The sequence below is a fragment of the Antechinus flavipes genome, chromosome 3, assembly GCF_016432865.1.
Source record: "Antechinus flavipes isolate AdamAnt ecotype Samford, QLD, Australia chromosome 3, AdamAnt_v2, whole genome shotgun sequence".
Lineage (NCBI taxonomy): Eukaryota > Metazoa > Chordata > Mammalia > Dasyuromorphia > Dasyuridae > Antechinus > Antechinus flavipes.
This window is the reverse complement of record NC_067400.1, coordinates 533,906,886-534,020,147: the sequence shown is the minus strand read 5'-3', so window position 1 is coordinate 534,020,147 and position 113,262 is coordinate 533,906,886. Positions and strand designations below refer to the sequence as shown.

At 34.8% G+C, this 113,262-nt stretch overlaps 1 protein-coding gene and 1 pseudogene across 5 annotated transcripts; one reads left to right on the top strand and one right to left on the bottom strand.

Annotated features, from left to right (window-relative positions):
• Window positions 1–27,355: 27,355 nt before the first annotated feature.
• On the bottom strand, window positions 27,356–109,738 carry CCDC83 (coiled-coil domain containing 83). Of its 5 annotated transcripts, XM_051987263.1 has the most exons (12): window positions 109,667–109,738; window positions 109,324–109,498; window positions 85,833–85,951; window positions 79,513–79,597; window positions 56,521–56,689; window positions 52,167–52,334; window positions 49,426–49,517; window positions 47,052–47,120; window positions 37,140–37,261; window positions 30,462–30,529; window positions 29,916–30,124; window positions 27,356–27,696 (listed from the first exon to the last, which is right to left on the bottom strand). In XM_051987263.1, exons 3-12 carry the CDS (start codon window positions 85,913–85,915, stop codon window positions 27,532–27,534), a joined length of 1,230 nt encoding a protein of 409 aa, XP_051843223.1. In that variant the 5' UTR covers window positions 85,916–85,951; window positions 109,324–109,498; window positions 109,667–109,738; the 3' UTR covers window positions 27,356–27,531. The 5 variants fall into 5 exon arrangements, with proteins under 5 accessions (XP_051843223.1, XP_051843222.1, XP_051843225.1 ...); XM_051987262.1 differs by having other exon boundaries at window positions 109,324–109,718; XM_051987265.1 differs by lacking the exons at window positions 109,324–109,498; window positions 109,667–109,738 and adding an exon at window positions 99,264–99,392.
• Window positions 57,762–70,826, top strand: LOC127553447 (corepressor interacting with RBPJ 1-like; annotated as a pseudogene).
• Window positions 109,739–113,262: the final 3,524 nt, after the last annotated feature.

The following is a 113,262-nucleotide window of genomic DNA, read 5'->3' as shown; positions in this document are numbered from 1 at the left end:
AATCCTTAATTGGTCTCAGTGTAGAGTACAAAATCTGAAAAACAGTGCTAAGGAGACAAGGGCTGATCCCCTATATTTGTTTTGATAAGCCTACATCCAAATTCTCATGTTCGTTTCTAGGGACCACATTTTTATGAACATTCATAAACCAGAGCATATCAAGAAATTCAATTTAAATGGTAAGGGAGTGGCTGGAGACCCTGTCAAGTAAGAATGAAAGGGGCTGGAGATTTTAATTCAAATGAATAAGGACTTGTCACAGGACAGACCATCAAAAGAGAGAGTCCTACCCTAAAATGAAAGAATGAAGAGTAAAGGTCCACATGAGGATGATAGTATGTATGTACTTGGGGAGCTGACTTACTAGGGTGGTCTTGAGCAGTGGCAGAACAGTAGTAGATCTTTACCACAGCCAGACCAGACAGTATAGAAACAGAACAAAGAAACCTTAGTACCTAGTGATGGTCCATGGTGACTTGCAAGGTTTCTCCATAGGATAGAGCTGTATTTGCTGTTCACAAACAGAAATATGCCGAGGTCATGATGTCATGCTCTTGCTCCCATCATACCTTCTTATCCCTCATGACCTGCTCTTAGATCTTTCTTATAGTATCTTCCACAAGGATGCTTAAGTGATACACGAGTTGTTTGCCATAATGGAGTAAGCAGAATAGGGAAAGCTATGAGTAACACTGGAGAGACAATTCATAAAACAAGTACAAGCAAGAAAACAACTAATAAGGAAATTAACACAATTCTTATTTTCTTCTGCCCTCCCCAAAGGAGGTGAAGAAAATCCTATGGTATCTGTTGGTTAGTAGAAGAATTGGATTTCTAAATTTCATTTGTTATAAGCTAACTAAGTTTCTGAACTTAGAGATAGAGAAACATAGCTTAGGCAATCTTACAACATATGGGAATGATACAAAATAAAATCAATTACAAAATGCAATCAATAATTTAATTTTCTTACCCCCTTTTTTGTTGGTGGGAGACCTGTCACAGTTTTCCCTGATTACTTAATGGAAGAACAAAAAGATTGATTAATCATAGCCCAAACCACAATAAGAGTATCTAAAATCATGAACTAATATTAGAGGGGAGATTTATATGTCGTTACCAAGGTGACCAAGAAAAGTCAATAAATATGAACACCGTGAAACAAAGAGCCTAAATAATATTATAATCACTAACATCAATTAACATCTGATCTTGTATTTTAATAACACTATAAATATCCATTTAATCACTAAATTTCATTTTTTATTTCAGATGTCCCATGTAGTCATAGGGTCTCTGGAAACATTTTGGACATTCTGAAATAGTTCTCATTCTAGGTTGTCTTCTCTCCTCCTCCTCCTTACTTTCAGAGATTCTTAGATGTTTCTATTAAAATCTTTTACAAAATAGATCTCAAAGTATACCCTCCTAAATTTTACTTTTCTAATAATTCTTTCATAAGGTGAAAACCTGGTTGTTCCAGTCTTATTAATAATAGAACTACAAAAATAACATCAAATAAAGAATGCATAGCTCACTTGAAACTTCAGAGAATTTAAGTTTTTATATATCTCATTAGAACATTTACATTTGACATATGTGATCATTTGATCTTGTTGTATTCTCAAAATTTCCCTCCAAATCTTCTTCTGTATTGCTGACTTCCCAGCAACTTCAACTGCTTCATTTTCTTTCTGTGTCTAATTCATCCTCTGTAGCCCAATCTGCAGCCCAAAATAATGGCCAGCCACTACTGGTCAAGCACACTGTATTCCCTCTTTGCTGAAATAAAACACCTTCAATTCTTCCATCAAGTGGCACAAGTCAGGCAGTGTTTTTCCGATTGTTCTAGCACTACCAGCTGGGTTGAAGGCATCTAACATATGAACTACTCATTCCCCCTATGTGGGTGTTGATAGCCAACTTCGGATTTCTCCTGCAGAAGCCTCTTTCCTCAAGCCCATTTCTTTAGTATCCTGCTAATTATGCCAATTATCAGAGGGCAGAGGGATGATTCCACCATAAAGAGCAAGTACTGAGATACTAAAGAAAGGGAAGGTCCATGTCAGCATGATAGTAAATAGTAAATAGATTCTAAAATCTTACTTACCAGGATGATCCTGCAGGTGGCAAGACAGTAACAGAGCTCTTACAGAGAACAGAACAATTAAGGTTTAGTGCCAAAAAATGACCCTGGTCATATGCAACTTTTCCCATGGGATAAAGATGTTTTGCTTTTTAAAAACAAAAATATTTTGAGGTCATGATTTCATACTCTTAATCCCACCATAAAAGACTCAAGAGATCTATGATCTTCAAGGATTTAGAAGGTCCATCTTGTGGAGGTTAATGTGTGTTCTACCTCCTGGGACTAAAGAGCAAGGGGTGGAAGCTACAGTGAAATGAGTTCCCCTATAATGTAAAGAAAAACTTCCTAAGAATGAGGGTTATCCAGAAGTGGAATGGGCTTCCTTGGAAGGAAGTATGTTCTTCCTCATTGATGGTTTACAAGTAAAAACTAGATGGCTATTTGGTGGAACTATTGTAAAGTAGGGTGGGGTGGGGTTATAAGAAACAGACATTATGTACTTATTATGTATGGTTCAGGTACATAAATGATCTACAAATATCTTTATTTGGTCCTTAAATATATATATATATATATATATATATATATATATATATGTATATATACATATATATATAATTATAGAGAGCCCTAGATGATTTCTGAGATGCTATAATTATATAAATAACTTCCCCCCCAAAAAAATGGGCAGTATTATGAAGTAAACCTACTATTCATGCACAATACATATGCTGTTCCAACAAACCAGAAATTTGTTGTCTACAAAAGCCAGATTCAGCCTATTTGCATGTTTTAGCTTAGTCGGTTAAATTCCAAAGTTGAATGAAGTGATAGTACTTGCTTTTATTAAAGAAGGACTATCTGCTAACTATATTAAGGATATACTTTAATAAGGTTTATGGGAGGATATTAAGGACATATGACAATCCCAAATCAAATGGGAGGTAAGATTCATATGTTGAAGAGTAATCAATTGAGTATCATAATCAGTTCTGTCCTCAGAATTTAATATTTAATGTCCAAAAGGGGCATGCTGATAATGACAGATATATAGGACCTAAAGGCAATCTTTAAAAATTTAAACAACATTTTGCATCTCTGTCCTACCTTCCATCATCAATTTCCCACTTACATGTTAGGTCCTGGGGAGATGGCCATCGCAGGTTTAGAGTCTGCTGGGTTCACAGTTCTAAAACTAACTCACAGACCTTCCCTGGTGCCTTTACTTTTAATACAGAACTAACACAATTAGTTCAAAGCAAAGGTCTTTATTATGATCCCATAAAAAACCCAGTAACAACAAAATATTCTTTTAAGCATGGACTGCATTTTCTCACAAATAGACACATCAACAATGGGGGGAAAAGACACTAGTAATAAGATTAAATATGGGAAATATACATGGTAATTCCAACTTATACTTCCAGGATATAGGCCCCTATATCCTTTCTCTTGCTGTGATGTTTTTATGCTGCTTCCCCTAGATGCACAGGCTCTAATGGTCAGATCTTTTAGGTAGGCTATTTAATGGGTTTCCAGGGTATTCTCTCCCCACACCAATTAAATAGCTAAAAGTAATTGTTCCAACTCAACTTTTTTTCTTGGCTCTATTTCCAAGTGGGGGAGTTTATCATGTATAATACCTGTTTGCTGTTGTAGAGGGAAATCACTTTTGCCTCCCTGCAGGTCAGTGAAAGAGAACAAGGAAAAAGATGGAGTGATTCCTTCTCAAGAGCATTCTAAGTTGACTATTTCTCAGCTGCCAAAGATGTCTCTTTTCTCATTAGAGAGTATGTCTTGCTTGAAGAGCTGGCTGGCTTTTTGAAGGCCAGCAGGGGAAGGAATGGTTGGTCAATAGGTATCATTCTATCAGATTAATGGAGAAACTTCTTCATATTATCTAAAATAGTATACTATTACAAATAATATACTATATACAAAGTATTTACTTTGTGAGCTGTAAATGAACCACCCTTAGTCTTTGAACAGGTCACTCATGGTATAAATTGTGAGAATTGGATGAAAGTTTAATTTCCACAGTTACAAAACTTAAATCAGAAAAAATTTAGCTTAAAGGTTACAAAACTTACAGAGAGAAGCATAAGTTAGAATAAGAAACATGCTGTAAGATATAATTAGGTGTAGCAACTCACACTCACATCGGGGGAATTAGGAGCTACATAGTACCAGTCAGTGGGGAATAAGGAGAGGAACTTGAGTTTCAGGAGCAAGGCATAAATCATGTTTTATTGATTTAAATTGTGTCACTTTTCAGATACCTGGTCTTACAAAATCATGAATTCTTTTTGATTCATCAGTGGGTCTGGAGAATTCTTTGTAAGATGCTTGTCTCCTATATAAATGAATCAAGGTCTTATGCCATTTATGAAATTCAATAATGACTACTTCAAGTCTGGAATGGACAAGATTTTAATACCTTTTTGTCCCTGTTGCCTCTCCTTTGCATCCTGTTATTTCATCAGAGGAGCTGGGAGAACCCATTTATGGGAGGTTTTCTATAAGTAAATGAATGAAAAATAAGATTTATATTGTATAGCCCCAAAGCTAGAGTCTATCACAGTTGGAAAGTAAGCTAAAGCATGGGGAAGGTGAGGGGAATCTGAATATTGGAGGGCATTATAATAGGATGGGTGTCCCATTTAATGAAGATTTTGAAGATCTAAGAGAAGACTGGTGCTGTTCTATAGATCCATGGAAATAGAAATGAGAGGGAATTCAGAGGTCACCTAATACCACCCCCACCAGCCATTTCTTTATTTTTGCAGAAGAGGCAAATCAATTAAAGGTAGAAAGAATAAGTGATTTGCCTATAGTCCCAAAGATAGTAATTGAGTCAGTATTTGAATCTCTTACTCCAAACTAAGAGCACTTTTTCATTGTACCATTAATTTTAATTATCATCTACTATAATATAGAGAGGATTTAGATAAGATGAAGACAAATATTTAGATAAGATGAAGACAATTCTCATAGGAACTTATTAAGGGGAATTTATATAAGACGTTAAAGTATATGTGAGAGGTACATAAAATAAAAGAATGGCTTGCTGAAGGATGTGGCATTGAATCATGTTTAAAAGGATGACTCAGAATTCAATAGGCAAAGAGGGAAAGAGAGATCATTTCAGACATAAGGAAATAGTCTGGTTTTTCTACTATCTATTCTTCAAGATCCATGTAACCACAAAGTGACTTGGGTTCTTCTCTCTCCAAATCTTCTCTTTGTGATCTAATTAACTCCCAAAGGTTCAATGAGCACTCTGCATATAACCCTCAAATTTATATCTACCTTTAAACACTATATTGAAAACAAAAAGTTGTAGCTAAATGGAAGGAACAATTCCCAAGTTTTTAGGTAACAAAAGGGATTCACAAATTTGGTTTCATTGTACATTCCAAGATGACAAGAAGCACCATTTCATCAGATACTTGGTCATTTCAACTTAGAATATTTATAAGGAATATAAACAAAACAAGTTTGTTTATAAAGTGAAAAAAGTGAAGTAATTAGTGTTCTAATATTTGTAGTAAAGTATCCAAAAAAGAAACCTTATCAAGAACTTGTCAAGATTTTCCAAACTAAGTCAATGTGTGCCTTGATACTTGATCGGGGCAGAAAGGAGAAAAACAAAAATTTTTTTTAGAAAATATATTCTAGGATTAGTAAATGAAGGAAAGAAGCCACGGGTTTATCAAATACTCAAAAGTCTCAACTCTGTTTTTAATGAATATTTACTTCCAAAAAAAGTCTGTAGACATTGGACAAAGAACAGCGAACATCACTGCAAAAAAAAAAAAGGAAGAAAAAAAAAAAGAAGAAGAAAAGGAAACTAACAAAAGATTAAAAAAATCTTGAGTTATTTAGAAATCCATTATTTTTGTGACATCAGACAATTGAATAGTTAGAGCAGAGGTCAACATCAAACCACATTAATAAAACGTATAAAGATGAGATAAAATGTAATTATAAAAGCTCCAATCCAATCTATTTGAAGTTCTTGACTATGAAACATGGTTAGTGAATAAAAGTAAAGACTTTGATTATAATTATTGTTTTATCTTAGAAAAATCAAACAGTAGTCAAAATGAGACCAAACAAGCTCAGAGAACAGCTTGTGGAGAACTTGATAGCCAAATATGATGGAGAATAGGATCATGTGCAAAATACTATGAAAGACAATGGTAGAAGATTATAAGCAGGATTGCTTTATAAACAATGAAAATCATTGAGGGAAAAGTAAGACTCCAGAAAGTTTGGCATGATATCTAATCCAAACTGAAGGAATAACAAATACATACATAATGGAATATTTGTCAGCACATGTAATCTATTTTTGTTGTTAATTATTGCAGAATCACCATATTTGCTTATCAAGTCCTCAGAATTAGATATATTAGTTAAAGAAATGTAATTAGTACTTTAAAAACTTTTTATAGAATGTATTTTTTAATATTGCAAACATTTCCAGATTACTCTCCCTATGTGAGTGGTTTCTTGTAACAAAGTAAAAAAAAAAAAAAAATCTTAACACAGTATCCTATCTGAAAGTAGAAGCAGTATCCTACATTGGTAGCATTTCCCCTAATCCCTCTTTTTAATTTTTTTCAAATGAATAGAAATCTATTTTTCTCACTCTTGAACCTTCAACATTAAAAAAGGAAAAGGAAAACAAATTTCTTTTAACTTCATACAAAGTCAAGCAATATACACAATATATTTTGTATAAAATTTATTATATATATGTATATATACACACACAATATACAATGTGAATGGTCATTTTATTGATCATAATTCTTACAACTTTCAAAGTTGTTTGTCTTTACAGTATTGTATTATGATGTTATTAATTCTTCTTGCTTTTTTCCTTTTATTCTTTATGAATATAAAAGTCTTCAAAATTATTTGTTTTTCTAATATTGATGTTACTATATAAATTGTTTTGGTTTTGTTTACTTCTTTGCATTAGTTCATATGTTTTTCTGCATATCTCTTTAAAGTCATCTATTTCCTCATTTCTTATAGCACAATAGTATTCTATCACATTCACATATCATAGCCACATATTACAGTCAATATCAATTGATGATAATCGCTCTGGTTTCCATTTTTTTCTGCTACCACAAAAAGAGCTGCCATAAATATTTTATATAGATGATATTTAAGATGAAATCATAAAGAGTTGCCAGATTCCAATTAATCTGAGGTTTCATCAATGCAAATATTTATTCAAATAATGCAAATTACAGATTACTTATTATTTATTATGCTTATCCATAGTGTAAGTCTTGTCCATGTCTTTCCATAAGTAGTCAACAAGGGATCTATTCAACATACTGGGGATCTTTCCTTGTTTTTCTGAGCTCATAAAATCCCAGTGGAGCACACAGCTTATTTATTGCTTATTCCTTGCTCTTGCCATGAGAACAATACATCTGTTTTCAATCCTTCTTCTATGGAGTAGGATGTAAGGAGAGGAAAAAATATAATAGGGGTATAAAAAGAGAGAAATGCACCACTAATAATAACATGAATAGAATTAGCTCACCTTTAAAACAGAATAGAATAGAAGAATGGATTAGGAAGCAAAATCCAGCAATACATTGTTTTTTTAAACCATTTAAAAATTAAATTATATGTATATATTTCAATTTATTTTCTCTCCCTCTTACCTTTCCCTCACTCTAAAAAGAAAAACAAAACCTGTTACAAAAGTAATTAAAAAGCATTATGTATAGAAAAAAACAGTTACATAGCAAAGCAAAACAAATTCCCATTTAGTGATATTGCAAAAATTAACCATTCTGTAATACTTAAGAATACCAAATCAATGAAATGTTATTTACAAAAACCACACTTAAAGATTCACTGAGGATTAAAATAAAAGACTGGAGATCTCCTGAAAACACTCCACAAAAGTTTAAAAAATGTTTCACTCTATTAGGCCATATCATCTGTGAGGGGTAAGGCGCGGGTGTGGGACACAGCGTGAGGCCAGTCTTTGTTCAATGTGGATTAGTTTTAGGAAGCTGCCTTCCATTTTAATTCTCCATTACAAAGCCTGGGCCTCCGGGAGGGATGGGCAAGTTATATTGAGACACTGAGTCAATGACTATAGATAAAAATGTATTTTAAAAATACTGCCTGAATGGAACAGTCTGTGGGATAAGCGTCCTTTAAGGAAGAAACAAAACCAGCATAATGAGCAGACTCATCGTCGGCTGATCGTGAATTTTGAAGAAATCCTGGCATCGGGGAAATGGGCGAGCAGGTGAGTGGGGCATGGGAAAGTCTAAAAATTCACACATAAAGAAGTCTCAGTCTGTTTCCTAACAATCCGCTCCCGTGTCTGTTGGATTCGTTCAAATTTTAAAGAGAAGTCCTGGGCTTTCCTGCATCGAAAGGTACCAGTCCAGAAGGGCAGCAGGCGCCCGGCACACGCCGGGGGTCCAGAGGGGCAGCGGCGCCCGACTCAGCCTCTGTTACTCAACTCAGGAATCCCCAGAGCTTTCTGCTCCTCACCCACAAGTCCTGCAAACGTCCTGAGATTCTGGGAGCCATGCCAGAACGCTGTGTAATCCCAGTATTTTCTACTAAGTTCTGGCCTGAGCCTTTCCCCAGGCCTGTGGCTACAGAAGATCCACTTAGGGGCATTCTGAGTGGATCCAACATTGTACGACCTTCCCAGTCCTGGAATAGGACCAGCCTTTCCCAACCCTGAGAGAGCAGTAAGATGCTCTAAGAGGATCCAACACATGCCTCTTAGAAATAGAACTTGAGTCCAACTCAGTCTTTACAGAGCCTCAACTCAACTCTCACCTAGCAAAAAAGAGCATTCTTCACTTTTATTAAAGTTTGTCCTTATAATTAGGGCCGAGTTGCAGGAGAAAGTCCCAGGGTCTTAAGCAGTTTTTGATGTCTGTGGTGGAAACCCAGCACAAGGATAACCCTTGAGTAATTCAGGCCAATTCCAACAGACTTGTGATGGAGAGAGCCAATGTATGCAGAGAGAGGATTACGGAGATTGGATCTCAGCATAGTAATTTCACCTTTGGTTGTTGTTTGCTTGCTTGTTTTTTTTTTTTTTTTCCTTTCTCATTACTATCTAGAAGAGGGGGATGGGGAAAAGGGAGGGAGAAAAATTTGGAATACAAGATTTTTCAAGGGTGAATGCTGAAAACTATCTTTGCATGTACTTTGAAAAATAAAAAGCTATTGTTACATATAAAAAAAGAATAACCCCTAAGGTCAGCACTAAAGGGGGAGAACCTCAAGTGGGTTCCCCCAGTGAAAGAGCAATTGAAATTGAAAAGACAATAAAAAGAGCCAACCTCTAGACAGAATTCCTTGAAGTGGGGTCCAGTGTGTCCCATTATACTCGGGACATGAAACTAATAGATAATTGCTGAAAAACAACTAAACATATTATTTATTGACCTCATTGCAAAAAAAATTCAATAATATTTTAAGACAAATTTATGATTAAATAATTTATTCTTTTATAAATCAATGAATAAAAGAATGAAACAATAGAAAATTTCATCAAAATTTCAGACAACACACCAAAATTTCTGAGATATAGCTAGAGTTCAAAAGAAGTTTTTTTCTAAGCACTTTTATTGGCAAAGAAAGAACAGAGCAGTGACTTGAGCTTGCAACTTTGAAAAAGTCTAGAAAGAAAACAAAAAGAAACTAAACACCAAATTAGAAATTACAGAATTGATCAATAAAATTGAGAACCAAATTTATTAATATAACTAAGAGTTTTGTGAAGAGAGAGCTACTAAAGTAAAAAGTGTCTGATATTATAAGACATTAATATTAAAAAAGAAGAATCTACAACTTTGAAGATGAAAGAAGAAATGATCAGAAACTATTTTGCTTATTTATAAACCAATAAAAATGATAACAAGTGAAATGAATAATTACAAAAACATTTTTAAAAATCCACATATAGTAAATAATTTAAATAATTTGATTTAAAAAAGAAATTGAAGAACTTGTAGATGAATTTCTAAAGAAAAAACTGAAAAACAAATAGATTTACAAGTGAATTCTATTAACTATTCAATGGATAATTAATTTGAATATTCTGTGAACTGTTCCATAACATGATTTTCCTCTAGAGATCTTATAAAATTACTTTTATGGCATTAATATAGTCTCAATAACTAATCCAGGGAGAGACAAATCATGGAAAAACAGACCAAAAAATACCTGCAATTTTAAAGATTAGTGTGAGTCCATATAGTCAAAGCCATGGTTTTTCCAGTAGCAATGTATAGCTGTCAGAGTTTGGCTATAAAAAAAGTTGAGTGCCTCAGAATAGATGCTTTTGAATGGTGGTAAAGAAATGAATTCAGCTACTCATTGGAAAGTAAAACACTTAAACTGAAGCTTAAATACACCGGCCCCATAATGAGAAGATAGGACCCATTGGAAAAGACTCTGAGGCTGGGAAGAATTGAAAACAAAAGGAAAGCAGCATAAGAGAATAAAATGAATAGTTATCATGCAAGCAACAAACATGAACTTGGATAGATTTTCAAGTGGAGATAGAAGGGCATGACATGCTATGAGGTCAAAAAGAGTTGGACATGACTGACAGAGTGAACAACAAGAGATGCAAGATGGCTTTGAATGTAACACTGAATTTATCATATACTGTAATGGAAGGTGCAATTTCATATACAATCGTTGGCATAAATAATTTCCATTATATATGGAAATGTGCATATTTTTCATATTTGTTAGGTTCAAGGTTTTGTTTCTAATTTCTTAAAATGACTGAGCTTAAGCACCACTTGCTGTAGTCAGCTTCTCCTGGTTCCCTCCTTCCTTCTCCATCTTCCCAGTTTTATTCCCTCTTTTTGATACCTTTCAACTATTCAGTTTTTATCCTCTACATAACTGATTTTTCCCCCCTCCATTAGAATATTAACTTCCTCTATGGCAGCAATAATTTATGTCTTTTTAAGAAAACTCCTATTGCTTAGGATAGTGAAAAGTAAGCATTTAATTAATATTTGTTGATTGATTGATAAATTATTCTGCCTATTACAAAGCAATAGAATACAAGGATTTCTTCAGTGAAATTCATAGCTACCTAATCTCATAGAATCACAGGTTTTAAGAAATGGAAGGAACTTCAGTTGCCATGTAGTCTAACCTATACATTAAAAAAATCCCTCCATAACATACCTGATTAATGGTCAAAAGATCAAGTTAGTCATTTATAGCAGGAAAAAAAAGAAAAATATGCATATTGTCTTGTGTATGGACAACAGTTGAATGGACAATTGGCTAAGATAATTTATCAGTACATATACTTTGAATAGACACATTAAGACATTTAATGAACCAGAACAAGAGTTGAATAAGAGGACTGTATTTAGGTTAGACTGTATTTAGGAAATTGTCATACTTTCAATGACATCAAGCCTCTCCTTGACACACAGATTCATTATTTTAAACATGAATATTCTCCCAGTGATGCTCTTCTCTGTGAATTATAGCACACCTCGTTTCTCAGAAGAATTAAAATTGCATAGCACCTACATGGCAATGGAAGCAACTGCAGCTTGTACCAACATTCTTGTATTCAAGAATATATATATAAAAGTTACTATTCAAGAATTTGGGCTCAGAAGAAGTGCTGATCATAAATTTTTTTTTTAAAGTATAGTCAGGGGAAATAGTTTATAAATAGACCAAATGCTGGTGTTTCTAAAATATTAAAAGACAGAAAAAGACTTCCAGTGTGTTAGGTAGATCATCTGTGATGAATTTATGAATGTATGGATGGATTACAATATATTCCAGTGAAGGGAGAGTACAAATAAGGAAACGACAGATCCTTTTGGATCTGCAGCAAGCATTGAGGGACAGAATGGGGCAAACAGAGACTCTGGGACATCCTAGATTTAGCCCACATTTCCTCTTACTAGTCATCTCGGGTGTGATTTATGCTGAGGATTCCCCCAAGGTAGTCATTAGGCCATTAATCTGGTTCAAGTTCTATCACTATGATACAGTAGTGGGGGAACAGGGTGAATCTGGACCCCCATAATACTCTAAAACTAGAACATGGCTATTGCCAACAATTTTAGGCATTTTATATGATAGGTCCTTATGGCAAGTGACATATGGGCATCTTGCCCTGATTTTGGGTATGAGGGAAATATGGACCCATGAGGAAATGTTAGGGCAATGGGACCTTTGGGCATGGCAGTCTGAGGTGTATAAAAGTAGGGTACAGTTTTCTTCCTCCCTATAGCTTAGATGTGAGTGGTCCTGAATAGTTTCACTGGTTCAGTAAGCATGGTATTATTGCCACAAAAAATGTTCCCTTCCTGCTAATAGCTTTCTGGAATAAAAACCAATTTCCCCAGTGTCCACTAGAGGAGGTTCAGGAGTCTGAACAGGCCTTCTATTTGGTCATTGATGTGCTCTTCACCTTTTTAAGCCTCTTCTATTCTTCCATTTCATTTCCAAATTTAGTTTGTCTGAGTCCTTTTTCTTCCTCTCCCTTTGTGCCAGGTGCTGGTAATTCTTTCTTCATGATATATCTCAAAATGTCGCTTTTTTGATGCTACTGTTGCTACCCTGGTCTGTACTTTTGTCTCTTCCTGCTAGAAATATTGGAAGTTTTCTTACTCATCTTTTTGTTTTCCCATTTCTAAATCATGCTGTTATATATTACTGTATATAATGCTCAGATTGTCATCCTCATCTTTCTCATCTTCTCACTCAGAAAAAAATAAAAAACAACAGTCTTTTTACTGTCTTCTGGATAAATTTTCTAGTTTTCCACTTTAGCATTTTTGTGCTCTGTACCTTCACTGTTTTTATTTACCATTCTGTCAGAAAAAACTCCATCTTTGAAAATCTACTCAATCTTTACCAATTTCAATTTTCTGTAGTCTAGCATCTATGAGCTCTCTTTTCTCTGATTTCTATACCACTGAGAAACTCCGTCTTCATTGGATGGTTCTGTGTGATCGTGTGGCCACTTTTTCAATAACGGTATAACTACTCCTTAAATCTGGTATTGTGATTTAACTCAATTTAACAAACATTTGTGAAGCGCTGACTATATGGAAGACCCTTAAGGAACTGGCTGTTTCACTGATTAGTCATAAATGGGACTGAATGAGAACATTAAAAAAAAAAAAAAACTCTATGCAAGCTAGTGGTCCCATGAATAAATGAGTGACAGAAAATCCTTTATTAAATCCCTGTTATGTATAGGGTAATTATGGACAGGATACTTTCATCAGCACTAAGCATGTGATGTAAAACTTGAGATTGTCTTGCTCTGAAGGAGATTAAAAAGAGAAAACTTTGACTAGAGAAGTCGTAGTGAGTACATCCAGTCCAGTTGGCTGGCCCATTCCAGAAGGAATAGTCTTATTGATGTGGTTTCTGTGTTTGGAAGAAGAGGGGTAAAGGGTGAGGAAAACACACACTATAATAGCAATGCAGATGGCAAGATGTTGTCAGTATAAGGTTGGACACTAACAATATGGGAAGCAAAGAATGATGTGCAGGAAAGTGAGATATAGAGGACTGAGTAAATTTCTACTCGTTCAGTCCCTAATCAGAATTGTTTGGTTCCAAATGTTCCAAAATTAAGTGAATTATCTTCTCCAGGGTATTCTGGAGGTCAGGAATGATGGAAACAGATCCAGGGAAGGAGATGTGAGACAATAGTAGTAGGCAAGCTGGCAAAATAACTTGTGTGGATGGATAGTTGGGTGGGAAAGATTAGAGGTCTAACACATCTTTTCATCTCTGTGGGTTCTAAGGGCAGCAATTTAAGCTATAAATAATCAGCAGAAGACAGGGTTGTGATGGGTGGTGGTTGTTCTCCCTTCTTGAAGAAGAACCAAAATGACATCACCATATCAAGGTCAAGCAAAGTACAGTGTGTCCCAACTATAGATAATCAGAGGAATAAGAGCTCAGAAGACTCTACCATGGTCTGAACACATATAGTTCTTATGGACATTTGGAGTAGGAATGTCTTTCTTTTGAGCTACTGCAATTCTGTTTTGCTCACAGAGCCCAGAGCACTTCTTTGGTCCAGACATACCTGAGTGTCCCATGTCTCACGGGTGATTCCAAAATTCTTCAGCCAGAACTTGAGGATCCTTGTATTACTTCTTCTGACCTTGGAGTGAACGCCAATCTTGTTGGTTCTCTGTAAATTAGTCTTTTAGGCATTTGAGCAATGTGGCCAGCCCCTCAGAATCCTACTTTCTGCAGCAGCATTTCAGTGCTTGACAACTTAACTCAAGAAAGGATTTCAGGGAGTGTCTGGTTATCTTATCTTTCCAGATGATCTTCACAATTCCAGTGGGAGTGATTCAGGTGCCAGCATAGTGCTGTTTATTAGTGCAGGTTAGCTCAATGGCTCTGTGGATCTTCAGGTTGGTAGGCAGTCTAATATCTTTCCTCCCTCACCCTTTCCTTGTCATGGCAATGCATGTGTCATGTTATCATCTTTATGTATATCCCTGGAAGGTATACTGCCAAGATAAATCAACTGATCCACAGCATTTGATGTTTCTCCATTTGCTATAACCAATGGTTCTACATATGGATGGTATAGAGCTGGTTGAGGGAGAACCTCTGTTTTCTTGGTGTTAATTGTTAGGCAAAAAGCATGCTTTCACCTAGTAGAACAATCTCAATTTCTACTTTTTTTTCAAAATTTTTGTCAGAAATACTAACAAGAAACTATGTCTTACCCGGAGATAAAACTCAAAGTAATACACAACTAATTTTAAAGTAGTAATTTAGAATTTATTTCCCTAGCAAATTCAAATGTGAGAAATCATTTAAATATAAAGCTTCCAACTAAGCCATGTTAATTTGTTATGGCAATATTATTACTTATAAATTCTAATGGTAGCAATGATATTAAGTTAAGCCCTCTCCTCCCTCCTTCCCCCAATACTCTTCTTTTTCTTTTTTCAAGTGCTGCCTTTTCTGTGTGGACATTTTCTTGGCAACAAAAGGAATGCTAAAGTTATTTGATATTTTCTTTCTTTTAGATTGTGAATCATGGAAGGAGAATGACCATAACTCCCAAACTCATTGGAATCCTGCCATGCATTCATTTTGGCATAGTTAATAATGTCACAGGGTGAACTATTGACCTTTTTGACTGAGAAGAAGAAAACAATTTTGATTTCTGCTGACCTACTAGAATCAATAAATTCTCACAGACAGTTTGTTGTTTCACTAAAGCTCCAGAAATCTGAACTGGAAGACCACCAATCAGCATTTTTCTGGCTAGGAATATGTTCATATCTTTGAAGAGTTTTCTTTCTTCTCCTCAAACAAATAACATCTTTTTAAAAAAATTATTATTATTACTTTTTTCCAAGGACAGTTTGTTTTCATTGATCTTTTGAAAGTTTAACTTAGAGAAGAATGTAGCCAATGACATGTCTTTTTTCTATTTGTTTTCACTAAATGTGAACAGTCTTTAAGTTTATAGTGTCATTTTATGAAATAGATTCAAATCTAAGCTGAAATAAATTCAAATCTAAGTGTAACAGTGTTAAGGGGAATGGTGTGGTATTTGGGGGTGTTCAATCACTCCAATTGTCTCTCATGCTAGTAAACTGACTCATTGCCCAGAACAATCTCCCAATAAAAACATTTCTTCTCCATTCTGGAAATAGTTTTAAAGGATCTATAATTCTCTTTATCTTTTTTGTTAGCTCTGAGCTCCTATGAGGAAAAGAGCATTTATGACAATTAAACACAAAACCTTCAAGGTTCAATCTGTCTTTATTACCTTTGAGAAAATATTTCCATTCAGTTGTCTCCTCCCAACTGTATTTCCAAAAAACATACCCTGATTAGTAAACTCTGGCAGTTAACAGTTTTTATGAGTTCTCTAAGTGATGCAGTAGATAGAGCACTAGCTCTGGAGTCAAGAGAACCTACATTTAAACCCAGCCTTAGACACTTATTTAGACTTGGGTAGGTCACCGAACCCCATTTGCCTCAGTTTTCTCATCTTTAAAATGAGCTGGGAAAATAAATGGCAAAACACTCTGGTATCTTTGTGAAGAAAACTCTAAATGGGCTTGCTGGACAACAAAACACAATATGGTTTACAAAGCAAAGAAAACGTTTAAGACAGAGAAAGCCAAATAAAATTTCCTATGCTCTAGACATGGCTCTAGGAAAAAACTTTAGGTCCCATGAAATGCTTAAAGGGAAAATGGAGTTATAGGATAAATGTCTTGGGATCTATGGTATAGGAGGGTTCAAACAAAGTTTCTATCCCAACATACCTTCCATTGTCTTTTTGCTATTGTATCCATAAAATTCCAATTTAAATCAATCTCCAAATCCTCATCGGTTATGTTGAATTCCAGTAATTTCAACCAAAATTGATTTGCTTATTCTGTGCAACACATTTGCTATGTGCAAGGAAACTAAAAATGAGCAAGATAACAGTCTCTTCCCTTCATAGAGATTATATTCTAGTAGACTGGAGAGTATGGACACATATATCTATGATTCGAATTAGACACTGATAAATACAAACAGAACACTGATTTAGACAGAATCAAGAAACCTCAGGGTTGGAGGGGACCTCAGAGACAGGCTATCTAGGTCAACTCAGTCCTGTAAAGAATATTTTATTCTCGGTGAGTAGTTAAGTCAACTTTCATTTACAGACCTCAAGTAAGGGAGAACTCAACTGCCTCCCAATTCTATTAAAGTGTTATTATATTCCTACCATGTACAAGTCATTGATCTGAGGTTGCAAAGATACAAACAAATAGCTGCTATCCACAAGAAGATCCAAGAATTAATCAGGAAAATAAACATAAGGTATTTGAAATAAAATAAAGCAATAGCAATTGGGTTTGAAGCAGGAAGTAGGTCTGGTAGAAAATAGGCTAACACTAAGTTCTTATGCCATATTCCACAATAATTTAAACTGGATACATGATCTGGATGGTAAATGTTATCATATAAAAATTTTGGTAAGAAATTATATACCTTTCACAGTTTTGGGTGGGAGATATATTCTTACCCAAATAAGGGATAGAGGCAATTATGAAAGATGAAAGAAATAACTTTGATTATATGAAATCAAAAAGCTTCTCCACAAACAAAAGTAATACATCTGGCATAAGAAAGGAAATGGTCAATTGTGAAAAAAGTTATTATACAAAATTTCTCAAATAAGGGTTTGGTATCCAAGAAATATAGACAACTAGCATACAAACATATCCTTATATACGTATGTATACCCACACATATATATCAAAAGTCATTATCCAAGAGGTAAAAGGCTCAAATATATAAATAATTCTCAGAAGAATTTAAAACTATTAACTAAATGAATAATAATAATAATAGAAATTAAATTGAAACAGGACTGAGGTTTTCTCTCATACTCAACAAAATGGTAAATATGAGAATAGTCAGTATTAAAGGACTTAAGGGAAGACAAGCACACTAGTATATTGTTGGTCAAACTGTGAATCAATACAACCATTTTGGAAAGCAATTTGGAAATATGCAGATAAAAAAAGAAAAAAACTTCTGATTCAGAGATTCCACGGAGGTCACAGATAGAAGAAAGTCCACATGTGCACCAAAATCTTTATAGTAGTATTTTTTATAGTACTGAAGTAGAAATAAAATTAATGCTTGACTATTAGGAAATGACTAAATTTCCCATGGAAATGCAATGGAGTATTACTGTGCTATAAGTAATGATGGAGATGATGAATTCAGAAAAAAACATAGAAAGGCTTATATGACATAGTGCAGGTGAAGGGAGAATAGCCAAGACAATATGTACAATGATTACAACAATGTAGATGGAAAGAGCAACCATTACTAAACAACTGAAAATGAATGTTGCAAAATTATAAATTATGGTCCCAATGAAGAGATATGAAATGGTTTTTTCTATTCCTCCACAGAGGTGGCAAGTCCACTATGGATTATTCCTTGTATATATTTTCAAATCCTTTTGATATATTGGTTGATTTTTCTGATTACTTTTTCTTTTCTCTTATGGCTCTTTCCTATGCTCTCTCTTCTTCTCTATCCATACTATCTTCAGCTCCCATGGAATCAACTATCATCTTTATGCTGATGATTCTCTGATTTATTTATTCAGTCCAAATCCTAACCCTAACCCTCTAGTCTTGAATTTCCTATTGCCCAGTGGATATCTCCATTTGGATCTCCCATCTTAAACTCAAAATGTTCTTAATAGAATTAACCATCTTTTACCTCAAACCCTCCAATTTTCTTAATTTTCCTATCATTATTGAGGGTACCACCATCTTTCCAGCCACCCAGGCTCATAAAATCAAGTCATCTTCAACATCTCATCCGCTCAACCCTCATCTCCAACTAATTTCCAAGTCCTATTGAGTCTGTCTTTGATACATCTCTCACACACACTCCCATCTCTCCTCTGGACATTGTCATTATCCTGGTATGGGGTACACCAACTTGCTCTCCATTTTTATTTGTGTATGTGGGTCCTTTTCCCTCCTTTATGATTTTCTTGGGATACAGACCCAGTAATGTCACTGCTGGATCAAAGGGAACGCACAGTTTTATAGCCCTTTGGGCATAGTTCCAAATCGCTATCCAGAATGGTTGAATCAGTTCACAACTCCACCGATAAAGCATTAGTGTCCCAGTTTTCTCACATCCTCTACAATATTCGTCATTATCTTTTTCTATTATCTTAGCCAACCTGAGAAGTGTGTAATGGTATCTTAGAGTTGTCTTAATTTGCATTTTCCTTATCAGTAGTGATTTAAAGCATTTTTTTCATATGATTGATTAGAGAAATGCAAATTAAGAAAACTCTGAAGTACCACTTCACACATCTCAGATTGAGTGAGATGACAGGAAAATATGATAGATGTTGGAGAGGCTGTGAGAAAACTGGGACACTAATACCTTGTGTGAACCTAATCCAACCATTCTGGAGAGCAATTTGGAATTATTTATTTTATTACCTCAGATGACCAACTGATATTTTTCCAATTGTTCAAGCCAGACTTTGTGTGAAAAGTGTTTTATAATTGTGTTCATAAAGTTCTTGGGTTTGCCTTGGCAGGTAGACTCCCAAATATTTTGTATTCTCTACAATTATTTTAAATGGGATTTCTTTCTGTCTCTTGCTGCTGGTCTTTGTTGGCAATATATAGAAACGCTGATGATTTATGTGGATTTATTTTATATCCTGAAACTCTTCTAAGGTTGTTGTTTCAAATAGTTTTTTAGTTGATTCTCTAGGAATGCCTAATATACTTTCATATCAATTGCAAAGCATGATAGTTTTTTCCTCATTACTTACTCTAATTCCTTCAATTTTTCTTTTCTTGTTGATAAAGCTAACATTTCAAGTATAATGTTGAAAAAGTGTTTTTTGTTTCACTCCCAATCTTATTGGGAATGCTTCTAACTTCTTCATATTACATATAATGCTGGCTAATGGTTTTAGGTAGAGCTTATCATTTTAAGGAAAATGCTATTCATTCCTATGCTCTCTAGTGTCTTTATATAGGTGTTGTATTTTATTAAATGATTTTTTCTTCATCTATTGAGATAATTATGATTCCTGTCAGTTTTGTTATTGATATGATCAATTATGCTGATAATTTTCCTGATATTGAGCCAACCCTGCATTTCTGGTATAAATCCTACTTAGTCATAGTGTATGTATTATCCTGGCAATAAATTTATGTAATCTCTTTAGTAATATTTTATTTAAGGTTTTTGCATCAGTATTCGTTAGGGAATTGGTATATAATTCTCTTTCTATTTTGATTTTTACTGATTTAGTTATTAGCATCATATCTGTGTCATGAAAGGAACCAGTAGGATTTCACCTATTTTTCCAAATATTTTATTTAGTATTGGAATTAATTGTTCTTATGTTTGATAAAATTCACTTGTAAATCCATCTCACCGTGCGGATTTTTTCTTATGGAATTCTTTGTTGGTTTGTTCAATTTCTTTTTCTAAAGTGAAGTTATTTAAGTATGTTATTTCCTCTGCTGTTAATCTGGGCAATTTATATTTATGTAAATATTCACCCATTTTAATTAGATTGTCATATTTACTAAAATACATTGGGGCAAAAATAGCTCCCAATCATTGCTTTAATTTCTTCCTCATTGATGATGAGTTTTTGATACTGATAATGCGATTTTCTTCTTTGCCTTTTTTTCTAATCAAATTAACCAAAGGTTTAGCTATTTCATTGGTTTTTTTTTCTATAAACCCAACTCTTAGTTTTATTTTTTAGTTCAATAATTTTCTTATCTTCAATTTTATTAAATCTCTCTGATTTTCAGAATTTCTAAACTGGTATTTAACTGGGGTTTTAAAATTTATTCTTTTTCTAACTTTTTTAGTTTCATGCCCAATTAATCTCTTTATTATAGTATCTAAAAATATAAAATTTCCTCTAAGAACTGGTTTGACTGAATTCTTTAAGTTTTGGTTTGTGGTTTTCTTATTGTCTTTTTCTTGGATGAAATTGTTTCTATGATTTGTTGTTTGATCCATCTGTTCTTTAAGATTAAGTTATTCAGTTTCCAATTAATTTTTGACCTAATTTTCCATTGCCATTTATTACATATAATTTTAATTGCATCATAATTTGAAAAGGATGCATTTAATATTTTTGCTTTTCTTCATTTGATTGTGAGATTTCCATGCCCTAATATATGGTCATTTTTGTATAGGTGCTACATACCACTGGGAAAAATATATATTCTTTCCTATCTCCATTCATTTTCTTCAAGAGATGTGTTATACCTAACTTTTCTAAAATTCTATTTGCCTTCTTTATTTTGTGGTTAGATTAATCTACTTCTGAAAAGGGGAGGTTGAGATCTCCCACTAGTATAGTTTTGCTATTGCTTCCTGCAATTCACTTATCTTCTACTTTAAAGAATTTAGTTGCTATACTACTTGGTGAATATATGTTTAGTATTGATAATATTTCATTATCTATGGTAACCTTTAGGAAGACATAGTTTCCTTACTTATCTCTCTTAGATTTATTTTTACTTTGTCTTTGCTTTTTTTACTTCAGCTGAACCAATACATTCTGCTCCAGCATTTTATCTTTATTCTATGTGTTTTTCTGCTTCAAATGTGTTCCTTGTAAACCACATATTTCATGATTCTGGCTTTTAATCCACTCTGCTATTTGCTTCCTAGGAGAATTCATCCCATTCACCTTCACAGTAATGATTTAACTCTATATTTCTCTCCATTCTATTCTTCCCCATTCTTATTTTTCCCTCTTCTCTTACCCTTTCCTTCCTTACCAGTGTTTTGCTTCTGAACCCTACCTCCCTCAATCTGTTCTTTCTTCTATGAGTTCACCCCTTTTCTTACTCCTTTCCTCTTCTACTTCTGCTCTCCCTTCTATCAGCCTCCCCTCTTCCCTTTTATTTCCCCTTTCCCTCTTACTTCCCCTATAGGGTAAGATAACTTTTATATTTAACTAAATGTGTATGTTATTCCACTTTTTGAGTCAAATCCAATGAAATTAAGATTCAAACAATACTCATCCTCCTCTTTTCTTTCCCTTTACTGTAATAGATCTTTTGTGCTTCTTCATGTGATTTAATTTATTCCATTTAACCTCCATTTTCCGCTTCTCCCAGTATAATTCTTTCCCCATCCCTTAATTTTTTTATATCATCACATCAAAGTCAACTTATATCTCACCCACACCTCCTTCTATGAATACTATTTCTATTTGCCCTACAAAAATACAGTACTCAGGAATAACAAGTATCATTTTTCCATGTAGGGATGTAAAAAGTTTAACCTTCAAATAACTTTTTTTCTTTCCTGTTTACCTTTTTTATGTCTTCTGAGTTTTGTATTTGAAGATCAGCTTTTCTGTTTAGCTCTGGCTTTTTAATTAGAAATGATTAAAAATTTCCTATTTCATTGAATGTCCATCTTTTCCCCTGAAAAACTAGGCTCAATTTTACTACATAGTTGATTCTTAGTTGCCTTCCAGAATATCATATTTCAGGCCTTCAGATTCTTTAATGGGGAAGCTGCTAAGTTCTGGGTAATCTTCAGTGTGGCTTCTTGATATTTGAGTTGTTTCTTTCTGGCTGCTTGCAACATTTTTCCTTAATCTGATCATTTTGGAATTTAGTTACAATATTCCTTGGAGTTTTCATTTTTTTTTTTTCAGGAGATGATTGGTGGATTCTTTCAATTGCATTTTACTCTCTAGTTTTTAGGATCTTAAGACAGTTTTCCTTGATTTCTTGAAAGATGTTGCCCAGGCTCTTTTTTTGATCATGATTTTCAGATAGTCCAATAATTCTTTTTTTTATAGCTTTTTATTTACAAGATATATGCATGGGTAATTTTTCAGCACTGACAATTGCAAAACCTTTTGTTCCAACTTTTCCCCTCTTTCCCCCTACCCCTTCCCCCAGATGGCAGGTTGACCAATACATGTTAAATATGTTAGAGTATAAGTTAAATTATATATATACACACATGTCCATACAGTTATTTTGCTGCACAAAAAGAATCATAGTCCAATAATTCTTAAATTATCTCTCCTGCATTTATTTTACAAATTGGTTGTTTTTCCAGTGAGATATTTTGCATATTCTTTTTTTTCATTTTTAAAAAAAATTGTTTGGCCAATTCTTGATATTTCATTAACTCATTAGTCATTAGTTTCCACTTGTTCAATTATCATTTTTAATGAATTATTTTCTTCAATTAGTTTTTTAACTCCTTTTCCAATTTGCCAATTCAGTTTTTTAAAGATGTTTTCTAGGGCAGCTAAGTGGTGAGTGGATAGAGCATCAGTCCTGAAGTCAGGAAGACCTGAGTTCAAATCTGGCCTCAGACACTTAACACTTCCTAGCTATGTGACCCTGGGCGTCACTTGACCCCAGTTGCCTCAGGAAAAAAAAAATCTGCCACTCAGAGGATCCATTACTTTAATGTTAAGTCACATTTAATTATAAAATATTGCAAATAAGTGACAAATTGTTCCCCAGGGAAATTCTCTTTCAGGTTACTATAGCATCAATGGGGCATACCATTCACAGAACATCCGATAGGGCACATATATGGGAAACAGTAATGTCTGGACAGGGAACATACATGTATTTCAAGGCAACTCATATCTCCCATACTTAAAAATCTGTGATGTCATTGGCTAAGCTATTTGTCCCTAAGCTGGACTCTCTGCTGATGGTGGGCACATCGTGATTGCTAGTTGTCCTGGCTGGTTTCTTTGTTGTTATCTGCTAGTTATGTGATCTCAGGAATGGTCACTTGGCTCTTTAACTTGAGAGGATTTGGGGCACTTTATAGTCTGTCATTTGTCCTTTGAACTGATTTTTTTCTTGCTGAGCTCAGATGTCTATTTCCTAATCTTTTTTCTGACTTAGGGTTAGAAAATTCCTTTCAGCCTCTCTCATACCCAATGTCCTTTCTTTCATCTCTAGGCTGGACACTATGGAATTTCTCTATCATGTCATAGAAATCACAGAACTAGAAAGGAAGGCAAAATCATGAATCCCTACCCTAAAGGAACTGATATTCTAATGGGGAAATAGCAACCAAATAGCTATGTTCAATAGGTGACAGTTTAAAGATGATAATCCCAGAGGGAAGGCACTGGAAAAAGTCTCCTGCAGAAAATAGGATTCAAGTTAAACCTTGACAGAAGTCTTAATGGCCATATATCTCACTCTGAGACTTATCTTTATTCCTCTATAGACTTTTTCTACCATGCTCTTGAGATACCCTCATGTCTTTCCCTCCACCACCAGCTTTTCATATTTCTTTTACATGTTATCTTCATTAGAATGTAATGGAGTTAGTTGGTGGAGTTGTGAGGTGATCAACCATTCTGGAGAGTAATTTGTAGCTATAACCAAAGGGCTTTCAAACTGTGCATTCCCTTTGAACCAGCAGTGTCTGTACTGGGCTTGTAACCCAAAGAGATCATGAAAAAGGGAGAGGATCCATGTCCACAAATATTTGGAGCAGCAGTTTTTGTAGTGGCCAGGAACTGGAAGCTGAAAGGTTGCCCATCAATTGAGGAATGGCTGAATAAGTTATGATATATGAACATAATAGAATATTATTGTTCTATAATAAACGATTAGTAGAATGATATCAGAGAGACCTGGAGAGACTTACATGAACTGATGCTGAGTGAAGTGAGCACAACCAGGAAATCATTGTACACAGTAACAAGAATACTGTGCTGGACCTGGCTCTTTTCAATAATGAGATGATTTAAGCCAATTCCAATAGACTTATATTGGGTAGAACCATCTGCATCCAGGAAGAGGACTATGGGGATTGAATGTGGGTCATAACATAGTATTTTCATTTTTTTTTGTTGTTTGCTTGCTTTTTTTTCTTTCTCATTTTTTTCCTTTTTGATCTAATTTTTCTTGTGAAACCTGTTAAATGTAGAAATATGTTTAGAAGAATTGCACATGTTTAACCTATATTGGATTACTTGCTGTCTAAGAGGATAGGGGAAGGGAAAAAGAAAAATTTGGAACACAAGTTTTTGCAGGGTGAATATTGAAAACTGTCTTTGCATGTATTTTGAAAATAAAAAGTTATTTAAAAATGTAAGTTCCCAGAGAGCAGGGACTATTTTTGTTTCTCGTTGTGTATATATATCTGCTTGTCTACATAATCAGTACAATAACTCACACATAGTAAATACTTAATACTTATTGACTGAATTTGCCTTCAAAATGATCCAGGGACTCCTGTTAGCAAAATTCCAAAGGAGGTATAGTGTAGGGACTGGTGACAAGGTTCTTTTCAATCTTCCCAGTGCTCATTGTGGCTCAGCAGAGGATCTAGGAGCAGACTGGAGAAGATAGATACAGCTAGTGACCTCAAGCCCAGCTCCTTTGTTTTTCATTTCCGCTGGCAACAACATGATTCATATTCCTACATACCTAAACCTATGGGTTTGTGCTCATTACCACATAGGACACAGTTATATATTTAAAGATAACTAGTATTGTTATTTGAGAGTATAGACATCTGAGAAGAAAAACAACAAATGAACCTTATGAGGAAGAAAAACCACCCTTCTTAAAAAGAGAGTCCTCAGAAAAAAAGGATATAGGAGTAATCAGATCCAATAGAATATTAATAATAGTCTTTCTTATGATGATGTTAACTAGTACATTCTAGGTCCCAACAGTAGTGGGTAAAACTTCAGAGTTATAGTTCCTTTATAGATATACTTTTCAGATAAGGATCCATTGCTCTAGAAAGTCCTCTCCAAATCTCAAAAACAGGAATTTTCCTAAAATATCCCCAAGAATACAAATTGGAAAGTAGATTGATGACAAAGGAAGGTTTAAATAGGTAACTAGGAGATTGATATTGGAGAAGGAAGAAAAAGTGAGGAGTAAAAGGACTGAAAGTCTTTCAGATATTAAAGGAGGGGTTGAAATATAGTTAAAGGTAAAATGATTGCAGATTGTGGTCAGAAATGGAAATGTCTGAGTTTCTAATTAGGAAAGAGAATACTTGTAAACAGTGGTGAGAGTTATAGAATGGCTATCCCTAAATGCAATTCATATGGTGTATCATGTTATTTGGAAAAACTAAGAAGTGAGAGATTAAAGAGTTTGAGGGAACTTATGGTATAAGAATAGGGATTTAGAGAGAAGAGAAAGTAACCTGGAGCTTAATTCATTGAGAATGACTAATAATTTGGAAAGAGGAGCTATCCTGTTTTTTAGAGACTGAGGGAAAGGAAGAGAGTGGGAAATAATGTTAAGAGTTTTGAAATGGTGGCCATGAGAACATTTCCTCTGGCTTCAATTTTTGCAGTGGCAAGGTCCACAGTTAAAAGTTAAGAGGAGAGGGAGATTTTTAAATCATATATTAATAATTTTGGTGAGCTTTATTATTTAAAGGAATTATCTGCCAAATTCTTTTGTTAAGCCACTTGCTGTCCAATTTATCCATTTTTTAAAATGCCATTAAGACCTCTGTCAAGGCTTAATTTGAATCTTTTAATTTCTGCAGGAGACCTTTTCCAGCACCTTTCCACTGAGATTACCATCTTTACACTCTATATCATCTATTGAACAAAGGTATTTGGTTCTTGTTTCCCCATTCGAGTGGTTTTACCTTCCTTTCTATTTTCAGTGTTTAGCAAGTTCATGGCACATTGTAAATGCTTGTTGAATGACATTTGGGTTTACCATACATCAACTCAACCTTATTTTTTAAAAAAGATGCTTATGGAATTTTTATAACTTTCTGATTAGGGAACATTTTCTATTTAAAATAGCCCAGTTTTCCCACTTATTATCTACAAAATGAGATAAATTATTTCACTTCTCTGGTCTCAGTGTTTTTATATAATGGCGCTGAGTTGGACTAGAACCTCTTTGTTCTCTCTTGTTGAATTTGAAATGGATAATTTTATTTTCTTTTTCTGTACTATGTCAGTATGACATAGTATAAGGAATATTATCATCATATCTGTAGACAAGAGACTGTAGTTTTTTATTTTGCCTCTGTTATACTTATGAACTGTGTTACCTTGGACGTCTCACAATCTCTCTGAGATTTCATCATCTGTAAAATGAGATTAATAATGGTCTTATCTACTACATAGGTATATTGTTAGACTCAAATAACTCTGGTATATTAGATCCTAATAATATAGTATATCCTAATAAAACATTATAGGTATCTGCTACCCTCTGTTTGTATGTATGGTCTTCTCAATTACCTACTGGCGTTTTATTAAGGGAAACAAGGGATTAAATGAAATAACAAATACAAAACTTTGTAGAATATAAGACACTCTAATTATGATGTTTCTCCCCCCCCCCCCACCAACATCTAGCTTCCATCAAACAACAATGGGATCTTATAACATGCTATTTTTGGATATCTATCTATTGTTCTATATTTTCCTTTGTAAGAAATTTTATTTTAAGGATATGGCCTATATTTGGACCAATGCAGTACAACTCTACAGAGTATTAAGGAGATAGGGGAAAGGAGAGAAAAGAAATAAACATTTATAAACTATCTATTATGTGCCAGGCGTTATACTAAGCACTTTACAAATACTATCCTATTTGATATTTCAAATATGATTTCAGTTTGGTATTAAAAAATATCCTTTCACTTGAGCTATTCACACACCAAGAAATGAATAGTTGAATAGTTGAAACTTTTATTTTAAGTATAATTATGATCTTTGAAAATACCAACTTAAGCAATATTTTTAAAAATTGGCTTGAAAGTAGATTAAAGCTTCAACAAACAATGAATTTATAAAATCTATGATCTTGACAATGGAAAAGTGGTTTTTTTTCACCTGCAAGTCTCTAATCTTTCAAAGAACAGATCATCTTATATGTGATAGTATTCCCTGTTTCCCCAGCATCTAGCCAGTCTTTTTTGGTCATTTCTTTCAGTCCTTCAAGAATAGGCTTTTTCTGTCCTTCTATAGCCATAAGTTTCACCTCCAGTGGGCCGAGATCAGTATATTCCTGTGGTAACATGACAGAGAAGGAAAGACAAAAGGTTGTTCATCCAACTGAATAGCAAACATAATATGGATTAAGGGATGAAGTTTCTTTGGAATTGAGTTGACCTTTATCTGAAATGTTGTGTGGTATCCATTCTGTTGGATAAAAATGTTTCTTCCTCTAGTAATTCCCTAATTCCAGATACCTTTAAATCATATATACTTCATATGGCATATAACTTGTTTTTTACTTTTAAAATTCAATATTTTTTTAAATTTAAATTCTACCTCTTCTATTACCTGCCTTGGCCTTCTCTTCCCATGCATCCTTAATGAGAAAGCAAGAAAAAAATCTGCTATAGACAATTATAGTCAAACAAAACATTCCTGCTTTGGATATGTAATAATTTTCAATGTTAAGATTAACACATATGTATATATAGTCTTAATGCAATTTGTATATGATAAATAGTTCTTAAAATAGTTATATTCTGTTCATATATAGAAATGATCTGGAATTGTAAGAGTTTTGTTACCTTTAATTTGTATATATGGCCATCTCTTAAGTACCTAGTTATGTTTTGTTAAGAAGGAAAAATGATACCCAAATACTTAGCTTGCTACATTCATTTCCTATACCAGAAGTTATCAGTGCACTAAGAAATACAATAGCCATGGGTTCATTATTATCTAATGCTTTTAGTTTTAACAAATATTTTCCTCACAATTCTGTTAGGTAGACAGTATAAATATTATTTCCCCCACATTACATATGAAGAAATGGAGGATCACAAGCGGTTATCTAATTTTCCCAAACTCGCATAACTAGTGAGTGCCAGAGAAGGGACTGACACATAGAACTGACTCCAAGATCAGGGATGTTTTAACTATCCCTGGCTTCCAACATTAAATAACTCCGGAGGGTAAGCTACTGAGAAGTGAGTATATCAAAGTAATCACTGTGAATTCTAAAGGCAAACACATGAGGGGTTTTTTAAATTTACAGTTTTGGATTGTTTTCACAGTGATTCCTACCTCTACTCATATGTATAAAGAAGATTGGTGATACTTATAAGACATGTGTGATAGTGAGATTGTAGGAGAATGACAGGTGACAAAACTGGAAGCACCAAAACCACCCAAATCATTATGGGGATCCAAATGCATTATTGACAGACATAGAATTTGTGCAACTGATTTTATGTCACTTTCCCTTTATTTAGGAGTTTGGTCCCTAAGAGAGTTGGGCTGTTAGTGGAGGTTACAGGTAAAATGACCTGCTGGTCTCTCCTATCAATTGCCTCTCCCTCCAACTTGGTGACACTGAGAAACACTTTGCAAATCATTGGTTTCAGTTTGTGCCATATTATTTTTGGTCTAAAAATCTCATATTATTCCCCTTCACATGCTCTATATCCCAGCCAGACTAGACTCCTTAGGCCCCCAGTTCTATTGTCAATCATCTGTTCCTGGTTTTCCTATCACTTAGCATAGAGCCAAGCACAAGCCAAGTCCTTAATGAATATCTGTTGGCTGATTTTATTCTCCTATTTCTCACACTTTGCTCTGTATACACTCTGGCCTAGGAAAAGATTTCCATTCCAGTTTCATCTATCTAAATCTTTTCCTTCCTTCATGAAGACTCTCCCAGATATAATTTTTTTCTCTTTTCTTTGCATCACAATTATTTTTATAATCATTCTTTTCTCCTATTAAATATAAGTACCTTGAGTCAAAGACCATGTTCTATCAGCAATTCCTGTTATGGAACTTCTACATAGTAGGTGCTATAAAAAATGTTAATTGTTGAATTGAATCTAACAATTTGAGCAAACTATGTATGTATAGGAAAGAAGCTCTTTTCTTCAGAGTAATGTATGTAAATGGAGGTTCAATTTTACTTTTTATTTGCAAATTATATAGTATTATCTCCTAAAAGTTGTTTTTCTTAGAGTGCTCAGAAAATATAATGAACAGCAAACCAACTCTGAAATCAGGCAGTCCAGGAATCTAGTCCTGATTTTGTCATATCCTAGCTATATGACTCTGGATGAGTAAATTGACTACTAAGTAATTTTCTATAAAAGCAAATTATAGAAAAGATGCTGATCTGTATTCACAGGGGGGAAGATTCTGAAAATAAAAATAAAACCATGGCTTTTGTCCTTATTCTTTTTCTTATAGTAGTTTAGTCACCAAAAATATTATTTTAAATTAAACCATAGTGTTATAAAGCTTTACCTTGAAATCCTTTTCGTCTTCATATAACAAATAACCTAGATCAGAAGCACCAAATTCGATACATGGATCATGATCAGTACCTTCTATACTTTTTTGCAACTCATTTATATTTTCCTCATTATCTTCATAAAGAAAAGATAATCTTTTTGACAATGAAAGAAGTTCTGTTTCACTTTTTTTCATTAAGGGCTCTGATTCTAAGTTTGTTTCTGGGGGAAAAAATAAGACATACAGTATTGTAAGTAAAAAAATTATATATGTTTATAAAGCTTTGAATTACACATATGTTAGAGTGCAGAATTATTTATCTAGAATTGTCCAAACCCCCAGAAATTTTGTACAAAGACTGTCAACAATTAATGATGCAACCACTTTCCCTCCAAATTATAATCTACTTCTTATTTCATCAAGTAAAGGGAACATAAACAATTCTCTATTGTCAAAATCATTACTATTCTATGGACTTTTGAAAGTCTAGGTCTGTAATTAAAATTTAAAACTATGGTTTTGATGGCTTTTAAATGAAACATCATTAAATAAACATACCTGGCTGTATTTCTTCAGGAAAATCTTTTTGTTCTCCTAGGCCAGCTGCTTGTGTAAGAAACAGAGGTCTAAAAGAAAAAAATAAGAAAGAAATTTGAACTGTGTTTTGCTAACAGGTATTCTTAGATATTTATTATTAAAAAGTATTATATACCAATTATGTTCTAGGCTTTCAAATAGTTATGAAAAGAAATAATGTAGCAAGCAGTCATTAAAGATTTCCTATGTTTGTTGGTCAAGTGATATATACTGACTCTTCTCTCAAATAGCTTATAAGGGGAAAGATATGTACACAAAAATATAACCTAAAATAAAATATATCAAATGTGAGTGAAAGGAACTACGAGGAAGAGAATTCTTTTACATTGAGAAGGGAAGGAAGACTTCATGGAAGAAGAGATATTTGAGTTGTATGTTAAAAGGAAATAAAGGAATTTGATAAAGGGAATATAATATTCTTTCAAGGAATGAGAGGCAAGAATATAGCTTCAGAGATGGAGCAGGGCAGGACAAAAATAAAGCATTTTGAGTAACAGTTTAACTAGGTGAAAGGAAATATAATAATAAAAACCTCTTAAGAGTTTAGGATCAGGGATGAATATGCTATTCATATGTAGTAGGGAACAATTGGAGGTTTGAATAGAGTAAAATGATTAGCATAATGATTAGAGAAGCTGGAGCAAAGGAAAGTTATACTGATAGACATGCAAAGGACAGGTTGGAGAAGGGATTGATAAGAAACAGGAAAAAAAGAAAAGACCTTTCTACAATTGGCCCTGATTTAGGATCTTTGCAAATAGAATGAAAATAAGGGGACAGATTGATCCAAAATGTTGAAGTGGTAACTTCAAAAGGGAGTCGGCTTCCTCACACCAAAACAACAATAAGAGAGACTTTCTGCCAAAATGGCTAACAGGAGATAGAACACCCAGCTTTTATATGCTTACTCCAGGAAAATACTGAAGTTTGCCCTTTTAATTCCACACCAGAACACCCCTCCCCAAAAGTCAATCCTTTGCTCTAATTTCCAACTTAATGAATAAAAATAATAAGTCATATCAAATAATGCCAATACCAAAGTCTAATCTGTACATTGAAATCAGCAGCATGCAGCCAATGGAATACTTGGGGAAATTCCTACTCTGAATATATGGATGGATGTGTATGTTATGTATGTGTATATGTACACATGTATATACACACATGTGTATGTATATACATATGAATAAATAAAGAGAAAAATCAAAGAGAAAGGTAACTGAACCTGAACCCAAAAAACCAACTCACAGAAAATGAGAAAAATTAGAGCGCATATTTGATGAAACTGAAAATTAAAAAAACAATTAAAAGCTAAATCCACGAACCATTTTAAAAGACTAAGAACATTGGCAAATAACAAGGATAGAGCAATATTCAAATCATTAAAATTTTATATTCTCCCATTTCATAGAATGCAAGCTTCTTGAAAGAAAAGATTTTTGTTTTTGTATATCTAGTGTCTTTTATATATCTAGGCATAAGGAAGAAATAATACATATTAAAATATTGCAACCCAATCCAAACCAGTTCATTCAATCCAGCAAACATATATAGCTAGTATTGCCTTCGGAGAGAAGAGATCAGGGACCCTGAGGAATAGGACAGTTTCTAAGTCCAATGGATCAGAGACACTTCAGAGTACTGGAGAGCAGTGACACTCCCCAAATCATACCTTAGAAACACAAAACTTCCAAACCCCAGAAAGCCCTGAAAGCAGCAATGCAAAAAAAGAGCATGTTCCCACCAGGAACAGAGACCAACTTTAAATATAAAATTGAAAATCAAGAAATAGGGCAGAAAATGAGCAAATAAGGAAAACAACTTGATTAGAAAAAGCTTCTATGGAAATGAAAGACACAAACTCAGAAGCAGAGAACGAAGTCAAAACAACTGACTCTGGTGAAGACTCAAAGGAAAAAAAAGTGAATTAGACATGCCTAACAAGAATCCCTGGAAGAACTAAAAATTATTTTCAAAATCAAATAAGAGTAATAGAGGAAAAATTTGGTAAATAAATGAGGACAAAGGAAGAAAATTATGAAAAAAAAAACAACAGCTTGGTAAAAGAATCATCAAAAAAACTGAAGAAAATACCTTAAAAATAGAATTGGACATATATTAGATTTAACATATATTTTAACATGTTTAACATATATTGGATTACTTGCCATCTAGGGGAAGGGGGTAAGGAAAGAGGAAAATTTGGAACACAAGGTTTTGTAAAGGTCAATGTTGGAAATTTATCCATGCATATGTTTTGAAAATAAAAAGCTTTAATAAAAAAAGAAAGAAAATAAAAAACTTTCTAAAAAAGAAAAAAAAAACACAGAATCGGCCAAATTTAAAAAGGAGTACAGAAATTCACTGACAAAAAAGAATTTAAAAGCAGAATTAGCTAGATGGGAAAGAGGTACAAAAGTTCACTGAGGAAAATAATTCCTTAAAAACTGTAATTGAACAAATGGAAATTAATTACTCTGTGAGACATCATGAAAAAATAAAGCAAAATTAAAAGAACAAAAAAATAGAAGAAAATGTGAAATATAGGAAAAACAATTGATCTGGAAAATAGATTGAGGACAGATAATTTAAGAATTATTGTACTACCTGAAAGCCATGATAAAAGAAAGAGCCTAGGAGCCCTATTTAAAGAAAAAAAAAAAAAAAAGAGAACTTCCCTTATATTCTAGAACCCGAGGATAAAGTAGAAAGAATCCACCAATCACCAGCCAAACAAAATCCAAAATGAAAACTCTTAGAAATCCAAATTCTATAGTTTACAAAACAAAGAGAAAATATTTTAAACAACCATAATTTAAATAAAATATGATGAAGTCACATTCAGGATTCACAGGAAAATGAGTAACTACCACATTAAAGGAGCAAATGATTAGGGATATGATATTCAGAAAGGCAAAAGAATTAGGATTACAACAAAGAATAACCTACTCATCAAAACTAAGTAAGTTCCTTCAAGGAAAAAAATATGGATATTTCATGAAATAGATGACTTTTAAGCATTCCTGATGAAAAGACCAGAGCTGAATTTAAAAATTGACATTCAAATACAAGGCTCAAGAGAAATATAAAAAAAGCCGTCAAGAAAGAGAAATCATAAAGAATTCAATAAAGTTAAACTATTTACATTTCTATATAGAAAGATAATATATGTGATTCCCAAGAACTTTGATTATTATTATGGCAGTTAGAAGAATTCTACATAGAAAGAGGGAAAAGGAGTGAGTTGTTTGTGTTGGGATATTGTAAAGAGTGGGTGGGAGAGAAAAAGAGATGAATTAGAAAAAGGCAAAAGAAAAATGGGAAAAAAAGATTTCACATTAAAAGGCATATTATTGAACTTCAGGAAGATTCATATAAGACTATATGTAAACTTTGAAAAAGAAATTAAAATATTGGAATATTCAAAAAGGCAAAGGAAATTGGAATGAAATAAGAACAATTTATCAAGTAAAGATAAAAACACTTCTAACGGGAAAAGAAACATTTAATATAATCAATAATCTCCAAGTATTCCTACTAAAAGACACATATTTTGCAAGGCACTAAGCAAAAGAAACTTAAGAAAGGTGAATAAAATCAAACAATTCAAAAGAGTTAAATAATGATTAAATGCATACATCTTAAAATAGAAAGAAGAGGCTGCCTTAAGGTTTAATGTAGGAACAAAGGGAGACAAGCTATAGATTTGAGTGTCAAAAAATTAAAAGGAAAAAAAAGTATGGAAAAAAAGAGAAGGTAGCAGGAATTTTTATTTTTTTAAAGTGGGTTATCCTAAAAGAAGGTTATTCATTTACAGTGATTTAAGTAAGGATTTGTTTGGGCTAAGCAAGGAAAAAATAATTTAAAATTAAAAATAGAAATAATGTAATGATAGAAATAAAATGGACTGAGTAATGGACTGGAAATGAGGGAAGGAAGGAAGAAATTTGAAAGGAAAGGAAAAAAATCTCAGGCAAAAAAAGGGAGGAAGATAAATATTTTAACAAGATTTGATGGATAGAAAAACAAACTAATAATAAACACCAATGGGACAAATTCACCTACAAAACACAGAATGACAGAATAAATCTGTTTATAAGAAATACAACTAAAATAAAGATTCATTAAGTCAAAATGAGCAGTTGGAAGATGAAAATGTAAGGAAAGGTTGAAATAGTAATCTTGAGCTAAGTAAAAGTAAAAAGTAGATATAGTTAGTAGAGAAAAGCATCTTAAGCTTAGTGTCTCTAAAGATCATGATATTTCCTGAATAGATATTCCCTGAATGGTATGGCATTTAAGTATTTAAAGAACAAGTTAACTGACAAGACCAGCAAAATAGGTCAGTAATTTAGGGATTCAGTATGTCACTTTTAGACAAATATCAGAAAGATAAACAAGAAAGAAATGAATGTAGGCAGAATTTTGGAAAATCTAGGTCATCCTGAGTCTGAAGTCAATCTCTCTGGTGCACCACACTGTCGGAGGTATAAAAATATATGAAAGATAAAGCAGACAGTTTTTTATTGCATTCAACAAAAAAGCTTTCATACAAAAAAAAAAAAACACCACACCTAAGTTGAGAAAGTAAAATCAGCAAACATCTCTGCCTAAAATATTCCTGATATGTGTAATAGCTAAGATATGTATGGAATTAATACATGAATATAATCAAGAGCCATTCCCCAATGAGCGAATAGTGAAAGTATATGAACAATTTCCAAATGAAGGAATGAAAATGATCCCATATAAATATTCCCATATTCCCATATTACATTCCCATAAAATATTCCCAATTATTAATAAAATATGATGTAAAAATCATCCATTTTAAAAAGGGAAGGGAAGCAAATAAAAGTCAAAGCATAGGAGATTGCCTTTTCTGGTTTTATTGAATGCTGAGATTCTGTGCTGATGCTAAATTGGATAAATGATGAATAAGATGTATTTAATATTCCTAAAGACCTTGCCATCTAGTTGAGGAAGAGAAAACACACATATAAATAGAATATGAAATAGTGTTTAAAAAAATACTAGCAAGAGCCTGGGATTTGAAGTCAGGGGACCTGTGTGTTGATCCCAATTTGGCCACTTACTATATATATTATCATGGTCTCCTGCAGCCACAGTTTCCTCATCCATTAAACAGCCATCTCACATGGTTATGAATTGTTTTAGTTATTACTGAGATATTAAAATAGATGGGATAAACAAACAAAGAGCTATGCATTTCAATGATCACTTCTAAGTGAGATAGAGGAAGTATCATGGAAAAAACAGCCCTTGAATTGAATCTTAAAGGATATTATATTGTGTTAGGACAAAAATACTCAGGTACAAAGCCTCTAAATGTTCCTATTCTTGTTTAGTCATTTCAGTCATATCTAAGTCTTCAAAACCCCATTTGGGGCTTTCTTGGCAGAGATACAGGAGTGATTTGTCATTTCCTTCTCTAGCTCATTTTACAGATGAGGAAACTGAGGCAAACAGGATGAAGTGACTTGCCCAGATAAGAAGTGCCTGAGGCCCAATATGAACTCAGGTCTTTTGACTTGAGGTCCAGTGCTTTTTTCCAGTGAGCCACTTAATTACCTTTATGTATCTTTATGCCTGGAGCCCTATTTTCTTACTGGTTTTCCACATATTACAAAAGAGTTTATATGGAATGTTTTGCTTATTATGAATTTCTGATCAATTGGTTATCTTGTAATTTCTACAATTTTATATTAATAAATATCCACATTGTATTTGCTCAGTTTGCTTTTTCTTCCAATCTGCTATAAGCATATCACTAATAAACTATATTTTTATTGTTTGATTTGTTACTATAATTCTGATTTCTACCTTTTCTTCTAGGATCCTAGTTCCTTTCCCAGGCTGGAATAGTAAAAACTGTTTTGTTAGTTACCAAAAATAAGTAGAATGCTCCAAGTCATGCACAGTTTTTTTTTTTAATTTTCACCCAAATACTGGAATGTTTAGTTTGAATATATTCCTAATCCTCAAACAAAACAAATAATTTCATGAACCATATTAGTTGGATCTACCTAAGATCACTCTGGAATGGAGATTTAATTAAGTCTTTCCACAAAATGCCTTTCCAGCAATTTTGCAGAATACTAATCTTCTTATAAAAACTAAAATAACCACTGGCTTTGATGCTAACCCTTATAATATTTCACCAAATTGTGCACTGTGCCAGTTATCTGTCTGGTTTACTTTAAAGCACAGTGCAATTGACGCCAATGTTATGAGTCTGATACATATGCGGGCTATTTAATTTTGCTCTATTTTAGGACCACAGGTTAAACAGAGACTAGCAGTCTTACTAATAAGTGCTTTTGTTCTCAAGAGGGTGAGGCAAAAAGAATTAGGATCTATCACCACAAGTAAAAAAATCAACTAGATGTTCTCACCCTACTATGGTGAATCAATACTGTCCTCTTCCTGCCATGCAAAGAGCATTATTGTTTTTATGTCATTATTATCAAAATCATCATCTTCAAGATCATCATAATTGTACATTGCTTTCCACTTGGCTATTTCATTCTGAATAGACTTTAAAACTTAAATAGGCTAATTTCACCTTCATAATAAAATGAACAAAACATAATTTCTAAATGTATTAATGACTCTTACCTGTTTATTTTTAGATCTGCAAGTCTGCAGTCGAATAATTGACTTATAAGCAGTAAGTTTTCTTCTTCCAGATGGTGAATAGCATGTTCTAATTCTGCTACTTCTTTCTTATGAAGTTCAACCTACTCAAAAGGAGAAAAAATATTAGTATATATCTGAATAATACTTTATATTTATGTAATGCTTTATGCTTACAAAATAACTTTTCATTTGGTCCTCATAGCAATGGTGAAATAAGTTCATAGAGTTGTCCACTTTAAAGATGAGGAAAAAAAATGTAGAGAAAGTGACTTGTCTAAGGTTACACAACTACAAAGAGAAAGAGTCAAGTACTGAATGCAGGTCTTCTGACTCCAAGTCAAGTGCGCTTTCCATTAAATTTCTGTCTTCCTGTTATACAATTGCTGTCAATTTTGCTAAAAGAAATTCATCCGCTGAAATAAAAGGTACATTAATCTCAGGGATAGATGGATCACTCTTCACTGATTTCTGCATTTACTTTGATTACTTTAGGAAGAATGGATAGAGCTCTTTTCAAAATGATTTGTACAACACACATGGTCATAAAATCACAAAAGTCCCCTTCCCATAAATCCTTGAACTAGTATTTAGTCTTTACTCTGCTTTCCTCACCCCTAATCTCCAAATTCTAGTGAATAAGATCTAGGTTTGGGGGAAGCAAGAATATATCAAGCTTGGGCATCTTTTTTAAAATGTAAAAATGGCAGAATTAAGCATGGACTTGGTCTGCTACATACTATATGCAGCACAGAGGAATCCAGTAATGCCCTAAATGATATATAACATTCAGAGTTGATTGATTTGTTTAGAAAAGTAAAAACCATTAATCTCTCACCACTCTGTACAATGCAGTTTAGGTTTGTCTTTGTGGTGGAAAATTTTGAGTAGTATCAGATTTGATTTATGCAGTGAAATTTGAGAAAGTGAGGAGGCTATTTGGAAATAGTACCATCTATAGTGACCTAAATGAAGCCTCTTTTCCCCAGATACCTGTCTGGGTTCAGAGATGGACTCTTTCTCCCTTATTAAGCTCCTGACTTGGGGCTAAGAAACTCAAAAAAGAAAGGCTAAAATTAGGAACAAAAGGTGCATGAATTCATGTTTCGTTAAATTTTTGATATCTAACTTTGTGTGGCAAAGCTAAATTCAAATCGGTTTTTAGTATTCTTTTATAATATCAGAGATTTTGAGCTGAAAGAGACCACAAAGGTCATCGAATCAAACTTCTTTATTTTACAATGCAAGAAACTTAAGTATATACAAAGAGATTAAGTGACTTGTCCACAAATAAAAAACTAATTGAGAACGGATTTGAACTCAGATCTTTCTGACTCTAAATCAGGCACTCTACCTGCTGTATGCTGCCTCTGATATGTAAGCATTATCCATGCCTTGTTGATCTTGTTGATCCCCTGAAGATAATAAAAATAGCTATATTTTTAAGCTGGATAAGTAAGCACAGTTAAATTCAAAGATGAAAGGGAACTTGCAGATGCTGTGCAAACTCATTTAAATCAGTCTTCCTCAGGTGTATTTTGATTATATCACCTTAAGAGCATAAGACCTTTGTTTTAATTAAATAATTCCACAAAGGAAATCAATGTTTCACTGTGGGGTGGAAGTTAACTGTATGTCCTTAAAATATAAATACATGGAACACAAACTCTGGTGGGCTTTACCAAGAAGCAATTTCAAGCTTTTTCTCAGAGATAGCTTATATCTGTCGTGCCCACATGCTATCTTCCTCTCTCTCCTCTTATACAACATCTTTTTTTCTTCCTCTTTTTCTAGAAAAAGCCAACAATGCACTTTGCTTCTAAGCTCTCCTATCCTCTACCATCTTTCAAAGTGTGTCCAATTTTAAATTCACTGTTTCCATGATATAATTTATCCATCTCATCTTCTGCTGTCCCTTTTTTCCTTTTGTCTTCAATCATTCCCAACATCGGCAACTTTTCCAATGGATCTTATCTTTTCATTATGTAACTGAAATATTTCAGCTTCAGCTTCAGGATTTACCCTTACATTAAGTAACCTGAGTTAATTTCTTTAAGTATTGATTGAATTGATCTCCTTGTTGTCCAAGGGACAGTCAAAAGTTTGAACTCAGGTTTTCCTGACTCCAGGATGGGCTCTTATGCACTGAGCCACCTAGCTGCCTTTTTCATGTTGTGTAGGTATGAGTTTTCTATGTTGTATACAACATGGCTTCTTTTTTTTCCCAGACTGAAGAGTACAGATATGGCTTTTTTTATTTTTGAAGCTTTTTATTTTCAAAACATATGCATGAATAATTTTTCAACATTGACCCCTGTATAGCCAGATTTTTCCCTCCTTCCTCCCCCAAGATGGCAAGCAATCTAATATATGTTATACATGTTAAAATATAACATGGCTTCTTTTATTCTTTCTTCCCATTCACATTTTCCTAAGAATTTTCATTGTCCATGATTATTCCCACATAAGTTATTAGGTGTTATTGTGTATGTTGTTGTATATGTTGATAATTGAGATGGTCATCAATTTTTTCTAAAAATTTCTCCTTTTGTCCTCTGCAATGGAAATTGGGTCATAGACAACAATCATTTGCAGGGTAGCCTTTATTTCAATACTAATTGAAAACACTGCAAAATGGGATGAACAAATGTTCTGTGATGTTTTTGTTGTTTCATTGATTGTAGGGTCTCAACTTCAAAGTGGCATTATAATTCTAAAGTGATGGCAGAAAAAGGGGATGGACGGACTCTCACAGGGTAAATTTTTTTGACAATCTATGGGCTTGGGTAAAAGTCTTTTTTTTTTTAACTGTTTGTTATGTTTAATAAATTTGTTCCTTGTTACATCTCTTGTGAGTTTGATGCTGGCAAGGGAAGTAAAGACACCTAAATGAGAGCAAAATATATAAAATTTGATCATAAATATGTTATACTCAAGAGAAATTCTGACTTGGAGGAAAGGAAGAGACATGTATAAGAAGATACCCATTATAATATAAATCTTAAGTCTTTGAAGGACTAGTACTGAGGTGGTACACAAGACATTTTGGGGCTCATTTTGTATGGTTATAAAATATTTACAGAAACAATTGGACCAAACTAAGAATATTTATTTTAGCTTTGTAGTAATCTATTTTTTAAAAAGTCTGGGCTATGTTGAAGCTTTATACTTAAATACAATGCTTTTTAAAAAGATTTTGTGTTGGTCTAGATTCCCAGTTTTAACAACATTTAATTCAGTATAAACTTTGCTAAGAATACAAGCAAAGTTGATTCTTTGGAGTTGCTATAAAGTGGATTTTATGTGTTGATGTGCCATTGAATAATTGTGTGGTGGGGGGAGTAATAACCCCATCAAATTATTGGCTAAATGGAACCCAGAAATTGGAATACATTTTTAGCAAGGACAATGGGTTATAATGGTATCTACAAACTGTGATGGCCTCAGTACTGAAAATACACTGCATAATTACTGTGGACTCCTGACATCAGACAGATAATGCAGACAATGCAATGGTTGTAGTACATAGGATATCTGTTACTATAAAGCTTTTAGATACTCAGAGAAGGAACCTCATAAGAGTCTAAACCCTTCTATGATCCTCTTCACCTGGTTTCAGTTCCTTGATCCACACAATTCATTGAGGGAACTTCTTTGCTCCTTATACTTTTCCTGGCAAATGAATCTTTGTGGTACTGAACAACCCAGTGCCAAGTAACCCACTCCTCTCATAATCCTCATAATTCAAAAAAGCATCACAAGTCTGGAGGACCATATTGCTCCCCGGAATGTGGGACTCCCCAAAGAGCAGAGGTACTTGACTCAAGAACTTTTACATTCTTTCTTCTTGTAGGAAAATGGGATTCTGTTATTAGTAATATTATATATCTAAGAGACTTTATAGGCTCTCAAGAGTATAAGGTTCACCAGAGAGAGAGAGAGGAAAGAAAAAGCTAGGAGATCAAACAGAAGGAAGTTGAGCATATACACTCCACTATCTGGAAGGAAGCGCCCACAGTCCCATGATTCCTTCAGGGAACCATATCTTCCAAAGAATCCTATGGTTCCAGGGATGGCAGTGGGTAAAGGCAACAGTGATTCAGTGAGAAATTCCTAGATCCAGCAGAAGAGCTGGACCAAGCCTGCTGGACTCCATGAAGGAATTTCTGGACCAAACAGAAAGCAGAGCAAGAAACAGAGTCAGCAACTAGAGGAGAACATCCACACCTTAGTTTTCGATGTATTATACATTATATGACCTGTGAAGGTCTTGGAGAGAAAAGTAGATTACTTATGCCAAGTGCTTTTCCTTTGAAGGTGAAAGTACCTAAGGAAGTACTATAGGATTAGAAGAATATAAAATATTCTGAAGGGGTGGGGGCAAAAAGATAGGTGGATGTTTGACTCTATGGCGATTCTGTTTTACTTCCCCTTCTAGAATTGGAATATGGAAGGGATATGTCCACTTGTGGCAGTATTATCATTGGAATATAATGATAATAAAAGAGAGAAGGAGATTTGTTTTGATGATAATCTTGGAAATGAGTCCTTTCTATTTTTGTCTCACTTTTTAAATACAGCATGTTCTCTAGCTGATATTTATTTGTTTTTAGCTTTACTGTTTGCATAGAAGCTGAGAACTTATTCCATAGAGACCTAGAGTCAATTGCTGTCTTTCTCAGTAGAAGCTCTGGTTGAAAGCATGAGTCACAAAAAAGGAATTAGCAAGAAGCCTCAAGGTTGGACTTAATCCATGATTCCTTATAAACTTAAAGCAAAGGTTCTGGAGCATATGTGTATCTATATGTCACTATCATCTATATCTATCTATATGTGTGTGCATTGATATACATAATATACATATGTGTTATCTATAGATTGTGTAAAATGCATGCATGCACATATAAATGTATATGAATATAAGAATATAGATATGGATGAGATAATGTTGGACTCATGATTTTATTGATATAAGCATCTGTTGCTGAAGACATTTCCTCTATCAGGATGCAATGACATTTCTCTGCAGAGTTGTTGATCACTGAAAGGTTAATTTTCCAAGAGTCACAGACAATATGTGCTACAGACACACCTGAACTTAGTTCTGATTCTGATAACTGAGGTTGTTTTTTATCTACTCTGCTTTGGTGATTCTCAGTAGAAATGCATGCATTATCATACCAAACATGTTTTATACAAACATGGATCTTTATTATAGTTTTATATTTGTGTGTATAGACACACATATAAACACAAATGTATATAGATTCTTCAGATAGATAGTGAACCGAACCAAGAATTGAATAGGAGAGGAGAGAATAGGAAACAGAAGAACATTTTCAATAATCCCAAGATGTAGCTTGTGAAAGTCATCCTAATTCACATATCCTCTTAATGACTCATCTCCTCAGTCATGGTACACCATCATTACCAATGAATCAAAATCACGGTTAATTCAAAGTGATATGGAAAATTACAAGGTATTTATAAGTATTCCTACATGATACCATGTGTGCAAAAAGGAATGTACCATAAATTATCAAGAGCATCTATGATAGGAAAAGGAAGTTAGTCGGTTGTGGAGTCAGATGGAGGAATTGTCAATGGGTATTCAAAGTCCCACAAAATATTAAAAGATCTTGAGAAAGACTTCTAGCACACTGGATAGCTTCTCTTCTAAAGGATTTATAGGAGGATATAGATGAGAAAAAATGGATGGGTTGTGATCTACTTAGTATAGGTCACAGATACCTTTGATGAGGTCATAGATACATTGAATTAGATATATACAAGGAGTATATTATAAGAATATACTGAAAGAAAATTTTAAGATTGGAAAAGAGATACTAAAAGACTACTGGGTCTATATCCCAAAGAGATCATTAAAAAGGAGAGAGGACCCATTTGGGCAACAACTCTTTTTGTAATAGAAAGGAAATGGAAAATTGAGTGGATGTCCATCAATTGAGGAATGGCAAAATAAATTATGGTATGAATGTAATAGAATATTATTATTCTATAAGAAATGATGAGCAGGCTGAGTTCAGAAAAGCCTAAAAAGACTTACATGAACTGACACTGAGAGAAGTGAGTATAATGAAAAGAACAATGTTCATAGTAACAGCAAGATTATGTGATGATCAACTATGATAGACTTAGCTCTTCTTAGTAAGATAGTGATCAAGATAATTCCAATAGATTTGGGATGGAAAATGCCATACATATTCAGAAAGAGAATTATGGAGATGGAATGTGGGCTGAAGCATACTATTTCCAACCTTTTTTTGTTTTTGCTTTTTTTTTCTTCCTTGTGTTTTTTCTCCTTTGTTCTGATTTTGTTTGAGTTATATGGAAAATGTTTGAAATGAGTGTACATGTATAACCTATATCAGATTGTTTGCTGTCTTGGGGAAGAGAGAGGTAAAAGAGAGGAGAAAAAAAATTGGAACTCATAATCTTACAAAAATGAATGCTGAAAACTATCTTTATGTGAAATTGGAAAAAAATGAAATTCTATTAAATGAAAAGAAAAAGTTGGCAAAGAGCTTTACATGTATTATCTCCTTTAAAGCTCTAAAACAACCCTTTTGTATATGAGGAACCTGAGGCTTTGAAAAGTCATGTGACTTATCAAGGATCACACAAAAATAGGTCAGATGTGAGGTTCTCCACTCATCTTTCTTGTAGAAACCTCAGGGAAGAAAGAACAATAAATCTAGCAGGAGTATTGTCAAAAGGCAGATGACCCAAAGTAGATGATCTTATACACATGCCACAAGTTTTCAAGAGGAGGCCATATTAAAGTAACATGTTAACTAGCTACTATACTTGTAAGTCAGTGGCTGATTAATATTGTATCTTTTTAATTTATTGGATTGAGGAAAAATAAAAAATAATAACTATCAAAGAAAAACAAGATTATGAAAAGAAAGTGAACTAGAAAAAAAGATCCATTCTTGCCATCTAGGGGAAGAAAAAGTATACAGGAATATGTTTTGAAAAGAAAAAAGGAAAAAAGACCCAGGGTCTTAAAGAAGAAAATGACTCTTTGAAAATTAGAATTGCAAAAAAAAGGAAACCAGGGAAGTTATAAAAGACCAAGAAATAATAGAACAAAAAATAAAGAATGAAAAAATAAAAGAGAATGAAAAACCTCTCATAAGAAAAACAAGAAATCTAGAGAGCAGATGAAGAAGAAAAGACATAAGACTAATTCGACTATCTGAAAACTATAGACAATAAAAGAATCTAGATACAATAATGAAAGAAATTATTACAGAAAGTGATAGAACAAAAGGGAAAAATAGAAAAAAAATCAACTGATTACAACCTGAAAGAGATCCTACAAGGAAAACCATATAGGAACATCATTACTAAATTTTCAAACCCCCAGATCAAAGAGAAAATCTTTCAAGTGATAATATCAACAACAACAACAGTAACAACAAAAACAACAAACAATTCAAATATGCTAGAGCTACAATTAGAGTCATACAAGATTCATCACCAATTACAATAAAAGAGTGCAGGACCCAGAATATTATATATTAACAATCAAAAGACCTGGAGTTGCAGTCAAAAATATATACTATTCCGAAAAATTAACATAATATTGAATGAAAAAACAACATTCAATGAATTATCAGAGTTTCAGTTTCATTGCAAACAAACCTAAACTCAATAGAAAATTTAATGTATAAGAACCAACATCAAAGACTGATTTCAAGAGATTCAATAAGGACAAACTGTTTATATTTTATATGTACAAATGTAAGTTATAATTCTAAAATTGCCATTAGTAATTGGTTAGAACAAAAGAAAATTGGGATCAAGATGGGTATGACGTGATTATATGTGGTGAGGGTAGGAGGAAAGAAAAGGGGAAAAATAAAGTTTAAAAGTGCATAACAGAAAAGAAAAAAACCTACAAAGTAAAGATAAACAGTTCTGAATACTAAAGTTTTTTTTTTAATATTGTATACATGTGTGTGTATCTATGCAGGGGGTGATACAGAGACAGAGAGACAGAGACAAGGGAGAGAGAGGGAGAGAAAGGGAGAGAAAGAGAAAGAGAGGGAGAGAAAGAGAAAGAGAGAGAGAAAGAGAGGGAGAGAAAGAGAAAGAGAGAGAGAGAGAGAGAGAGAGAGAGGGAGAGAAAGAGAAGAGAGAGAGAGAGAGAGAGAGAGAGACAGATAGAGAGAAAGAGAGAGAGACAGAGAGATAGAGAGAAAGAGAGAGACAGAGAGACAGACAGAGAGATAGAGACAGAGAGACAGAGAGAGACACACAGAGAGAGAGAGAGACAGACAGACAGACAGACAGACAGACAGACACAGAGAGAGAGAGAGCTTTAAGATTCACCTGCATAGAGATGATAATTGAATCCAAGGAATCTGATGGGGTCATTAAGAGAGTATAGAGAGATAAGAGGACACAGGTAAGTATCTTAGATAATTTAACTGAAAATCCATCAAAGAATATTAAAAGAGAGTAGTTAGACATGCATGAGGAAACCCAAAAGACAGCAATGTCACAAAAACAGAGAAATAGTGTTTAGAAGAAAGTGATCAAAAGTGGTCAATAATGTCATACTCTGCAGAGTAGTCAAGAATGATAATAACAGCAAAAATAGCAATTAGCCTCTACATAGCATTTTCAGTTTTGCAAAAAGCTTCACAAATATCTCATTTTATCCTCACAACCACCTGGAAGATGTTGACTTGCCCAGGATCATGAGGCATAAGTGTTTGAGGCCAAATTTAAACTCAGGTCTGTTTGACTTCAGATCTAGAAATCTGTCTCTTGCACAGATTTAGCTGAGAATTTTTAAAAAGGCTATTTAATATCATTGGTAATTTTAGAAAGGGCAGTTCCAGATAAATGATGAGGTTGGAAGCCAGTTTATAAAGGTTTTTGAAGAGGCAGGTATACAGGTAGGAAAGGTGACACAGTGGTGCTGGATCTAGTGTTAGGAAGACCAGAATTCAAATACTTCTACAGTAAACTAATCACTGGTGTGACTCTGAATTGGTGACTTATTTTCTCATCTGTAAAATGAGGATAATTACAACACCAACCTTTCAGAGTTACTATGAAGATAAAAAGCACTTTGCAAACCTTAGTGATTTAACAAATATTAACTATTATTATTAGGAGAGTGAGAGGTAGCTTTTTCAAGGAATTTAGCTAAGAAAGGAGAAGTGATATAGCATGAAAACTACAGGGGATAGTAGAATCTAGTGGACATTTTTTAAAGAGTAGAAGAGGTCTGGATGTGTTTCTAAATATCAGGGAAGGAATCAATAGAAGAGTAATTAAAGATTGGAGATAGAGACTGGAAATAATAGAGATTATCCGATAGAGAAGATAAGGAGGAATGAAACTAAGGGTTCATGCAGAGAAATTGATCTTGGCAAAGAAAAACGACCACCTTTTCATCAGAGACCAGAGGAAAAGAGAAAATAATGAGGGGTAATGGAGGAGATAGAGGGATGTGAGATAATAAGATGGAGAGAGGGACTCATAGAGCTCAGAGCAACCAATTGTTTTGGTGAAGTATAAGCAAAAAATTGTCAACTTAAAAGGTAGAGGAAGTGGAAACTGTGGCTTGAAGAATAAAGAGAAAAATTAGAAGAGTCTCTGTGATGAGTCAGATGGAGAATCAACTAGGAAGGAATAGGATAGCTTCGCCATAATGAAGGTCCAATCATAAGTAAAAGTTTTTATAAAAGATGTGTATAGTAACAAAGTTAAGACTACAATAGAAAAATATAATTAACTTGTTTTGTGCTTTTTTCACAACCTTGGTCTAAATAATGAAATCAAATGAATCAAAAAAGTCACATTTAAACATAAAAAATGAAACTATTATTTTATGTTAAATATTTTACTTACTTCTTTTTTAAGCCAGTCATTCTCCAAGATTTCTCTATTGCTGCGTTTATCAATGTTTTTTACTGCATTCTAAAAAATAATAATTCAAAGAATAAATTCACAATGTTAATTAATCTTACCCTTTGCCTCCACATATACACACATGATATATAATATATAGAGATACATATATGTATATATATTTACACACACATATTAATGTTTCTGACCATTCCGTTACCTTTGCAATACTGAGATGTAGCCAATTCTTTCAATGTAAATGGAAAGTTTCAATTGAATGATTTTACATTATGATTTATAAAGATAGTATAAATTATGATTTATACAGACAGCATATCTGTATATGTAGCCAAATCTTTCAAAGTAAATGGAAAATTTCAGTTGAATGATTTTACACTATTATTTATATATACAGATAGATATCTGTATATCTAAAGAAAGTAAATGGTGAATCAGTTGAAAAAGTACCTATTCTTGTGATCATTTCCATGACTGACAGTTATTATTGATAAATCATGCAATCATCTTTAACAATTAATATGGGAGTAAAAAGTTTTGGATTAACTATGCTGTATTCTTTTCATGCACGTAGGCATGAGAATTATTTTATTATATCATTTACAATTTGACAAAAACAAAAAATAGGGCTGAACCTGAAGGCAAGAAAATCAGAGTTCAAATTTGATCTTAGACACTTATTAGATATATAACCCTGGACAATTCATTATCTCACAGGGTTGTTGTAATAATTAAATGAGATATTTATAAAGCATTTTGGAAAAATGAAAGTGCTATATAAGTCCCAGTCTATAAAAATGATATGAAGAAGTTTACTTCTTTTTCCCTTGAAGGAAATCCCCACTACAAATACCACCACTGCTAAAAGCAAAAACAAAAATACAGAAAGGCTTAGTGACAGCCTGTATTTGTCTAGTCGAGCCTGAGAGCAAATTCCTAGACCTCTAGACCTCTAGTTCCTGGATGGTGCCATCTGCTTTTTTCTTTTTCTTTCCTGGTCACAGCTCAGAGACTAGCAATTCTGAAGATGAAGGATGTTTGAAGGATAGAGTATTGCCTTGTGAATAACCCCGACTTCAAGAGTTCCCAAATTCTGGATCGCCAAAGATAGCAAAGGTTCCTGAGTCTGATAATCAGGCACTGGCCTCCCAGGAAATATAAATTTTCTCAATACTAAAAAGTATTGAGAATAAGGAAAAGTATTATCCTACAATTTAAGTATATGACATGGTAGGCAGACCTACCCAATCTTTCATTATATTGCTGAGAGTTGTTCATGTAGTTCAGATTTAAGGTGGATGGAGGGGGTATATAATCAATAAGTATATGATCATAAAATATCATATCTTTGGTAGTTTAATGAAATCTAATTTGATTTATTCTTCTTTATTTGCTCATCAATTCCTTTGAGTCCTATATGTTTAATGAATTTTTGTAATAGTTGAAATAGAGTGTCATACCACAAACTATCTTGTACATTCAGTACAAATGCAGGAATGGGGACTTTGTTACATATTTGTTGGCAAAATATACATGAGCTTTTGTAGAGGGCCAGAACTCTGGAGAAGTATACTTGAAACAAAGTGTTAACTCAGTGGAACTGATGAGATGATGGTTCTCTAGTATACATAGTACTTAGCATGGTGATATAATGGGTCTCTAATTCAAACATACTCAGTATACTGTAATGATGTCATTGTAATAGGGTATTTAAACTGGGGACAAAGTCATACTCGGGGAGACTTGAGACTGGCAGACTATCAGACTGCTGGATGAGACTGTGTCAGACTGAGACTGGATCAGACTATGACAGACACAGACTGTATAAGAGACAATAAAGACTTTGGCTCTATTCTTGTCCATTCTCAGAGTGTCTAGACTAAGGCCCTTCCCTTCTGGAGGACCTCCAGAAAGCTAGCTTTATTTTGGAAATGATCTTGGATTAATTTCAAGTGGGGTCAATAAGACAAAAAAGATAAGCTGACCCTTTAGTATTCTTGAGATGAAACTTTTTAAAAATTATTTTATTTGTAATTTAAGATTTTATATTCTGGGTTTGTTTTAAAATAAGCATATAATGCATGGTAGTGGGAAAAGTAATAAATTTATGGCTCACTAGCTGTAATGCATTGTTAGAATATAATTTATACATGTTAAGTACAAAAAAGTTATGATTACTATTACATTTTTGACAATTCACAATTTTATTTATATTTTATTAATCAAATATTTCTTTGTTGTAGCAGATATATGATATTAACTTAATTGAAATAAACCCACTTGGAACACCAGTGTATTTGGAAAAAACCATATATAGAAGCAAGACAAAAGAAAAAAATAGAAAACCAAAATATACCTGTGTGGCCAATTCCTTCTTTTCAACCATTTGTTTCAAGGTGTTGCTGCTAATTCTCTTTCTAGTTTCATCCAGAGAAGCTCTATAATATTCTTTCAAAAGAAAACCAGAGCTAATTTCAGGCAAAGTTGTAAAATAACCAAATTCCTTCTTCTCTTTTCTCCACTGAGAGTTTCTGTGTTGATTCTTTCTTGATTTTCAGCATTTTTTTTGCCCTCATTCAACCTCTTAGTAAGAGCTCTCATAAAATGGTTCGCACTGTTGGGAAGAAGTATCATCCATGGCACCTGGATACTAACAATATTTTGCAACTGTTTGCCCTTCAGATCTCATCATATGTTGGTTGTCTGCTTGGCCCTTGCAAAAGAGGCATCCATGGGAAGATATTTAAGCTATCTATTTTCATATGGAAACATGCCATAAATAAGCAATAATTGGAGAAATAAAGCAATTTTACAGCGTATGTTTATCAGACTGAGAATGTTTACAAAAATGGAAAATGAAAAATGTTCAAAGCATTGTGGGAAAATAAGCCTATTGGTGCAAGTGTGGTGTGGTGACACTTGGAGCTGTGAATTGGTACAACCATTCTGGAAAGGGATTTAGAACTACAAAAAACATTACTAAACTCTGCATATCATTTAACCCAGAAATACCAGCAACAGGCCTATATGTATCCAAAAGATGTCAAAGAGGAAAAGTTCCCATACAAAAATATTTACCACAGTTCTTGGAGATCAAGAACTAGAAACTGAGGAGTGTCCATTAATTGGAAATAGTTGAAAAGATTAAGCTATATGAATGTTATGTGCTGCAAAAAAAATAATGAAAGGGACAGTTTCAGAGAAATCAGAGAAAAATTTGTATGAAATGATATAGAGTTGAGGGAGCAGAACTATGAAAAGGCTTTATACCATAACAACATTGTAAAAATTAACAATTTTGATGAATAACTTTGAAGACTTAAGAACTCTGATCAACATAATTATCAACCATGATCCCAAGAAGACCAATGATGAATTCTACTCATTCCCTGACACTGATGATGGGTTAAATATGTAGACTATCTTGCTTTCTGATATTGTTTCATAATTGCAAATTTATTAAAAAGGCTTTTTTTTTTCTTTTTTGTGAAGAGAATTTGAAGGAAGAGACAGTGCTTGTTAATTTTTAAAAATTTCTTAGATACAAGTTTCATAGGTTTCTAACAGTTGAACAGTTAAAGAACCAATTTAATGTTATTGAATCCATGACCAGAAAGCCACCACTGCTTAAAATGATCTGAAAATTTTAACAAACCTAATAAAATAGAACATTTTTCCTATTCAATGCTATTGCTAAACTATTTGAAACATTTCTGACTGGGATATCCAAAGTTCTAAACACAACTTAATGCTCTAAATCCCCTTCAGAAATTCTGTAAAAGTAGGCAGCATCTCAGACAACTAAAGGATAGCCCACTACACGTATTCTGCCTTCCCAGCAACACATCTCATAAAGAGCTCACTTGAAAAGACAAGAAAATAAAGCACAGCTGCATTTACGTTAGCCTACCAATTAGGAGATGAGAGCATCTGCTTTATATTCTAGTATTTATCCTTTTTAAAGAAGTAAGAAAAGAAGGGAGTGTGGAAGGGAGGAAGAAAGGAAAAAGGGTAGAAAGGAAGGAAATAAGGTAGAGAAGGGAGAGCAGAAGGTAGGGAAGAAAGAAGGAAGGTAAAAAACAAGAATTTATTAAGCACTTACTATGTGCAAGACATTGCGTTAATTGCTAGGGATATAATAAAAGCAAAAAGAAAGACAGTCCCTGCTCTTAATGATTTAACATTCTAATGAGGAAGATAACATGTAAAAGTGAACTAAAAAGCAAAACGTTGGCAAACAGAGGAATAAGATACCCAGAAATCCATAAGTAGATATGGAAGGAAAATGAAGGTTGGCTGGCCTCCACAAAATGGAGGTCCCAGGAGGAACTCATTAAAAAAAGATGAATGAGAATGTGATACATATTACTCTGTACTGACAAATTATGGAATATTATACATTCTTGCTCTACATAAATTATTAGAGGAAATCAAGGTGGTAACAATGAAGAATATTAGCTCTGAAGTCAGAGGCCCTGAGTTGGATCCTGTGTCAGATAATGACACACCTATATGACTTTGGACAAATGGTAAGTCACTTAAATTCACTAAGTTTCTGGTTCCTTAGTTGGGCCAGATGACCTATGAAGTGCCTTCTGCTTGTCTGTCATTGAATATATGAGTCTACTCCTCATTTCTGCAGAATACTCTAAAGTTCCCACTTTAAGATTCCATAGTCTTAAACAACAGATACAAAAGTTGCATCTTCAGAAGGAATCTGTATTGGGATTCAGAGAATCCCAATTTTTTACTCTGATTCCATTGCCTTACAGTATCTTCCTCTCAATCTCTGCTTCCCCTTCCATCCACTGCATTTTCGAGCCAGTTTTCTAGATGCCCACTAGTCCCAAGGATGCTTCCTCTAAGCATCCTTTTCCTAATACCAAAAGTTAGTGCTTATTCTAGTAGATGTTGCCTTCTATAATCTCTTGGAACCTCATTATGGGATTTAGGGAGACTCCTTCCTTCCCTAACTCCTTATATTAATGATGATAATGTATAATGTGAGGAGTACCTATTTTTCTCCTTATTCATTCCAGTGTTGTCTTCCTTCTGAGAATTCATTATATGTACTTGGATTAGTTTGGAAGAACTGACCTGACATTTTCCTTGTATTCTCTTTAACTGAACTGATGTCATTTTCTAAGGAGGTGATTAGCTTAGCATGTTGTTCACTTCCTACATTCTTGTATTCCTCCCAATATTCCCTCTCTCCAAGTTTCTCAAGGAATGTTTTCTCCGCATTGCTTATCTGCAAGCGCATATCTGTTGAAAGAAAACAAAAATGTAACATCATAGTCAATTATTTCTACCATATTGTTCTCTGAATGATAATCATTCTGCAGTTACTAGTACGTTGTAATCTTATTGCATAAGAATAAAGAAGTGTTGTTTAGTCATTTTCCAGTTGTGTTTGATCCTTTGTAATCCAATTCAGGGTTTTCTTGGCAGAGATACTGCAGTGATTTGCCATTTCCTTCTCCAGCTCATTTTACAGATGAGGAAACAGAGGCAAACAGTGTTAAGTAACTTGCCCAGGATCACATAGCTAGTAAATGTCCAAGATCAGACTTAAATTCAGGAAAATGAATCTTCCTAACTCCAGGCTCAGTGTTCTGTCACTATGCCACTTAGATACCCAGGGTAAAGAATAATAACTGAAAAATACTGTCATCATATGAAACAACTTCATGATACTTTTATTTTAAGCCACTCTTTAATGAAAAATTTCTTTATCTGCCACTTCTACTTCAGAGATATTGTGTGGATTCTTGGCCATCATGAGAGCCTACATAGTTTGTCTGATGATCAAAAGTTCTAGTGTCACCTACAAATACTGTTTTGTTTGATAAGAATATAATGGTCCTCTTTTATATACTGTTAAATTACATGTAGCATTTGTTGGTATATATCTGCTATCCAAGCTTATCATGCTTCTGACCAAGGATTAATTTTTACTTAGGTCACCACCAAAGTTCTGGCAACACTTTATTGAAATGTCTCTGATGAATTAATCACAAAGTTTGAAAGTTTGAACTGTTTTATTGTGAAATTTTAGGATATACTCCTCATGAAAACCTACCTTTTATTTTCATTTATAATCATATGAATTATTACTTCCCAGGGATGGAAATAGCCTTATATACTGTAAAGATCCATAGATTTGGATGGAAAAGACTTTGGTCTATATTCAAATAGACTATTCTGACTAACAGTCAAATAGAATACTTTGTCCCTTTCTTTTGTAATTGTATCTATGTCCCTTCATTTCCCTGAGTTTTTGCTTCCTCATCTGTAAAATGGGGGTATTTAATCTACCTCCTGGAACTATTATGAGGAAAGCAATTTAAAAACCATAAACCAGGGTCACAAGGAGTTTGGAATGTAAACAGATAGTTTTTTTAAAATAATAATAATCATATTTTATTTTTTCCAAATATGTATAAAGAATAACTGTCAGCATTCATTTCTGTAAGATTTTGTGTTCAAAATTTTTTTCCCTTCTCTAGACAATACATAATCTAATATATGTTAAACATGTGCATTTCTTCTATACATATTTCCATATTTATCATGCTGTACAAGAAAAATCAGATTAAAAAGGGGAAAAAAGAAAGAAAATAAGAAAAACAACAACAACAAATGTGAAAATACTAGATTGTAATCCACATTCAGTCTCAATAATATTCTCTCTGGATATAAATGACTTTCCATCACAAGTCTATTGGAATTGGCCAGAATCATCTCATTGTTGAAAAAAGCCAAGTCCATCATAGTTGATCATCACATCTTGTTGCTGTGTACAATGTTCTACTGGTTCTAGTTCACTTTATTGGTTCTAGTTCACTTTACTTAGCTTTAGTTCATGTAAATCTTTCCAGGACTTTTGAACAAATAGCTTTTAATACATTAGCCCCCAGGCTAAGGAATACTTTCAGGACTTTTGTCCTGGATAGGCACTGGAAATGCTGAGGAGAAACCCTGGAGCAGTAGCAGACATTCTATAAGAGACTCCCAGTGGCAAACCCTCTGAGGCAAAGCCATCAGAGACACTTTACACATGTCTCTGACCCCCAAATGTTAGTGAAACATTGATGATAATAATAACTAATACTTATATAGACTTTGCTGTGTGCCAAGTACTGTGCTAAATACTTTACAGGTATTCTTTCATTTGATCCTGATAACTCTGGAAACTAGGTTCTAACATGATCCCCATTTTACAGTTGAGGAAACTGAAGGGGAAAGTGCCCAAGATCATATAACTACTATCTGAGATGGCATTTTAATTCAAGTTTTCCCAAGTCCAAGTCCAGCATTCCATCTACTATACCACATAGGTGAATCCAACAGGGAGAAGTTTAATGTATATAAATTCATCAGGGAGAAGTTTAATTTATCTAAATTCATCCTTACTCAATATCCCTGCTAAGCTCTTCTTCTGATAGATGTCTGTGTCTTTAGTTGTAATTGTATATTACTGAAAGCTTTTAAAAGGGAACATTGTAATGATACAGTGGAAAGAATGTTGCACCTGGAATCAGGAAGATTCGTCTTCATCAGTCCAAATCCTGCCTAAGACACTTGTGTGACTCTGGGCAAGTCACTTAACCCTGAACACATTTCTACAATTTTACTTTGGCTTCTACTAATTAAATCCAGAATTATCCCAGAAATAATAAGTGAACACATGGTGAACACTTTCTTGGGGCATTCTCAAGGGTAAAACAACATGTCTAAGCCTTCTCCTATGTCAGCTTCCCAATTACCTGCCTCTCCTCACTTCCTATTTGGGGGTGTGGGGAATAGATAAGGTGAAGAACTTACAGGAATGTATGAATTCTTTTTCTGTATTTTATTATTTCTGTGTCTCCCCTATGACCTGTATAATATGTGCAGGCTCATATCTACTTGAGCCTTGGCCAGCTAGAAACATATTTACTTAACCTGAGCTGATGACATTTATTGGTATTTGACATTTATCGATATTTAGTCTATTAGCTGGACCACTGCTTGATTAAGCCTGAAGGCCTGATTTTCTGTTTCCTAGAAATCAGGAGATTTCAGGGAAACAGAAACCTTCCATTCCAATCTCCCCGAATAGCAACAACCAATTAGATGTCTCCCCCTCCCCTCCCCTTCTCAATGCTCTCTTACTTGTGATGTAATTTCTTGTATAAAAGCTATGTATCTTTACTACTTCTTTAGCCCTCCTACCGCGAGCTTTCTCTTTCTTATCTTGCGATGGGACGGCTCATCCTCCGGAGGTTTTCAATAAACAACTTTTCTGCCTTCTACTGAGTGATCCCTGAGTAGTCATTTTGGGTAAGGGTCTTCTACATCCCTTACAGGGGCTTATGGAAGAATTGCCTTAGCATGTGATCAGAAGATATACAAACTTGGCACATATTCTGCCTCGCTATAACGTCACTCCTTTCACATACTCTCTGACACAGCCAACAGCCTTTTCACTATTCCTCATACATGATGTCCATTTTAACACCTGACTTCCCCATCTCTTAAGTGTGAGAATAATGCCTTAATATTAATTATTTTGTGGAGGAAGTGCAAAGAGCCCAAAAGAACTCTGTCCTGTGTTAATGACATGATATAATCAACTGAATTCATTGTTTATTATTTCCCATCCTTCTATCACAGTCTCCAGACTCTCTGTTCCCCTCTGATTTCTTTCTTTTCTGTCTCTTGTTCACAGTCTTATATAGTTTGATTACATAGGTGGTAATTAAGCAATTAATTAAGAAACTGCTAACTGGTCATTAAGAAATGTTCACCTAGTGATAAGAAATTGGAAACTGAAGGGATGCATATCAATTAAAGAATGGCTGAATAAGATGAATGTAATTGAATACTAGTTTTCTATAGAAAATGAGCAGGTGGATTTCAGAAAAACCTGGAAAGAATTATATGAACTGATACTGAATGAAGTGATCAGAACCCAGGAGACACAGTTGTTGTACACAGTAACAGCAATATTGTGCAGATGATCAACTATTATAGATTTAGCTCTTCTCATGTGATCCAAAACAATCATTCTGATAGATTTGGTAAGGAAAATTATGGAGATTGAATGCAGATTGAAGCATACTATTTTTATTTTTTTCCCTTATGTTTTTTCCTTTTTGTTCTCATTTTTATTTCCCAGCATGACTAATTTGGAAATATGTTAAAAAATGTATAGCCTAGATCAGTTTGCTTGCTATCTTGGGTAGGGAGGAAATAAGGAGGAGAGAGAAAAAAATTTGGAACTCAAAATCTTATAAGAATGAATGTTGGAAACTATCTTTATGTGTAACTGAAAAAAAATACTATTAAGTTGGAAAAAAAAGAAATGTTCATAGCATCTTGATTCCACTGTCGGGAAAAAAAAGGCATTTAACTGATAGTTCAATAAATAAATGTTACTGATAAATTCCAATCATTACTAAATAACCTTTCAAATTTTGTTCCTGGTCTTTAATGAATTTCCATTTTTGTTTTAGGGCCTCTTCCACTTCTTCCCTTGTCACTATGGTGGCTGCTTCTGCTTTCTTTTGTTCTTCAGTTAGGTCACTTAACAGATTCTTGATGTGCCACAACTGCTCTGACTTGAGTCGTGCATTCTGAGATTAAAGACAAGAGTAAATGAGCTATGTTAGCTGAAGCATTCACATTTTTTTAAACAACCTTTACTTTACTTAGTATGGGAAAATACACAGAGCCAGAGGCAGATTGAAAGATGGCAGCTGATGGAGACAGATGGCTCACTAAGAGGAGTTCCTGGATCCAACTAAGAGCTGCAGGAATGCCAGCTGACAAATGATGGAGATGTTCCTAGAACATGTCTCCTGGACTTAGCAGATGAATTCCTGAATGACATCAAGTTACTGTGCCAAGCAAAAGAATTCCTGGACCACTTAAAAGCTGGAGCTGAGGACAACAAGAGACAAGGTGATGATGGGGAGAAGCAAAGTCTGACTATTGCCCTGCCCTTCTCTGTCACTGTGAGTTATGTGGCCTGTGAATGCCAGAGAAAAATGTTGAAGCAACAAAGTACTGCTAAGTTAGAAAACTTTATGAATCCCTAGAAAAGGTGCAGGTCTCTAGAGAGGGAAGGCTTTGTTGGACTTTCCAACAACAGCTAATACTTTTTTTTTTCCTTTGGGTTGAGGGCAGACAGTAGAATTACCTCAAGGTAATCCTGTAATTTTGGAAAACAACATAGGCTCTTGGGACAGGCAAGGCTCAGCAGAGAAAGAGAATTGTTTTGACTAGTGATATCTCTTTGCAGTTCTGGTCTACATCGGATGCTTTGTTAGCTTGAGTGCATACAGGAGAACTAAATGTTCATTTCCTTTTCCCATAGACATTTTGACACAAGCTGAACTGTGATGTTGCTTGGGGGGGTGGAGGGAATGAATAAAACTATGATATTTCTTAAGAAAAACCTGGTTTGTAGCATTAGACACAAAGAAAGAATATGCCTTCAAGCCTAAACTCTGTGCATGTAAACTTGGATCTGGGTCATGGTTCTGAAATAAAACAGTAAATTTATTGAGCTTGAATTTATTAGTGAATATTACTTTTTTCTTCAAACAATTTTACTGCTTAACATTTGTTTTTTTGGAGTAATTTTGGAAACTTAAGTCTGTAGAAATAAGAAAAGAAAGTTTTTGATTAAATGAATTTTGAATGATGTGCAGGTAACAGCTTTCATGAGCCCATTTGATCCTTTTTCTGTTATTTTTAATAGAATTTTATTTTCCCAAATACATGTAAAGATAATTTTCAACATTCATTTTTATAAAATTTGTGTTTCAAATTTTTTCTTCTTCATTCCTTTACCTACCACCCTCCCCAAGACAACAAATAATCCAATATAGGTTAAATATGTACAATTCTTTCAAAAACATTTCCATATTTATCATATTGTGCAAGAAAAATCAGATTTAATTCTTTTTCTAAGATAGGAAGAATATGAGAAACCGTTTGGAAGTAGGAAGACCTGAGTTCAAATTCCATCTCTGACAAATATTAATTTTGTGATACTGGACAAATCACTGAAATCATTCAGTGCCTCAGACTACTCTAAGATTATAATTTTAGAAGAGTTGCTAATCTGTCTTGATCAAGAACATTTCTTCACTAGGAGTCCCCAAAACCAATGAAATCACATATCCTGACTAAACAAACCAAATCCAAATTCACAATTGAAGCAAAACTTATAAGCAAAAATGTCTTGGTGATTTTCAAACAAATATTATTACCTACAATTAATGCAATTTAACAGGTCATGGGCAAATTTGCTGTTTCCTTCTGGACTACTCAATATATTTAACTCAGTGTTTGGGTACTTTGGGGATGAAGAACTTGCTGGCTTGGAATATATGTGACTCAGTACTGAAGGGGTTTGAGACATGATAAAGTAAACCCATTTTAAAAAACCAATGGTCCAAAACATTACTGTGCTGCAAGAAATGATGAACTGGTTGATTTTAGAAAAACGTAGAAAGACTCAAGTGAAATAATGAAAAGTAAAATGAGCAGAACCAAGAAAATGTTAAATGCAGTAACAGAAATACTATCATAAGAATAACTTTGAACAACTAATTAATTTTGAGTATCACAAATACTCAAAACAACTAGAAAGGACCTTTAAAGGAAGATCTTATCCAACTCCAGAAAAACAACTGATAAACAGAAGTATGCATTGTATGGTTTTACATATACATGCATATTTGTGTCTAATGGCAGCTTTCTTTTTTAAAATTTATTTTTATTAAAGTTTTTTATTTACAAAACATATGCATGGGTAATTTTTCCACATTGACCCTTGCAAAGCCTTCTGTTGTAAACTTTCCCCTCCTTCCTCCCAGCCCCTCCCAAGATGGCAGATAGTCTAATACATATTAAATATGTTAAAATATATGTTAAATCTAATATATGTATGCATATTTATACAGTTATCTTGCTGCATAAGAAAAATCAGATCAAGAAGGGGAAAAAAACTGGGAAATAAAATAAAATGCAAGCAAACAACAGAAAAAGTGAGAATATTATGTTGGGTCCACACTCAGTTCCCATGGCCCTCTCCCTGGGTATAAATGACTCTTTTCATCATTGAACAATTGGAATTGGTTTGAATCATTTCACTGTTGAAGAGAGTCAAGTCCATCAGAATTGATCATTGTGGAATATAGTCTTCTTGTTGCCATGTATAATGATTTCTTAATTCTGATCATTTCACTCAGTATCAGTTCATGTAAGTCTCTCCAGGACTCTCTGAAATCATCCTGCTCGTCATTTCTTACAGAACAATAATATTCTATAACATTCATATACCACAATTTATTCAGCCATTCTCCAATTGATAGGCATAAACAGTAGCCTTCTTTAGGGCTGAATATGGAGCAAGAGAAATACAGAGCAGCAGAAAAAAAAAAAAAAGAAAAACTTCAAAAGAAGGACAGAAAAGCAGGTACCTATGAAAACTATTTATTATATGACTTTTAAAAAAACAAACATGTGAACAGTATGAAATGGAAATTCATAGTTTTATAATGAATCCTCTTTTTATATTGTCCTATATACATGGAAATGTTCTTTTTTTGTGTATTTTATTTAAGTTCAAAATGAATTTAAAAGATATTTCTTTTTTAAAAAAACAGGGATCCCACCCCTGTCATATTCTTCATTTAACCCTTAAAGTGTCCCTCATGTTAACCTGGGATTTTCCACATAGGACTGGGGAGGAGTTCTCCTTCTCTGCCCTTGAAGCATGTCAACTGTTTCCACATGGTACTTTGATTAGAGGGAGTCCAGCTATGTAGCCGTAAGCCTCTGGCTGCCTTTTTTGCTTTGTGTTTCTTTGCCTGATCCAAGGTGACATAAATCACATACTGGCCTTAGAAGTCATCTAGTTCAACATAGATGTGAACAGATGTCCACTATAACATGCACAAGTGGTCATCCAGCTTCTACTTTTTTGACAACTCTCATTATTTGGGATTTTTTTCCTTCACATCAAACCTAAATTGGTACCTTTGCAACTTCTACTCACTGTTATTAGTTCTGCCCTTAAGGGCCAAACAGAAGATTTTAATCCTTCTTCCATGTGACAGCTCTTCAAATACTCGAAGACAGTAATTAAATCCTCCCAGAGCCTTTTCCTCTTTAGGCTAACCATGTCCTGTACTTTTAACTAATTCCCATTTGAAATGAATTCAAGGTTCTATACTATCTTGATCACCATCTCCTAGACATTCTCTAGATAAATGTCTTTCAGAAACTAAATGCAGTCCTCCAGATGGGTTCTGACAAGGGTAATGTATAATGAGATTATGACTTCTGTGTTCCTAGGACCTGTGGCCTTCCTAATCGATTCCAAGATTAAATTAGCTGTTTTGGTTACTACATCACTTTGCTGATTCATATTAAGCTTGCAGTACACTAAACTTCACACTTTCAGGTCCTTTTCAGAACAATTGCTATTTATCTTCACCTCTCACATCTTACATTTGTGAAAGAGTTTTATTGGTACCAAATGGTAAAACTTTACATTCATTGCTATTGAATTTCATCTTGATAAGATTCAGCTCAATGTTCTATCCTATCAAGATCCTTTTGGAACCAAATTCTTATCATCAACTGTGTTAGCTAGCCTTCCCAGTTTTATGTCACCTGCAAATTTGATGAGTATGGCATGTACATATTTATTCTAGCTACCAACAAAAATATTAAGCAGCACAGTCAAGTACAGATTCCTGAGATACTCCAGTGGGATTCTGCCACATTAACAGAACCATTAATTAGTCATTTAGCTAGATAGTACCAAGAGAAGGACCATCAGTCAATCTGGTGGGGCCATGTAGGGCCATAAATTCATGTTGTTGTTGTACAGTCATCTATAACTCTTTGGGTCCCTATGGACTATAGCAAACTAGACCTTTTTTCCCTCCACTATCTCTCAAAGTCTGTCAAAACTCATGTTCATTGTTTCTGTGACACTATCTATCCATCTCATCCTCCGCTGTCCCTTTTCCCTTTTGCCTTCAAATCCCTACATCTGAGTCTTTTCCAATGAGTCCCATCTTCTCATCATGTGGTTCAGCTTCAGTATTTTACCTTCCAATGAATAGCCTGAATTTAAGTATTGACATTTGAATTTCCTTATTGTCCAAGAGACTCAAAAATCTTCTTTAGCACACAATTCAAAAGTGTAGATTTTGGTGTGCTCAACTTTCTTTACAATCCAAATCTCACAACTATACATTGCTACTGGAAAAATCATAACTTTGACTATAAAGACCTTTGTTGGCAAGATCATGTGTCTGCTTTTTTTTTTTTTTTTTAGTTATGCTGTATAGATTTACCATAGCTTTCCTTGCAAGAAGCAAGCATCTTTTGATTTCATGGTTGCAGGTGCTTTCTAAAGTAATATATAAGTTTAACATTAGCAAATTGATACTATTTCCATTTCTTCTCCCTCTGTTTGCAAAGAAGTGATGGGACCAGTTGTCAAGATTTTGGTTTTTTTATTGTTAAGCTTCAAGCCAGTTTTTGCATTCTCCCTTTTCATTCTCATCAAGAGACTTCTTAATTCTTCTTTATTTTCTGTCATCTGAGTATCTTAAATTACTGATATTTCTCTGTACAACCTTAATTCCAGCTTTTGATTCAACCAGTCTGACATTTCAAATGATGTACTCTGCACATAAGTTAAATAAATATGGGGGAAATATAGAGCCTTGTATTTTTTTCCAATATTAAACCAGTTGTTCCATATTCACTTTTAATTATTGCTTCTTGGCCTGTGTACAGATTGCTTAGGAGACAAATCAGATGAATTTATGACTTATGAGAATTAAGTGAAAGAACTTTTTATGCTTAGAGAAAAGAAGAGTAGGGGTATGAGGTGAAGAGAGGAACAAGATGATTGTCTTAGTTAGTTAGTTGAGTAATTATTACTAATCTAAATGTGCCACCCAAGCTGGTCTGAATCCATCTGATTGTATTAATGTTTAATCCAAACTTCTCCATCTTCTCTTTAAAAGTAGTATGGCATGCTTCACTAAAAGCTTTGCTAAGATCTGGGTAAATTTTATTCCTGTCATTAGTTTAGTAATCTAATCTAAATTTTTTTTAATTTTAAAAATAGTCTAGCATTGCTTGTACAAAATGAAAGCTATTCTTGCTCCCTGTAATAACCACTTTTCTTTCCAGATATTTGTCAACCCCCTTATTAAAAATCATTAAAATGATCTTTTCAAGAATTTTCCCAGGAGTTGAAACAAAGCTTTCTGCCCCATGGTTTGCAGACTTGGTTTATTTCCTGTTTTTGAAGAGTGGGGTAACTTTTTCCTCACTAAACTTGTGGTACCTCTTCTACTTTTTAAGTATCTCTGAGAGTGGTTCTGCAATAACATCATAATTATAATAGCTATTATTTATTTAGCACTGTATGCCATGCATTGTGCTAAGTACATTACAATTATCTCTTTTGATTTGATCCTCTAGACAACACTGGTAGGTAAACACTGTCCTCATTTTATGGATGAGGAAACTGAGGTGAGACAGCTTGCACAGGATTGCCCAACTAGTAAATTTCTGAAATTGGAGTTGATCAGGTTTTCTGACTCTAGACACAATGCGCTATCCACTTTGCTACTTAGTTGCCCTATCATATCTATACATTTTTACAGGACCTGAAGATGTGGTTTATTTGGTTCAAGTGTTTTGAATTCATCAGAGGCAGCCTGATATTCTTTTGTTTTCTCCTTACTTATTTGTAAACATCAACATCTTGTTAGTCATATTTTTTTCCTTGCTATTTCTAGTCAAAAGGTCCTTCTTCTTGGCAGAAAACAGAAACAAGGATTTAGAATTTCTCTGTTGTCAGTTACTATTGCTCCAAACACCCCAATCATCCGCCCTTATCTCTCCTTTGCTCATTTTTCTCCCAATATAAATTTTTAAAGCCCAATTTTAAATCCAAATTCTTAGTGCCTCTTGCCCCAGCTTATTCTGAGGTTTAGCATTCCTGAAACTATTTTTGCAGAACTGTACCATACTTATATTCATTTTATTTTGGTCTGTCCTTGTTTCCATCTTCTTTACATTTTCATAAGTGAAGATGGATATGTTTGGGGTCTAAATTTGGGGTTGACCTTGTGAGTTTGAGAGATCCTAACTGTCCATATAATGAAAACTGAATTTCAGGAATCCTTGGTCACTCTGCATTCCCTTGGGGTTCAGAAAATGAGGCAAATTTCTGGTTTAGGCTTGCCAGAAAACATTTACCTCAAAAGAAACAGCAAGGAACCAAGGTGAAAAATAAAATGCCTTAAGTCTCAGCTTCCTACCTGAGTATAAGAGTAGTTTTTAATATTTCATATTTAGTTTGTTTTTCTATCAATGCATATTTATGAGTCTTTTGTGCCACACATTTCTTTTATATACAGTAAACAAATGCTGGATTTACATTCTACACTGAATGCTTTTTTATACCCTCTTTTTGGGAAGCCTCTAGATATGAACCAAAAACTAAAGGTTATGTAAGTTTTCTCTGAAACACCAGGGTCTAGGCTCAATAATAAGGCCAAAACTGTGAGAAAAAGAATTTGACGCCTCACATAGGTAGCCAAGCTCCCCCAGAATGGAATCCAGCAGAGACTATCTGCTTGTTTCTGAGCAGATGGCCAACTTAGTAGGATCATGGAGCAATTCTATTGTTAGAATAAGAATAGATATAATTTACATTTTCATATCCTCAGCAAAGTCCACGTGAGTTTGTAAGAAAACATTTTTTGCATAGGTTTACTCATCTTAGAGTGGATTTTGAACTAACTCTTTTAGGAGATGAGACTTTTCCACTTAAAAAAATGAGACAGTTTTCGGAGAGAAGGCAAAATGTCCAAAATAGCCTTAGCAAACTTCTTTAGTGGCATATATGGCTTACTAAATAATATTTGTTACATGCAGACATTACAGACACATAGCTAAAATTTCCAAGCCCTCACATGAGATTTAAACTAGGAAAAATTTATTTGGCAACAAACAATTTATCTTTGCCAAACATTGAATGTCTGAAGTATTGAGAAATTTGCTGAAGTCAAAGTTTAGTTAAATTCACCCAGTTCTGCTTGCCAAAGGAGGAAAAAAACTTTGTTTATCATCATTTACTCAGTCAAGTGAAACCACCAATTTTTAACTGAAGTAAAAAAGTACCATACCAAGATAAAGTTACATGGAGTGAGTTAATGAGTGAGTTAAAAGAAAAGAATTCCTTTCAACCATCCAAAATCTTAGGATTATTGAATATTAGGAATATAATGATTTTATTATAATTCTTAAAATCAAAGCAACAGTTTCTTGAATGCTATTGCTTTTACAAATAAATTATATAAATAAACAGAAGCAAGAGTTATAGATTTTGGCCAATCTAATCTTAGGCCATAGTTCACAAAGATTTTATTCAATAGGTACAGCAGAATGTTTAATGTGTTAAATCACTCTAGATGTTAATAAGTAATAACTTAGATGTAAAATTAGGGACTGGCCATTGAGCTAATTCTTATGAACATGCACAGAAGGTCACTGATGCAATGCTTCATTTGGAAAAGGCTGGGGGAACTTGTTTCTGGGGGAATTGTGATCATATGTGGTTAAAAAGTGACTTTGAGAGAATGTGGAGCATGTTTAGACAATCTGCAGTTGGTTTTGATCTGATAGAATGATATAAAAGGAGAATTTTTGTTTGAATAAGTGGTGCACTCCAAATTTATCCTTTCCTCTTTGACTTCTTACTGGCTGTAATAAGAGAAGCATTAAACCCTCTTCATCTGAACCCAATATATAATCCACAATTATGGGCCTTAGTCTTTTCTCTAGGCATTTAGTTTTTTATTTTAGATGAAAGAATTTGGAAATTATGATCTTATAAATTTACTTTTCTTTGCATTTTTAAAATTTTCTTTTTAAATAGCTTTTTATTTTTCCATATACATGCAAAAGTAGTTTTCACCATTCATCTTTGCAAAATTTTGTGTTCCAAATTTTTCTTCCTTCCCCTCTCTTCCCTCTCCTAAAGAACAAGCAATCCAATATACGTTAAACGCATGCAATTCTTCTAAATCTATATCCATATTTGTCATGCTGTGCAAGAAAAAGCAGTTGTTATGGGGTTCTTGTAAAACACTGGTACAAGTTTGTAAGATTTGCACATGTGGGTTCATTTCCCTCCTTTAAGATCTCTTTGGGATATAAGTCCAGTAGAAACACTGCAGCAGTATTCACAGTTTGAGAGCCCTTTGGACATAGCTCCATATTCCTCTCCAGAATGATTGGAGCACTTCACAATTCCACCAGCAATGTATTAGTGTCCCAGTTTTCCCACATCCTCTCCAACATTGGTCATTATCTTTTTCTGTCATCTTAGTCAATCTGAGAGTTGTGTAGTGATATCTCAAGTTGTCTTAATTTGCATTTCTCTGATCAATAGTGATTTAGAGTATTTTTTCATATGACTAGAAATGGTTTCAATTTCTTCATCTGAAAATTGTTTGTTCATATCCTTTGGCTGTTTATCAATTGGTCTCTGGCTTGAATTCTTATAAATTTGAGTTAGTTTTCTATATATTTTATTTTATTTTAATTATAGCTTTTTATTTACAAGTTTTTTGCATGGATAATTTTACAGCATTGACAATAGCATTGACAATTGCCAAACCTTTTGTTCCAATTTTTCCTCTCCTTCCCCCCCATCTCTTCCTCCAGATGGCAGGTTGACCAATACATGTTAAATGTGTTAAAAGTATAAATTAAATACAATATAAGTATACATGTCCAAAGAGTTATTTTGCTGTACAAAAAGAATCAGACTTTGAAATAGTGTACTATTAGCCTATGAAGGAAATCAAAAATGCAAGCGGACAAAAATATAGGGATTGGGAATTCTATGTAATGGTTCATAGTCATCTCTTCCAGAGTTCTTTTGCTGGGTGTAGCTGATTCAGTTCATTATTGCTTTATTGGAATTAATGTGGTTCATCTCATTGCTGGAGATGGCCACGTCCATCAGAACTGATCATCATATAGTATTGTTGTTGAAGTATATAATGATCTCCTGGTCCTGCTCATTTCACTCAGCATCAGTTCATGTAAGTCTCTCCAGGCCTTTCTGAAATCATCCTGCTGGTCATTTCTTCCAGAACAATAATATTCCATAATTTTCATATACCACAATTTATTCAGCCATTCTCCAATTGATGGGTATCCACTCCATTTCCAGTTTCTGGCCACTACAAAGAGGGTTGCCACAAACATTCTCGCACATACAGATCCCTTACCCTTCTTTAAAATCTCTTTGGGATATAAGCCCAGTAGTAACACTGCTGGATCAAAGGGTATGCACAGTTTGATAACTTTTAGTTTTCTATATATTTTAGAAATGAAGCCTTTATCAGAACCTTTGAATATAAAAATTTTCCCCAATTTATTGTTTCCATTCCAATCTTGTCTGCATTAGTTTTGTTTGTACAAAAACTTTTTAACAATATAATAAAAATTATCTATTTTGTGTTCAATAATGATTTCCAGTTCTTCTTTGGCCACAAATTCCTTCCTTCTCCACATATCTGAAAGGTAAACTATACTTTGTTCTTCTAATTTGTTTATAATATCACTATATAAATAGTGCCTAATAATTTAGTGCCTAAATCATGAACCCATTTTGACCTTATGTTGGTATAGGGTGTTAGGTGTAGGTCAATGCCTAGTTCCTGCCAAACTAATTTCCAATTTTCCCAACAGTTTTTGTCAAATAGTGAATTTTTATGCCCCGAACTGGGGACTTAACCTATTCCTATATTTCTTAGCCAGTACCAAATGGTTTTGATGACCACTGTTTTGTAATATAGTTTTAGATCTGGCACAGCTGGGCCATCTTCATTTGAAGGTTTTGTTCATTAATTCCCTTGAAATTCTTGACCTTTTGTTCTTCCAGATGAACTTTGTTATTATTTTTTTAGATCTGTAAAATAATTTCTTGGGAGTTTGATTGGATGGCACTGAATAAATAGATTAATTTATGTAGCATTGTCATTTTTATTATATTAGCTCAGTCTACCTATGAGCACTTGATAGAACTTATAAATTTTCAAAATCAAGAAAGTCAGCTGAGGTATAGAAGTTAAGGCCACACTGAATTTTGTAACAAGATAAGCATCATTAGAAAAACCTTCAACCTTTGCAGAGATGTGTGTGTATATATGTTGGGGGAGAGAACCACAATGGATGTGGAGAAAAAAATACACTAACTCTTCAGGGATGCCCTTGGGATCCTGAGGTAGAAATATACTGTCTTAGAACAAGGACAAACATGTACACATACAAATGCCTATAGTGCATAAATAAATGGACATGTCACTTCTTTGCCTTCATCAGGATGTAGCCTTTTAACATGTGTCATATATGTAGATACGTACATATAAAAACATAATTTTACTGAATTCTATCCACAATTTAAGGTTATCAACAAATGTCTTTCCACAGATCTTACTTCCGTTTTGACTTGTGTGCCTGCATCTAAATGACAATAAGGCAAAATTTTCTTAAATTTATATTCATTTCCTTTTTAGCTTTCTCATACTACTTTCCATCATGTCTCCTCTATCTTCTACTCACCATCTCTTGAATAAAATCCATGCTTTTCTACCACTAGTCTGACAACTTTCTCCTATCTTCAGTACCTTCAACCTGGTCAACACCCCAATCTCTGTTAAACTTCCACCAAATTTTCAAACCTTTGTATTACCTCTTTCATTAAGCTTTTCCTAGATCTCTAAAAGCCAGAAGTAATTTTTAAAAGATTTTAGACCTTACTTTATCTGCACCTCTTTTAACCATTTATCCTATTCATATTTATATTGTTTGTACATAGGTTTTATCTGCCCTTTTAGAGCATAAATTTCTGTAAGAAATATGTTCCAGTTATCTTTGTATCTGCTTCAGTGTTTACCACAGTGCACTGGGGTAACAAGACAGCTAAGTGCCACGGTGAGTAAGAGCTCTAGACTTACAGCCAAGAAGATCTATGTTCAAAAATGGCATCAGATCTTACTAGCTCTAAAATTTTAAGAAATTCACTTAACCTATTCCTGGCTCAGTTTTTTTCCAACTGTGAAATGGGAATCATAATATTATTTTCCTTCTAGGATTGTTGTGAGCATCAAAGGAGATATTTGTAAAACACTTAGCACAGTGCCTGATACAAAACTGGTACTTAATAGATACTTGTTTCCTTCTTTCTGCACACAATAGGCATTCCCTGAGTGAGGATCACAATATAACATTTCCACTCTGTTATTGTTTGCTTGCATTTTTGTTTTTCTTCTCAGGTTTTCTTTTTCTTTCTAGATACGATTTTTCTTGTGCAACAAGATAACTACATAAATATGTATATATATATTGGATTTAACATATACTTTAACATATTTAACATATATTGGACTACTTGCCATATAGGGGAGGGGTGGAGGGAAGGAGGGGAAAAATTGGAATAGAAGGTTTTGCAAGGGTCAATGTTGAAAAATTACCCCTGCATATGTTTTGCAAATAAAAGCTATAATAATAAAAAAAAAAAATAGGTATTTCCTACTGTTCTACTCCCAAAATCTCTTCAGGGGAACTAATTCTCCACAGTATTTTTAGTCTCTTCCTTTCACTCACAACTGCCACTACCTTAGTCTCCTGATTCCATCCTTCCAATTGATCTTTCCTGTAATTTTTAAAATAATCTAATCACAGGTATGACCAAATCAGTAAAAACAAACAACAACAAAACATTACTATTGAAAGAATAAAATTAGCTGGCTTCATTCTACCTTTCCACAGCCTTGTTTCATTCTCAATATCATGTACTCTATATCCCCACCAAAGTGGACAACTAGTGTTTACTCCCCAGTGTTGTTCTATTCTCATCTCCTTGAATCTGTACAAATAGATGCCATGTTTGCAACATATTCCTTCCTTATCTTTGCATGTTAAAAATTCTTCTAATCTTCAAGCTCTGATCAGGTTGAATTTGTAAAAATATGAGCAATTCCCCAATTGCTAGTCAAAGGATATAAACAGGCAATTTTCAGTCAAAGAAATCAAAACTATCAATAGTCACATGAAAACTGTTTTAAATCACTATTTATTAGAGAAATGCAAATAAAAATAACTCTGAAATGCTTCCTCACACTTATCAGAGTGGCTAACATAATGGAAAAGGGAAATGACAAATTATGGAAGGGATGTGGAAAAATAAATACACCAAAGTACTGTTGGTAGAGTTGTGAACTGGTGAAACTTGCCCAAAGGACTTTTACCAAACCATATCACTATTAAATATATATCCTAGAGAAATCAAAGAAAAGGGAAAGGGGCCTATTTGTAAATATGTGTGTGTATAATATATAGTAGCTCTTTTTGTAGTGGCCAAAAATTGGAAATTGAAGGGTTTCTTATCAATGAGGGAATGGTTGAATAAATTATGGTATATGATTGTGATAGCATACTATTTTGCTATAAGAAATGATAAGCAGGGACTTATCATTACAGTGAAAGGTTGTTGACATCTGGAGCTGTGTGGGTTCTGTGTCCAGCTCAAAGATAAAAAAACCATTTGCTAATTTCACATGTAAGAAGGATTTCCATCTAGCTTCTAAGTCCAACATCAAAATAAGCATAGGTGGCTGCAACAATATCTTAAGGATCAAGAATCATATGATAACAGGTTACTTATGAGTGATAAATCTGCATGGAATGGTCTTAATTTTATGTATGAGGTTGCACTACATGTACTGTATGAGGAGTTAAAAAAGAAAAGAGCAAGATGTAAAAGGAAAGACTGAATACAAATCTGAATAGCAGAAAGGAGTCCCACGAGAAAAATATGCAAAGCATGACATGAATATCAGAGACTAGCCATTTGGTATTCAGGTAAGGATGTGAAGTACATGAAATGTGACAAATGGAGTCACTGTCAACACAAACAGTGTCCTTTGTTTGGTCTTTCTGGAATCAATGCAAGTTCAGTTTCCAATGATGGCTCAGGGCCAAAAGTGTACCCCTTAGAGCTAATAGCAAAGATGAAAAACAGTGGGTTTGCACTAAAACAAAATGTACTGGGGAAAAACTTGACAGCTAATGATTTATCACAGGAATATGTCACAAATGAAAGCTAAGAAGACCTAGAAGTTGAATTCTTAAAATCTCTGTCAGCAATAACAAAAACTACTCAAGAAATTGGATAACTTTGAGAAGAAAAAAGAAGAAAGATGATAGGAAAAAACAGCAACTACAAAAGCAAAGTAGAAATAAACACACACACATAACATATCTTTTCCTCTTCTTTCTTGTCCTCCTTTTCTTCCTTCTCCTCCTGATCTTCTTCTTCCTCCTCAGTGGAACTTCAGAAAGCAATAGTCAGAGTCAGAGTGATAACAAAGAGAGAAAAATACAAAAGAAGATGAATTCTTTTAAAAAAAAAATTTCTGAAGATAATGGCAATGATTATGAATGGAAGGATACAGAGTCTGTGAAGGCCAAACTTGAAGAATCTTCCAGCAGATATGGTTTTAAGGAAAAGTGTTAGGAGAAGTCAAGGTTTTTGAAGCAAAAGAATTCTGGGGGGAATAACAAATGGATCAACTGTGATTCTGAAAGTCCAAAAGGCAGAACTACAGCCCAGATAAGAGAGAATCTGAAAGCAAGTAGAGAATGGCTGGGATATAGTTTACTCAGATATTCGGAAAGCTTTTGATGTAGAAACTCATGGTATTCTTGCAGTTTGAGAAGCTGGAAAGCTGAAGAGCAGATGATAATTCATTTAAATAGATTCAGATTTTGGTAAGATGGCTAGACTCAAGAAGTAATTAATGACTTAATGACAATGTCAATATGACAGGTCTCCAAGAATCTGTACTTGGCCCTCATTTTATTAGTGACTTGGAGAAAGGGAGAGATGACGTGCTCCTCAGTTTTCGGAGCAGTGAAGGAGAACTAATGAATGAGAAAGATAGCATCCAAAAAAAATCTATGACAGGTTAAGGCTAAATCTAATAAGATGATATTTAATAGGGATAAGTGTAAAGTCCTGGAGCTAATAGTGGAGATGAGAAACAGTCGATTTGCATTAAAATGAAATGTCCTGGGGAGAAATTTGCCTGCAAATGCAAGTTCAGTTTCCTATGAAGGTTCAGGATCCTTGCTAATAGCAGAGATGCGAAACAGAAAATCAACTTTACAATTACAAAATGTCATGGTTAAATAGCAGAGTGAATAATCAATCATTTGCAGAAACTCCTACAGAGAGTCTCAATAGAATCTGAGAATGAACCTGGTCTGTCTAGCAAACACATAGAGTCTTACATGAAAGCTTGAATTATACTTGCACCAATTTAGAGACCCAGGAGCCATAACTACAATTACCAGGTACCAAATAATACAGAAGATTAGCCTTTCTCGACTAGCCTCAACTGTCCCAGAACCATCATCTTTAACATGGGGCACAGAAGCAAGATGTGGAAACAGAAGAAAGGCTCAAAGAAAATCTAGTCAGAGAAGGGAGAAGGGCCAAAATCACTTTTTTTTTTTTAAGGAAAGGATCAACATAGGGAAAGACATAGAAACCTGAACCAAAATCAGCTCCATCAGAAAATAGTCAATGACACAGAAGCTTCTGTTCCAAGCATGGATTAGAAAGCCGTACACATACTGGGTGTAACAATGAAGACAGTGAATGAAATTTTAATCATCTAAATACTCAAGGTTTCTGCTCCAGCATCAGTAATCTGAAGTGAATGCAGGAAATAAGATCATCCTGTAATTATTCTCTTTATTGATGTTTATGGCTCTGGAAATGGAGATAAAAATTGAGTATGTGATCTACAATGCTCAAGCTGCCAATATCTTGTGATTATTTCATGAAAAGCATTTTGACAAAAGTATCTGTAAACCTTTGAAGTTGTTAGATTCAGTGATGAAGATTACTGAGATTCATCATGGTCAGCTTGAAATTCCCTAATCAGTGAAATTAGGCAGGTCTTACTCTTTCAATACTTGTTAAAATTTTAGAACTGATTAGAAATGATTCCAACTTATTTTAAGTGCTTACAGGATATTATGAGCCACAAGCTTGACTTCAATACTTGTACATTATGATATTAGAAGGTTCCTTTATCTATAATGGAAGATTTTAGAAATAATTTTCAAGAAATGCTGGTCAATGGCATCATCACAAAATACAATAATTCCTATGTCACCAAAAGGTGTGATACTTTGAGTAATGCTGAAAAGTTGAGTTTCCATGGTGTTGCAAGTTTTGAGGTAGTGAGGAATAGTGAGTACCATTGACCAAGAAGTTTTCAGAGTGTGAGAGGTTAAAAGAAGGTTAAGATGACACAGAACAATTAAGTGATCAATAGAAGCCTTGAACAAACAAGGAATTGGGGAGCTAGGAAGGCACGGGTGCATTCAGCTAATCATTAAGAGTCTTATAGTTCTACACACTGTCAGACTGGCTAGAATGACAGGGAAAGATAATGAGGAATATTGGAGGGGATGTGGGAAAACTGGGACACTGACACATTTTTGGTGGAATTGTGAATACATCCAACCATTCTGGAGAGCGATTTGGAACTATGCTCAAAAAGTTATCAGACTGTGCATACCCTTTGATCCAGCAGTGTTACTACTGGTTACTACAGCCCAAAGAGATCATAAAGAAGGGAAAGGGATCTGTATGTGCAAGAATGTTTGTGGCAACCCTGTTTGTAGTGACTAGAAACTGGAAAATGAATGGATGCCCATCAATTGGAGAATGATTGGGTAAATTATGGTATATGAATGTTATGGAATATTATTGTTCTGTAAGAAATGACCAGCAGGATGATTTCAGAAAAGCCTGGAAAGACTTACATGAACTGATGCTGAGTGAAATGAGCAGGACCAGGAGATCATTATATACTTCAACAATACTATATGATGATCAATTCTGATGGACATGCCCCTCTTCAACAATGAGATTAACCAAATCAGTTCCAATAGAGCAGTAATGAATTGAACCAATTACACACAGCAAAAAACTCAGGGAAATGAGTGTGAACCACCACATAGAATCCCCAATCCCTCTATTTTTGTCCGTCTGCATTTTTGATTCCTTTACAGGTTAATTGTACATTATTTCAAAGTCCAATTCTTTTTGTACAGCAAAATAACTGTATGGACATGTATTGTATTTAACTTATACTTTAATATATTTAACATGTATTGGTCATCCTGCCATCTGAGGGGATGGGAAAAGGAGGGGGAAAATTGGAACAAAAAGTTTTGCAATTGTCAATGCTGAAAAATTACCCATACATATAACTTGTAAATAAAAAGCTGTAATAAAAAATAAAAAAGAGTTTCTTGTGGTTTTGAGAAAACCACAAACTTAAGGTAATATCCCCCCCAGCCCAAACTAATTGGAGTCAATGACCTGACTTGACCAAATCACTATTGCACCTGCTAAATGGCTAATTGAATGTTAAACAATACATCCATAGGAGGTGTTTTCTGCCATTTTTGAACATGGGATGTATGACAAGGAAGGGGAACATGTGTATGTATATATATATATATATATTTAGGAGGCAAACATGTACTGGGCATATCAGAAAGATTGCACCTGAAAGGGAACGACCTATGTGGTTTCTGAAGGGAGGGACTGCACCAAACTAACAAGTACAAAATTTCTCCCACTTCTAAACTTGGAACTCCCCCTTCTGGAAAAGTAGTAGAACCTTCTTCTAGCCAGAAATGTTAAGATGATTCCTTATGATTCTTCTTTAACAAATTTTCCTCGATATCTAATTTTCAGTGTCAAGAGTGTATTTGTAACAATAACAAAGAATGAAAATATCTGAATATTTACTAACAACTGGACATAGATCAAAAGAATTATCGTGGACCAATATAGTATGCTACAGATTTAAGATGCCCTGGACATCTTCTGGTTCAATCTTGGATTTCTATAGTGGACACTATCAGATTACTGTGGATAAGGTAAACAAGGAGATTGCTTTTATTTGTCCATCTGGATTTTAGCAGTTTACCCAGTTTGTATGGCCAGGGTTTCCTTGGGAGTGACTTCCATTTCTCAATGGCTGATGGGTAAAAGTCATCCAAGACATGAACTACTTGTTGCTGTATACTAATGACAATTGACTTTAGAAACATAGTAGAATAAGAGGAGAAGCTTGTAAAAATGTTGGATGGGCTAGAGGAAGCTGGCACAAAGCTGTCAATAAACAGAACTCTGGTTAAACTAGTAAATCACATAATATCCCAGCAAAATGTTGTTTGCCACAGTTCCTTTTTATTGTCCTGCCTCAGTTTCCCTAATTGTCCTGCCTCAGTTTCCTTACATTATCCTATCTCAGTTTCCCTAGATTGTTCTGCCTCAGTTCCTTGAATTGTTCGGCCTCAATCTCCCTGATTGCAACCCCCCTTCCTGACCATTAGGACCGTGATAATTAGGGCTGTAGCTGGCCACTCAGACTTTCCAAAAGATAAAACTCCAAATGTCCTATCTCAGATACCCAATTGACATTCTCTATCTCTAAGTTTCAGGCTTTCTGTTGCTGACTAACTATTCCCAGTTTATCAGAATTTATGGTACTATCCCCACCCTGTCAGAACTGGATTGATGGTCCCCTTCTTGGAAATTCCCGTGCTCACCAGAATTTGGACTCCCCCTCTCTGCCTTTGTCTATCCTATCTTGGAACCACACATATATAATTCACTGGAACCTCACATTCCTTGCTACTGCTGAAGCTGCTGCTATTACTAAATGCTATGAGACATCAGCCCTGGGACCAAAATCGATCCTTTTGTCCCAGAAAATCTCTCCCTCTCAGAAATCCAAATAAAATATTAAAAACTCTCTAATCTCTATCTTGACTCAGTTTCTCCAGCATTACAATGTAAGTATTGATGTAGAGAAGGGAAAAAGTTGTAAAATGGCCATACTTACAGGATCATTGAAATTTAAGAACTTTTAAAAGATTTGATAGTTGTTGCTACAAATTTGTTGAGAACTGTTCTCCTATTGATCAACCAGAGAATGGCTTCACTTATGCATATAATTAAACAGACTTAGAAACAGCAAGGCAACAAATTCAACAATGTCTTGAAGTTAACACCCAGGAGAAAAAGAGACAGGGACAAGGGAAGGGTCACAGGATAATCTAATGGTCCCCCTATCCTACTTAACAACGGGGCCAAAACTGGAAACTGCAAAACAGAGCAGTCCACTGAACTCTTCATGTTGGGGTCAGAACTTGTGCCTCCAAATTGACCTTAAGGCAGAGACTAACCTTCCCACAGCAATATTGGAAGGACCAGAGAAGTGATACAATCAGGGATATCATCAGGAAATCTCACTTATAATATGCTTTCTGGCATCTCCTCATCTGCCCTGGTCAAATCACATGTAAAATAATAAGTTCAGTTCTGGGCACTACATTTTAGGAAAGACATGGGCAAGTGGTAGCATATCCACAAGACTAAGCTAGTGAAAGACTCTTAGAACTTAAGAGTCATGTTCAACTTAAATTTTTATTAATGAAGGAAAATAATAATATTATGAGACCCTATTTGACCTCTCTCCAAAAGTGTTTACCCCATCGTCCCAAGTGTTGGCTCAAAAAAATCTCTCATTCAGGTCAAAGGATATGAACAGACAATTTTCAGATGAAGAAATTGAAACTATTTCTAGTCATATGAAAAGGTGCTCTAAATCACTACTGATCAGAGAAATGCAAATTAAGACAACTCTGAGATACCACTACACACCTGTCAGATTGGCTAGAATGAGAGGGAAAGATAATGCAGAATGTTGGAGGAAATGTGGGAAAACAGGGACACTGATACATTGTTAGTGGAATTGTGAACACATCCAGACATTCTGGAGAGCAATTTGGAACTATGCTCAAAAAGTTATCAAACTGTGCATACCCTTTGATCCAGCAGTGCTGGGCTTATACCCCAAAGAGATACTAATGAAGGGAAAGGAACCTGTATGTGCAAGAATGTTTGTGGCAGCCCTCTTTGTAGTGGCTAGAAACTGGAAACTGAGTGGATGCCCATCAATTGGAAAATGACTGAAAAAATTGTGGTATATGGATATTATGGAATATTATTGTTCTGTAAGAAATGACCAAGAGGATGATTTCAGAAAGGTCTGGAGAGATTTACATGAACTGATGCTGAGTGAAATGAGCAGGATTAGGAGATCATTATATACTTCAACAACAATACTTTGTAATGATCAGTTCTGATGGATGTGGCTCTCTTCAATAATGAGATGAATCAAATCAGTTCCATTTGTTCAATAATGAATAGAACCAGCTACACCTGGCAAAAGAACTCTGGGAAATGAGTGTGAACCACTACGTAGCATTTCCAATCCCTCTGTTTTTGTCTACCTGCATTTTTTATTTCCTTCACAGGTTAATTGTACATTATTTCAAAGTCTGATTCTTCTTGTGCAGCAAAATAACTGTATGGACATGTATACATATATTGTATTTAACATATACTTTAACATATTTAACACGTATTAGTCTACCTGCCATCTGGGGGAGGGGGTGGGGAGAAGGAGGGGAAAAATTGGAACAAAAGGTTTTGCAATTGTCAATGCTGAAAAATTACACATGCATATATCTTGTAAATAAAAAGCTATAATAAAAGGGGAAAAAATCTCTTATTCAATCAAGAATCATGACTCCTCAACGTAATAGCTGGGTTGGAAGTAGGGTTATATAAGTACCTTTATTTTAAAATATTCACTGAATCTGATATACAGGATAAAAAGATTAAAATTGAACCTGTGTCATTTTGTTGTTGATTTTATTTACATGTAATTGATTTTGATCTATAACTGCTTTTGTCCTGTGCTTAAATCATCATTCTTTGTCTCTTTAGTTGAGTTCAGCTGGCCTGTAATGAGTTAAATTTTAAAATCTATTCTTCCCTCAAGGAATTTTCCTAACTTCAGAAATGTGTGTGAACAGAAAAAGAATTAAGTGTGATATCTTTATGCCACTAAGCTGTCCCTCAAGGATGTCTACTTTACTGTCTGGATCACTATCTTTCACCTGCATCAGAAAATGAGCACTTTTTCATCTTATAAGAAAACAAAGTCTGAGGTTGGGGGAATGGTCATTACTAGCCTCCATTACTAAACTTCTAACCAATCATGTTGTTCCCATACAGGGCTCAGCTCTATAACCAATCTTGTTTTCCTTAATCCCATAATATCACCTACCTTATTCAATTCTTTGTTCTGACTTCCCCAAAATTTATTAGAAGAGGAGCTGTTCTTTTGCTCTGGATCTTTGCATTAATGGAAGCAATCCACTGATGTATTTATTGATAGGAAACTGAATTACCCTTGCTAATAAATATTATCTTGCTCAAAGATCTGCCTCAGTTTATCCTTTTGTTAACATCTCAATTGTGACAGGGGTGTCCCAAAAGTCTTACTACAGTTGTAGGCTATTAATTCCAACTGCACTATGAACAAATGGACGAATCAAATTTTAATAGCTTGCAATAGCATTAAGACTTTTGGAATATCCTGACTATAACAAGTAAGAGTTAAACATATTTGTAGAAATTAGAACTCTTATTCAAACAAATGTAAAAGATGAGACTTGAGAGAACTGATCTTAATAATTTATTAATTATTCTTTAATGCTGTGAGTCATTAGCCTAATTTGATCTTCCACCTCATGGTTTGGTCAGTCATTGTTAAGAGATGGCATAGTTTTCTCAACATATTTGACAGAATAAGTACTCCCAATCCTACGTAAAGGGAAGCAAAATTATAAATATAGTGTAGTTTTAGTCCTTTAAGAACCACTTTCCTTTTTAATTTTTTTCCATTAAGATTTAAAGAGATATGGCCACCAAACTGTACTGACCCAAAGGCTCCTTCTCTTCTTCCAAGGAGAAATGCATTGTGCATTTCACCACCACCTTTCTTCCTGGCTGTTCTTTTGCATTTGCTGGTTCAGTCCTTTGTCTCCAACTTGCTCTTTGGGGTTACAATACAACTTACTTCCTTTCACTTAAGTTTTGTCACTCTGTATTCATCCTGTCTCCTATTTCCTAGGTTCTTATCTTGTGTCCTGGCTCTGCTCTCCCCTATCTTGATATCTGTTTTTTATTGCTTCCCTTTAAGCAAGGGACTTATATGTTCAGCATAGCAAATTTTCCATTTTGGATTTTTAGGTCTGTAAAGTGGAAGCACTGGAATTTGTTATCAACCCAGAGGCAGAGATTGCTGCTGACCTCTGCTGGCCCCAGAGAAACCTACAGACTCCCCGTTACCATGTAATAAACACCCCCCAATTAAGCCTGTCTGCTTTGGAGCCTAAACTTAGATTTTTTTTTTAAATAGCTTTTTTTTTTTTTACAAGTTATATCTATGGGTAATTTTACAGCATTGACAATTGCCAAACTTTTTGTTCCAATTTTTCCCCTCCTTCCCCCTATCCCTTCCCCTAGATGGCAGGATGACCAGTAGATGTTAATTATTAAAATATTAAAGTATAAATTAGATACACAATAAGTATACATGACCGAACCATTATTTTTCTGTACAAAAAGAATTGGATTCTGAAATATTGTACAATTAGCCTGTGAAGGAAATCCAAAATGCAGGCGGGCAAAAATATAGGGATTGGAAATTCGATGTAATGGTTCTTAGTCATCTCCCAGAGTTCTTTCGCTGGGCATAGCTGGTTCAGTTCATTACTGCTCCATTAGAACTAATTTAGCTCATCTCATTGCTGAGGATGGCCAGGTCCATCAGAATTGATCATCATATGGTATTGTTGTTGAAGTATATAATGATCTCCTGGCCCTGCTTGCTAAACTTAGATCTTGACATCACTGTGCTTCCTATTCATCCTACTACCTTATTAACAACAACACCTACTCAAGTTGTCAGCTATAGGATAAAGAAGTTTTAAAAATATATTTTAAAAAGCGAAAATTGTACACAAACCAGTATTGAGTACAAAAGATACGTAAATCAAATACAATGGAAGAGGCCATAGACTTATTCTACTTTCAAAGTTTTAAATCTCAAGTCTAAAATGCCACATCTTCATTTAACAAATAACATACTATTTTAAAATTGATTTATTTTTCAAGTAACATTTGTCATTGAGGGAAAAGGAATAAAGGTCCATCTCAGCTATGTTAGGGTACTATTAAATGGAAAGTTAATAAATAAGCACCAAAATTTTTGAAGAATATAATTTCCTAAAGTAAATCTGATTATAACAGGTGGAATTTAAAAGCCAAACTGGGTTTAATGAAAACATAGGCCTTAAATTTGCAACTTACCCGTTCGTGAGATTTTAGATTCTTATCCCTAAGTTTTCTTACTTGGACCATGAGTCTCTCTATTGCATCTTCCTTTATTTGACAACTATGTATAAACAAAGATGAAATAATGTTACAAATTCATTTCCTTAAAACAAAATTAGCAGGTACAAAGACATTACTTAAAAACTAAATGACTAATATTCAACAATCACAAAAATCATGGAATATATTAGTAGAAAGAATGGGGGAAACAAAAGAAAGGGATCTGATATTCACTAAATGAATACTATATGTCAATATTGTGTAAAGAGTTTTAAAAAAATATTATTTGGATTATATAAATATGTTTGCCTGTATCAGATTTACATATATTTTTACCATGTTTAACATATATTGGATCACTTGCCATCTAGGGGAGGGGATGAGAGAAGGCAGGGGAAAATTGGAATACAAGGTTTTGCAAGGGTTAATGGTGAAAAATTATCCTTGCTTATGTTTTGAAAATTTTAAAAAAAGCTTCAATAAAAATATTATCTGCAAAGATAATAGAAATAATGGAAAACAGGTTCTGCAAAAAAATCTCTGAATGTTTTATTGAATTGTGGGCTCAAAATGAACCAACAGTGGGATATGGGAGCCAAAAGAGAGTGATTTGAGATTTTAGAGAAGCACAGATTGCTGGGAATTTAAAATTAATAATAATAATAATAAAGCTGCTATTTATATAATACCTTAACTTTTGCAATGCTCTTGACAAATATTACCTCATTTGATCTTCACAGCAACTCTGGAAGGAAAGTGCTTTTATTATGCCTATTTTACAGTTAAGGAAATCAAGGCAAACAGAAGTTGTCATTTGTCCAAAGTCACACATTTAGTGTCTGAGGCCAGTTCTGAACTCAGGTCTTTGTGATTTTCAGGCACAGAACTTTATTCATTGGAGCACCTAGCTGCCCGGATAACACATATAAGGCATCTATACATTTTAAAGTATTATATATATGTGGGCTATTGTGTTATTACTATAAGTACTCTGTCACAAGAAACTGGAGTCTTTTCTGTCCTTTGTTGTTGTATTGGTCTCTTGTTTTGGTCTTTATGCTTAAAAACTCATGCTAATTAACATTTATATACTGGAGCATCGCCCATCTCTGCTGAAGTCTTTCTCCTCCTTCCTTCAAGTGTCAACTCCTTTATGAATCCTTCCTTTATCCTGTCAGGTCAAAATAATCTCTTTCTCCTTAAGATTCCTCATGGCATATTACCCTCAGTCTCTCCTTTAAACATATTTCATTCTTCTTTGTATCATAAGTGTTTATATAAATAATTTTCCCTCATTGGAATGTAAATTTGGAAGCTAAAATGGACTTTATCTAAGTTAAAGGCCTTATTTTTTTTTAAAAGGTCAAGGTCTTCCATTGTATAAAAGGCCATTTCCAGTTATCCAGTCTTGCCACTGGACCCAGATGGCTCTGGAGGAGAAAGTGAGACTGTACATTTTGTACAGCTTTCCCTTATTTAAAAACAATTCATTTACATGTCATGAAATCACCTCCTTGATGTCATGGTCCTCTGAGAATGAAGGACAAACAATAATGTTATCCAAGTGAGGTGAGTTAATCTGTAGAGTCATTGATTCATTTAAGGAGGTTCCCAATCAACTTGATTAGATTATAGGACTTTAGGGAAAAAAAAATCACACTTGATTACCCATTAAAGTAGGAATGCTTTATTATTAGGACACTGGAAATTCCATATAACTGACTTTCAGAATCAGCTGCTATTCCCTAAAGTCCATAAAAGTGACTTGGTCACTTTGTTTCTCTGGTTTTGACTTCCTTTCCACTTTAAGAAGAGAGAACAAAGTATAACAGAGTGAACATACTATCTGTGGAGCAGAAAATCTGTCCCCAATGCAGTTTTTTCCCATTAAGAAATAGTCAATGGTGACAAGGTAAAATTACATGATAAATTTCATGTGCTTGCACAGCTGCCAATTGGGACAGGTCTCAAAAGTAGACCTTTCTATCCCAATCTGCGGTAGTCTAACTCATGTGTCTCTATACTTTGTTAGTTGAACAGAGTTGTCATTCCTTCTTATTTGCTTTTACCCTTCTGTGGACAGCATTTTCATTCCCTGCTCCTGAGTTAGGTATGAATTTCCCAGAGGGGGCATATTGAATTTAGCTTTGAACTCCAAGTCAGGCAGACCTGAATTTAAAGCCAGCTTCATATTGGATACATGACCTCAGGCAAACCATTTAAGCTCTGTCAGTCTAGGTTTTTTTAATCTGTAAAAAAAGAGAATAATAATAGAATCTACCTTCCAGAGTTATCAAATGAGGTAATGTTTATAAAGAACACTATAAACCTTAAAGTGCTATATAAATGCTAGATGTTATTATTATCCTTATCTCCAAGCTACTCATTTAGAACAGTGGTTTTCCTTTCAAAATAGAGTGGGAGAGGGAAGCAAAGGAGAGAGGGAAAGGGAATAAGGATTTATTTAATACCACCTTCTATATGCCAGGCATGTGCTTTAAAGATATCTGAAAAGACACTATAAATAATTGAAAACAGATTTTCTGAAAAATATCTGAGTTTTATTGAATTATGAGGTCAAAAGGAACTAACAGTATAACGTGACAGACAAAAAAAGTAATGTTATTTTAGGCTTTAGAGAGGCAAAACTTGTTGTAAGGTTGAAATGAACTAAAAATAATGATGATGATAGCTAGCATAAAGCACATTAAGGTTTGCAATGCTATTGACAAATATTATCTCACTTGATCCTCATGACATTCCTAAGAACTGTTATCTCTGTTCTGCAGTTGAGGAAACTGAGGCAAACAGAAGTTAAGCTAAGTAAGTGTCTGAGGCTGGCTTTGAACTTAGGCCTTCCTGGCTTGAAGTCCAGCACTATCGATAGCACAACTAGTTAACTCAATTGGAAAGACTAGCTCAAAATGGCTTACTTATTTGCTTAGAAATATTTGGGTCTAACTTCCTTTCTCTATCCTGGGAAGCTGTAAAAAGTCATCCAACAATTTTCTTTCTATAACATAAGACTCAAACTAGAGAATTTTTCTGGCCAAATATATACTATAGTTGTAAAATCTATTTTTTTCTCTCTTCTTAGGTGCTCCTCCTATTGTCTCTCTGCCTTATTTATATGAAGCCCTCAGAGGTAATCAGTGCAATGGTTAACCACATTTATCTTAAAACCAGTTTTTCTGTAGAAGGGAGTGCTTGAGTTACTATTGAAACAAAAGAAAGATTCTATGAAAGAGAGAAGACAGGAGCATAACTCAGGTTTGGAGAGAAACTAGTGCAAAGAAAGGATGATGACTGTATCATGTGTGAGGAGCAGAGAGGAGATCAATTGGTGAGAATGCAGAGAACATAAAGGGGTGTAATATATAATTGAGCTATTAAAGTATATTGTGAAGGATTTAAAAATCCAAACAGAGTAATTTACATTTTGTCCTGGAGCCAATGGGGTTGATTGAGTAGGAGAGTCCCATGGTTAGAGATGTACTCTAGATGACATGATAGCAAAGATGATTGAAGAGTGGACTATCAATTGACAGGAAAAAAAAAAACAAAACAGGAGATTATAATGTCACAAAAATCCAGAGTCAGTATCTTAGGAAAAAAGAGTGTTCAACAGTGTCAAATGCAGCAAAGAGATCAAGAAAGACCATCAGATAGATAAATTAATAGATTGTGAGTAACCTTGGAGAGATCAAAGAAATTTTTTTTTCTGGGCAACAATTTGTGGGCAATTCCAAGTTCAAGAGTTTAAGATCAGACCTTCTATAAAGAGATTTACTGATGTGGTATGATCTTGAAGAAAGAAAACGATAATCTCTATCATTATATGCAGCATCCTACACTTGGAAAACAAAGCCCATAAGTTACAAGGACAGGGCCTGTCTCTTTAGTAGCTGATCACTTGTTCCCTAGCCCATAGAGTATGTCACCTTCCTAAGAGAGTCTTAACCGCAGAGTAGCACTATGAATATAGAAAGAACTATAAATGCCTCTTTGAGAAAAGAAATATTTCATAGGAATCTCAAGATGGTGGCTCAATTGCAACTTCAAATTCAATTTCCTTCTGGGGAAGAGAGTTAATAGGACTATATGAGTGTTTTACGTATTTTTTATTCCTTTGAGTATTCTGTGTGTTATGTTTTTTTTCTTTCCTATGGGATGAAATAAAGACTACACTGTACCTGTTAAGCATGTGGAACTTTGGGAGCTCATAAGGGAGCTAGGGAATCCTTTTACATGGTTTAGGAAACTCTAGGTAAGAACAATGTCCTGAGCATTTAAGGAGATTTTCCAGGTTCTGGTCCAAGTGGAGTTAAAGAGAGAAAACAACTTTCTTCCTATCCACACCAGAATCAACCCATTCAGTTCTTTTTACCTTCAATGCCTACCACAAAGCCATGCACAGAATAATTGCTTTGCAAATATTTTGTATTTAACTCTCTGTGTATATGTTGTGTCTATATGGATATTTGTGCTTAACCTGTAGTAGAAGCTTCTGAGTTTGTATTGATCTGATCAGCCAGTCAGACACACTGTATCTTGGCTCCAACATAGTGATGTCATTTTGGTCCTCTTCCAGGACAAAGGACAGTAGCCATATGTTATCTCTTCCCCAAACCCCAATAAAATATAAATTTCTTAAGGGAAGGGACTGTTTCATTTTTATCTTTCTGTCCCCAGAGATTAGCACAACACCTGGCACATAGTAAATAAAACTTAACAAACACTTGTTGAATGTATGAATATAAGTCATTTTATAAATGTGTTGTACTGTGTTTAATTTTCTTAGGAAAATTCACAGTTTCTCTGTTATTTACTGAAAGACACATAGGTTAACAATTCAAAACTCAGTTATACAATACACCTTATTTATGATAGTTTAATATTTTCTTTGATAAATGAAGAGTTTATCTTCTTAGAGTTTGTGAAATAATATCTAAATACTCTATATTTTTATCCAATGACACCTAGACTGCAAATGAGAAGAACACCATCTAGTGGTAATTTCTCAAAATATCTGATCCTTAAGATGATTCTGAGAGAGAATATCCAGCTAATTCAAATGCTATACAGTGATAGCATAACAGCAATAATAATAGCTAACATTTATATAGAGCCTACTATGTGCCAAGAACTATCTAACCACTTTACAATTATTACATCATTTGATCCTCGTAAGAACCAAGAAATAAATGCTATTATTTAACCCCATTTTACAGAAAACTGGAGTCAACAGGGTTTAGTGACTTGTCCAAGGTCACACAGATAATAAGTGTCTAAGACTAGATTTGAATTTATTGTTCCTGACTTTGCCCAATATTCTATCTACTGTGCCATCTAGCTGACCCCAAGGTAATATATCTAACAGATGCTTCCACTAAACATATTGTATATTTAGTAATTATAGTAGTTATATGAAAACAATATTAACTTTCAAAATGCCTTTTTGCTATTTTATGTATAATCATGCAAACTATGGTATTTCATCTCACAAACTTTGTAGATTCTCCCCAAAAGACATTTCTCTCTCTCCCTCTCTCTCCCTCTCCCTGACCCTGTCCTTGTCTCTGTCCCTATCCCCCTCTTCCTGTCCCTTTCCCTCTCTCCCTTCCTCCTCTCTCTCTCTCTCTCTCTCTCTCTTCTCTCTCTCTCTCTCTCTCTCTCTCTCTCTCTTCCTCTCCCTCTCTCCCCTGTCCCTCTCTCCCCTGTCCCTCTTTCCCTCTCTCCCTCTCCCTCTCTCCCTCTCCCTCTCTCCCTCTATCCCTCTCCTTCTCTCCCTCTCTCTCTCTCTCTTTCTCTTTCTCCCTCTCTCTTTCTCCCTCTTCCTTTCCCTCTCCCTCTCTCCCTCTCCCTCTCCCTCTCCTTCTCCCTCTCCCTGTATCTGTCATTACAATCTGCATTGGTGAAAGCAATAACCAAGCCAGGAAAACTTGGGGTTCTTGAAATGTTAAAAAACAAACAAAAAAAAAAACCAGGATCATATTAATTCATTCAAATAAAACATCCTCCCAAGTTTATAGGAGTTTGACTTGCACAAAGAGAATAGAATCTGGAAATCTAAGATGCCATTTATATTATGGTCTATGGGATCTAAAATAATTGGTTGAAATAAAAAAATCCAGTAGTCCTGGAGTCAGGAGGACCTGAGCTGAAATCCAGCCTTAGACACTAACTAGCTGACCTGACCCTGAGTAAGTCATTTAACCCCAATTACCCTGGCAGGAGGGGGAAGAAAGGAAATTAATTACAAGAAGAAACAATTTCAGTTCAAAATTTTAACTTACTAATATTCTAATAGTGCTTCGCTGACAGGAGCTTTAGTTTCTGCTTGGTCATCTTGAATCTCTTTTTTCTTCTTTTTCCCCATACTTCAAATTGTTCTGATATTCCAACTAAAATACAGCTAATAAAAAGAAACAGAAAAAAGAAATAACAATAATTATACATAACCAGCTATATTCACCATTATTGTAAACCAGTGATTCTCAAAATATGATCTACAGACCCCTGGGAGAGGTTTCATAATCTTAGGGAGCATGTGAAGTCAAAACTAGGTTCATAATAATATAAAAACATTATTTGTCTATTAAAATACTCCTCTATTTTCTCTCTACATATTTGAGTCCAGATTTGCTTATTAGAAGTCCTCCTTCCTTTTCCAACTATACATCTGTGTGCATCCAGATTTTCTTCATATATTTCAACCAAAACAACAGATTGCAATAGATTGGAAGCAGAAACAGTTATAATAATTCATCTACCTTATTTCAATACAGACACTATACTGTTATATAAAACAATACCACTCTTCTCCTTAAAATTGTTATTTTGGAAAATAGTTATTATCATAGCAATGTTATTTTTGCTAATATGTAATATTTTTATCACTATTTTAAATGAATAAATACTGTAAGAACATATTATGTTTAATTTTTATTTGGTAAATATTAATAGACATATAATCCACATAAACAAAAGCTCTTTTAGAATCCTCAGTAATTTTAAAGAGTATCTTAAGACTACAAGTAACTGGGGAAAATAAAAATATTCCAAAGACTGATTAAAAAAGGGGGGAGGAGGGAGTATTTTAAGGGATAGGGCCATTAGGTGGCGCAGTGGATAGAGCACCAGCCTTCAAGTCAGGAGCATCTGAATTCAAATGTGACCTCAGACACTGGACACTTAGCTATGTGAACCGGGGCAAGTCACTTAACTTCAGCTGCCTTGTTGAAAAAAGATTTTTGAAAAAGGAATACACCAAGGGATTCTTGAATTCCAAAAGGCTGAGAATTACTATTATAGGTCTATCTGTAAATGTGCTAATTATACAGATTTTGCATCATTGTGATATAGTAGTAAACGTGAGTTGACTTGAACATATAAGTGAGTAGAGGTCTTTGGCTGAATTTCATCTCTGATTTTCACTGATTGAATGAATAACTAGTGGGCAAATTTCTAAGCATGTTTATCTGCAAAATGGGGAAAATAATATATAGAATCTATTGCTCTGGGTCATTTTTAATAGAAGCATCAACTAAGATAAGGTATCCAGAGTATATCATATACTTTAGAGTATTATCAAATTCTAATTATCATCCTGATAAGTAATTACTGTTTTTTGGGAGAGGCAGCCGGGGTTAAGTGACTTGCTAAGAGATTTTCATACAGTTAACAAATATCTGAGGACAAATTTGAACTCTGGTCCTCCTGATTCCAAGACTAACTCTCTCTGTTGTACCATCTAGCTGCTCCAAATAAATGCTTTTGATAAGAATCCAATTGCATTCTACATACATCTTCTTCTTCTCCTCAGGTGATTGTTGTCAATTTCAAAATACCAATAGAAACAAGCCTTTTCCCCAATAGAAACTATTAAAAAATTGTATAAAAGAAACTATAGAAGAAAATCCTGTTTTGTAAGAACAAATCAAATAAAATTTTTTATTAATTTTATATTATTCTAAATTTAAGCATTATTTTTAGAAAGAAAAATGTCCAAAATGAACTTCCTAATATCCATGTTTCTAAATTAACTCATTTTGAAGTCATAATATCTTAGATAGCTATATCATCACACAAGGTCTAAGATTCTTGAACAAGGAATATTACATAATACAACAATACAGTCACAGAGTTTAGCATAACATAAAAGTTCAGTTAATTTTCCTCAACTGAACAACTGCTATTTAACTTTTTGTCCCACCTAGAGAATAATTTTTTTCAAGCTATTCAATATTTTTTTAATAATTCTCTGCTATGAGATATCTTCTTTCCAACTCTCAAAAAGTACAAAAAAGAAAGATAGTCCTATTAACTAGAATAATCAAAAAGGCTTTTTTCTTTTTCTTAGGTAATAATTATTTTCACAAGACCTTGGAAGAGGCAGTTACTGGTCTTAATTAGGTCAGGCCAGTGTCCCGAACCCTTATTAAGACACCACTCTAATTTCTTCAGGGAATAGTCTTTTCCTGGACTTGTCTAGAGATAAGGGAGCAGAACATGTTTTCAGAGCTAATAGTTAAAGAAAAAAAATTCTTTTTCATACTAATCCATATAAATCTCAAACTAGGAAAATTTAAAAATGTTTTCTCAATATTTCTAAAAGGGTATGAGAGTGATTTGGAGAACTAGGCAAAGGAGAGAAATCTATTTCACAAACCCAAGAAATTAAGGCTTCATGTTCCACTGTAACCATACTAATAGAAATACAGAGAGTTGATAAACAGGAACCAAATGCTAGTTGTTCTGAAAAGTAATTACACAAATAAAGTCATGTGTTTAGAGATTTGCAATTGGTCAGGATTTTATTTCTGAAGATCCTCGAGATTATAAACTATGACCTGTTTTGTTAATACTACAAAATTATCAATAATTCTATCTTGATGAATGATATTTTATATGTATCTATTAACCAAAAAATAATCGTAGAAATTACTCTTGAAAATGTATAAATGCTCCTTGATCATGACTGTACTCAGAGCTCACTCACTCAAACAGCATGGTATCATTATGTCATGCTGGGACTCAACTCTCCTTGAGCTTGATTAAATAATTAAGAATGAATATGTACATCTTATGTGAATCTTTTTTTAATACACCCCAAAAATAAGAAAACCACCATATGTACACTAAAATATGGGAATTTTTGTTTTGGTATTGGTCAAGGAAGAAGTGGCCCAGAATGAGCTAGTAAAATGCATTTTCCCAGAGTTTTATAAATCTAATCAAAAGAACTTTAGAATTAAAAGACAGAGAATTATTGTCTTTAATATATAAGAGAATTATTATATATGTTTGTTTATACCTATATGTACATATATATATATACTCATACATGCATACACAAGCTTTATTAGTATAGTCATTCCTTATTGCATTTGAATTCTAACTATCAACCTCAATCACTAGGCTGGTCCTATTAGGTCTGAATAATAATTATAATAAAAAACTCTGGCAGCCATCTACACCTTTGTTTTATATTTAATAAATATATAAATAAATAACATTTATGGAATTTGAGAGGAGATATTGATCACTTTAAAGAGATGGGACATATCGCCCCAGCTTCTATGTAAGCTGAACTTTGGGAGTTGGGATAAATACTGATCCTCTTTGGAGTTTTCACAAGCAAGGGAGATAAACTACAATAATACCTCTAAGTAAAAGCAAGATTCTCATAAATTGTAGCACATATAAGCATATGTAATATATCACACACACATATCTGTGTGCAGATACATACAATATATGTATGCAGAAATAAGTGAATAGGTGTCCATATGCTTGAAGGTACATATATGTATGTAAATATGTGGGTGTGCCCTACCTGTATGCTTCTTCCTGTTGTTTATTAGTTTATATCAAGTTAGCCAGGTTGAATAATTATCTTTTAGAAATGGGTATTTACTGTGTAGTCTAGTAAGAACAATTGTTACAAAACATTCCTCCTCTCCTCCTTCCCCTCATAGACCTCTAGACACATTGTCACCAGTATATATTTTGTGTAGGGGAAAATGGGTTTGAGTTTGGAGAACACGTTATATAGCAAAGAGTTAACTCAACAGTTTCTAGCAGCTGGAAGACCTTTTCCCACCAGTTGGACACTCATGAAGTTCCCTTTTGGCAAAGTTTGCTTTCTTCTGGTCTTTTTATAATCTTGAAGGTACTTTTTCCTTAATGTGTTCAGTTTATTCTTAATTCCTAATGCAAATACTTCTGTCAGTCACTACTGTTTAGGGGAAGCTGCTAAAATGCAATGAGAAATCCAAATCTTCTGACCCTCCAAAATTGACAAGGCCTTATTTTGGTCAAAGGATCATCTTCTTCCATCCCTTTCAATAGTATGTTTAAAACTATAAATCCTATTATCTCCTAAGACTAACATCCAAGAATTACCTACTCAGAAAAACTTAAAATAATCCTAAAGGACAATAATAATCCTAAAAGATAACCCTAAAGGGGGAAAAGTAAATTTTTGATGAGATAGAGGATTTCCAAGCATTCCTGATGGAAACACCCTAGCTATGTAAAAATTTGAAGTTAAACACAGGAATTAAGGGAAACATAAAAAGGTAAACATGAATCATTAATGAATAATAAAAAACTAGGATAAACTGCTTATATTCTAGAGAGTTGATTAATAGCTTGTTCTATTTCTTTTTCTAAAATGGGACTATTTAAGTAATTTATTTCCTTTTTTGTTAATCTATACAATCCATATTATTATGAATTTTCCTCTATTTCACTTAGATTATCAAATTTATTGACATAAAATTGGGCAAAATAACTCCCAATTATTGTTCTAATTTCCTCTTCATTGGTGGAAAGTGTTCCCTTTTCATTTTTTGTTGGAATACACAGAAGAGCTGTTGGAATACATGGGAGCCACCTGACAGTGGCTGCTGGAGGTCCAACCCAGAATGGATCTTCTCTTGTGTGAGGATGATACAAGGAGATTGAGAGACTCTCTGACTGAGAGTCCATTTCATTGTCTGACCTCTCTCCTCTTCCCTCTGCCTCCAGTTTATCTTATTCCCAGTCTGCAATACCTGTGTCAGCAAAGGCTGCCTTGCAACTCCTTCAGATCTTATGGTCCACTGCTGTGGAGGCTCTTAGAGAATTGATCTGCTCCTTAACAATTTTTGAGATTTAACAATTTGATTTTCTTCTTTCCTTTTTCTAATCAAATTAACTAAAGGTTTATCTATTTTTTAATTTTTTCATAAAACTATTTTCTTTATTAATTTAATAGTTTTCTTACTTTTGATTTTATTAATTTCTCCTTTTATTTTCAGAATTTAAAATTTTGTATTTAATTGGGGCTTTTTAATTTGTTCTTTTTCTAGCTTCTTTAGTTGCAAGCCCAACTTATTGATATTCTTTTTCTCTATTTTATGTAAGTAAGCATCTACAAATAAAAGATTTCCCCTAATAATTGCTTTAGCTGCATCCCACAAACTTTGGTATGTTATCTCATTTGTCATTCTCTTGGATGAAGTTATTGATTGTGTCTATAATGTTTTAACACTGCTTATATTCTAAATGCTATGTGTTTCCCTTGAAACTCAGCATCATTAGAAATTAAAGAGGAATCTAAAAAGAAAGACTAAGACCTGGAAGTATTGTTTTTCTTTAATGTCTTGATGATCTTTAGAGAAGAATGAAAAGAAAGAGAAAAAAGAATATATTGGGATAGAGTGAATGGAAAGGAAAGTTAAGGAAAATTATCCCATATAAACAGATGTTTTAGTAAACATCTATAAAAACAAGGAAAAAGGTATGGGAAGGAGCAGTTGACATGCAAATCTTATCTGAACTAAAAGAGAGAAGAATGCACACACACACACACACACACACACACACACACATACACAAACACACACATTGAGTACAAAATACATCTCAACAGGGAAATAGAAGAAAGGAAAAAGGAATTAGTGGGAGGATTGTTTAAAGGAAGAATTAGGCTTAAATAAAACAAAATCTAAGGATGTATAGAAATATTCATAGTTCTTTTTAGAAAGTTGAGGCGAATGGATGAACTAGTTGTGATATATGATTATGATAGTATACTATTGGGTTATAAAAATAATGAGCAGGATGCTTTTAAAAGAAACTTGTAAAGACTTATACAAACTGATGTAGAGTGAAATAAACATAACCCAGAGAACATTGCACACAGTAATAATATCATATGATAATCAGTTGTGAATGACTTAGCTATTCTCAACAATAACCAAATTCTAAGATAATTCTGACTTATGAAGAAAAATACTATCCACCTCCAAAGAAAGAACTGATAGAATCTTAATGCAGAACAAAGCATATATTTTTTATTTTGTATGTGTGTGTTTTTATAGGGAGTGTTCTGTGTTTTCTTTCATGATATGACTAACATGAAAATATGTTTTACATGACTATATGTGTGACATATCAAATTGCTTGTCTTCTCAAGGAGGGGGATGAAAGGGAAGGGAGAAAATTTGGGACTTAATTTTAAGAAAAACATGTTAAAAATTGTTTTTACATGTAATTGGAAAAAGTAAAACATTAATTTAAAAAAAGGTATGGGTGAGACAAATGTGGGAAATGTTATGAATGTGACAGTCAAGAAGAGAATAGTCATAGTCCTTGCTTCTCACTGATACTTTCAAATACTTTGTCTCCATTGCTCAGCAACTTCTCCTCCTTTGAGTTTCATTCTATATTAATCTATCGATATCCTTGTACTCATCTATCTGTTTCAGGTACCTCTCTTTTCTGAAAGAGTTTAATATTTCTTTCTTTCCTTTTTTTTTTTTCCTGAGGCAATTGGGGTTAATTGGCTTGTCTAGGGTCACACAGCTGTGACGTGTTAAGTGTCTGAGGCCAAATTTGAACTCAGGTTCTCCGGACTTCAGGGCTGGTGCTCTATGCACTGGACTATCTAGCTGCCCTGGAGTTTAATATTTCAAACATACATATCAATGTATATCCAAATGCTCTGATTCCCCAGTTTTTAAATCTTCTAACTTCCCATGACTTCCCATGATCCTAACTTCAGAACCAATGTTCTATCCAATGTACTACCTAACTACCTAATCCCTTATGGATGTAGTTCTGAAGTTCTTCAGGGACTTAGAGAAGGCTAAGAAAACTTCCAAAGTAATAATTCCTTTCTAGGTATGAAATGTGCTTAGAAACAGTTTTGTGGTGCAGTGGGTATAATGCTAGATTTGGAGTCAGGAAGACCTGAGTTCAAATGTGGCCTCAGATATTTACTATTGCGTGACCCTGCACAAGTTCTTAACCTGTTTGCCTCAGTTTCCTTATCTATAAAATGGGAATAATAAAAGAACCTATCATTTGGGGTTGTTGTGAGCATCAAATGAGATAACTGTAAAGTGTCTGGCACATGGTAGACACTATATAAATGTTAACAGTTGTTATTATTACCATCATTATTGTTATAAAGAAATGTGCTATAATATCAGGATGCCTGTCTCTTGTAAAAGAAAAGTTTCCTCAAAAGGGTTATCAACAACATATTAATCATTAAATTCAATGGACTTTTCTCAGATTTCCTCCTTTCTTGACTTTTGTGCAGCATTTGAGATTGTTAACCTCTCATAGTCCTATATGCTCTCACCTCTGTTGTCTTCCTTCACTCTGTTCTCTACTAGTTCTTCTGTTTTCCTTTCACTAGTTTTTCTCAGTTTCCTTTGCTCGATCACTATTCATCCAGTCTGCTAATAGCAGTTACTACAAAGTTCTGCCCTTGCTTCTCTTTACTTTCAACACTTTTATGATCTCATCCACTCCCATGAGTTGAATTATGACCTCTTTGCAGATGATTTCCAAATTTAAATACCCAGCCTAAACTGTCTCTTTAACTATAAGTCCCTATCTCCAACTGTCCATCTCATAAATACCTCAAATAAACACAGACAAAATGGAATTTACCATTTTCTCTGTCAAATTTTTGGTTCCTCCAAATTTCACCTATTTTGTTGATATCATCATTACCCTTGCAATGGACATTGACAATCTCAGAATTTTCCTTTCTTTTTGTATGCAAATAACTATTCAGTCCTATAAATTCTACATATAATTCTACATAAATTTTGTATATAAGATTTCTCATTTATTTCCGTTTCTCCATTCATACAACCACTTATCTACTTCAGATTCTTACCACTTTTCACCTAGACTATCAATTAATCAACGAGCATTTATCAAGTGTTTACTGTGTACCAAAGCACAGTGTTAGGTCCTTGAGATACAAAGTCAAGAAAAGAATGCTACCTGCCCTCAAGGAGATTTCATTTTATCAAGAGAGTTAAAATTACAAATATAAAAAAAATACAAGGCAATTTTGAAGGATAAGTAAATGATATAAAGATTAGGTGGCATGCATATCAATCCCCATGCCTAACATAATATTTTCCAGTGCTTAATAAAAGCTTGTTAAGAAAACAAATGAGTGGGATGATAGCTGAGCCCTTGGTGATTGTTTTAAAGGAGTATTTTTTAAGATATGAGTTAGGTTAGATGTCTTCTACAGTCACATCTTTCAGGTGCTTTATGCTGCTTTCCCTATTTTCTGTTTCTCATCTCCCCTAATTCTTGCTGCATAATTGCCAAAATAATCTTCTTAATTATGGTCCTGATCACATCAGCCTCATGTTCCAAAATCTTTAGTGGCCTCCTTCCATCTCTAAGAATAAAATACAGATTTCTCACTTATCCAGACATGGGATGCTCTCACTATCTTATCTTTAAATTTTTTTCCTAAATTATTTCACACAACTCTCCTCCACTTTTGAATGGTTCCAGTTGTCAGGAAGTTTTTCCTGATATTAAGCATGAATTTGCTTCTTTGTAACCTCTACCCATTACTTTTAAATCTGTTTTCTGGGAGAAATAAACTGAATCTAATTCCTCTTCCACACGAGATAGTCTTTCAAATGCTTAAAGACAGAGGATATATGAAAGTTTATAAAGTAAATACCAAGTAACTCTAGTAAAGAAAGCATTAGGGGCTGGAGAAAGGAACGGGTATACATCATCAGTGAGGCTTGAGATGAGTCTTAAAGGAAGCCAAAGATTCTAAAAGGCAGATTGAAGGAGAAAGTACATTCCCGGTATATGGGGACAGTTGGTTTAAAGGCACATATATAAGAGCAATGTTTGCAAGGCATACTAGGGCTGGAACATAAAGAATATGAAGATGAGTGATGTATCAATACTGGAAATAGAATCAAAGCATCATAGATTTAGATATGAAAGGGATTTCAAAGAATATCTAGTCTATTTCTTTTTTCAGTTGAGGAATTTCAGGGAGATTAAATGACTTAAACTAGGTGACAAAAATTATAAGCAGATAGTAGGAAGGAGACATAAAGAACTTTAAATGCTCCAAAGAGGAGTTTATGGAGATTAAAATGGAATTGCTAGAATTTAATGAATGGTGGAGGGAACAGGAAGAGGGGAAGAAAGGTCAGACCTGTATTCTGGGGAAATCATTTGGCAGTTGTGTAGAAGACAAACTAGAATGGAGACATTTTAGGCAGGAAGACCAATTGAGAGGTTATTGCAATAATCCAGATGAAAGTTAATTAGGGCTGGGATAGAGGGGGCCATCAAAACCAGTTGTAGACAAAATGGAAAAAAACCTAATAATTAATTGGATATATGAGATGAGTGAGAGAGTAAGGAGTTGAATATGACAATGTGGTTTTCTATCTTATCAACGTCCTTCCTAAAATACAGTATCTAGAAGTGGGCATAGGACTGTAAGTAGAATCTAATTATAGCAAACTAAAAAAGCAGGATTCTAGTTCCTATTTATCTTTCTGGTCGCTTTACCTTATGCAGGTCACAGCATCTCTAAGTCTGATTTTCCTCTGTAACAAGATTTCATCTGTCATATATGGATAATAAATACTTGTCATGTATACGGCACAGAATTATTTTGTACATCAAATGAAATATTTTGTGTAAAAATGTATTTAAATACATAAAGTTCCATATATAAAATTTCTATTAATACCTTATCTACTATTATCTATTATCTGTGTTTAGGATATAAGTGAAGGATATGACTTTATTTGAGTTTCTGCAGAAAGTATTTATTAAATTGTCATGAACATATAAAATTAAAATTTGAAACCTTCCACTCTCCCTGACAATAATGGGTCACCTCTTAAGTCTGCATATTTAATTCTTAATTGGGGTCACCTCTCTCTCTGTTCCTCAATATCATCCTATCTTTCTTTTTTTCTTTAATACCCTTCACAAGAAAAAAATGGGGCAATATAATCTATTTTCAAAAACAAAGGATCTTACTCTGAATAGATAGACTTCAAGGGGGTATATGTACTTAGATGGGGAAAAGCTATTTTCACTAACCCACAAACTAAAATTTGGCATTTCCTATTAGGAATTTTTAAAAAATCAATAATCTGAGAAGGGATCCATAGTCTTTACCAGACTGCCAAAGTGGTCTAAGGCTCAAAAAGGTTAAAAAATCCTTGTTCTAAATATATCCACTGGATTTAGCAGAGAAAAGTATGCTAGGGACCTCTATTGCAACCTTCCCTTTGTGCAGATAAGAAGAAAGATAAATTCAGGATTAGCTAAACTACTGATTCAACTTCACAAACCTAGAACCCAATCCTGCATGTCAGAACCTGCTATTATTACACTCCATCCATAGCCCATCCCCTCCCAAGGTGGCCTTGGGATTCCCAACGAATGTTAAGAGCTGGAAGAGATTTCCGAAGTCCTCTATGCAACCCTCTCATTTTACAAAAGAGGAACCGAGGTGCAGAGAGATTAGAAAGCGCGCCCCAAGGCTCGAGACCCAGACGGGCCACTTGCAGACCTCTCTCAGCTTCCTACCGCCCTCTTCTCTGCCCTGAGACCTAATTGATACCCCTAGGCGGCTGCTTCCTTTCCTGGCCACTGTGAGAAATGAGTGACCTACCCGAGCCCCACCACCTGCTGTCAGCTTGGCTCGGGGAGCCCCGCGGCGTCCGCTGACGCTCTAGGTTACCAAGGTAACGTCTACCCCTGCCCTGGAGCGCACTCCCCGCCCCCACCTCCCCAAGTTCGCCACGACCTCCCCCTGCCCAGTGCTGAACCCTAAGAACCGCGAGCCGGGAACTGGTTGACCCGGGTCTCTCCCAGACAATTTACATTCATTTTGTGCCTTTTTTATGAGAATCGTCTGCAGAGGAGCGCGAAAGGGACCGTAGACATCTCTCCTGCCATCTCTTCATTTTACAGAGGTTACTGAGGTCTTCGAAAGTTAAGCAATGTGTCCACGCTCTCAGGTAGTAACAGATGGGAGCGAACTGAAAACTTGATTTCAAATACAGGGAATGTTGGCACCACACTAGAGTAATTAGCTTTCCAATTTCCTTCCTCCCTCCTTCTTTCCCTCCCGCCCTCCTTTCCTTCCTTCCTTCTTTTTTCCTTTTATCCCTTCCTTCCTTCCTTTCTTCCATTTCTTCCTTCCTTCCTTCCATTTTTTCTTTCTTCTCTTTCCCCTTCCAAGCTCCCTTCTTTCTCTTCTTCATTCTCTCCTTCCAAAATTTCTCCCTCCTTCATTCCCTTGTTTCTTTCTTCCTTCCTTCCTTCTTTGTTTTTTCCATCCTTCCTTCTTCCATTTCCTCTTTCCTTCTTTCCCTCCCTCCCTCTCTCCCTTCTTTCTTTTCTTCCTTCCTTCTTCTAAAATCTTCTTTTCTCTCCTTTCCTTCTGTCTCTCCCTTCCTTCCTTCTTTCCATCTTTTTATCCTTCCTTCTTTCCATTCTTCCTTCCCTCTCTTTCTCCCTTCCAACCTCCTTCCTTTCTTTTCTTCCTTCTCGCCTTCCAAAATTTCTCCTTTCCTTCCTTCCTTTCTTCCTTATTCCCTTTCCTTCCATATTTTCCTTCTTTCTTCCTTCCTTTTTCTTTCACTTCCTCTTTCTTTCCTTTTCTCTTTTCTCCTTTCTCTCCTCTTCTCTTCTGCCAAAATCTCTTCTTCTCTTCTCCTTTATTTCCTCTTTCCTTCCATCTCTTTCTTCTTTCCTTCCTTTTCTCATTCATTTCTTCCTTCCTTTCTGTCTTCTTTTTTATTCATCTTCCCTCTTAGTTCTCTTTCCTTTTCCACTCTATTCCTATTTTTTTCCTTTCCAAAGGATCATTTACTTAGAGCCAGCAGGGAACATATAGGTTATTTAATATAACCTTTTAATTTTATAGTTCAGAAAACAGAGGCCCAAAGAACTTGTTACTGGGTTACCTCCTTCCTTTCTCTCTTCCTCCCTCCTTCCTTCTCTTCTTTCCTTCCTTCTGATGAGATCTAGATTTAAAGTTGTCAGGAAACCAAAATGAGATTAGGGTTCCTGGTGGTCAGGGAGTTAAGTGATGAGATCTAGTGGCAGGTTCGGGGTTCAGGGAACCAAATGGAGAGGTTTGGCTCCTTGGGTCTGCAACCCCTTGGGATTCGGCACATGGGTAGGGAGTTTTGGAAACCCTGCTTCTGGTGGCTCAGAGATTCTTTGTAAAGGAATTTATGAACTGGAAAAAGCTAAACTGGTAAAAAGAGGTTATTATTGGCATTGGGAAGTCAGCCTTTGCTATGCATGAATAGAAAGTATGAATTCCTTGGTGGCAAAGTCCCAGTAGGGAAGTAAAGTTTCTAGTAGAGAAATCCTGACAGAGAAGCATAAAGTCTCGTTAGGGAAATAAGTGAGGGATATAGAGAGGGTTGCTGAAAGAGAATATTATTCCAGGGGCAGAGGTTTCCTTGGCATAGCATAGCATGGCATGGCATGGCATGGCACATTAGGACCTCTGCAAGGAGCTCTTTTTATCTACAAGCTGAGTTTCAGCTTAAACTGGAATTTAACAGAAAATCTTCAATTGAATAGGGTTGGAATTCTCCAGCCCAGGACTCAACCAGCCCCAGTTAGATAACAGAATGAAGCTGTTTGTCCTTGGTGGGGGGAGGGGGGAAGGAGGTCTCTACAGGGGTAGGATTCAAGGAGAAAGTCTCCTCAAGAAATTTTAGAGAGTTTGGGGGTCCCTTCACTTCCATCCTTTCAATTTTCCATATAATTGATTTAAATTCTCTCTTGGAACTAGTCAGGAAAATCCCTTTCTTTCTTGAGAGAATTGGATCCCAAATCCTCAAATTTGAGTGCTTCAAGAACAAATTCAGCACTAAAACTCATGCCCTCTGACTCCAAATCCAGCCTTATCTGATCATATCTTTTCATTTTGTACACAAAGAAACAAAAGCCCAAAAAGTTAAATGACTTTGTCTTGCAAATAGAAAGTAGCAGAATAGGTATTCAAATTTAGAGCTCTTTACTGCAACACTTTATTGCCAGCAATTTATTCTATGAAGAACACCACTGAAAATTGCTAGGTAAAATCATTAAGTAAAATAGAAATATTTTATCAAGGCAAAAAATACCTGCAACCAGAAGTTAAAATAAAAGATCATGATAAATCTTTTAATTAAATTTAAAATAACTTTATATTTCTCCAGCAGCTTCCAAGTCATTCTAAAATTGTATTCTATAAATTTTATGCTTGTTTTTTTGCAAGTGCCTGGGCCTCTGCTCAAAAATCTCTTTTCAGCCTATCATTTATCTCTCACACGGTATTTTCTTAAAGTTTTTGCCAATTAGTGGTCAGGCAGCAAAGCCAAATATAAACCATTTGCTAAGTTTCCTCATCTGACCTTGACTTTGTAAGTTTTGCACATTGCCACATCTGATGGTAAGAAGCAGGACTTCTTCAAGGAGGCGTATCTGTACCAGGGGAAGTCAGTGCTGTTACTCCTTGGGCAAAACTTCCAAGCACCTGCCTTATGAAGAGAAGGATCACCATGAGAAATCTTGTGTTTCTCTTGGACAGTTGACCACTGGTGAAATCTGGTTATGTTTTAAAAAATAAGACTTTATTTTTGTATTACTTCTCTCTTATTTTCACTTAAAATATCTACTTCTGTAATCTTTAATTCCCAGTGAGCTATAGGACTTGATTTCAGATCTTTGTAGCCTGTTGCTATCTATAGGTTTAAGCAGATTAGTTTAACTTTGCGAGAAGTCACCCCTTCCCCATCCATGTCTCAATATAGTTCTCCAGATTTAACAGCACTACTTTTTAAAGGGAAATAAACTTGAAATTACAAGAAACCATCCCACACACAGTGAAAGGATCCCATTTTGTGGGACTTTAAGGAGTACACTTTCATTTCCCAGATGCATTCAGACCTCTAGCTTTATGACAAGGCCTTTCCTGGCAAGAAAATCAAATTTAGAGTTGCTAGAGAGGCAATATTCCAATTATCTGGTGATCCCTTTCATTACATTAAAACTTGTATAAGTGGAGCATCTAGGTAGTGCAGTGGATAGAGCACCAGCCCTGAAGTCAGGAGGGCCTGAGTTCAAATCTCGCCTGATACTTAACACGTCCTAACTGCGTGATCCTGGGCAAGTCATTTAACTTCAATTGCTTCAGCAAAAAAAAAATAAAATAAAATAAAAACAGACAACAACAAGAACCAAAAAAAACTTGTACAAGCCTCCAGATATATACTGCTCCCAGTACTGTTTGCCTGCATTTATATAATATTTTAAAGTTTTCAGAATTTTCACATGTTATATTAAGGGCTTGAATACTCCCTGAGAAGAAAAACAAACTTGGAGTTGTTAGGGAGGCGCCCCATCAAACCTATATCTAATAACTTATGATAGTAGTAGAGAGCAAAGTCTAGAATTTTTGCTGTCTCATACTGTGGCCCTCCCTTCTCTTCCTTCCTTTCCTCCTCTGTCTCTCCTTTCCCTCTTCCTCCCTCTATTCTTTCATCCCTCCCTCCTTTTATCTCGTCCTTTCTTTCTGCCTTCCTTCTTCATTCTCTTCCTCCTTCCCTCCCTGTTTTCCTTCTTTCCTTCCTTCCTTCCTTCCTTCCTTCCTTCCTTCCTTCCTTCCTTCCTTCCTTCCTTCCTTCCTTCCTTCTTTCCTTCTTTCTTTCCTTTCTTCCTTCTTTCCCTCTGTTGTGCCACAGTTCTCTTTTATTGTCCTGACTCAGTTTCCCTGAATTGTTCTGCCTCAGTTCCTAATTGTTCTGGTCAATCCTGCAAAACCATCCCTCCTTCCTAATCATGATGATCCAGATAAAGAGAAAAACCTTATATCTTAGACATCATCAGAATGTCTGGTGCCTCTCCCCATTCTGTAATTCCAATTTATCAGAATGCCTCCCTCCACCCTGTCTGAATCGGATTGATCATCCCATGTTCCTGCTCTCAGTGCTCTGACTCAGCCCCTGCCTCTGTGTACCCCTTTAACTGAGCCCTGTGTGTGTGTGTGTGTGTGTGTGTGTGTGTGTGTGTGTGTGATAGAGAACTCACATTGGGGCTGGATTCTCGGAGACGATCTCACTCAGCCCTGATATCAAACCATGGATCCATTTGATCCCTAAATCTCTCCCTTTCAAATAAATTATTAAAAACTCTCTAATTTCTATCTTGCCTCAGTTTCTCTGGCATTAAATTTTGGAGACTTCTCACTGAGATATGAGAAAATAAGAGCAAGATTAGAGATTAGAAACCTTTGGGTCTCTGCCTTGGGCCTTGGGGTGATTGAGGGTCTGGGTTCTTGGCCTGGAGAGGCCGGTCCTCTGGGTTTCTCCAGAGTCTCTGGGAAAGAGAGCAGTTTTCAGCCCCAGTCCGATGGGGGACACTCCATTTCGGCCACTGGAGAGTAAGTCTGGATGTCTTAGGACACAATCTGGTCTGTTTACCTGTCTGGGCTAGCATCTGGGTTCTCAGAATAACAGGATGCTGACGGGCATCAAATTCTGAGAAGAGTATCAACAGGATGCTGGATGATCCCCTCTAGTTTGGTGTCTTCTAAGACCCATCTGGTCTGATCTGACTCTGAGCACCTTTTTGGGCACTCTCTGGTTACATGTGTTAAATGTTTTGTTTAATGTTGTAGCTGCAGTCTGTCTATGTTCTGTGTGATTTGTCTGCTAAAGACAAGAGCTCTGCTAAATATTTAAGAACAATGATTAAGAATTGGTTATTTCAATGTTGCAAGTGTACTTGGTATAGAATTTGCTTGTGATTTTAAACCTTTTAACTTGTTGCACTAGTTTGTAAGTATTTTAAAACTGGCACTCGGGTTTTCCTTGAAGCAGTTTAAAATTCAGGGTTGGCTTGGGCTGGGCTGAGCTGATAAGGCCTCTGGAGGACAAAGGAGTTTATGCTAAGGGCTTTGAAACTTGGGGAAAGGTTTTGGAGAACTAGTGAAAAAAACAAACGGTATTCTTTTGGGCAGTTTTAAAATTGTGGGAAATAATTTGACTGTTGCCTATGCTGGCTAGATTTGGTTACCTTTGAGTATAAGATCTTAAGAACAATGGCTTGTTAAAGAGAAGTTCTGTTAACTTGCCTGAAAGGGTCATGTGTCTCTAATTAGGTAAAGTATGTTATCTTCTGAAACACTTTGGGTTATTTGTTAACATTGTAAGTTATGCTTTAAATCCAGCTCTGCTGGACATGTGGGTTTTATGGAGTCATTTAGTTATCCATTGTATTGTGAATTTTAATAGTTTTGAAGGCAATTTAGCAGAGCTTAGAAGGAAAATTTGCATGTGGAAAAAGGTTGGGTGGGGTAGGGAGAAACAGGATCTTTTGTCTTCAAAGGTGAAGATTAAACTCAACCTCTCCCCCCCCCCCCCCAACTGCTCTCTGCTACTTTAGCAATGGTAAGCATCTAGTTAGAAAGATTGGAAAAGACAGAGGAAAGTTTTAAATGGAAGGATTTCTGTGTGGGGGAAAATTGAGTGAGGAACATGAGGGAATCTTTTGTCCAGGGGTGCAGTTTAGCTGCCTTCCTTCCCCCCCTGCCTCTTTGGAGGTGGAGTGGGGGGAAGGGTGGTTATGTGGATTCTCTCACTAAGGATTCCCCCCCTCACTAAGTTCCAGCCATTTTTTAATCAACTTGTAGCCACTTGGAGGAGCAAACTGTGATTTAAGTTAATTGACTGAATATTTGTTTCTTTTGATACATAATGGTTTCCTTGGTTAAGGGATGTGGTCATAAATGTGATCTATAATTTGGTAGGGTTATTTCTAAAAGCTTAATATTTTTAAGAACCTCTTGGATTCTTTTATGTGGTATTAGGATATTCTGTATAATATATTCTATCTAAGTTTTAAATGAGTGTATTGGGTCATCCTGAGGTTATTTAAAGGACCTCTGCCTCTTTTTTTCTTTGTTTCTTTTTGAAAATGTTTCTGTTATGGACAATATGCAATTTGGGATATTTGTCTATATATTGAGTATTTTAAAGCAAAGTGATTTGTATGTATAATGTTCACTTATGAAATGTCTACTTAGATATGAAAGATGTGAACTTACTAGGACAGATTTCTTACTGTTATAAGGTTCATGGTAAATACCTATTTAGGATTTATCTGAAACTTTGCTTAATGAGATTTGTTATTGGAAGTAAAATTTCTTGGGCTTATAGTTAATGCTATTTGGGAGTTTTAAGCTCCACCCTCTTGACAGTTCGTGGGACAATTAACTGGAGTAAAAATGAATTAAAGCTATTTTATCCTGTATGTGCTGAAGGTTGAATTTTAACTGCTTATGTTATGTTATAGTTATGTCCCTGAATTTTTTCCTCCTGTGACTGATTTCTATGATCAAAACAATGGTCAATAGAAACTGTTAATGCAATTCAATTATATCATACCTTGCTGTTTCCAATCTGGTTATATGTAATCATTATATCCAAAATTCTTGGGCAAATAAGTATTTGGTTTGGTCATCTATCTGTTACTGGATATTGTGTCTATGCTATTCAAGTGTTTCTTTAAAGGTTTCTGACTAATGAGAGGACAATCAGCAGTGATCTGTGAAACCTAACTGCTGTTTTTTTTTTTTATGCGGACTATAGCCGACAGCTTTCTGCCTGTGAGATAAGCATCTCTTCACATAGGAAGCTGATGGCCTATCTATTTTGGCCTTGCCACATCTTGTAGCAGTCTTTGTGGACCAGTCTTTCTGTCTCAGACTGTTCTAACCTTTATTTGTTAGATTTGTGTTTTTTTGTTCTAGATATTGGTCAAATTACAGCTATTGACTTGCTTCTGGGACCTAGATCAGCTTTGATTGTTAGCTCGCCACACCACACTCATCCCCCTCCCTGGACTGAGTATCTCCGGAAGCAGTTTTTGAATGAGACCATGGACCCTGCTCCTAGTGTACTTTGGACTGATATGGGGAGTTGGGGAATGGTTGATGAATGACTGACTGGGTCATCTATTGTTGTGTGTTTAAGATTTGGGATGGAAATTGTTAAAATTGTGTAACTATTGTTATTATGCTTGAGGGATTTTTAGGAAACCCTACTGTATTAGTCCATCATGTATAGAAATTTTGATTCACTCTTGGGATTTATATATGTGGTATGGTTATTTGATAATTCCTTTTCCTGAGAATTGGGGAAACTGGTGCATTTTTCTCAAAATATCTGAAAGAATGGGAACACTAACTCACATTCACTTTGCCTTAGGCACTTCTGCTCCACCCTTAGTTTAGATTGAATTGGAAATCTTTAAAAAAAAATTTAAAAATTTTTGCTCCTTGCTTAAATTTACTGGACTATGATTTGCTGATTATACTTTAACTTTGAAACCCCTTATTCTGCTGGAATTGCCCTGGCAGACTCAGTTTTGGGGAATTATTTTTTTAGAAACAAGCAGAAATCAGACACCTGTCTTGGGACTGGCAGTCTCTCTGATCTATTTCTCCACTCCTGTAACCCTAGTTCTTTAGTATTTCAGCATTCTCAAATGACCTTGCAGTTTGATATCAGGCCTCTAAAAGTTTCGGGCTTGCTGCCTTGGTCTAACTGTGCATAATTTGCTCAGAAATCTGATCCTTTCTCCACCCTTTCTGTTCCTCTGGGCAGGGACAGGTGGAGCTACTCCAAGCCTCACCCTTCTCCCCTGGAGGGAGTTACCCCTCTGAATGGGCAGCATGACTGTCGTGAGCCCTGCTGCTCTATAAAAAGAGACTGAGTTAAGGGCACAAATGACTGCAGACCACAACTCACAGTGAACTGTCCATCTCAAATTGGATTCTCTGGCTGAGATAGTGCCCCAACTGCAGAGGACCTGACATGCTAGCAACAGGGAGCTTTTGTATCACTGATTATCTCTGGGTTTATCAGGGAGAGACTTGTCCTTGCTATAAGTCCTTGCATTTTTCTAGTTTTATTTTGGTTTATTTGTTTCACATAGGGTTGGTCACAATTATGGTGCTAAGACCTTCTAGAGGAAGATAATTCAATGATTTGGATATTCAGAAGAGACAGAGTATGGAATGTTGTGCCACAGTTCTCTTTTATTGTCCTGACTCAGTTTCCCTAATTGTCCTGACTCGGTTTCCCTAAATTGTCCTGCCTCAGTTTCCCTGAATTGTCCTGCCTCAGTTTCCCTGAATTGTTCTGCCTCAGTTCCTAATTGTTCTGGTCAATCCTGCAAAACCACCCCTCCCTGCTAATCATGATGATCCATTCATCCATAAGGAGAAAGACCTTCTATCTTAGATATCATTAGAATGTGTGGTACCTCTCTCCATTCTGTAATCCCAATTTGTCAGAATGCCTCCTCCCGGCAGAACCAGACTGATAGTCCTGTGTTCCTGCTCTTAGGGCTCTGACTCTACCCCTGCCTTACTTGGTCTACCCCTGTAGCTGAGCCACGTGTGTGTGTGTATGTGTATTGGATTCTTGGAGACAATAGTCTTATTCAGCCTTGAGACCAAACCATGGATCCATTTGGTCCCAGTAAATCTCTCCCTTTCAAATAAAATATTAAAAACTCTCTAATCTCTATCTTGCCTCAGTTTCTCTGGCATTACATTTCCCTCCTTTCCTTCCTTCTTTTTTCCTTTCTTCCCTTCCTCCCTCCCTTTCTTTCTTCTTTTCTTCCTTCCTTCTTTTGTTCCTTCTTGTCTTTCTTTCTTCTATCCTTTCTTCTTTCCATATAATTGATTTGAATTCTCCCCTGGGACTAGTCAGGAAAATCCCTTTATTTCTCTAGAAAATTGGATTCCAAATACTCAAATTTGGAGTGGTTAAAGAACAAATTCAGAACTTTCCTTTTCTTAAGCAGGTGTAGGCTCTGAATCTTATAGGAATTCCACATTGTCTAAAAAATACTCCCTTCTCTATTTAGGAGGCTGAGATTTAGAGAATCTCAACACTTGGTCATGTGTTTTCTGGGACCATGTGGTAACAATATAATGGCAATATATATATTATATATACACTGTACACTGACTACCAGCAAATGTTTAAGTGTCTGAGATCAAATTTGAACTCAGGTCCTCCTGACTTCAAGGATGGTTCTCTATCCAGTGCACCACCTAGCTGCCCCCTCTGTACATACTTGCTCTGTTTTTTAATCTTTTCTTTCCTTAGTGCATTTCTTAATGCATCACATCTGGTACTGTGATATTAGAGTCTTAATGGTTCCTACCATCTTTGATGTTAAAAAGAGTTTATTATAAAATCTTTTTAGATTTTTTTTGTATTTTTCATCCATTTATTATCCTAAATATACTTCAAATGATTTCACTTAGTCTTGCACCACACTTTTTAAAATGGGTTTTTCCCTTAATTATTTCTCTTTGCTTAATGAGAATCTTCTCATTATCTTCCACTATCCTTCTTTGTAAGATTTTGCAATTTAGTTTATGTTCTAAACTGGAAGCCCTTAGCTGCCATACCTATCTAGTTTGCAAGGAGATTGATTAAACATTTGCTGGTAGTCAGTTTCTAATGTTTTAACCTCTTTGTCATGGCAGTTGATTTATATTATTTGCTCTTCTTTAAGAAGAAGGGGAATAATAATTAGTAAACATCTGTTACAGGCCAGGATCTGGGTTAATCATGTTATACATATTATCTCACTTGATCCTCATAACAACTTTGGGAAGCAGGTACTATTATTATTATTATTCCCATTTTACAGTTGAAGAAACTCAACAGATAGCAGGCAGAGGTTATTTGACTTGCGTGGGTTACAGCTAGTAAGTTGTTGAAATTGGATTTGAACTCAGGACATCCCAACTCCAGCTCTAGTGTTTCATCCATTTCAACACCTAGCTGAACTTTTGTGAGTGCCAAGGAGAGGGGAGGCATGAATGACTTGTAATCTGCATCACTGGAGGGAGCTCCAGAATCAATGAGATCACAGGTCTATTGGAGCATTTGAGTATTGATCTCTATCCTAAGAGTTCCTCTACCTAGTTGTACACAGACAGCTGATTCAAGAATGATTTCATCATCTTTAATGTTATTTTTTCTCTTTTTTAATATAAATTTATTTTAATACATATTGCTTTATGAATCATGTTGGGAGAGAAAAATCAGAATGAAAGGGAAAAAAGGTGGGAGAGAAGAAAAAAAGTGAATATAGATAGCATTTTTTTGGTAATATTCTCTCTAAAATGTAATATTTTCTGTTGAGGTTTCCTTGGGGTCAATGGAGGTAGACTTTATTTCAGTTCAGTAATCACCCCAAATGCGACCAGGGATTAAAGTCCAAATCCTTTATTATCTCTTTCACAGTCTTGTCTCCTTCACTGGGGCCTCTGCTACTTTTTCTGGAGACCTGTTTCTCTCCTTGGTTCCAAGAGCTTTTGCTCTCACCTGCCTTCTCTGACTTCTGAATCTTCCCCAACTGAAGCCTGGCTGAGGCTCTGAGAGCTTCTAGTGTACTTGTCCTTCTGGTCCTGAGAGCTTCTTGCTTATATGCTGCACACTGAGTATACACCAATCATTATATCACTAGGAAACCATTATTTGTTGCAGGATTAAATCAATGCTAAATTAGATTTAACCATTGTCTCCTCAATTCCACTTAGTACCTTTGTTTCAAGTTCTGGCCTATCACATCTCCTTGTAGGATTAAATCAATCATACAGAACCATGCTAAATTAGATAATTATTAGCTCTATCAATTCCACTGACTTAGTACCTTGTAAGAATCCTTTGTTTCAAGTTCAGAGTTCTGGCCCATAAGAATTTTTGATTTACATTCAATCTCCATAGTTGTTCTAGGTGCAGATGGCATTTTCTGTCCTCAATATGTTGGGATTGCTTTGGATCACTGAACTACTGAGAAAAACCAAATCTTTCATAGTTGATCATCATACATTCTTGCTGTTGTTATATGCAATGTATTTATTCCTGGTTCTGATTGTTTCTCTCAACATCAGTTCATATAAATCTTTTCAGGACCTTCTAAAATCAGCTTGTTCATCATTTTATAGAACAATAATATTCCATTACCTTCATATACTATACCTTATTCAGCTATTCTCCGATTGATGGGCATCTACTCATTTTCCAAATCTTTATGTTACCACAAAAAGAGCTAATCCAAACATTTTGCACTTGTGCATTCTTTTACTTTATTTATGATTTCCTTAGCATATAGACCCGGTATTGTCATTGTTGAGTCAAAAGGTATACACAGTTTTATAGCTCTTTGGGCATAATTCCAAATTGCTCTCCAGAATGGTTGGATCATCTCACAACTCTACCAACAATGCATTAGTGTCCCAGGTTTTCCACATCCTTTCCAACATTTCTCATTATTTTTTATTGTCATCTTAGCCAATCTGAGAGGTGTGAGGTGATATCTCAGAGCTGTTTTAATTTGCATTTCTTTAATCAATAGTGATTTAGAGCTTTAATGTATTTCCTATCAAATTATGATCATTCTCATGTTTTATGCAGTAGCCAACATGATTCATTATTTTGTTTTGTGGATTGCCATGTTTAAAGAATGAATCATTAGGTGACTAGTCTACTGATAACTAACCTTTCTCTACTTTGCTAGGCTGGTCCTCTGATGACAGACATTGAGACTGTACCCAAAGTCTTTATGTACTTTGTTACCATATCTTTAAGGAATTAAGTCACCACCACACTAGGATTAAGCACCAGTTTACACATATAGGTAGTTATAGAGTATGAGACTCCCTGAGCCAGTGTGCTGTACCAACTTGGAATCTATGTAGTTGTAGAACAGAACACATCTGACTGAGAAGGTAGAAAATATGTTATCTTCTTGTACTTATTTTTAAAAAATATACATACATATATTAAAATCATATAAGATTCCTGCATTGTCCAAGACTATACTGGATCCTCTCCTCTTCGCTCTACAATCCTTTGTGATTTCCAGTCCTATCGATTCGATGATTATCTTTGACAGATGGACTCTCATGTGTCTTAACCCTAGTCTCTTTCCTAAGCTTCAGGTCTACTTTATTAGCTGACTGTTGGACCTTTCATACTGGTCAAGTCTATCTCAAATTTGACATACCCAAAAGAGAATCAGATCAGCTTCATCTTCAATTTTCCATGTTTTGTTGAGGTCACTGCCATCTATCCAGTTACTCAGATTTGGAAACTCAGAGTCATTTTTGTGTGTGAGGCAATCAGGGTTAAATCACACAGCTAGTAAGTACCAAGTGTCTGAGGCCAGATTTGAACTCAAGTTCCCCTGATTTCACGGCTAGTGTTCTATGCTTCCTATCTGTGCCTCCTCGAGTCATTCTTGACGTTTCTTGTCCTTCAAGACATATGCAATAAGTCACCAAGATTTGTAGAAACTGCCTCCACACTATATGTCATGTCCATCCCCCTCATCCTCATTCATACTTCTACCACCCTGGTCAAGGTTTTCATTAACTCTTACCTGAACCATGAAACATTGTCCAATTGTTCTCCTTTCTTACACTTTCCCCAATCTAATCCATGCTCCACACAACTTTCCAAATTGTCTTCTTAAGACAAAGGTCTAAACAAGTCAATCCTTTGCTCAGAAATCTTCCTTAGAAGTACCATGGAAGACCCTTTCCCCCAAGATGTTGCTGAAAGTAAAGAAGGAAACCATTGTCTTCTCAAATTAGAAGCCAAGCCTAAGCCCCTGAAGCCGATAAAACACTGTTGAAGGGTGTCCATAGCCACAAAAAGAAGATCTGAACATCCCCCCACCTTCCAGGGACCCAAGACAGTAAGACTTCTAAGGCTTCAAATACCCTTGGAAAAGTGCCCCCTCAGAGAAACAAGCTTGATAACTATGCCATGTTTAAGTTTCCCTTGACCACTGAGATTGCTATGAGGAAGACTGAGGTCAACAGCATCATCATGTTCATTTTGTATGACAATGCATGAGCTCAACAGTCATGCTGTATGACATCATTATAGCCAAGGTCAATACACTAATCTGGCCTGATGGAGAAAAGAAGGCTTATGTCTGCTTTGCTCCAGACTGTGTTGCTCTGTTGTTCCAACAAAATTGGAATCATCTAAACTGTGTCCAACTCTCCCACTTAATCTACAATGAAAAGTTTTCCAGTATTAAAGAAAAGCAATCTTAGTTCCCTGTTGTCCCTCTGATAAGATCATCCTGGCATTCAATACTGTGTTCATTATCTTTTTATTCTTGTTAATGCCTCAAACAAACAGCACTTGTGCAATTAACTTAACACTGAATGAATAACAATTTTCAAATGTACTATCTTTGGCTCTACTCATTACAATATCACAAACAGTGAAACATATTTTAAAGGATGAGAAAACAATATTATGCTGACCTTTCCCACTATTCCTATGGCATGATGAAATATTTTTTTTCCTTGAGAAAATAAGAAATGTTTTACTTAGTGAAGAAGATTAAGTTAAGAAAATTACAGTCATTTAATGAAGATGTTTTTATTTGCTTTGTTAATATGATAGGACAAACTGCAAACTGAAGGAGTTTCATTAGAAACCAGAAGCTGGTAAAATTAGAAAGCTCTAGTGCAGCTGAATAGAGAAGCAAGGCTTATTTTTCTATGAAACAATTTAAGAACAGAAAAGTAGAAAGATAAAGACATTAAAGACCAAGGCCATTACATTAATTGTGCCTGGATGTAGACCTAGGTAATATTTAAATTATTGTGTTAATGTGATAAAAGTGCCTTATTCAGAAAGGAGTAAGGCATTTAAATGAGAATGCTGTTAGCCTTTACCCCCAAACATTTAAGTCTATATAATTCCATATACCATCCTTGGTGCCTGTTATGAGGTGACAGGTCTTAGGCAATGCTTTTTTTTAAAGCTGATAACTAGTATTGACAATCTATTAATACCTGTATGCGATCCTTTAAAAAAAATCCTGTATTTTTACAATAGTATTAGTCTTGACCTTGAGTTTGAAGTGAGCAGGGATTATGTATTACAATAACTCCCCAAACACATTTTCCTTCACTTGATCTCATTGCTTTACCATACCTTAGGATGTTCTGGAAGCAGTTCAAAAAGAGGTAGTCTTGATTGTTAAATTTTTAATGTGAGCATTTATACTTTAGATTTCAGCAAATTCTACAAAATCAAGACTTGATTTATTGTTTTGTTGATTGTCTAGATTTTGAAAATGATAGATGTTAATAATGATTATTGTTAAAAAATGTATCTTATATGTCCATTAAAAAAATTTGGGAGACCTAGGTGTTAAACATTTACCAAAATACTACTGCATCTATCCCTTTCTCCCTAAAACAGATCTTTCCTGGATTATCATTGTAGTCTCCTAATTGTCTCTGTGTATCTCATGTCCCTCCACTTTCTAATCCTTTCTTCCCCAGCTGCCAAAATAATTTTCCTAGAACACCAACCTGACAATGTCACACACTCAGTAAATTCCAGCAATTCCCTATTACATCTAGGATCAAATATAAAGTCTTGTGTTTGGATCCCTTTTACTTTTTCTGAATTATTGAATTATTTTCTACTATATTGCAGTTCAGAAAAACTGACTTTTTTGCTGTTCATCTATCTTCTGCTCCCAGATTTTGCCCTGGATGCTCCTGTACCTGACATCTACTGTCTTCTCCTTTCCATTTCTTAAAACTCTAATTTTAAATTCAAAATTCAGCTTAAATGCTGTTTTCTACATGTCTTTTTTTGCTATCCTCCAGCTGCTTGTGCCTTCCACTCAAATTTACTTTGTATCTGTGTTGTATATTCCCAATTATGTGTGTTTTTTCTCTTTGGTGAACTAGAAACTTTTTGAAATATTATTATTTTTGATTCTGAGGTATATAGCAAGCATTTAATAAATGCTTGTTGATTGATAACTCAGCCCAATTCCACTTACTTCCCTCTTTTTTCCTAATTTCTTTTCTTCTTCCAGAACTTTTTCTCATATTTTGCCAATTTTGGTTCTTATTTGTTGTATTTGATTCGGGTCAAGATTACCATTGTCTCAACTTTTCAGAATCAGCTTCTCCAACTATCATGCCTGGATATGAAAACCAAGGACCAATACTCTCAGGTTAAATTCTCTCCATAAGACTTTAGATCTTCATTCCCCTAATCCTAGCCATGGATTTAGAGAAGTGTCCTCATTCTCACCTCTCCCTCTGATTCTCACACTACAAAGACTTTTCTAACTTCTCTCCCTCCTTAGAGTTCAACTGATGCCTTCCTTGTTCCTTTTCCCCCAAGTCATAATATTTAGAATGTAGAGCATTTAGTTTAAGTCTCTCCCTAATTTTATAGATGAGGAAATTTGACCCTGAAAGGTGAAGATGTTTCCCTAAGTGAATAAAAATACTGCAGAGTGAATAAAAAACTGTAACTCAAACCAAGGTTTTTTGCTGTTGGATGTTGGTGGTCTGGTTGGGGAAAATCTCATTTATTCTGTCCTTTCTTCTTGGCTTTTCTACTACAAGTAAAATCCCTCTAGCTGCATTGAGGTAAATGGTTCTCTCCTTAATTGCATCTTCCATCTGCTGCCTTAGGCCTGCACTAGACCTTGTGGCCCTGGGACCAGAGACGAGGCCTCAGCAGCTCATATGGCTTTCCCCTTATGCTGTTTTTTACAAGATGGTTGCCTCTCAAACTAAAGATTTGCTTTGTTTCTGATCCTGTATTGTCTGTTGCCTATTCTTAGCTGCTTTCTAAAGAGCTTAGTTGGGAGGACAGATTCTCCTTAAGGCTAGCAGCCCATTGGACACCTTTCCTTGATCATATCCTAGGAGTTCCAATCATCCTTCATAGCTCTTAGCAGGTCACACATACCTCATTTTTTCTCCCAGGTAAATAGTCCATTCATATTTGAATATTTACTAGAACCTTTTTTCCTTTGCTATTCTTCTCTCTCTCTCTCTCCTCTCTCTCTCTCTCTCCCCCTCTTTCTCTTTGTCTCTCTCTCTTTCTCCATCTCCCTGTCTCTCTCTGTCTCTTTCTGTCTCTATGTGCTTCTTTGTCTCTGTCTCTCTCATTCTCTCTGTCTCTTCCCACCTCTCTGTCTTTCTTTGTCTCTCTCTGTCTCTCCTTCTTTCCTTCTCTGTCTCTCTCTTTGTCTCTCTCTGTATCTTTCTTTTTGTCTCTTTATGCCTCTCCCTCTCTCTCTCTGTTTCTCTTTCTCTGTCTCTATCTTTGTCTCTGTCTCTATCTCTCTCACACATACACACATACATACATGAGCATACTCACATACTTCAGCATACAACTATGAACACTCTCAGTAATACATCTTCCTCCTTTGCTTTGCAGAAAATGGCCCCAAATCTGATCAGTTATGTTATAATAACAATAATAATAATAGTAGCTAGCATTTAAATCGTTTCTATTATATGCTAGGCAC

Excerpts from the sequence above, each read along its gene's own strand:
- CCDC83 (XM_051987263.1), bottom strand. The coding sequence starts at position 85,915 with ATGGGGAAAAAGAAGAAAAAAGAGATTCAAGATGACCAAGCAGAAACT. Across the intron at positions 56,690-79,512 it reads ATCTAAAATCTCACGAACGG|AATGCACGACTCAAGTCAGA; the intron begins GTAAGTTGCAAA and ends CTTTAATCTCAG. Across the intron at positions 47,121-49,425 it reads AGAAGGAATTGGCCACACAG|AATGCAGTAAAAAACATTGA; the intron begins GTATATTTTGGT and ends ATTATTTTTTAG.